The following is a 135,312-nucleotide window of genomic DNA, read 5'->3' as shown; positions in this document are numbered from 1 at the left end:
TTATTGTCTACACACACACACACTTGATCTACGGTTTAAACTTGAGATAGCCTAAGAGCCTGTGATACACATCTGAATTTCTTCAAAAAGTGATATTTGGATTAGATGGGGAAAAAAAGCTTTCCAATAAAGTGCAGGTTCTCAAAAACAAGTCCTCTACAGCAGACAAGACTGGACCTGGAGTTGGACTTCTCAAGACAATCTCAAGACAGGATTTAAGTTGACTGTTGTGTTTCAAGTTTTTGTGGACTACAGGATCACATTTCGTCCACTGACAGGGAGATGCCAAAAATGCCAAATATACATGTGAAATAGCCTGAAAAGAAGGAAGGAAGACTACTGGACCAGCTAACTGGGCAGAGTAAACTGAGGAATTCCCAAAAAGACAATCTAATCTAAAGACAAAATGTTGGTGGTTCTTTTTCTAACTTCGCTCGGTGTTTCACTATGGGAATCGCCTCGGCGTGACCAACTACGGAAGCTCCAATGTCTATGACAGACCTGTCGAGCCGTGCTCAGGGCTCCGCCCCCTCGTACTAACACGGCCGACCAGCTCCTCCTAACTCATTCTCGCTTTCTTCCCGTGAGAAACTACTTTGAGCTCCCTCAGCGCATCCAGGCTAACTTGATTAGCTGCTTAACAGTTCTCAGGTGTCCCGTGTAGGAGTACGTCGCCGAAGGCAGTTTTTCTGGTTCCAGTTTGGATCGTGCTGAGTAAGTCCTTCGAAAGAAGTGTACTTAGAGTTGCACTGTGGAACAGCAACCGCGTCAGGCGAGCTGTCCCAGCGGTTCCTGGTTTTAGTTAGCGAGGTAGCCGACGTTGTGTGACTCGGGCTAATGCGTTACGGCGAGCTGTTCGTTCAGTGTCCGGCTAGCATTAACTTGTTAGCAGGCCACGAACCACATTAGCGTCTCACTAGCATTAGCTTGTTGGTCGACCTAGGGTTCGGTTAGCATTAAGTTGCTAACGATATTGGCTAGCGGAGTGCAGCTAACGTGTCACGACGAGCTGACTCCCGCCGCGACTAGATCGGATTTAACACCCGCTGCTAGTCCTAGCTACTTACGGGCTAACGTGTCGAGACGAGCCTGGTGTAGCCTAGTCTCACCCCTTTCCGCTAACCATGTCTACGGCTCCTACTCCCGCCAAAAGGTCGGAGCCGAAGGCTAAAGAGGCTGCATCCCGCCCGTGCCCCGCATCATGCGGTGCCACCATCTCGGGCAGGGACCCTCATCCAATGTGCATCGTCTGTATGGGTGCCAAGCATGCTCAGGCTTCACTGGCGGACCCTCAGGGATGCCCACACTGTGCTTTGATGCCAGAGAAAGTCCTGGAAATGAGGCTGAGAGTAGCAGTAACGAACAGTCACTGCTGCCTGTATGCTGCTACTGCTACGAGCGATATCCGTCATCCACGAGCCTCCACAAGCTGGGCGGACATGATGGAAGAAGAGTCCCCGCTCATGCCCCCATCATTCGAGGACCTCCTCGATCAAAACGTGGGCGAGCCGGGTGGCGAGGATGCGGAGGGCGATGCCGACTCCGACCTCCTCGACCTGGAGGACATGGATGAGGAACAGGAGGATGACTCTACCTTTCCTCCCCAGCAGTCCAGGCCACCGAGTGGGGCTGAAGTTGCACCCCTGGTGGACAGCAATTTGTACGAAGTCTGCAAACGGGCTGCTGCCAAGCTAGGCATCCCATGGCCAGCCGCCCAGGATGCCGAAGGGGCAGAACGCGACCTGTATGACGGCAAGAGGCTCCCACCAGCCTTGCCGCCATCAAAGCAGCTTCTGCCAGCAGTCCCAGCCTGCATGAAAGAAATGAGTCGCAATTGGTCAAGCCCTTTTAAAAGCAAGCTTCCGACCAAGGGCTGCTCTAAGCTTGAGATCCAGGGGATGGGTGAACTGGGGCTGACCGAACCCCCAGCAGTGGAGCCTTCAGTGGCGTATCACCTTCACCCTAACCGCAGGGCAATCTCAGCTTCTTCTAGCATTTCTTTGCCCAACAAGATAGATCGCCTCACGGCATCTATTTATCTAAGGACATACAAATATGCTGCACAGTCAGCATGCTCGCTTAATGCAGTCACACTGCTATCAGCATATCAGGCAGAAATTCTGGAAGACATGGGCCGTCAGCTTGACTCGGGTTCCCCGAACCCAGCCCTCTGGGATGAAATCTGCGTGGTTAATGATCTCATTCTTCGCTCCTCCAGGGGAGCAGTCCAAGGGTGTGGTCGCGTTATGGGCCTTGCAGTCTCGGGTGAGAGAGCCTTGTGGCTAAACCTGTCAGGCCTAGGTGATGCTCAGAAGGCTGAGGTCATGGATGCAACCTATGACCCAACCAAGGGTCTCTTTGGCCCAGCCCTGGAGAGAATGAGAGAAACAAGCACCCGCAGAAAGCAGGAGGGTGAAGCATTCAACCTCTGCTTACCCAGAAAACCTAACTCTCAGCCCCAGCAGGCGCCAAGAGCTGGCTTTGCAGCAACAGCAGCAGCTGTGAGAGGGAGACAGAGTGGGGTCAGAATGCAGAGAGGAGCAGGAGACCAGCAGGGTGCCCACCAGGCCAAGGTAGAGAACCGAAGACCTTGGGGCAAGCATTCCTTTGCAGCAGTTGCTGCAAAGAACAAGCCGTCACACCCCGGAGAGGGGAAAAAGAAGCGGTCAGCCTAGCACACCTGCAGCATTCTGTGTCACCCCTCTTTTCTTCCCCAAAGAGAAGGAAGGTGTTAGAAGGGGTAACCAAATCACTCCAAAGTTCAGGGTCTCCGGAAGTTTCCAGTTCACCAGGAGCACCCTCTCAGTCTCCTCCTCCAGTTCAGGGAGGACAGACTTGTGGACAAATGGTGCAGTGTCACCAAACACTTCTAAGCACTCTGTCTGTGTCACCAAGCACTGCCCAGAGTCATCAGACACTTCACTGTGGTTTGGGGGTAACAAAAGAAATAAAACGTGCATTTCTGCAGCCAGGCAGTTTGCCAAGGGCAGAATGTCCCCCCAGTTTCAAAATAAAAACAAAAGAAAATCACTTCAATTTGTCTTTGTTCCCAGCGGGGGGAGCTCACGCTCTTCCCGAGGGGGAGAGCCCCAACTCCTTCCGGGAGACAGGGGTGACGTCACGCTACCGCTTCTTCAGAGGCCCGCTCGCAGCGCAGCTGGAGCGGTGGCGCGCATGCGCAGTTCATCCCTGGGTCTTGTCAACCATTTCCCATGGTTACAGACTACAGTTTGCGGCAAAACCACCGAGATTCGGCGGAGTGTTAGCTTCTGTGGCCAGTCGCGATTCAGCGAATGTGCTGGAGGAGGAAATATCCTCCCTGTTACACAAACAGGCGATCGGAGCGGTTCCGAGCGAAGAAGCTCAGCAGGGCTTTTGCTCCCGGTATTTCCTCATCCCGAAAAAGGACGGAACGTCGCTCCGTCCTATTCTGGATCTGCGTGTGTTAAACAAGCATTTAAGAAAGTACACGTTCAGAATGCTCACACACAAGACGCTTTGTCGTTCAATTCACACAGGCGATTGGTTTGTTACAATCGACCTATCAGATGCATATTTTCATATCACCATTTATCCTCCACACAGGAAATATCTCAGGTTCGGTTATCAGAGCGTAGCGTACGAGTTTCAAACTATCCCATTCGGGCTATCCTTAGCTCCGAGGGTGTTCAGCAAATGTGTGGAGGCAGCGCTGTCTCCGTTAAGGAACAGCGGCATCAGAATATTTTCTTACATAGACGATTATCTAATATGCTCACGATCGCGCGAGCAGGCGATCAAAGACTCCGGGGTGGTGGTGAATCACCTCACGGAGCTTGGGTTCACTATCAACCTGGAAAAGAGCCACTTGGAACCCGCACAGTCTACAGAGTATCTGGGGCTCAGAATAGACTCCATCTCTTATCGTATCGCACGTTCAGAGCGGAGGATCGCATCCTTCACTCACTGTCTTTCCCGTTTTCAGCTGGGGAAAGTCGTGCGGTTCCGACTCTGTCTCCGCCTCCTCGGCCTCATGGCCTCGGTGATATCGGTGGTACACTTGGGGCTGCTTATGATGAGAGATTTTCAGTGGTGGGTCGCTTCTCTGCAGCTGTGCCCTCGCCGACATCTCAGTCGTGGTGTAAAAATAACGTACTCTCCGGCCCTGGAGGAGCCCGACAGCTCTCGCGGCAGGGGCACCGCTCGGGGCAGTATCATCCAGGGTGACGCTGACCACAGATGCATCCCTGTCAGGTTGGGGTGCAACTATGATGGGCAGAGCAGTGAATGGCGTTTGGTCACAGAGACTTACTCTGAATCACATAAATGTGCTGGAGCTCCGCGCGGTGCTCCTAGCCTTACGGCATTTTCTGCCGTATCTCCGGGGTCAACATGTTTTAGTGAAAACAGACAACTCCACTGTAGTTGCTTATATCAACCGCCAGGGCGGCACCCGTTCCCGGCAGCTACACAGGTTAGCCAGGGAAATAATTATGTGGAGCAGCACTCGGCTCCTCTCCCTTCGGGCAACTCACGTGCCAGGAATTCTGAACAGGGGGGCGGACCTCCTGTCCAGAGGAAATCCACTGTTCGGAGAATGGAGGCTTCACCCACAGGTGGTGGAGCAGATTTGGCAGAGATACGGCCGGGCTGCCGTAGATCTCTTCGCCTCGCGAGAAAACACACAGTGCCCCCTGTTTTTCTCCCTGTCAGACGCACACGTGCCACTGGGCGTGGATGCGCTGGCCCATCCATGGCCAAAAAACTCTGCTGTATGCTTTCCCTCCCCTCAGCCTGATCTCCCCAACACTGATCAGAGTGAGGGATCAGGGGCTGTCTCTGATTTTAATAGCTCCACGGTGGCCATCCAAACACTGGATAGCAGAAATCATCCAGCTTCTGGTGGACGAGCCATGGCCACTCCCCATCCGCAGGGACCTTCTGTCTCAGGCGCGGGGGGAGATATACCATCCCCATCCAGACCAGGTTGCTCTCTGGGCCTGGCCCGTGAAAGGTGGAATTTGAAGGCAGCAGGCATGCCTCCGAAGGTTATTGAAACCATTCAGAATGCCAGAGCCTCCTCCACTCGTTCCATTTACAGCAGTAAATTCCATGTTTTTGAAGAGTGGTGCCATGAAAAGCAGATTATCCCTTTTCAGTGTTCAGTGGTGGAGCTGTTGTGTTTTCTTCAAGACTTGCTGGACAAAAGGAAAGCTTTTTCCACTATAAAGGTTTATTTAGCAGCTATTTCAGCCTGCCACGTGGGGTTTGGTGATAAACCTGCTGGGCAGCACCCCCTTGTAAGTCGCTTCATGAGAGGGGCACGTCGAACGCTCCCAGTTTCTAGACCACTGGTCCCTTTTATGGGATCTGTCAGTCGTTTTAGACGCCCTCTCCCACCACCCCTTTGAGCCTATTGGGGCAGTGGGGTTGAAGTTTCTCTCTCTTAAAACCACTCTGCTGTTGGCTCTAACCACAGCCAAGCGAGTTAGTGAATTACAGTCTCTGTCTATTCACCCCTCTTGTCTACAGTTGGCCCCGGGACTCACTAAAACACTCCTGAGGCCTAACCCAGCCTTTGTCCCTAAAGTGTTGGAAACATCATACAGGTGCTCTACAGTAGAGCTCCTAGCTATTCACCCCCCTCCATTCTCTTCCGAGAGGGAGCAGAGGCTGAACACTTTGTGCCCTGTCTGGGCCTTGGGGACTTATGTTGACAGAACAGCTGGATTCAGGAAGTCGGATCAGCTGTTTGTTTCCTGGGCCTCCCCTCACAAGGGCAGGCCCGTATCACGCCAGAGGCTAGCTCATTGGATTGTAGAGGCCTTAGCTCTGGCTTATAGCTGTAAGGGCTTGCAGGCCCCCCCGGGACTCCGAGCACTCTCCACTAGGGGTGTGGCCACATCCTGGGCGTTGTTCAAAGGTGTATCAGTCCAGGATATTTGTGCGGCAGCAAGCTGGGCTACACCGCACCCGTTTGTCCGGTTTTATCGGCTGGATGTTGCACAGTCATCCCTGGCTCAGACGGTGCTGGATTCTGGTGCCTCAGGTTCGACCTGAGATCCTGGAGTAGCACTGGAGAGTAGCTTCGGGAGCTGGCGCAATCCGGGAGTGGGCCATATCTCCCATAGTGAAACACCGAGCGAAGTTGGAAAAAAAACGTTGGGTTACTTAACGTAATCCCTGGTTCCTTGATAACAGAGTGAGGTGTTTCACCAACAGTTCCCTCCTTGCTTAGGCACGGAAAGAAATCTGCTTGGAATGAGTTAGGAGGAGCTGGTCGGCCGTGTTAGCACGAGGGGGCGGAGCCCTGAGCACGGCTCGACAGGTCTGTCATAGACAGACGTGGTGTCATTGGAGCTTCCGTAGTTGGTCACGCCGAGGCGATTCCCATAGTGAAACACCTCACTCTGTTATCAAAGAACCAGGTATTACGTTAAGTAACCCAAAGATTTGTAAATGTAGAATAGGAGGCAGAGTGTTCAGCTTTCAGGCCCCTCTTCTGTTCAACCAGCTTCCAATTTGAATTCAGCAGACAGACATTGACGGATGGACTTTTGAGATTAGGTTTAAAACTTTCCTTTTTGCTGAAGCATATTATTAGGGCTGAATCAGGTGACCCTGAGATGTTAGACCCACTCACTAACATCTCGCTAAGCTATGGTGCAATAGGGGGGAGGATGCTGGGAGATTCCCATGATGCATTAAGTATTTCTTCTTCAGTCACCTTTCTCATTCACTATGTGTTAATAGACCTCTCCGCACTGAATCATACTTGTTATTAATCTCTGTCTCTCTTCCACAGCATGTCTTTTGTCCCGTCTTCCTTCTCTCAGTCGCAGCAGATGGCCCCGCCCCTCCCTGAGCCTGGTTCTGCCGGAGGTTTCTTCCTGTTAAAAGGGAGTTTTTCCTTCCCACTGTCACCAAAGTGCTTGCTCACAGGGGTCATATGATTGCTGAGGTTCTCTCTGTATATGTATTATTGTAGGGTCTACCTTACAATATAAAGCGCCTTGAGGCAACTGTTGTGATTTGGCGCTGTATAAATAAAATTGAATTGAACTGAACTGAATTTATAAAATATTTAAGTAATCCAGGTAGAGGTTGAAGTCATTACCTTATTTATTTTGTAATCACTTGTCTTTCTGTATTCTGCTCAGTTTACTTTGCTGCCTTTACAAGTTTTTCCTTTTTTGTAATTGGTGGTAATTCAATAAATATACTCAGCTGTGACCCTTTGTTAATTTTTTGTTTTAATGTTTTTCAGTTTCAGTGTTCTTTTGTAATGAAGATCTGCACAAGTTCAACCCCCCCCCCCCCCGTGTTTTTTTTTTTTATTATTATTTTACCCAGTATCATTTAGGCCGCCTGGATTTATTTGATCAATTTGGTTGTAAAAGTGTCAGAAACTAAGAGTGAACCCTTTTGCCCCTTCTTTCAGAATAACCTCAGCTTTCAGTATCTCACAATTATTTTACACTACTGTATTGTTGTGACAATGTAACAGCAGCTTAAAGTGGAAAGAAAATTGACTGCGTTTTTTTAGATTTATAGTTAAGTGGAAACTGATATTCACCATGAACAAAATGTAACACAACATCAACTTTAAATATGAACCATACTAAATATGTACAAAAAATGTTTTTGAGCCTAGCTCACCCAGTTTTTTTTAATATATTGTTCCTTTTATATAACAAATCTCCAGGCGTCTTTGGTCTTTGCCACTTCTCTACACCACATGTGTCATCAATTCATACCCGTGTTTAGACTGTCACTGCTTGTGCAATGGTGCACCATAGAGTTTTGTAAAGCTTGTCTTCTCATTGTTCAGTAACCATTTGAAATCTCTCTCTAGCCCAAATGGTTGAGGAGTTACGGTAGTGCAAAGCATCCATGGTAAAATCTAAGCGAGTTGATTTTTCTGTGTTCAGACAGCAGTAGCTTGTGAATGCTTAATGCTACTGCAATACACCAAATATCTATGTAAAGCTCAGCTTCTCTTCTTTTTGAAACACTTTGCATTTTCTCTCTAGCAAAAACAATGATGGAGTTACAGTCATTTTAACGAACAATTATAAAATGGTAATTTAAAGGATAAGGAAGAACTATAGTCTCACATGTGTCTGCTCCCAGGTGTTGCCGGCTAAATCTAAGCTTTACATTACTTCCACTTTCCCATGCTGTCAGGTTGTTTATGACATCATCGGTCTAGTCCAATGATCTTTCTCCCAGCCTTCTTCAGGCCTATCAGCATTCACACTATGTACTTTAACTCTCACTGCGCATCTGTCATTCTCCTTTGTGCAACCCACCTCCTCTCCATCACCGCCTCTCATCCCCCCATTTTCATCTCCACCACTAGCATCTAGACTCCGGGGGTCAATCACTGTTGGGGTTCTGTTCTGCTGAGGACCATCGAAGACTAACCGCCAAATACCAGTGAATCATGTTAATTTCTTTCCAATAATCTCTACTCATTGAACTACTATTTGATGACCCCTGTACACTGTTTAGTGGATTGGTTGTCTTTCTTTTTTAACCACTTTCTTTTTTAACCAATTAGTCAAAATCCAAATCTTTTGACTAAAGATTTGGATTTTTGTCTTTTACCCAGAAGCTTTGTCTTCTGCATTTGTGTCTCATCCACTGTGAATGTGTTGCAGATACAGGTGTTTTATGTTAATAACACAGCTTTCCAACAGCTGCAAAGTTGTCATATTTTCAACTGTTGTCAGGAGAACATTTTGAGAAATTCATATAAATACAGTGGCTTTATAGCCAGAATTATCCTTACAGTATTTAAAGGATGCCGTTTTTATCATTGAATTGTTACCTTTCATGAGGTCAGGTTATGTATTTTAAAGCGGGAGCTATGAACAATCGTCTTATTGACTGTAGCAATACGAGATTTGCACTTATTTCCAAAGTTATAATTATATTGCAAAATTGAAGAACAACACATCTACATTTAACACATGCACCCAGCAGGCTATTTTCAACACGGACATGCAGGGAAGCAGGGAGGTCTTCTTAACTCCTTTTCCTGCATCATGTCTGTTAGATTTGTATTGTTGATTGTCATTTATGCTTAGAAATATTTACTCATATATGCTTAGAAGTATATAATCATTGGTGGATTGAAAGAATGCTTCATCCTAAAGAGGTCTGTATTAACTTTGTGTAGCTGTAGAAGGGAGTGCATACATTCCCCAGAGTGTCCTGGCATAGATCACACTCCCTAGGAGAGTTTATCTTTTCTTGTTGATTTATGGTATAGCAAGCGCACGCATATCTGTTTAAGTATAAGAGCCTTTTGTTAGATGGAGTTAGACGTCCTGGCACTAGCCTTGGGGAGTCTTCACAGGGTCACATCTTGACCTCACACAGATCACACACACACACACACACACACACACACACACACACACACACACACACACACACACACACACACACACACAACAGGCAAGGTACTCTTTGTGTGTATGTAGACATCACATGTTAGTGAACTTATGCATATTCATGTAACCTCAATAAAAGGGCAGTGTACGGGAGAACGGACGAGAGCAACTGGGGCCAAGCGAAGGAACGGCGTTTGTCCGGTTCTCTCCCGTGCACGAGTACCATGAAGAAGTTTGCCTACTTGCGTCTTGCTTGCAGTGTAATTATATTGTCTTAACGTTCCAGCGGATGGGTTCAGGATACAAACCCATCAATGTCTGTCATTGGGGCTCGCTGGTGATCTGGTGATGGGTTCAACGCGTCCTGGGATCACTCCGTCCTATAGGGGGGCACCTGTCTATCCACACTTCAGTGGGTGGGGTGGATGTGGATGGATTTGTGTCTCTGAAGTTTCTCTCTGTGTGTGTGTGTGTATAGACAATAATATGAATAATAAAATTGATAAACAAAAAAATAAAAACATTAACAAGATGAGCTTACAGAGACTACAGCAGGGGTCGGCAACCTTTCTGATCATGAGTGCCATCTAAAATTTAATCTAAAAGTCAATGTGCCATATGATTGCATTAGCAATAAATGTAATAACGCTCTATATGAACAGTTACACACTATATAGAACCACTTTATAGAATTATATTTGTTCGCAGATGTTGGCAGCTATCAGCGAATAGTTTTCAGCTATTTTGAAACAAAAAGACTTTTTATCCATAACAGCAAATGAACTGTACAACATTCAGTGTCCAGCATTCAGACGGCTACCCGTCTGAATGCTCTCATGTCATTGAGAGCATTCTCTCACTCTTCATGTGAGAGAAAATCTGCTCACACAGATATGTAGAACCAAATACTGTCAATAAGGCCTCTGCAATGTTCTGAAGACAGTTAAACTCGTCAGGTAGTGACGTTCAGCAGGTGAAAATGCAGCTCCATGAACACGCACAGCTGTGGATTCCAGCTGTGTTCGTAGTTCTGCAAACTTTGACCCCCACAGACTGGAGCTTTTCAGTTCAATCAGCTGCATTTTGATTTCCTCTGTGTCCAGCCAGTTAATGCAAGACAAATCCAGCTTTTCATTAAAGCTTTCTGGTTTGATTAAAAAAGAAAACATTGGTCCATACACCTGAAAGTCCCTAAAACACATTATGAATTTTGTCTCGAGTCTATGGATGTATCCGTGTATTTCCGCGGTGCTGATGCTGCACTGAGCGAACAGCTCCTGAAGCATTTGAAGTGTCGGAATGTGGAAATTTTAACATCGCTTGAAAAAACTGCCAGCTAGCAACGTCCCTCTCACCAGTAAGCAAAGTTATCTGTAGCCAAATACAAGTTGAATCTGGTAGTTGGGGTTGTTAGCTATAATATCATCATTAATCGGAAGGTTGCCGGTTCGAGCCCCGGCTTGGACAGTCTCGGTTGTTGTGTCCTTGGGCAAGACACCCGTTGCCTACTGGTGGTGGTCAGAGGGCCCGGTGGCGCCAGTGTCCGGCAGCCTCGCCTCTGTCAGTGCCCCAGGGTGGCTGTGGCTACATTGTAGCTTGCCATCACCAGTGTGTGAATGTGTGTGTGAATGGGTGGATGACAGGTTGTGTAAAGTGCTTTGGGGTCCTTAGGGACTAGAAAAGCACTATACAAATACAGGCCATTTACCATTTACCATTAAGAAGCAGCACAACAAATGTGTCTATGCAAGCCAATTTGCGATGTGCACCGCTGGCCCAGCCATTTATTTTTTAATGCACCTTCGCAGAATTCCCTGCGTGTCGTGCCCAGGGCTGGACTGGGACAAAAAATCGGCCCGGGCATTTTGACTAGAGACCAGCCCACCGGGTATTATAGGAAAAGCCATAAAGCCTTTGAATGAAAACAAACGCTGTTGTGACAGTGATGTACTGTATTGTTTCTATACTTTCTATACATTTTATATCAGATAAAAACTTTGGTTGTAAGATTCAGATAACTATTTATTAAAAGCTAGAAATTTGAAATGAGAATAAGAAAGAAAAGTATTTCTTTGTTCCCCCCTTTCCCAGGCTACCTGGCCCCCTGGCAACACTTTGCTAGACCCGCCTCTGCTGCACAGTTACCAGCCGTCAGCTACAAAGGATCCTGGTATTATTATTGGCTACGTTCACACTGCAGGCGAAAGCACATCAAATCCGACTTTTTTGACCCTATGCGACCCATATCCGATCATGACAGTGTGAACAGCACAAATCCGATATTTTCAAATCCAATCTGGGTCACTTTGTATGTGGTACTGAATCCGATACATATCTGATGTTTTAGAAAGCGACTACTGTTTCAATGGTCATGTCGCATTAAATCCGTCTTTTACGTCACTGACACAAGACAGACGCCAATTATCAGCGCCCAAGTAGACATCGTGAACGCTTCCTGGCCATCCAGTGAAACTGTTGGGAAGACAACGTTGGAGGAACATGAACATTTTATTTGTACTGTATAATCTACAGATTCTGACAGAAATCTGCAACTATCCTTTGAAGCACCGCTCCTCTCTAAAACTGCAGTAAGGATCATTATTAGGCCATATGTAAATAACAAAATAACTTTATAACTTAAAGCAAAATTGGGAAATGTAAAGTCCGAAACAAGTCTTTATATTAAGGCCATCAGTCAAACAATACTGTTCGGTCTGGGTCTAAACAGAGCGCGTTGTGTGTGACGTCTTCTTTTGCGCATGCGGGCGCTTTGAGGGTTCACGCCAGAGCGCGTTGGCTGTCACATTTTATTTGTAGTGTGAACAAGCAGACAAAAAAATTGGATTTGAGCAAAAAATCGGAATTGAGCATTAAGACCTGCAGTGTGAACGTAGCCATTGTCTCTCAGAAACAGTTCATAAGTATGGCGTTATTTGTGTGCCACTATACTGATATCAGCTGATGTTCTTTCTGGCGCAAAGTGGGCGATAAACAAATCGTCACTCTGCGTTTCTCCGCCACTGCATCGTTTGAGTTTTGAACAAAATGCATTCTGGGATATAGCATTTCGTCATTGCGAGCTGATTGGAGACCAAAACAGCCAATGAGATCAAGTCTCTGATTGGTTGGTTTTGTGGCACAAATATAACGGTGTACAGAAAGAAAAGGTCATACCGTCTTACCTGAAGTTCAGTTCACCTGATACTCGAAGCAGCGGCTGCCTGGGGTCTCTCCTCCTCCTGCCTCCCCTTTCCCTCATCCACCTGCTGGCCTCTGTGGAAGCTCCGCCATAGCCACCACCAAACAACTGAGTTACTTTTACACATCGGCCAGCATCTGGCCAATCCACCACCTTTCATTGTTTATACCGTTACAAAAACAATAAAAAAAACCCCAAAACAAACAAACAAAAAAAACCCATCGCCCCATAAAAACGAAAAATCACCATCGCTGTTGTGCCAAAAAGTGATTTCCAATGTTTCTGTGTATTTTTTATGTGTAATATCTTTACGTATGTTGGTAAATAGACTTCGGTGAACAGGGTTTACAAAGGGGTTATATATAGAATTAAAAATTATCTGTTTTTCAAGTATCTTTATAACTCTGTGTTATTGTACTCACATTATAACCAATCCGGTCCTTTATCCCCACTTAAAATATTTTTACTGAACTATTGTAATATTTGCTGCCATTTCTGCTGTCCTCTTGGCCAACTTACTCTTAAAAAAGACTATTTTAATATTAATGAGATTTTTTAAATTTTTTTTTTTTGCATAAATAAAGGTTATATAAAAGTCACGGCCAAAAACTGATTTTTTTGGCCGGCTTCTACCTTGTTACACGAATGTTGTTTGTGGCTCAAGATGACTTTATGTCATCCATGAGGGATGCATTTGACATATGTTTCACATATTATAGCCCAACGAGTTACTTATAGCAGTTTAAATATGAGCAATCAGTTTTTGGCAAATACCGGAAATCAGTTTTTGGCAGACAATCACTTTTTGGCACAACACCTGGCCAGTCCAGCTATGGTCGTGCCATCAGTTAACCCATCCCATCAGTCAGCAAGCCGACCCCTGGGCTACAGTGTTCCTCTTGTGAAAGCAAATATATTTGGCACAACAAAGTATTCAGACCATTATTATGCTTGTGGCAACTGCTGGACAGGACAAAACAAAAAAAAAGATTCCCTGACTAATACTGTCAGGGCCTACAGCTTCGCCTTGGTGTAGTCACTTGGTCAGTTGTCTCCTCACTTGGTCAGCCATCACAGTGAAGGGGAAACTTGAGAGGAAGGTGGGGGGTTCTGGGTACCCAAGCTCTGTGTGGAGGAGGGTTGAGGAGGTGTTAATATTGGCACTGTGTGAGGAGAGGCAACATGGGGGTCCACTACTGAACCTGTTGAAAAACAGCCGCTTGTCTGCGACTGTAAACTGATGGGAGATCAACATGCACGGCCAGCAACCACTGGTCTGCTTTCACTGCTCTGAGATTAGTCATTAGCCGCGACTGGTTGTGGAGAGCTAAGGAAGACAGGAAAAAAGACATGCTGTGGAAGAGATAACAAAGGAGTTTCCCCTTGCTAACCACCTTGGGCAACATATGTGATGTAGAGGAAATGTGTGGAAAAGTATAGTTTTAGTATATCAGCAAGGAAAACTTTAACGATGATGGAGACTCTAACCATTTCCAGTCTAATAAAAGATGCATGTTGAGCAGGTGCAGGTTGAGCAGCACTTTTAGATTTGCATCTTATAGAATATCTGAATGTAATACACTTAACTGTTTTGCCAAAATAATATCAGTTGAATTAAATGGCTTGACCATGATAAGTTTTCATTCATATTTGAATTCTCCCTTCAGGTATTAACAGTTAACTATGTCACATGATGATCAAGCCATTTAATGCAGCTGATATTTTTCTTACTAATCTTTTAATACACTTTTTTTCAGAGGTCCTCACAGGAAGCATCAATATGCTTTAGTATGATGCTACTCAATTAAACAGTATTTCAAATGAGCTCAACCTTAAACTCTGCAAAAATAACATTAATCCGCTTAACACAGATGGGGAACATTTTTCTGCAGATGAACTACTTTTACTTTTGATAATTTATGCAAAAATCATCTCTGTTTGCCTTTCTGTTAAAGTCATTGCACGCCACTGTGATGGATATATGTCAGTTCTGAATGTTAGTTACAGATACCAGGGAGAAAAGAATGACAAGACCCTCTGCCACATGATCAAAACTTTACTTCACGCCTCAGTCCCAGAGATTCCATATACACAGTCCAGACTTGTATTGCCAACAGAATTAAAGCAGGTATAACATCTTCTCATGCTTAACCCTGTTTTTCTCATGCATAAAAACCAGGCATAATGCCAACAAATTGGAACCAAAGATTAAAGACTTCATTTACATTTTGCTTGCCAAGATAAAAATAAAGATGTCTTTATGGGAAATGATTCGATTATGTACAATTCAAAGCATAAACAAACTAAAACACCAATATATAATAGAATGATTAAAGCATGGCCATTATCACACCATAAGGAGTAGGCAAGCATTTGAGCGATATATGTTCACGTTCAGCTCTTCACTTTATCCGCAGTCATAATGAATATAGATTAGGAGTCTCACATTATCACAGTAAGGGTATTCAAACAAGTCCAATTTAATCTTTTTTTTTCTTTAGCCAATAGGCAAAGGGTACAGATTTTTGTACATGTTGTGTTTCCTCTACAGATTCAATGTTTCTCTGATATACTTTACCATGCAATGTGAACCAAATAGGATATTGTCAGTTCAAGAGTAATATACCCATGGAAAGCCAGGAGTAGTGTATTAGGTGTATCAGGTGAAAGTGTCTGAAACTGGACTTGTTGGAATAAGGATTCTCAGCTTCAGACAGCAGTTTCATTAGGGACTAACCAGGGAGCAGCAGACGTATCCATAGCACCATGGCAGTAATGCTCTTGTATGACAATAAGATAAATGGAAGCCCAGGTAGTCAGTTCAATAAGCTGTCCTTGGAAAAAAAAATGTATGTATGTATATAGTAAATGAACTGAAAGAAGTCAATGTGGCATCACAGTCTAATATGGAATAAGGTGAAAACCTTTGAGGCATAGCTGGTCCAAAGACTGATTATTCACAAATACTTGGAGATAAGCGTCTTTGTATTATCTAGCAAGGGCCACCTTCTCTCTAGAATTTGCTTTCCCCTTAGCTGTACTAGCTGTTTTTGGCCTGGTCCTAGCGGGCATGGTGGTAGAAGAGGACTGAGTGGTGGCTTCTTGCGAGGCGCTGCGTCGCATGATGGTTGTAGTCCTGGGTGGCAGCATGGGGACAGTTGGGGCTCGTACCGAGAGGGGCTGCCTAGATGAACATACTCTCTGAGGGGAGGGACTGTCAGTCCTACAGTGGGATGAGCTAAGGCTGCGTCTGGTTCCAAACAAGACTCGTAGGGGCATTCGAGGGCTGCCAGATGGAGCAGGGACAGTTGAGGGACGGGGACATGTTAAGGAGGACCCAGGAGAAATAGGCCTAAATTTTGGGGGGGTAACTAGAGTGCTTAGTCCAATTTTCTGATTCCTGTGAAGAGAACATAAAAATGTGAAAAATTATTTTACTTTAAAAATATGTATCAAACTGCTTAAATTGTTGTGGGTACACTATAAGAAAGAAACTAAATCATACCCATTATTTAAGCGAGGAGTAGGAGCAGCACTACCAAGCCCGCCTGAAGACCGCTTTATGGGGGTAACTGGCCTGGGGATCTTGCTCCTGCACTCTTTGAAGCCTTGCTCTTCAGTTGTTTTAAGACGAGAGCTCCACCTGGACTCATCTGATGTATGCGTGTCTTCCTCTGAGCCTGCAGTGGACAGGGTTTCTGACGGTCTTCGACGCTCATCGTCCCCCGAAGACAGCGATGATGATGTACCAGAAAGCATTCTCCTCCTCATCCAGCGAGTGTGTTGCTTCTGGACTAGCAGGTGGGCCAAATCCAGCTGCCTGGCGCGATGCTGAAGCCGGACCCGAGCCGAGAGAGATAAGGACTGCTCTGAGCCTGAATCCTCCTCCATAGAAATGAGCACTGGAATTCGGCTTCGGATTCTGGGCTTGATGGCAGAGAGTACTTTTGATTCTGCTGTCTGAAGTTTGGCAGGGTCTTCACTTGGTGGTGGTTGTTTTGTAAGTTCCTGTGACCGATCTTTATGTATGTCAGTTGGTGACATTGCTTCTGGAACAGGCTCCAAAGACTGGGCCAGCTCAGTAGATGGACCATTCTCAGTTTTGGGGTATTTGTCTATTTGAGTTTGGTCTTCCACTGAGTCCTTTGGATACTCTTCTATCATTGGTGCTCCCTCCACCTTCTTATGGGTGTCAGCATCTATATCGGATTTATTCATGATGGGAAAGACTTCCCGGTCACCCTCCTTGGAAGACATAACATTGAGGTGTGATGTCTCGGCAATATGAATGAAAGTACGCTCAACTTTGGTGAAGGGGGGTGAACCAGGAGCAATGGGTGTGGAAGGCCTCAGGTCTGATCTGAGAGCTGGGGACAAACGGCCAGTCTCTGAAGGTTCAGGCTGTATTGCATCCCCAACTAGAAGGCGGTCATTACGGGATGTTAGAGCACATGGTGTAGCCAACTCACCATCCAGAACGTGATCGCCGCCAGAAGGAGACTTGCGAGTGTCTCCTGGGGAGAATAGAACAAGGGTTTTGGATGCATCCTCTAGGTCTGGGTCTGCATCAGCAGCGGAGGCATGCTCCTTCTGGCCCCTCTGGTCCTCAGCCATCAGTGTTGAAGGCGCAGCATCCTGGCTACGTTCAGTACTCTTCTGACTCACCTCACTGTTGGACTCACTCTTTGTAACGTCGTCATCCTTTGGCCCTGGGGTTTCTGGAACTTCTTCGTCTGGTGTGGCAAAACTCCGCCGCTGAGGCAAAGTACCAGTCAGCATGACAGTTAGAAAGTCAGCCCTCTTGGCCTGCAGCTGAGGAAGGATGTGAAAATGCTCTTTCTCGTCACTCTGGCCTTTTGTCCGATAGTCTGGAGAGGGAGGCGACAAACCACTCTGCTCTGAAGGCGATAACACCTAGAAGCAATGCAATAACATTTTGTATTACCGATGAGTCAACTCAAAGACTTCACCCAGCTCTGTACAGAAATATCATAAAAGGCCTTTACTAGTGAAACATTTTTAGCAGTTTTAACAATGCATGAGCACAATGTCGAGCACTCATTAGAAGCTTATTTAATATTAACATACGTAGCCTTTAAAACAATATCAGGGTGGAATGGGAGAACAGTCACAATAAGTGTCTCAGCCTATAAATGAGAAAAAAGAAAATCTGATGGCAAAAACTTCCGGTGTGATGACACTAAAAACTCGTTCATTGACGATTTTTCTAGAGTTAAATACACAAATGAGTGGGGAAGGAATTACAGGAGGACAGAGTCCGTCTCTAAAGTAGCGCGCATGAAGCCAGCCTCAAGCTGCGCAGACGAGGCTTTAACACGGGGACACCAGCAGCGGCGTTGGAGGAAGACGCTGCAGTATTTCGCCTGCTCAAGATACTACGATGGCAATGGGTGGCCCGCCCCCAGCAACAGAACCGACCCTCGACAGCGCAGAGAGTAAAAGAAAGGCAGAGGGAGTTTCAAAGACGTGAAGATAATTGATATAGATGATATAAGGCCATTCTTATATCACGTGTGACGTCACAGTCTCTTCAACTCATTAGAACAGAGGAGCGGCACCAGCAGCAGGAGTAAAGATGTTGGACAGTTAGGATGGAGGCAGTTTTACAGCTTGCCAAACAGGCAAAAATTAACCAGAAGCAATTCTAAAAAGATGAGTTTTCAGTTGTTTTTTTAAAAGCCACTACAGTCCACAGTTTTTAGGCTCAGAGGGAGACAGTTCCACAGTCTAGGGGCCACAGTGGCAAAAGCTCTGTCACCCTTAGTTCTCATCTTAGTGTGATGCATAGCAAGTAAGCCCTGATCAGATGATCTCGGTGACCTGCTAGGGACATAGGGCTATAGAAGATCAGGAATGTAAGCTGGTGCCAGTCCATGCAAAGCTCTAAAAGTCAAAACCAGGATCTTAAAATGGAAGCCAGTGTAAATGACATAGCAACAATGTCGCATGTGAATATTTAGAGGACTTGGTCAGAAGCCTAGCTGCAGCGTTTTGCACAACCTGCAGATGTTCCACATGTGCAGACACATAAACAGTGAGTTACAATAGTGTATATTGTAGATCAATACAATAGATGCATACAACTGGGTGGCTGTAGCTCAGGAGGTAGAGCAGGTCACCTACTGATCAGAAGGTCGGTGGTTCGATCCCTGGCTCCTCCAGTCTGCATGTCAAGTATCCTTGGGCAAGATACTAACCCCAACTTGCTCTCTGATGCATCGGAGTATGAATGTGTGAATGTTGTTAGAAAGCACTAAGTGTAGATAAAGTGCTTGTGAGAATTTGGGTGAATGAGGCATGTTGTATAGAGTGCTTTGAGTACTCTGTGAGAGTAGGAAAGCGCTATAATCAGTCCATTTACAAGCAATGTGTCATAAGCCAGTGGCTAGAATTAAAATAAATGGAAACTTGACAGACAGCTTTGAGCTCACCTGAGCAGGGGTTTCAACCTTAAATGGCACAGCTGGCTCTGACATTTCATTGGAGGGCCACTTTACTGTTCAAGTAGTACAAAAAACCGAATAAACAAACAAACTAGAAAACACCCAAAAATGTAGTGGGTTTTTTTTGGTTTGTTTTTTTCAATTTCAAATATTGTATAACAAAATAAAACTGCAAATGTGAACACAATTTTTTTTCTCACTCTTAACTAACTGAAGCATTTCATTGAACTACCAAATAAACAAATTACTATTCTCTTTCTGGCCAGACACAAGTGCACGCATTAGTTTTTGACTGCTAGTGAAAACTGTTTTCTTTACAAATAACTCTCTCAAATAACACAGCCAATCCCTCAACATGTTTCTACTCTCTGCTCATGTTACCTTCATATTAAATAAGTTTTTGCTTTTAAAATAACTTATTTTAACATTGCACTCAACAACGGACAAATCCTCCCTAACAAAAAACATAACTTCAAGGGCCAAATTGTGTAGTCCAAGTATGGGTTGGTGTTTGAGGACCCTGCTCCAGAGCAACACGTCAGGGGTGCTGTTTAAGCCCCTCCCTATTGACATTATTTATTGAGCCTCTGGCTCAATATATAACAAAGCGATGAGTTGAAAGGGGTTAGCAGTGGAAGAACAAAGTGTAGGTCTCTTCGTAGATGATGTAATAATATACCTCTAAAACCCAGATCATACATTCTTAAAGCTCTGGACTATTCTAGAAGAGTTTGGAGGAAAATGTAATATTTCTAAGACTCAAATATTGTGCATAAACTACAAACCCATTGAATTTATCAGACATAAATACAAACTTAAATGGGATTCAGAAAATTAAAAATATTAGGATTCTAACTAAACACAATATATGAGACCATTTATAGTAGGATTACGAAAGGATTTAACAAAATGGACACCCTTAGTTATGGATCTCAATTCAAGAATAGAGGTAATACCCAGATTGTTGTATTTATTCCTTTCACTACCAATTCATATCCCTGATGCTCAATTTGCCAAATGGAACAAACAAATGAGTAGATTTATTTAGAAGGGGTAAAAACCGAGGGTAAAACTGAAAACTCTCCAACTAGAAAAGGGAAGAGGAGGACTGACTATTCCAAGAGAGTATTATCAGATAGCCCAGCTGACATGCACTGGAAACATATTGAGCTCAATGATGGAGTGAGTTGCCCTCAGACAAAATGTACACACATTTCAGGGACCAAAATCCCATTGTTGCAACAACATTAAAGGTCTGGTGGGATCTGGTAATCAAATACAAAATCGAAGGAGATTGTAAAATGCTGATTTGGCCCTCACATTCTCCAGAATTCAGAACTGGTCAACTGGATAACACATTCACGAAATGGAGAGACGGTGAAATCACAGCAGTATGTACGTTAACAGACGGGAAAGTGTTTAAGTCCTTCAAAAAGAAGAGTTTGAGCTGGATAATTCTGACTTATTTAGGTATCTTCATTTGAGACACTGAGAGCAGAAACTCTGTCTCTCAAGAGGGCATTGAGCTAATAGAAATGGTTACTGTGGAAGAAGAAGTTACCGTCAAAGGTTGTGTCAAAAATGTAAAAATGCTTCCAAAAATGTAACAGAAATTATTCATTGTGGATAACACAAAAATGGGAATCAGAACTGAAGATTAACCTTTCAGGGGATAAGCTGCCTGTTACAACACACTTCTACTTGCTGTGGACAATGGAGAGAATCTGGCTGGAAAAATTTGACAAGATTTTTTTTAATCACACCTCACGTCACAAGTAAACAGTTGTGAATCCCACAGCAATGGTGGAGACTGCAGTCATATCAGTGCGAATCACTAACATTTTTTGGAAATGTGAAAAGGTTCAACTTTTCTGGGAATTGTCAAAATACCTGAGGATATCTTAAGTTATAAAATACCTAATGATCTACAGATTTTGTACTTAGGCCTACTACCCGCAGAAGTAATTCACGGTGAGGACCTTTACCTGTTCAAACTGATGCCTGTACAAACATTATTACAAGAAACTGGCTTTAAAGTGATCCTTTGCGATTGAAACAATGGCGAGACGTCATGGAGCAAATTTCCACAATGAAAAAAACAACTTATTGCTTAAGTAGTGCTGTCAGCGTTAATCTCGTTAAAATCTCATTAAAGTGACATTAACACCATAACACAGCAAATCTCTGTTAGCGAGTTGACACGGATCGCCCCGTGCGTCAATGCGTTATCGTGGTTAGCTCGTTAACACTGTGCAGCCCCACGTTAACTCGCTAACGGAGATTTGCCGCGTTAATGTGGTAATGGCGTTAACGTCATTTTAACGAGATTAACACTGACAGGTGATGTCTTTTTCAGGGAAGGCTTTACATATTACAGCAACACAATGTTAAGGTAAACAGTGCATCTATTACAACAGCTTTGTAGTAGAAGAGGCCAGCTGTTTAACTGACCTGCATGCAGTCCACGCCTTTCACCACCTAAAAACATTGGGATCATCACAAAACAAAAAAAAATACAAGGGGAAGCTAAAAGCTTGTAATGGGCTCTCCCTAAGAAGCAAAGACAGCATAAACTGGTACATTTTTCCCAAAACCCATTTTAATGTCATTTTGGTTGAACACAAGCTTTTCAAGATTGTCTAGATTACATAAATTGATATAAAAGGCACAAAAATGCATTGCAGAGTTCATCCTTAGATAGCACACAGTTTGATATTCAGGTGATTTTTCAAGTGTTTCCCTCGTTCAATCTTTAACATACAGCTTGGACATACATACTGAACCCCAGTTATTATCATGCTTATTAGAGGTTAAATGAAAATTGATTTCTCTTAATTGCTTTCTACATTTCTATATATATCTGTACAGGGTTATTTTTTGGATTTACAAAAGTTTAAAATACATGCTTTACCTGTAAATTATACAAGCAATGCTGTACAATCATATAGTGATAGAAAAAAATGCTTACATATATTGTACATGTGAAAGACACTCACGGATCATCACACTGAACAAATATTGTGAGCATTCAGTCATCTTTTCCTTATCTACAATCTGCTGAGACTACAAAACTGATGAAGGAGCATTCAGGTACAATTTAATATTCTTTTTTTTGCTCTGTTGCTGCTATAGTCAAATTAAAGATGGGTGCCTTGAAGCATAGTTCAGAGCAAAAACTAGAAGCAAAGGGTTACGTTTAAGCCTAGGAAAAGTTTCTGTCTCCTACAACAACAAAAATGTCCTAATTCAAATGCTGACTTAAATTAATTAGTTAATTAATTTTAGTAGCAATAGTTTATAGTATTCTATTGCATACTTTTTTCCCTCTGATCACTAGGTGGGAAAAAGCATATTCCACCAACCAGTTGGTGAATGTTTGCTGGCTATTACCAGCTGAAATTGGTCACAAAGAGCACCAATTTCTGCACCAAAAAACTCAGATTGCTGCAGTTACCCATAGTTTGCATGGAATATGCAGATTTGTCTTCAAACTCTTGCTAGCTAGCTACCAAGCAGTAGAACAGTTGCAGTGAAATTGGAAAAAGTGCAAAGCAAACGAAAAACTTAAACTGTTCAACTTCAAAGGAAAAGTTGTGGTTAAAAGTCCCAACTTTTAATTCAAAGCCAAACAGTTACTGTTTCGTGTTTGGTTGGAATTTCACAGTTTCACTAGCACTGAGCAAGCAGTTAACAAAATCCTCCCTTCCTTGCCAACTACGGCCAACTGCAACAGTCTGCTAGTGTTCAAGGCAATTGCACGATTGATTATCTTCAACTGGCAACAGCAAGCAATCTCCTGCAGCTACACACCAGCGTCACTTAGAATATAGATTTTTTCTAAACTATTAAGGTAGTTAGGAGACACATGCACGAACTTGTCTTGCAGTATCCCCGTGCTTCTAGCTTTTGTACCAAGCTAGGCTAATTGTATCAACAAATCTATGAAAGTGGCATAGTGCTGAAATATACCAACTGGACACCAGTATATACCTCTCTCTATGTATATTCACATTTTTTTTGTTAGTCCTTAAAGAATATCAGGAAGACATTAAATATGCAAACGTATGTATGTATATCTGGAAGGACATATCTCTTTATTTATTTTATAATTTTTTGTGAATCATGCCATATTTTCTATGGTAGACCTTAACAGTTTTAATATGTTTTACTCAATCAACTAATTGCTTTACAACTGCTGTAATTTTATGTAATGAAACAGTTATTCTTCCAGTTAATTATAACTTTAAAAATGTGGAGTTTTCAAAATAAAAAACTATAAACCTCATAATATACATATATGGTTAATCGCAGGTTGTTCCTCCACTAACTGGAGAACACCTAAAATATATTTTCACATAATCACTCAAAAACACTCAAATCAAAAAGACTTGATCCGTGAGTATCTCGTGTAGATGTGAATTATTTACAGAACAATCCCAGACTTCTTTTAGTCAGAGCTGTATACATAATTACTGTACAGTGCTGTTTTTTACAGTTGGCAATGCATGTTGTTCAGATAGCAGATCTCATGCAATGAATGGACACAGTTGGCAAACAGTTTTGGTACAAGATGACACCTGTTGCAGATCACTCTTTTAGACTTGAGGTGTTTTTAGTAGAATAAGCACACTGACATATTTCTACTCCCTGTTTGTAACCAAATGTAGCATTACCTTAATGGTGATACAGGATTGTACTAGTGACAATCCTGTGTGGTAGTTGAATCATTTTGCTTGCATGCAAAATAAAGTTCAAAGTTAGCAGCTAGTCCCGTTCATACATTCTCAAAGTGTTTATGTTGTAATGCTATGGTAATATAAAATATACAGGGTGTCCTGAACTCAGTGTGAAGCAGCATGAAAACAAACTCAGTCTTACCATCAGGCTGGATCTGAATAACTGTCGGCACAGAGATAATGCCTCAAATAGAAGCTAAATAAAAGCGCAAGTGGTGCGTATTTAGTTAATGTAGCCCTTTGTAGCCCTGACATTGCCCGAGCATGTCTTTCATTGCACAACATGGCCATCTTATCTAATGTTCTGTATATTTAAGACTAAAGAGAAAATTGTTCTTTAACAGCAGCATACAACAGACTATATTATATGAGCCATGACATGAATAAAGTGGAGGGTTTCAGAAGGAAAGACATATATACTGTATGTCTTTCCTCCTGAAACCCTCCATGTTTTTTCACATTGGCTCATGTGGTTGGTCAGTTAGCTTCTTAGGGTACCCCAAATAGGGTTTAAAATTCTTAGGACCCTAAACCGTTTTAATTTAGAACTCAAAAACCTTCTTGGATGAGAGGTGAAATATCTTCATGAAACTTTAAGACTTCCACTTGCTTTCTTTCCAAGCTCTTTAGACTACCATGACCCAGATGACTGAAAACCTACACAGACACATTGAGAAGACCAATATTTCTTCCGGTAAAAGCCAGCAGATATCTGGATAACTGATATTTGTGATGGTTAAAAAGCAAATAAAAAGTTACATTATTGTCAGATAAAAGCTGATGATAGTAACCATCACAGACTTATTGCTTGCAGACCTGGCTGAAACTGAATGCTACTCAAACTATAAACAGAAAACAAATAAAAATATTTTTGAAATATTCTATTTCAAAGATCTTTTCCACTGCTCACAAATTCTTTTGTTTATAGAGATAAGAGTTTTTCCAACAAGTTCTCCAAAATGAAAAACCATTTACTTTGTTCGTATTCTCTCTTTTTATCTCTGGTTATCTTTCCAGCGTTGAACCATTTCAATTTCCCAACAAAAAGCACCTCTTCGTCAATCATACCTGGCACTGACACCCTGGCACTGACCTTATAATGTAACTGAAATGTTACGTTTCATCATGTTTGTTTAGAAGATAAAGTGGACCTTTGCATTTTTAAAAAGAAAAATCCCTTATTCTGCTCTACTGGATCTATTATGTGATATTAGGTGCAAAGACAGAGATCTCTGATTCCGTTCCTGGGATCTGAACCACTCACCCAGTTTAGGGGTAAATGCCCTAAGCACTCCACATTTCCTCTTGCTCCTCTCTTAGCCACTGATATTTCTCACTTTGACTTGGTAAAGTTACATTTATCACTATGACCTTCTTCCTCTGTGTGTCCACTACTATGTCCGGATGGTTAGCCATAAGCAGTTTGGCCGTCTGTATCTGGAAGTCCCACAGGATCTTAGACTGGTCATTATACCCCTAGTTACGATATTCCACGTATGCCCTGCCTGCTAGCATTTTCCACCCTGCTGCAATGTGCCTGATTGCCTCAGGGGCATCCCTACACAGCCTGCACCTGAGATCTTGCCTAGTGTTGTAGACCTCAGCCTCTATCGATCTTAGAGCTTGTTCCTGCACTGCCATGATTAGTGCCTATGCTCAGTCCAGCTTTGTCCAGCCATTGGATTTCTCAGTTGTGACCATCTTCCTGATGTACTCCTTGGTCTCCTTTCTTCTGCTTATTGTACAGTCTTGGCGTGCTGGACTTCTGGTGAAACCCTCAATGTATGGTTATGGCTTATTATCCCAGCAGGGTATTTTACAACTGGCAGAGTGGTGGTATTGATTGCTTGGATCTTGTTCTTCTCATTCAGCTTCTCTTAATCTCTGCAGGTATTTGGTGCCTGCAGCTTTCCTGGGGCCTCTTCGTGGTTCCTATTTGCAGGTGGGATTGCAAGGTACTTGCACCTATCCTCAATGTCTGCAATGCTGCCTGCCGTGTGAATGTTAGACAGAAAGCACTTAGAAATAGCAAGGAAAAAATTGCTTGTGTGAATGGGTGAATGAGGCAAGTTGTGTAAAGCGCATTGAGTGCACAGATAGAGTAGAAAAGCGCTATATAAGAACCAGTCCATTCACCATATACTCTTTCTCTCTTTGCTACCATTCGACTATGACATTCTGATGTTGGCGTGGATCAGCGAATCAAGGTCTAATTCACTCCTGGCATGTGGCTTGATGCCATCCATGTACAGGATTTGGCTGACATTGCTTGATTCTTTAGTAGGTATGCGAAGCCAGTCTTGTTAATGGTCTGGCTGATTTCATACCTATGCAGAATAACAGTGGGACAGAGCACCTCCTTGGTAAATACCACACTTAATAGTGGCTTGTGTAATTGGATTGAAGTTGTCCTCTAGTGTTGTTTGCCACATCCCCATTGAATTCCTGATAAAGGCTCTTAGGGTCCTGTTGACCTTATACATTTCTCGGCTTCCAGGATCCATGTGTCAGGTATTGTCATAGGCGGTGCACAGGTTGGTCAGTCTGGTCTTAAGTGACTTGAGTGGCTGCTCTATCAAGCAGAAGCTGGTGTTCTGCACCAGTGGTGTTTCTTCCAATTTCTTTCTGGGCCTCGCTCATATACTGAGCCATGTGTCTGTCCATCTTAGCTGCTATGATACCTGACAAGAGTTTCCGTAAGGCAGGTTATTGGTCGGTAGTTGGACGTACTTGGGCATCAGGACTGTCTGGCTAGCCATTCTGGGTATGTCTCATCCATAAACAGCAACTTAATTTGTGTTGCCAGGCGCTCGTGGCATGCAATTAGCTTCTTCAGCCAGTAAGTGTCAGGGCCGAGTACTGTCCAGCTCTTTGTGCCTGAGACTCTTTCTTGGATATCTGCCACTGTGATAGTTACTGGAAATTGTTCAAGGTTGCTGTGGCCTGCTCTTAGAACCACTAACGACTAAGGATTGTTATTATTTGTTGCATTCGTCTCCCATCTGATCTTCCTGTTTTGCTGTGTCTCCAGACTTGGTGGGGCTGCTCCCATATTGTTCCCCTGTCGCTAAGAGTATACCTTGGATGGTTCAGTAGAGAACATCCAGTTTATTCTCAGGGTTCTATCTCTCTGGTATACCCCTTCAGGCAGTTTGCCAAGTAACCTGTTGGTGTGCAAGTGTTGGTGTGATATCTATCTATGTGTCTATTTACATTAGTACTTCCAACAGAAACCCAACATACAATACATAAAATGTCGTTTTGAATATATTTTAAACTAACAATAAATATAACAGGATTGACTGCATCCTCTGGAAGACCTGGATTTAACTCAAACTCAAACAAGTTTACAAATTTAAATGTAGAATTTAAAACATTTAAGAATTTGAATGAATCTGTTTGAATGAATTCAAAAGGATCATGATGTTAGGAAAAATAGATGTTAAAATATTTCAGTAATGGGCTCACTGACTGGCACTGTTGTGAATGCCCAAAACTCATTCAAAGCACACAAATGCAAATAGCAAAGGACACACGGCAAACGGGCTCCTGACCACAAAACCTTTGAGAACCTTTTCTCATTCCATGGAAATCTGCTACCTCAGTGAATGTGCTTAAATTATAATAAACAGAAAAAGAAAAATGCTAAAAGAAAATCACAGATATGTTGTGTAAAACAAGATTCTGTACAACTAACGTGCACGATTCTTTTGATGGAATAATACATCCAAGCACATTCTGTTTAGCTCAATTTGTCAGCATTTGTGTGCTTGAATGGATCCCGATCACCTAAAAATATGTATCAAAGGAGAGTCAAACAAGAGCTCCAGCAAACACTTCACAAACTGACATGTACTTTTAAATGTTCCAAATGTAAGTTCACTTCTTTTACAGTCTTCTGATACTAATGAGAATTCATTAGAAAAAAGTGCAAAAGTTAAATTTAAAAATGTCATAAAACAGGCTTTAACTTTGTTAGGTCCTATCTGGCAGCCTTCTTCAGCCCTATACATTTTCCAGTTAAGAGGTGGCCCTTAATCTCAAAGAAAACAGTTCAGAAAATTATTTCTTTCAAATAAACTTTTTAGCGTATTAAAACTATAAATAAGACTATAAACTATAAATAATAAATCCATTCAAGAAAAAACAACCTTTTTTTGGTCTTTTTCATGATTTTTGCTTGTTTTGAAAAGGAATCTTTTTATTTTCTTAGGTAGAATATTGTCTTTATTGTAAATTTGTTTACTATGTAGTGGTAGTTGTTAATTTGTAATATAAATTAATGTAAATAAAAAGTGATTTTATACATTTGTAAATTTGTTATTGGTGTTAATTCATTTATGACATGCCAGTGTGTGTTGGTTTCTTTTACTAATTAGTTTCAATTTATTTAGTAACTATTATTTTTTGTGAAATATTTGTCTTTTAGGGACACCGTACTTCTTGGTGTCAGGTGTAGGTGTAATTAGAGGTTAATGCTGAATTCCCTTTCACACCTCGAGAAAGACTTTTATCACATACCCCTCTCTCTTCACACACAGAGTTTAATGAAGCAGAAGCAGAGTGAGATGTTTATATCACTGGTTGAGTAATGGCGAAGATTTGTGAAGTCTTGGTGCAAAACCTTGGTGGGATAACCTGCACTTGTTGATAATCACACTTTCGTTTTAGCAGAAAAGAATTGAAATAAATAAATGCACAGATATTGTAAAGCTTAACAGTCTGTTTGCAGCCCCACTCTGTTTCACGCTCCTCTTCTTCATAGAAGCAAGAAGGATGTATTCAGTTTCACATTATTCACATGAGTCTGCCAGATCTGTGGCATGTGCAACATCAGGTTTGTAGAAGCTTGTTAGAGTTTATTGCATGGAAAATATTCCCCATCTTGAGCATTTTTCTTCTTTTCTTCTGTTCCTCTTCTTACAATTGATAGAGCTACGTGACTGTGAATGTGTGTGTGATACTAAGTGTTTACCAGCTTAGCAGTGCTGCTGTCTGCCAGTAATATGGCTTGTTTTGTTTCATGACCATGCCTGGCTCTTAGTGTGCTGTTTTTATCACGTCTGATTTATCTATGTGTACATTCATTAGAATATTTGTATATGCAGAGCTGGCCAGAAATATCTAATGAACCAAATACAAAGGCAAAGCTGTGTTTTATTTTGGTATTAATAAGTATACTCCTTGTTTTGACACAAGTCAAATGTCTTCCCAGCTCACCAGTGATGCTTCGTAATTTAAGGGCCTTTTGAAGCATTCTACACATTTTATTTAGGGCCAATGAAATTTAAAGATTTATGGATAAATACTAATAAAATAATTAGTATTTTAATAGTTGGTGCTCTTAATCAGAGCAAATGCACCAGAGATGATCTTGACTGTGGAACACAAATGGTGGAAGAAAAGGAAGTGAGAGGCCAAACTGCACCGGGCCCCAAGTTGGTGTGACCAACCCTGCATACAGTATGTGTGTATTGTGTATGTGCCTACTTAACACATGTGTTAATTTAATGTGTTTGAGTCCATCTCTCAGCTGTTGTTCTTGTTCATGAGCTTAGCTAACACGTGCTGCAGCTGTGCCCTCGACATATTCAGAACAGAGTGTCTGCTCCGTGGGCTGCCAGGGGTCGGCAGAGTGCCAGCATGCCGCCGGCGGGTTGAAGTTGCAGTGGCGTTGACGTGTGCTGGGCTGCTCTCAGCTGAGCGGCTCCTCTGGATAAAGTTCCCTCCTCCATGAGGATACTGCTCTGTCTCAAGGGTGGAGGAAGAAAAGACATAGGAGGCCAGCCTCCTCAGTTGGTTGGGCCGTGGTTGGTGCCTGTCCTCCTCCAACTGCAAACAGATCAACCAGAAAGAGGGAAGTGAGGTTAAAAAAGTTTAAATTAATTATTTATTTTAAAAAAACAACAAGCAAACAATAAATTTCAGATTTTCTTACAGCTACAACCCAACATTGGTTTGACTTCCTGCCCTTTTCTCCTACCCCTCCATGACGTTAGACAGGTTAGACAGGAGAAAGCTGATTGATGCTCACTTCTGTCAAAAGCCCTCAGCTTAAATGTTGTGAGAAAAGGTGCTTGGGGAGAGAAGCTGGTGGAGTGCTGGTGTAAACCTGGCACTCTAAAGTTACAGTTATCAGAAACTATTTAGAAGCTATTAGAAACTTAACTGGACATTTACACCAATTGACTAGCTTTTTGGATCAGACTAGCATCCTGGATTAGACTGGGAAAATTACGATGAAGACACTTTCCCCGACAAAGCACTTAAAAGGACACAAAGGCACCAGCACAAGCGCTGCACATACTGTATCTCACTAGTCTGGTCAGTTTGAGCTTTTGTTTTCTGAATGAAAAATTACCATTGGAGGTACAAAAAGAAACAGGGAACACAAAAAAGAGATGAGTCATCAAGCACACAAAACACAAACACACAATGGAGGGAAAAAGGGAGGAAATATGTTTGAACAGAAGAAAAAGGAAGAGGAAGAACAGAAATTCAGTGAGAGAACAGAGGTAAAGGACTATTCCTAAACTGTGCTTACCCCGAAACATCACTTTATTTCTTCTTGTGTTGTCCCAATGGCACCCTCGCTCTTTTCTTTGTCTCCTCAGATGAGTCAAACTTGACATACTGTGTACTTTTAAAGCGATAGGTTGGGGGCAAAGGCGTCAGTAGTTATGTGGGAGCGGGAAAAAGAATTGACGCAGAAAAGACAATGGCAGTCCTCGATGGTTGGCAGCAGACAAGCTTGCTCTGAGTCTAGAGATGACAATCGTCGCGAAAACAAAGGAAAGTCAAAGAAGAGCTCACTAAAAAGCGCTAAAATTAATTTGTGCATACGAATTTTCCACTGACACGGGCTTAAAAGGTATCCTGTTTCACTGCAGATAAAGTGAAATTTCAGTGATGATGTTGCACGTCCAGCCTGTAAACAGCAGCCACCAAGTATGGAGGACCAAACCTGACCTATTTGTAAATAAATAATGGACAACTCAAATGGTCACAAAATTGTAATTCAACTAAAAAAATCAAACGTAGATTTAAATTAATAGAAAATCACATCCATGAAGAAAATCCTGCTAAGGAAAATGAAAATGATGTGAAAATACAAAGTGAGCTTAATGTGAAATTCAGTGATTCCACATTAGTTTTCCACATAACCGGCTCTTCATACGCAGAATTCAGTTCAGTTTTATCTCTAAGGAGAACCAAGCAATTGTTGTGCTCACCTCCCCACCGCCCAACCCCATCCCCCCACCTCTTCCTCTAGTTCTATAGTGCCATTTCCATAGAAATTATTCTTGAGAAATTCCCAAGCACACAAAAACAAACACACACACACAACTAAGAATCCTGTGTCATGAAAAGTTCTTGGTTTTCAGAGAATGAACCCATTAGATGATACCATGACATTTCTTCTAGCCCCATTCTCAAGACAAATGTACTAAAACGTATTTAATCTATTTATTTATTAAAATGAAGTTTCATTTCTTTTTGGTCCCTAGTTTGGTCCTCCATAACAAAGTGCTGTTTGTTTTTATGTTTTTATTTGTTTACTTTGACTTGGTCAAAACTTAGCATATATAAACTTAGCATAAAAAATAAGGAAATTTTTGTTTGCTCAAGTATTGCTTTATTGTAACAGCGCTTCCTGGCAATGAATATTATTCTGTTAGATAGCATTGGTTAAGCAGCAGAGTTTAGTATTTGGGTTGCACCCATAGAAAACTAGCCAAATCCCCTCTGCCAATGCCAAACAGCTTATTCTGTTATTGAGTCCTGTTTGGTGCTGTTTTATTGTATTGGGTGATTAAGGCTACGTCCACACGTACACGGGTATTTTTGAAAACTGAGATTTTCCGTTTTCGTTTTAAAAAATAATCCCGTCCACACGTAAACGCAGAAATGAAGGAAAACGCTGCTAGGAACATGCCAAAGCAACAGGTGGCGATATATTCCTAACCGTGTAGAAATGTTGGCCAATCAGAAGTCTAGAAGCCTCGGTGGGAAATAGTAAACAAGGATGGGGCATAGAAGCAGAACCGAGTCATATGTGTGGAGGTACAGTAACTGTGTGTGTATATGTAAGCATTTAAACACTGCAGAGAGTAGAATTAACAGTAACAGTATTGTAGAAATTCATTTCACCGAAACAATAACGTGGCGCACAGGTTGACGTCAAAAAAGGCGCACACCTTTGACGCTGCGTTTTCTCAGTTTTTCTCGTCCACACGTAAATGCAAAAACGGAGTTTTCAAAAATATCCACCCTGGCCGGAGTTTTTAAAAATCTCCGTTTTCAGTGACCACGCCGTTTACGTGTGGACGAATTCATTTAACAAACAGGGGCCTCAGCAGCATGTGGAAGAACCATACATAGCCACAACAGCATGGCACCACCTCTTCCTCATGCCGGTCACCAGCTTGGTTGTGGGATGGTATCCAATTCTTCAACCATCATTTGTTGCAAGTAAGCCAGTGTGGTTGTGTTGGTCATTCTGGCACAAACAGCACACCTAAGCATCAAGGTCAGCACTGCAGGTAGGCCATTCAATCCTCTCCACTCCCAAATTCAAGAAGAAGTCTCTGATAAACCCTGCACTGTAGGGACGAGGTGGACTGTGGAGACATGGGTTTGCTACTGGAATCTCATCTCAATAACACCCACCCACACCATCACATTGCCTCAAGCAAAAACTGTTACCCTATGGGTACAGTCATGGCAGGCCTCCTGGTTGACCTATGGGACTGAAGATTGGCTGTGTGCAGTTTGTTCCGGTATAGAACATATAGAAGACAGCCTACAGTTTGTAAGTGCTGACGGGGTAAGAAAACCGTATTCTTGTGGTATCATCTTCTTGGGACACATATTTTGCAGCCTGTCTCTGACGTCCCTTGATATATGAAACTTGCTCTTTCACTTGGAGATGCCAATAAGCCTCACTCCAAAAAGTGGTTGGTTTTGTGGAACACCAGCTTGAAGTTGCCTTATGACATGTGACCTGATCCAAGTAAATCAAACATGGCATGGTAGAGACAGCTGACAGCTTCACAGAGACAGCTGGTAGAAACCAATGACCGCTGCGGACCACTAGGTCCATGCTCACAGACACTGCTAATCAGGCACCAGATTCTTAGTTACTGGGGTACCAGAACCTCAAAACAAGAGTCAATAGCAGAATAAGCTCTTTGGAAGAGACAATTTAGCAAGTTTTTCATGGGTGTAGCCAACATACTTAGCTCTGCTAAGCCCGAATTTCATTTTCCTCACGCACTTGGCACCATTTAAAGGGGAAATAAACAGGTAGAGGATTGATTACCAAGAAGCAGTATGATAAAGAAATACTAGAACAAACTCACATTTCCTTACTTTTTGTGCCAAGTTTATAATCATAATGTCGTTGGGATCTTAGGTTTCCATACACTCGTCATGTGCACGAATGTCATGGCAATTTTCTGCTTTTAAAAACATGAAATTCTTAGTAAGAAAAATGAAGAAAATTTAGACTTTTCATTCAAATTTCAAATTTCATGCTGGGTTAAGCAAATAGGACAAGCTGTACCACTAAAATAAAAATATCAGTACCATTTGTATAAGAAGGTATTTTGATATTAAAAGGGTATTTGAGAAGGTATTGTATAGGCTAATCTAATTATAATTGAGAAAATAGTCTTATAATCAAATCAATCTGAGGCTAAACAGTAACACATGACAGCCAGTCCTGTTTGGGTATCACCAGGAAATGTCGCACAAAAAGATATCAAAGAGATTCAATCGTGTGTCATAGTCAGGGGTTAAAGTGGGTTGTGTTTTCTGTTTTATAAGTTGTTTTTTTTTGGGGGGGGGGCACTCAAACGACTACAGGTGTCCATAAGTTGTGGTTGCTGTACTTTAGCATCTAGCTAGCACTACAAAAGAACATAAAGGGGAACAACATTTTTTAAGTGGCAGGTAATTTCAAATATGGCGCGTCTATCAGCTCAACAAAGATTAGCAAACACACAAATTGTTTGTGTGCAGTTTGATGCACAACATGTTGCTAGCTAAAGGTCCAGCTGGAGGCCGCATTTGTAGGCCGATTATATCACAGCCAGGCGACGAAGGCTGATCCCAATTCGAAGGCTGCTCCAAATGCAGCCGACAAATGCGTCCTTCATTTCCCCAGATATGAAGGATGGGTGTATCCTTCATGTCCCAAACTATCCCAGAATTTATAGCGCTACTAAGTTTTAATATTACTCTTTCTAGGTCCCAAAATCAACTTTTAAGATATTTTCAGGCAAGAATGTAGCTGTGTAAACTTCAAATATCTGCTCGATTTATCAAGACATCACATATTTGCAAAAGTGCTCTGACGTTTTCGGAGATGCCTGTTACCCACCAGCTCGATAACTGACTGGGAGGTCAAGACTCACTAGAGCCAGCAAGAACACTGGACTCCTGGCACATTGTTTTCAGACCCCTGCGGTCTTTCGCTACTCAGGTTAAACATGATATATAAGTCACTTAGACAACTTAAAAATGTTATTGTAAGGCTTTTTTATTTGTTTCTGAGGAAATTGGTTTGACTGAGATTTAAGTTTTCACACAGCTGAATAAACGTCAAACAGAAAACTGCTTAAACAGAAGTGTGAGATGGCTGAGAATTTACTCCAACGTCCTGTTATACTTTAGATAACAAGGAGAAGATGGCTGAGTTTATTAAACTTCACCGAGACAGCTGGTGATGCAAATCTGAAGGCTAAACCATCCCATTTCACAGCCTCGCACTTCCAGCCTTATTGGTCTTCGAAGGACCCGGGCCTGCGTAGACGGCAAGGGCCAGGTCCTTCAAAGGATGCGGCTTAGGAATTGGGAAACAGCTATTGGGTCTGTACATACCCAATAGCTGTTTATGTTTTTTCATGTTTTTTCATATTGGACAACAATCTGCAAATTTAATTAAAATTTAATAAATTATCATCTTGTCTTTATTTTTAGTTAGCACAAACCTTAAACACTTCAAGCTGTAAGATAATGATAGTTATATAAGAGCAGATGCTGCTGGTGCAATAACCTGTACGTTTTACGTCCAATGGATGATCTGATTAGTCGACTAATCGCAAAAATAATCGGTGACTAGTCGACTATCAAAATAATCGTTTGTGGCAGCCCTAACTATTAGTGCAGAGAATGTAAGTTAGCCAGGACCACTCGTGAAACATCTTCTTACATCTGGTTGAATTCAAGTGTATAAATCTGCAAAGAGCAGTTCAGCAGATCACAGTCTCTTCATTAAGAAAATCTATTGGAGCTCTCAACAGAAATTATTGTGAGCTGTGCTTCTTTTCCCCACACTGAACCATCAAAACTGATTTTAGGGTTCCCCCACCCACTGAATCCCACTGTAACCCCTGACTGTACTCATTTCCTGAGTACAAAGAAAGAAAATAGAGCTTGTCTTTTTCTCTGCTCATGTTCTACATAAATAATTCAACCTGACTAAATTATTTGAATTCAAATTCAGACTGAAATAAAGTCTTTATTCCCTGATATAATTTTATTATTACATTAATACATTAATATAGCACAAGGTTCAGTTAGCTTTGCACAGTTGTCCTTCAAAGAGCTACTTTTTACTTCCTTACTTGGAGTACATTTCAGAGCCTGTACTTTTTCACTTTTACTTGAGTAAAGAATTTGAATCACTACTTCAAGAATCTGTACTTCTACTTAAGTACAGAATGTCTGTACTTTTGCCACCTCTGCAGGACACTCACACGACAAAGAAAGGCCTACATTGCCCATCAACAAAACAGTGAAGCAACGGGTTGCAATCAGCTATCAGCACACGCGGCTACAATTAGTGGCTTCTTAGCTAACTATTTTGGACTCAATCTATGAGACATTACAGTGAGCAGAGTGCAACATAAAAATGATCAGACTTTTGAAAAACTTCTCTAACATGACAAAATATATTTTGATTGTGCTTTACATTTGGAAAAGCCTTTTTTTGTTTCACAATTTTTTCTTTTTTTCCCTACACCAAACACGCAAAAATGAAATAATAATATTCAACATACTCAACCATTGCAACAACATTCATCTACATTACAGCTTTCATTCACAAATCTATTGCATTTCACCATGAAGAAAGCACAAGAAAGATGTGTTTTCTTTTTATCACCCTATAACCAGACAAGAACACCATTATTGGTTGCTTCTGCAAAACACACTTTTCAAACGTTATGTCACAAAGCCAGAATTCAGAGATTAGGAAAAGAGCTTGATCATGAAAAATAAACAATCAATTGAAATAATGATAGGGTTACGCAACTAAACATAAAGATTAGGCTATCATAACAGTAAATGCCACCCACACAACACTACAACAACCTTCACACCTTTACTTCCTCCAGTGGGGAATTTTGTCACTGGATGTACAGCTTCAGCTGAAAATGTATTCAATGAGATCAATCTCTGGAAAATCGGCCATTTTTATTCTGGAGTAAATTTCCATCTGTCTACATTCCCCAATCACAATATCACCAGACGTGAGTGTGTGTTTGTGTGAAAAGACATCAATCTGTCTCAAGGACTAGAAAGAGACAAGTCTCACAGCTACACAGTTAAATCTGTGTTTCACGAGTCATAGGCAGTTGTAAAAAACAAACCATCAGTAATATTCTGGGTCAGAATGAAGCTGATTGTGGCAACAGTAATTAGATATCTGAAACAAACTGCAGTTTGTTTAACCATAGTTACTTTACCGTAGTTTACCAATGAACAACAATGCAAAAATGCAAAGAATGACAGACTCCCAATGGAAGTCAGTCTCATAGATTGCGCACAAAATATGGACAAATCTACTGTGACTTTACACAACTCTGCATTTTGAATTTTTGATGTTAGAATTTCAGCTGCTGTCACAAGTGGCCATGTTTGGATAAGATGGTAAATTTTTCAGTTAGCAGCTAATGCTAACAAGGTTGATTTGCCTAGTACAGGTGCACCTCACAGGCAGATACTAATTATTAAAAGACTAAATAAATACTAGAACTTCACTCAACAAACCTGAGAAAACAACACTCAAAGAAAGGTGGTGGTTTTGAGACTATAATATGATTATTAAACAGAATTTAGCCTACAGAAAAAAAGAGAGAGTATTTCAAATCTTGGCATTCGGTGGGAAGAAATGAACTAAGGCACTTGGTATAGACATCCCCTGTCTGTAAAGCATTTTAAAACGTAGCTGTCTTAATTTGACTCACTCTGTAGCTAAATCCTATCAAAATTACTATTGTTTTGATTTCCCAGGTCTGGTGATTTTTTGATTTTTTCTGTACCAAGCAATGTATTTTCAGCATTGCTTACAAGTATTTAATTTTAAAAATTGGCTAATTAAAATTTGCTAAAAAAAAAACAATTAGCTATCTAGCCTAAAGACAAGCTGTGAGCAAGCTATCGGAGTTCAGCTTTACTTTAAGGTCAGCATTTAACCTGCCAGAGGATCTTTTGGATGCTGGTAATTGAACAGAACAACTACTGTACATGTGACTGGTGCTCAAGACAGAGCTGCCTCGAATCTGAAAACAAACTCAGGTGTCTGGTGTCTGTTCCCCTCTTATCACCGTGGTCTTTTTAGGACAAGTCCAGCATGACCCGAAATATTTTGCTCATTATCCAAAAAGTACGTGGACTGTCTGATTCTCTGCAATCTATAGACAGATTCCTGCATTATTGTTCTATTGCACTTGAAGTCTGTAGCAGTCCCATGATTACGATATGAAGGATATAGAGAAGAAGAAGGAAAGCACATATTCCTCGTCTTGATTACTTGTTGTTTGATTAGGCATTTCTTAATTTAACTAGTCTGTTTGTGTGTTAACTTTAGATCATATTTTAGTAAGGCGAACACTGATTGAATTAACTAATTGTGATAAAAAAATATATATACTCATCAGTATAAGAATAAAGGTTTTGAGATAAGTTTGAAGAAGGTGGATGGATTGATGGATGGATGGACAGATGGACATAGAGATGGATGGGACAGCTGGATGTTCCAAAAATGGTCTGCCTCAACATGCTCTTTCATGTCTACAAACAGAAAATATTAGTGTCCAATTTCTAAATTCAAGTTTCTTGCTTAATTTATCCAGCAGTTTGTGTTTCTCAGCACCACCACAGTCTGACTTAGTGGCCATTGAATGCCTAAGGGCACCTTTACACTTGTAACAAGTGTTTCCATTCCAACACGTGTTTTTTTCCTGCACAACCAACTTATAAATTGGCACCACTTTAAAGACTCTTAAAGTAAATTGTAAATCATCATCACTGATAAAGAGGGAAGAATATAAATTTGCAAAACCTCTGATCATGCTGGATTTGTCTTTTAAGTTGTATGTTGGCAGGCAGATAAATGAGCCGGAGCGTGCACTATGCCTCGATATGTCAGTGTCTGAGCAGTCAGAATCACATACTGACATCAAAGAATAAACCTCTTTTGCAGTCGTCAAGCCCGCTCATTTGTCCGCAAACATGCCATCAAAGAACTAAACTTGTGTTATTGGCTGGCTGGGTCTCTTACCGGTCTCTGAGGTCCAGTGGGCTCAGACTCTCTCCGGCGAGGACGTCCTGATGGCAGAGAATGACAGGGCGACTGTGCTGGGCTACCACCACTTTTCCTTGATGCCTCCTCCTCTGTTAGCGTTAGCATCCCCCGGCTGCTCTCCCGCGTGTGAGTCTTTGGACGAACTACTGGCTCCGCTCCTGCAAAGGAAACCAAAGACAATTCTGCAGTCAAAACCTCCTTGTGTTTACTTTATGGTAAATGGTAAATGGTCTGTATTTGTGTAGCGCTTTAGTTGGTCCTAAGGACCCCAAAGCACTTTACACTACATTCAGTCATTCACCCATTCACACAGACACAGGCAATGGCAAGCTACAGTGTAGCCACAGCCGCCCTGGGGCACACTGACAGAGGCGAGGCTGCCGGACAGTGGCGCCACCGGGCCCTCTGACCACCACCAGTAGGCAACGGGTGAAGTGTCTTGCCCAAGGACACAACGACCGAGACTGTCGGAGCCGGGGCTCGAACCAGCAACCTTCCGATTACAAGACGAACGCCCAACTCCCTGTTAGTCACTAACAGGCTGCCACAGTCACTTGCAGTTTGCAAGATGCCAACTTGTCTGCAAACATTCACTGAACCATTGAGCGGTAGTGAAAAAGTGTGATGCAAACCAGAAACAGAGAACATTCAATTTCAAAGTAAAAGTTGTGCCTTAAGTTTAAAACGTTTGCTTTGAAGGCAAATGGTCTCAGTTTCTAGTTTGCTTTTATATAATTATGCTTTAATGTATTTTTAAAAAATGAGTTAAAACATCTAGGTATTTAATTTAACTTGAGATTATTGTGCAACCACTGCAAAACTGTCCAGTGTCTTTAAAAAAAGATAACATTAGCGAGCAGTTGAGCAATTTAAGGGTAGCCAGTTAGTCGTAACTTTGTTACAGCGAATGATTCTTCGAGTTATTAATAATAATAATGGATTGCATTTATATAGCGCTTTTTTGGGACCCCTCAAAGCGCTTGGCCCTGGAAGAAGAGGAGCAGGCCAACGAGGAAGAGGAGTTCAAATGAGAGGAGGAAGACGAGCAGGCCAACGAGGAAGAGGAGTTCAAATGAGAGGAGGAAGACGAGCAGGCTAACGAGGAAGAGGAGTTCAAATGAGAGGAGGAAGAGGAGCAGGCCAACGAGGAAGAGGAGTTCAAATGAGAGGAGGAAGAGGAGCAGGCTAACGAGGAAGAGGAGTTCAAATGAGAGGAGGAAGAGGAGCAGGCCAACGAGGAAGAGGAGTTCAAATGAGAGGAGGAAGAGGAGCAGGCCAACGAGGAAGAGGAGTTCAAATGAGAGGAGGAAGACGAGCAGGCCAACGAGGAAGAGGAGGAGGCCAACATGGGAGAGGAGAAGGTCCAGGAGGGAGAGCAAGACAACCTCGCACCATCATTACGGACTAGATGCGAGCAACAGTCATTGACCATGGCATGACAATGTCTGAAGCAGAACTAAGAGTCCGTCCAAACCTGAGTAGGTTCACCGTGGCCACCATTATCAGGGCATTCAGACAACACAACAGGTATTGTACTCGATTGCTTTCTTTGTCACAATACAGTTTTACAAACCTGTGAAAGTAGTCTAGTGGTTTCAAATCAGTTGTGACTGTATTGTAACACATGTCAATTGACAACACATGTTTCTTTCTTTAGAGTTGAAAGAATGCCACATAGAGGTGGGAGGGTTGCCATATTTGCAGCGGAACAAGAAACCCTCATTGTGGATATGGTTCGTGGGAACAACCTCATCAGACTCCGGGAGATCAGAGACAAAGTCATTGCCGATAATGTCAACTTTGAGAGCATTGACAAGACAATGTTCGGAGGGGCTTGCTGTCCTTGGGTCTTACAACACCCAACGTCTCCTCACCTTCCTAGAGGAGCTAAAAGACATCCTCCTGGACCGCCAACAACACCATCCTGGGCCCGCACATCACATTTATGTGATCATTTGGGACAATGTCCGCTTCCACAGAACAAACCAAATCAGAGAGTGATTCACCACCAACAGTGACCACTTTTTAAATGTCTACAATGTTTAAAATGTTAACATTTTTGAAAGCTTCAAGCTGCTCTTTTGGTGTGAATGTTTGAGTTTTGCAGTGGGAAGGTGTGGTTGTGTTTATGTAGCTTTAGAAAAGGGTGTTGTGTTTAGACATTGGGGAACATGGTGGAAACGTTTGTGAAATGTGTTTTAGCATTTGAGAGAAACTGTAATACAATATTTCCCCAAAAGGAATGGCTCTGACTTTCAGGGTGGTATTATGTCACAGACAACAACCCAATTAGATGTTTCATAATTTCCATCAAAACACTTGTTTTATTTGTTGAATTCCCTCATTCTGCCTCTATTTGATAGATTTAGCACTTTAATTAGTCTGGTTTTCATTTTTGTTTTCCTAATAATTCACTAGGTTATTTTTTTTTATTAATGACTGTTGATAAAATGGAGACTTGCTTCCAATCCACTTAGAATTCACCACTTTTAAAGAGACCTATTTTGTCAATAGAACAGGGCTCCTATCCTATCAGCTCCTTGTTGTGTTTGCACATCTCTGTTGCTTGTGGGGCTCGCACACAAGAATTTCACTCGCATGTGCTGTGCCAGTGTGCCTGCACATGTGATGTGACAATAAAAGTGATTTGATTTGATTTGATTTGATTTGATCCTAGGTAACAACCAAACTTATGGAAGATGGCACCAAAGCTAAGGTTTCAGATTAACACTAGCACTGAAACATTTCAAATAGTGCCCTGCTCTGATGAACCAACCATTTTTATTATATTTATCCTGTTCATTTCAGTTTTATGACTAAAAAGCTTCTTTTTATCTCCTACCTCCAGCCCTGAGTCGCCTCCTCTCCTCCTGTTCCTCCAGAGGGCGTAGCTCCTCAGGCTCCTCGTCAGTAGTTCCTGACGTGGTTGGAAGAAAGTCTCGCAGCTCTGCCTCTTTGTCAATGATCACCCACTCTTTGCTATCAAAGTCTTCCTCCTCTGCCAGCGGTACAGAACGAATAAAGGCGTTGCTGTGGGCCTCCTGGTCGACGGATGCCACGGACACTTCCTGACGGCCACTGACCTGACGATCTCCACGGCAGCCGGGGTCAACAGACAGCATCTGAGCCGGCTGGGAGGAGTAGACGTGACGAGATGGAGAACCGAGGATGTCCATCCTAGACCTGGTGGACACACAAACAAATGTGTACAAAATAGAAGGATATGGGACTATGACTCTTCTACAGCTTAACAACCTGGTAAAAATACTTTTTCAACTTTTTGTTTCATTATTCAGTTCAATTTAAAGCTCAGGTTTAAACTTCTTAAGGGTAAAATGAAGTCAATTTTAAATATAGCCCAGACTAGTTGATTTTTCAAAGGAAACATTAAGTCTCGGTTCACCACCGATCCATATCATATAAAACATATGATATACAGAATGTGAAGTCCATTACAAACCTCGGTCAGTTCAGACACGTCCAAGTCAAGTCATGGTAACAGAAACTTTGAAGCCAAGTTTCACATTAAAAAGATTCGGTCTTTGGAGTGTATCCAAATGAATTCTCAACAATCAAAATCAAGCAAAATCTCAGAGCCAAATCCAAGTCATTCAAATCTAGTTGAACCTCTTTTGTACATTTCTGATTTATGTGGATTCAAAAAGTTGAGATCAAATTCTTTTAGAGCAAAGGCCTCATAATTAATTAATTCTAATCTTTGGTGTGATTTTATTTTTCAATAGGCAGGTTGAGTTTGGCTTATGTTTATTTTTTAAACTGGAAAATGTTTTCATATTTGTTGTTTGTTACCAAAAGTAACATGAAATGCTGTCTCTTCACCTAAAACCACCTTTGTTGTTTTCTATACTTTACTGTCACCTCTGTCCATAGGCGTCAGCCCGGCCCTCAGCTGCAGAAAGACGATCAGATTCTGGGCTGTTGACCCGCCGATATCGTAAGGACCGACCCTGTCCTGTTGGGGACTCGGGTCCTACACCTCGTACAGGAGACACTGGACAGGCCCCTCGAATTGCTTCCTCTTCCTGAGCCCCCTGAGGAATGATAAAAAAGTGAGCAACCATTTAAACACTCTCGAAGGCAACTCTAAAACGACTTCCTTAAGTCAACATTGTCTTGATGCATGGTCAATCATCCAGGTAAGGAAATGGGTGAGCGAGTTTGGATAAGTGACAAAATGTTTCTCCCACTGAAAATGCTACGTCCAGATGAACAGAATCAACTTTCTGGAATTAAGTCAGAAGCATAAATAACAGCAACCCTAAGCCTAAAAGCTAACGTGATGTTTTGGAGACAAGCAAAAGAAACGTTTTTTGGAGATAAAACTAATACATTTTGATACCAGTGATTCTTTTTTTTTGTACAAGACTTCAAAACTTGCAAGAAGAAAAAATAAGAAAAAAGAAAAATGACATTTTCTGATAGTATATGGGTAGAGTTAAGGGCAGTCACTGATAGTGACTTGGCAGAAGGTTCATGTGAACCAAAATGTCTTAAGACTAAACAACTAACACATTTTAGAATCATCTAAAAGGCTGTAATGACAAAAATATTTTCAGGCAATCCACTTTTTGTTTATATCAACTAATAATTGCATAAGGATGTTGCTTATGTTTCTAATGAAAAAAGTCCATGTGAAATCTCAGGGATTTCCACAGGACTTCATGCAGTCCTATTAAAAAGTACACTCCCTGATTCAGTAGCAGGTAGAACTACCTTTAGCAGCAATAACTCAAAGTAATTGTTTTCTCTATAGCTTAATCAGTCTCTCAAATTGTCCAGCCATACATCCATTTTCTTCTGCTACCCATGGGCAGAGAAACCTAGACCCCCTCCTCTAGGTTATCCAGGGATACACTGAGGTGTTTCCAGGCAAGACGAGAGAGCTAACCTTGATTATTCACAGTCATTCTGCTGTAGATAATGATCCCAAGCTAGTGTGCTTGGGATCATTATCTGTTGTATGATTCCATTTGGACCAAGTTAAAAAAAAGCCCAAATCATCACCACTCTGCTTGACAGTCAGTGTTTGTACTGACATGCTGTGTTATGGCCCAACCTCCACTTTGGTCATGTCTATCCAATGGACAATGTTCTAGAAGGCTTGTGGTTTGACACAGTTTAGCAAATATAAACTGTGCTACCATTTTTATTTTTCAAGGTTTTCCCCTCCTGTAAATTCTTCCAAACAAGCCACATTTTAAGTCTCCTAATTGTAGTACCTCCTTAGCATGCTAACTAAGGCCTCTAGAGTCTGATTCTGGGGTTGATTTAATGGGACTGTGGCATTACCAAAACCTATAACTGATGGTTCATACCTTGGTTAGGCTGATCCTGAGTCTATTGCGGTTAAAGTCTGTGTCATCCCAGCCTTCTCCAGTCTCTCCAGGATGCTGGACACCGGTTTCCCCAGGGGGTCGGCTCGGCGGAGGTGGAGGAGCATTTTCCTGATCACTGAGATGCTCGTCTTGAACATCGGTGTTCTCCCTCTGTAGGTCTCCAGGAACTGGAGTCACAATGGCTCTATGGACACAGAATATAGCAAATCTTTACATAGATGCTGTTATTTCAGAAATACTTTTGCAATTTACAAAACTTTTTTGTTATGGTATATTAACCAAATTATTTCTAATACAGTCTGCATAGCTTTACAAATCAAAGAAAAATGGCAAGTGGCTGTTAGAGAAACTTCCCTTTTTGGCACTTCTATTTCAGACTTATTTTACAGGAGGTTGCAGCTTGTTCTTACCCCACCATGGCTGCAGTAGGTCGGGTGTTGTGCTGTGGTTGGGTGGAGGCACTGGTTGACAGCGTGACATCACTTCCTCCCTTTTCCCAATCAAAGGGTTCATTCTCTGTAATGATTCGCTCCTTCATACTGTTCTCAAACACTGACATCAGCAGCTGGAAAAAATACACAAATTTATGAATGTGAATCAAAGTCTCAATATTAGACTGCTCCTCTGAACTTTTATTATATCTACCTGGTAATCTGGTTTAGTGTAGTAGTCCAGGGCCAGGACATGGTCCAGAAAGATTTTAAACTCTGAAGGCATGTGTTTGAGCAGCAGCTGATGGTCATAACGCTCTTTAATTTGACCAACTTGTTCCTAAACAGAAAAAAAGACAACAATATATATACATATATACATCCATCCATCTTCATCCGCTTTATCCGAGGCCGGGTTGCGGGGGCAGCAGCCTAAGCAGAGAGGCCCAGACCTCCCTCTCCCCAGGCACCTCCTCCAGCTTATCCGGGGGAACACCAAGGCATTCCCAGGCCAGCCGAGAGATATAATCTCTCCAGCGTGTCCTGGGTCTGCCCCGGGGCCTCACCCAGGAGGCGCCCAGGAGGCATCCTTGTCAGATGCCCGAACCACCTCAGCTGGCTCCTTTCGATGTGGAGCAGCAGCGGCTCTACTCTGAGCCCCTCCCGGATGGCTGAACCTCTCACCCAATCTCTAAGGGAGAGGCCAGCCAAACTTTGGAGAAAGCTCATTTCTGCCGCTTGTACATATATATATATATATATATATATATATATATATATATATATATATATTGGTATATATTGATCAAAACAGATCAAATTCTGACTGCTTTTTGGATAATGTAAGCTCACAGACAGACGTTTTTAAAACATAGATGTATTTAAAGAAGCAGGACAAAATGTTAAATATGTTTAACACCTTGTATGATTCATGGAGGCACTACCAAAACAAGTAATGGTAACTAAGGTGGATACAAAGGCTATCTCATCTCATAAAAACTAGAAACAAGAAACCTTCTGACCTTATCCTTGATCTTTCTCCAAGGCAGCTGCCCAACAGCAAACTCCACCAGCATGTAAAACAATGACCAAAGGTCATCATGGCGACCCATTTCCTGGAGGAGCACAACAGGAAGACATTGTTAGCATAACATTCTAAACAGAATGTTCACATTCTGACTTGTGTCATTAAAATCGCTAATTAAGACGGTGTTGTGGGGTGACAGGTAATCTAATGGAATATTTATTGCATTAAGGTTAGGTGTTTCAGTATCAAATCAGACTAGCTTGAGTTGCATTTATCTTTCACAAGTATGAAGCAACTTTTGTAAACAAAATCTGCACATTGGCTGTGTGTTCAGGAGCATAATCATTAAAACTGCAAAAAGGCAAAATTCCTACAAAAATATAAATATAGAACAACGATGGCAATTTGATCTGTATATTTGTTATATTTGTTTATCAATAAAAAGGAGCAGAATGATCTGTCTCATGCACTTGAACTGAGAGCTCTGGGCTAGGGAGTACCAAGGTCCTCTACCACAGTGTGTTCTTCAGTAGATGGTAGAGTGGTAACTTCTACCTCACAAATCCATGTTGCTTCTCCCAGCCTCTTGCACCATTTCTAGGTACAAGAGGCTCACCACCAACTCTGCAGCCAACTCAGAGGTTATACTTTAAAGACAAACAAACAGTACTGACCTTGTTTTTGTGAGCATTGACTGAAGCGTAGCGGACGGTCCCTCTAAAACCTGCCACAGTTCTTGGCTAAAAAGAGGATGCAAAAAAGTCAGCAGTTGCAACAACATGCATCCAGTTCACATCCAGTTACACTAATATGAAAAAGATTGGGAATCTCTCTTATTTTTTTTTTTGAATTTGTGTTTATCATTGGGTGATTGGCTTCCTTTTAATATATGTCATTCCTTATGGAAAAAGTAGTGATTCAGCAATAACATAAAGTTTATTGGATTAACATACAATATGCATCATAACAAAATTAGACAGATGCATAAATTTGGGCACCCCAATAGACATATATCAACACATAGCATACCCTATGTGTTGGCATGAAAATAAACTGTAAGTATTGTGACAAAATAAATCATTAAAAACATGTAACTTGTAAACAAAACGATCAAGTGGATATATAGCATCAAACATTCAACCCAGTGTCAACATAACTCTGTAGTACAGGAGCTTTAGAAAGAAACAGATGCAATCCTGTTTAACATCAATGTGATCGTTATACACGTGTTTCTGACATCAAAAGAAAAATAAGCAAAATAAGACACAAAGACACCAGCAGACGAACACACTGCATCAGAGAGATCTGCACACGCAAGTATCAATTTACATAATTCCACTTTAATATTATTCAAATTTGTTTTTTGGGCTGTTTTTTATGACCTATTCTTAATAGTAGTGTTAAAATCTGGTTATGCATTTGGATATTATATGTAGATTGCGTAATGCCTTTATCTATGTATATATGTTTATATAAATAACTATATGAGATAAAAAATACATTTTTAAAAAGACACAATTAACTTTTATTCATTTTTATGACTCAACTTTGAGTCTTTAGATTTACATCAATTAATAAATTGCTTTATGTACTTTTCTATCTATACATTTATTGGACAGTTAGTCTAAAGGCACACTGAATTTGTTGTGTAAAACAACATGAAATTCCAAATTTTACGGATCTTCCCATGTAACCCATATACACACCAAACGTGCGTATATGCGTGCGTAAAATTCATCCTCAAAAACAGACAGAAAAAAATGAAGTTGTGATGAAGGGATAACGAACTGGTCCTGATGTTCCTAAACGAGAAAAGGAACAAACTGATATTCTGGGTTCATCCAGTTCCCACAAGAGGGCGGCTGCTAGAGAATATTATGGTTTGATCCCAGAATTGGAGCTGCATTCGTACATATTTCAGGATGTCAGAGAGGCAGTTTGAAGTCTTTTTAGCAGATTTGGGAACACAATTGTATCATTTTACTATTATCATATCCTTGTATACTCAGTAAAGGTGCAAGATTTGTGCTATTAGTGCACTTGTTGCCAAATACAGTGATCTTAGTCAGATCTATTCATTGGTATCCCAAAAAATTGGAAAAATCGATTTGGTTCGAAAAAATAAATGCCACAAATTTGTGTTGGTGGTGTTAATGAGTAAGAATACTTGACTTGGTGAGCCTGAAAAATATTCTTGACACATTCAATTTTTGAGATTTCAGACATCCGCTGTGAAAGGGCCTTTAGTCTCACCATAAAAAAGTACTTGCTTCTGCCACACAGAAGCAAGACACCTACTAGCCGATAACTTAATACAGTGACATGAAAAAGCAGTTAATTAGAAGGATAACAGAAATAAATGCAAAATGCAGTTTCTAAATTAAGGTGTTTATTGTTAAGAGTCAAAAAAATCCAAACCTACACTACAGGACGAAAGTTTAAGAACACACAAGTTTTTCCAATTTTTTATTGAAAACTATGCAGTGTATTGGCCCGTTGCACTCTGAAATGAAAGCATAGTACAAATAAGCAATTGGAGTTAAAAAAGAAATCATGGAATCAATTTATAGACCAAAATATATTCTAAACTTTGACTCATCAAAGCAGCCACCTTTGGCAGCTATAACAGCTGAACACACCCGTGGCATTCTTTCTACAATAGAAATCAAATATTCTTCAGAAAGTTGTTCCCATATCTGTTGCAGAAGTTCCCATAAATGTGGACCTTGTCTGTTGCTTTGCTTTCACTCTTCCATCCAGTTCATCCCAAACCAGCTCGATGGGGTTCAAATCTGGAGACTGTGCTGCCACTTCATGTTTTCAAGCTCACCATCATGTTATTTCTTCCTGAGGTAGTTCTGGTATGGCTTGGACTTATGTTTTGGGTCATTATCTTGCTGTAGGATGAACCCCTGACCAACTAGGTGCATACCAGAGGGTACTGCATGGCGCTGCAGAATGCTGCGGTAGCTGTTTTGGTTCAGGGTGCTGACCCTGGATCCAGCAAAACAGCCCCAGATCATCACACTTCCTCCTTCCTTCATTTGGCAGTTGATGCCACACACTGTGGAACCATCCTCACGCTTACTCGACGGTGTACAAAGATCCTGAATGATGAATCAAAGATTTCAAATTTTGATTTATCCCTCCATAATACTTTCTTCCAGTCTTCAGTAGTCCAATGGCGGTGTCCAGGCATGTCCCTTTGTTTTATTCTCACGTCTTAGCAATGGCTCTCTTGCTGCAACTCATCCTGTCAAACCTACAGCTTGAAGTCTTATTTTCACAGTTGAAACTGAGACTTGCTTATACGACCACTATTAAGCTGTGCTCAAAGCTGTTGTCCTGCGAGCCACCTATCAAACAAGCTGTCCTCTGAATCAGTTGTGTCTTTGGGTCTGTCAGACCTCTTGCTGTCAGTTTGTTTCTGAGTGCCTTTGGATGATGAAGGAAACTGTACTCACTGACACCTTGACTTTATTTGCAATTTCTCTGTAGAAAAGACATACTCTTTTAAGTGCTATGATGGTCTGTCTCTCTTCCATTGTTAATTTTCTTTTTCTTGACATCTTTGTGGCAACACACTACTTTTTGCCGTACAATATTGTTCAACTAAAGCTCACAAGGGTATGGTACCACAGTGTGTTCCACCACTGCTTTTATACAGACAGAGGGGGTTGTAAGTAATCTAGAAAAATTACAACACCTGTAGGAATTAGTAGCACCAGCTTTTAAGGCTTGATCAACCTCCATTGCTGCGGAACAGCTTTAAATTGTTAACCCATTTTGTGTTCCCTGAAAAGGGCCTTTTTGTATAATTCTGAAATGTCAGAATAAAAATCTATATCACATCTTTGGAAAGCTAAGTTGAGTTGTTCTAGACATACTGAGCCCTGATTACTGCCACACCTGTTCTCAATCAAGAAATCAATTTAAAAAGGACCTGCCTGATAAAGTGGAGTAGACCAAAAGCTCCCCAAAAGCCAGACATCATGCCACAATCCAAAAAAATTCAGGAACAAATGAGAAACAAAGTAACTGAGAGCTCTCAGCCCAGAAAAGGTTTTAAAGCCATTTCTAAAGCTGTGGGACTCCAACCAAACACAGTCAGGGCCATTATCCACAAATGGCAAAAACACGGACCAGTGGTGAACCTTCCCAGGAGTATACAGCCAACCTAAATTACCCCAGAAGCGCAGTGACAACTCATCCAAGAGGTCACAAAAGATCCCAGAACAACATCCAAAGAACTAAAGGCCTCGCTTGCCTCAGTTAAGGTCAGCGTCCATGACTCCACCATAAGAAAGACACTGGGCAGAAATGGCCTTTGTGGCCATTTGAGTTCCAAGACGAAAACCACTGCTAAGCAAAAGGAACACAAAGGCTTGTCTCAGTTTTGCCAGAAAACATGTTGATGATCCCTAAGACTTTTGGGAATATACTCTGTGGACTGATATGACAAATATCTGGCATAAAAGTAATGTAGCATTTCAGAAAAGGAACATCATACCGATAGTAAAATATGGTGGTGATGGTCTGAGGATGTTTTGCTTCCTCAGGATCTGGAAGACTTGCTGTGATAAATGGAAACATTAATTCTGCTGTCTACTAAAATATCCTGAAGGGCAATGTCTGGTCATCTGTTTGTAACCTCAAGGTGAAGCGCACTTGGGTTCTGCCTGCGGGACAATGATCCAAAGCAAACCAGCCAAAACACAAAAGCTTAAGAAAAACAAAATGAAGACTTTGGAATGGCCTAGTCATGACCTCCAGGTAAGATGCTGTGGCATGACCTTAAAAAGGTGGTTCATAGTCGAAAACCCTCCAGTGTGGCTGGAATACAACAGTTGTGCAAAGATGAGTGGGACAGAATTCCTCCACAGTGCTGTAAAAGACTTGATGCCAGTTATCACAATTGCTCGTTGCAGTTGTTGCTGCTAAGAGCAGCCCAACCAAGTTTTCAAGCAGGGCCATTTAGGTTTAGATTTTTTCCCCCTAATAATAAACACCTTCATTTAGATACTGCATTTTATGTTTACTGATGTTATCGTTGTCTTATATATTTTTTTGTTGACGATCTGAAACATTTAAGTGTGACAAAAAGAAGAAAACAGGAAAGGGGCAAACACCTTTTTCACACCACTGTACTTGACAGGTGGATAAAAGTCCATTTAACATTTAAAAATTCAATACAGTGACCATTTTCAAGTTACTTGTTAACAAAAACATAAAGTGAACTACACTCTTTTTTTATGAATGTCTAAGTTTTAAATTATACACATTTAAATAAGTAGAAGTCAACTGTAGAAGTCTGAAACTACCCTGACATTTTTGTTAGCAATTTGCAGAAAGGGACATAGGATTTAGTAGTTCACGTTGTACTATGTGTTGTATTATCAGTTGTTTCAGTCACAACTCCTGGATGGGCCCATTATACTCCTCACTGACTCAATTGTCATCTATGGCAGTCACAAATTTTCTTGGTTTTTTATTTCTCATGATCTAGAACAGGTTGTTTTCTACTCAGAAGATGGAACTCCTGCTGTCTATATGTCAAAGTGTCCTTGGGGAAGATATTGAACCCTCAAATATCACTGACGAGCCCATCAAAGTTTGCATGTATGTGCAAAAATTTGTTATCTACATAAAATCTACATGATATTTTCTCTTTTAATAATGTCCTACCTTACATGGGAGGGAAACTCATGGATAAATACAAGTAGAAATACACAAATTAAAATACCCATAAAAACAGAAATTTCATGATGGCTTCATGACCTACATAAATTTGAAAAAACAATTTATATTGTGTCCTTTTTTAGTTTATAGAACTGACTTACCGTATACTTAGGTTTTTGTCCACCATCTAGGGGTTTTTTTCCCGGACAAAAATCAAATCTGAATTTCACTTTCAAGTACAAGTTGTATAATTTAGTGCCTAAATTCTCTGTGCTGCCAGACCATTTTCTGATAGGGCTTCTAGCACATTCACAGTTCATTACAGTTATTGTAACGATCATGATTATTTTTATATGTGGATTTTAGAAAACTCTTAGTAGACATTATGTCATGTTTGCTCCTTTTCTTTTTTAATTCAGCTTTCACTTTGGTGCGTAGCTTTCGATGTGGCTGTGACCCATCTGTCACTATAGAAACCACTCACATCCCTGGGTAACCATGGAGATGATGGAGAAACAGGAGGCATGCACGTCAAAATCATAAATCCAAAGGAACTGTAAGAAAGACAAACACAACACTGAAACATAAAAAAGGTGAACATAAATCACATTGAACTGATAAGAAGAAAACAAGAAAAAAATCAGAACATAAATCTTTGATAAAAAAAACTGATGGCAGGTGATCAGTAGAGAGCGAACATCATACAAAATTTCACAGTAAAGAGTGACCTGATCCACAAGCAGCTGGACAGGTTGCCTCACTGGACAACCGGTTCATTCTACAGAGGACTTCACTCAACATACTTTAGTTTCCAAATACCGCAAGTGAAAAATTTTGTCACTACGTAGCAACCTCAACAGTCAAGATGAAAAAATAACGCTTGTGCTGATACGTGCAAATTGTAAGAACAGATTCAGGCTGCTGTTTGTATCTGCTGAGCATGTGTTTCATCAGGATATGTTCACTTTCAGATCAAGTGTCAAATTTTTGAAAATTAATGTATGGTAGGTCTGGCTAAAAAAGATGTGATGACAACTTTCTGCTAACAGTCCCACAATGAGTGTTGGACACACAAGAGCTGTTGCAAACAATAATGACACTTTTGAGAAATTACTGAGTGTACTTCATACACTGCATTTGTAAGTAGGTGAAGTCTCAGCTAAGTGTTTTTTGTTGTTGTCTTCTGGGTGTTATGAAACCAGATAGGAGGGGTAGCTCTGACTTAGAAACCAAGAGATACTACAAGCATATGGTAGCAACTTAACAGGTACACCAACCCCCAAATCTGGAAATTATAGGGTACCATGATTTACAAAATTACCATCATGTTGTAGTCAATGAGACTGGTTAAAGAGAGGGGGGTAATGGGGAAAGAAGGAAGCAAGGCAGGAAGATACAGTGGGGGAGGGGTGAATCAAGTGAGAAAGAGCGAGCTCAGATCACTGCACTGAAGCTGACTCAGCTGTAGAATGAGAGAGAGAGACTGGGAGACAAAAGATGATGGGTGGAGAGACTGGAAGTGACAGAGAGAAAGTGCGTGGGGGGGGGGCTAACGTTTCTCACCCAGTGACGCATTTTACAGCATCAAATATTCATTGACTGCTGCAACAGAAGGAACACAACACTGCAGGAGAAGAACAGGGGAGCTGGTTAAAAGATGAATAGGTGAGGAGAGGTAAGGAAGAAGGGCCCATAAAAGGATGAGGAGAGGAGGAAAAGAGAAAAAAATGAAAGTAAGGAGATAAAGTGACGAGGAGCAAGCTGACAGCAAATGGAAGCACTATATATACTCGCTGATCTAAAAATAGCTGTGTTGAGTGTGGTAGAGAGACAAAAAAGCAAGAGAGAACCTAAAAGCAGCAGCTGTGTCTGATCACACTGAAACTACAAATACCAAGAGACCTGATCGATACAAAAGCTGTTTAGAAGCCCAACAACCACTTCTGTCAGTTTACAGCAAACTATCACATGAATCCCTGAGATTTGTTATTGAGTACTGCAAATCATTGATCCGATATTGTACAGACTCACAGGAAATGAGAGAGAATGTACTGCAGTGCAGCAAACACACCCATTTGTCTGCCTGAGTCTGTGCACCTGTGTAGTTTTTTATTATTTACTTTGGTATTTTTTGCAGCTTTAAAGGAAACTATCTCATATTGGTTACTGCTATAGTTTAGGACACTGATATAGCATAGTCTCTGTTATAGTGCGTACACTGTTCACTATTATAGTCTGTTCATAGCACCATACTCCCACTACTGTACATATATTTACCACACATTGATACATCTGTATATCTGTCCGTCTGTATGCTATACAGATCATCTGTACATATCTGTACATATGTATACATAACTACATCTGTACATTTGCTCTCTGTATAGCAACATAAGCATCTGTGTACTTGACTTATTTGTACATAATCTGTTCATAACTATTCCCACCTTTTATACTACCCTTATCGGCATATAATCTGCTCCTATTGCACTCACTGCTCTTGCACTTGTGATTAGATGCATACTGTATTTTGTTACCCTGTATTTATACCTGTGTAATGACAATAAAGTTGAATCCTAACACAGAAAGAAATGACATATGTGTTGTGTGTAGGACCACAATAAGAAATTAAATAACAAAGTTGTAAGAAAACGCTAAAAAAAAAAGATACTTGAGAAATTATTTTACTATGTTGTTTAGGTTTAGGTTTGGAGTATACGCAGAGTCAAAATAAGGATATATGTCCTACCTCTGATTATTTTTTTTCCCTAACATCCAATATGCATGAATAATTCTCCATACATTCTCCAAACCTCTAGTGACTTTATTATAATAATTGCTGTTCTTTGAAAAAACACTAGCAAAAACTAGCAAATGAACCTTGAGTTACAAATATTCTCTCCAACAATATCTCCACTGTAATAGATGAGCTTCAGTGCTGTGCTTCAGCTTTTGGTACGGTTCGCTTTCACAGACTAAGTGTCTTACCGGGCGGACCTCTCCTGTGGTATTGGTGTACTGCCTTGCCAGACCAAAGTCCAGCATGTAGCATTTCCTGTAGGTGGAGGGGAGCCGTCCCATTGCAAAGTTTGACTGCAGAAATAAAACACAGTGCATCACTCAACTAGTTTAATCTAAAAGCATCTGCACACAAGAAACGTGAAGGGTATATGGGTCCTCTAACTTTGGTTCTACCTCTGCTCATTTACATAAAAATCTATTCATCCGACATCCTATTAACACCCCTTCTGTTCTGGTTTTATTGGCTTGCTTTGATATTTAGATTACCTAAAGATCTAAAGTATCAAAGTTCACCTGAAACCAGATAGACGTTTTAAATTGAGAAACTTTCAGCTACTTATATTAAATTGTTACCAAATTGCAGACATTTGGACTGTTCTACTGGTATTACAGAAACTGGACCTATATTTGGCCTGCAGAAAACTATAGCTTAGGGGAAAAGCATTCATTACCATTTTGACACATCCGGGCAAGAAAAATCAAAAGTTAATATCAGTAAATAATCTCTACCTAAAATCACTTTTAACTCAGGAACTCAGTCTACAGGAGAAACACAAGGTTGCAGAATTTTTCAAGAAACCTGTACCGGTTTGATGTCGCGGTGCAGAAAGCCCACTGAGTGGATGGCTTCAATGGATTCCAGGATCTGCTTCCCAAGTCTCAGGGTGGTACTCATGGTAAAGGTTCCTCTGGGTTGACTCCTTCGCAGGTCAGCCAGGTTACGACCCTGGGTGAGGGACAGTGACAAGACAGCGGGACTTAATTTCTGCTTGCTTTTAGTCAGGCTGAAATGTGTAAAGATCAGGTTTCAAAAAAGTAATCTAATAATAACGTGGAAAATGCAAAACTGGATATGACTCATAGGAGACACAGTGGCAACAGTAATGAGAAATACACCAGGTTCAAATAAATTGGGACTGTTCTGTGCTGTTATCAGCAAAGGCAACATTAAAAGGTGGTCACCAGTAAATTCATCTGTTTGCATTCTGGCTATGACTTTATTAAAGGTCAATTACACTTATCCTCATTATTTTATGTATTTTTTCTGGTTACATTGCAGGAAGTCATAATACCAAATGCTGAATCCTTGAAGCAGGGGTTATATTAATGTAATTGCACTCCAGCAGGTTCTCTCACCCCAACCGGTCGCAACAGATGGCCCCGCCCCTCCCTGAGCCTGGTTCTGCTGGAGGTTTCTTCCTGTTAAAAGGGAGTTTTTCCTTCCCACTGTCGCCAAAGTGCTTGCTCATAGGCGGTCATATGATTGTTGGGTTTTTCTCTGTATCTATGAAGCGCCTTGAGGCGACTTTTGTTGTGATTTGGCGCTATATAAATAAAATTGAATTGAATTGAATTGAAGGTTTTTTTAAGACTGTAAAACCTATACATTTGGTAGATCTTAACATGACAGCAACATGAAGACTTCCTCCTGGTGTGCTTCCTCAAAGCAGAATTTTTTAAATGCTAAAGCAATAATCTACCTTATTACTGTGTGTTATGTGTCCCTCTACACTGTTATGCTTCCCAGTAAAAGACTGTGGTTGACATGCATCCAGACAGTGACTCACCTGAAGCTGCATGACGACATAGTTGAATTTGTCGTTTCTCCCACAGCCAATAAACTTACAAACATGGTTTTTCCCTGGAAGGGAAAAAGAAGAGAGAGGAGGCTAATAAACACTTTCCTAATGTACCACAACTTCAACGAAACAAATATTGTTCTACTAAACTAATCAGATTTACAAAGACTTATATATTTAGCACCCTGAAAATTACATATTGGATTAAATTCTTTCAGAGATGTATCTATTTTATGTTTCAATAGCCATTTCCTCCACGTTATTTGGGCCAGTTGAGAGATTTACTCTCCCGTGCCTAAAGCTCCTGACCCAGGAGGTGCCCATCTATATCAGATATGCGAGCCACCTTAACTGGCTTCCTTCAATGTGGAGGAATAGTGCCTCTATTTTGAGCCCCTCTCATCCTCTTTGCCAGCCACACTTCGGAGAAAGCTCTAGCCAAAGCTTGCGACCACAGTGGAGGGTAGGAATGCACACTGATCAGTAAATCAACAGCTACGCTTTTATGCTTAATTCCCTCATCACCACAGCAGACCAACGTAAGGCCATTTTTATGCTCGCCACATTGCTTGTGTAGTGGTGTAATTTTCACATCAAATCCTGTGTCGCTAGACACAATAGACACAATGGGTGTATAATCGTGTGTTTACTGAGAATCTTGCACAGAAGCTCAGAGACATACTAACACTAAGGGGAGGACATTCCAACTGTTTAAAAACTTGAGTTTGTGGGTGCTGGTTTAACTCACTGCGACGAGCAGGTGCCTACATGCCGTGCGGCTGGGAGTAGCCTCCCCAGGTTCGAATCTGACCCGCAGCCCTTTGCTGCATGTCTTACCCCCTCTCTCCCCCTCCACTTTCCCGTCACTCTTTACTCTTTCTATCAAATAAACACTGAAAAAATAAATTAAAAACAGAACAACCTGAGTTTGTGGAGAGAACTTTACAAAATAACACTTGACAAAGTCTTGGCTTCTAGTTTTGACTTCTCCTCATCAGTGCGTACGATATTGTCTGAGTGGCAACACCTATTGTTTAGGAGAATACAACAGAGGCTTCCTGCACCTTAATAGCGGGTATAAATGGTTGCATCTGTGCAATGCAGGTGTGGCGGTGAGCAGTGAGAAATATATTTGTGTATGTTTCTCATGGTTTTTTTTAAACCTGCTGTTTACTATTCATATTTAATATCTGCACAGTTAGTGTGGAACACCCAAATTTTGTTGAACATATGCAATCACAATAAAGGGCTGTCCTATTTTTCAGAGATTATAAAAGTGCCAATACACCCTCCACAGTGATCGCTTTGTTAAAAACGCACCATTATCACACGGATGTTTAAGTATTCAGTAGACAATAGTTGTCGCCACTCAGACAATATCACGTCATACATGCTGATAAGGAGGAGCAGAAGTCAAGTGTTTCCACAAACTCAGGTTTTCAAACTGTTGCGTTATCTCTCTGTGTGTCAGTATTTCTTTGAGCTTTGGTGCAGGATTCTGATTAAATAGGCAGGATGATCATACACTTGTGTCTTCAAGCCAGCTGCGACGACTGCAACACAATGCACAAGTTACAAAAATCAAAAAGCCGTCCGACACGCCACAGAGATTGTGTCTCATGACACAGGATGTGATGTGAAAATCGTCTCGCGACACCCTCGACACAACTTAAACTGGGGAGGCAATTTGTCCTTGAGCTGAAGTGGGGACCCCACCCTTTCTTGGCTTAGTCTATGGCCTCAGACTTGGAGGGACTAATTCCCATTCCCACCACTTCACCTGCCACTTCAGTGCCAGCTTGTAGATGTACTGGTAACAGTTCACAGAAAATCAGAGGAACAAAGTGAAACACAAGTCCAAGACAACCAAGTGTGAAGCAGAAGAGGGAATGTAGCAGCATACGAGGGTTACAAGACAAAGACTCTTGAAAGGTCACCGCCCTGCTGCTAAAAACACCTTATGTGATGAAGATCAAAGGGGCTCAATCACACTCTGAAAGTTGGACCTAAAAAACATTCTTGAATTCTACTCACTAACAATTCCACAACTGGAAGCTTGTATAAACAACGTCTTTGCAGTCAGTTATGGTTTTCCTAATAATTAAACCTAATCACTTCCACTGTGGACCACTGGCCCAAAGCAATCAGTGTAGGAGATGGTTTGGCAGCGCTTACCTTGCAGCTTCTTCAGCACTGCCACCTCCATCTTTAGCACCTGTTTGGGCTGCTGGGCTGACTCCACTTTTAGGGCCACATTTTCCCGCGTAAGCAAGTCCAAGGCTTCATAGATCTCCCCAAACCCACCCCCGCCAATCTTCTTTAGCTGGAACACAGGTTGCAGGGCAAAGAGCTCTTAATTATCTTAAAGTAACATACTGTAACCTCCAAAAAGACTTCATTCTTCATTCTTCATTCTTTTTTATCTTTAGTTCATGATGTGTTGGGTCTTTGCAGCTCAGTGGAGACAGTAGATTGATTAGTAAAGTGCAAACAGCCTTCATTTTGCAACCTGACTGGCTGAGACACGAGCAACCTTGTACTTCAGAATCCAAAGGAAGCTCAAACAGAAAATTAAAAAAAAGTTTGTCTTTCCACTAAACCCTCGAGTTTAAATGTTTGAATTCTTTGCCAGTTTAAATGTCAATTTATTTAGCTGAACATGAGGCATCAGTGATTCGACAGTCATCTCATCTTTTTAATATCGTCTATAAAGGATTTGTGTTTTTCTTTGGGATTTCATTTTTTTTTTATCACAACCAGAACAACAGAACATATTCTGATCCTGATACAGACATTTTTGTATGAAAATAAAATCAGAACAAAGGATACAATTTGTTTAAAAATGGTTTACTGTGTATCATGTATCGTTCATACATGGAAAAAGCTTACATTTAAATGATACGTGATGTTTTGCTTCTAATTCTTGCTGGTCTCCTCAGCTCCCAAGTACTAATCAAATAAAATGTAATGCAAAATGCTACATGCATAGTTTAACATTTGCCTTGTACTGCTGAATATAGGATTGGATTCTGTTTTATTTATATTTAAAATTTTGGGGGAAAGAAGGTTTGGATGAAATCAGAATAGATAGCAAACAGTTAACAAATATGCATACCAGCTAAGAAAATATAAATACAAAATTGTATGGGGGAAATCAGACACCCAAATCTTTCAAACGCACTACTGCAGAACGTGAAACTGAACTGGGGGAATGGGAGCTTTCCAGACTCACCACTTTCCATCGATCCTTGACCATGCAGTTTGGAGGCAGGATGTCGGCCTGCTCGGATGTTCCGTTCATGTTGGCGTTGTCCTGGAGGCCAGGGACTAGGCACTGCATCTGCCAGCTAGACAGAACACGAGCAGCTCCCAACTTAAAAGAGCCATTTATCTGTGAGCAGGGAGGATGAGAGGAGAAAAAGGAAGTAAGAAAAGACAGTCAATACTTTATACACACAATGTTGTTACCGGGATTTTCCCAGTCTAACCAGAGCTCTCTGCTGCTGACAGTCATGGCAACATTATTATATTATTCGTATAACAACAGGCATTAGAGGTGGCTGGTTGCCATTAGAAGCCATTCTTCAGCTGGATCAGGGTACAGGTCAGTGGGGTGCGGGGTGCAAGAGGGGTTGGGTATGGCGTGATCTTGAGACCCTGAGAAAAGAAGGCAACTGGACTTTTTAGGTTTGAGAAGATGTTTTACCTCTCCAAGAAGCTTCTTTAGTTCTCTCAGAAGAGAGGGGAAACATCTTTGCAAACCTAAAGCGGTCCAGTTGCCTTGTTTTCTCAAGCTCTGAAGACTACCATGACCTGGATGACTAAGAACCTACACGGACATATGGCGTGATGGTATTTGCAGTAACTGGAGCAAATATCATGTCTGCAGAGGAAGCAGTCTAATGCTCTATTCTTATCCTGACTGCAGCTGCAGGTCAGATGCTGCAACAGCCCAACAGCCAACACCTTGCAATGTTTACTGTAGATCAGAACAAGATGGATTTAATCAACAAAAAATACTAACAACCACGAGTATGGCATGGGAACACTTTTCACTTCAATTTTAAGAAATATGTGCAAACTGCATTACTTTAAGTGGTCTTTTAACATTTGGAGTAATAGACATTTTTAGGTAATAAAAATGAATCTATAAAACTTATCTATTTCACCTTCTGTGTTTAATTCTCTCTCACATACACACATATAGGACTGCCAGAATAATTTATAATGCAGTTACTAATAACATGATTTACTGTTTGGGTCAAAAAACTCTTTTTTTTTTCAAAGAAAGTATCCAAGTTGACCTTAGGAAATTAAATAAGGGTTGGCAGTACTGCTCTCAAAAACTCCATAAATCACGCAATTGGAATGAGGTATCTGACAATGCGCCGGATGTGTTTGCGTTTAAGCTTAGCAACAGTTTCATGAGACTAGCAAGATCATAAGGAGCTTGTTGGGCACAAAACAACCTTGGAGTGAGCGCTGCCTGAGAAAACTACTCCAGGAAAAACAAATCCTTACAGATCTTTTTGTCTGTTTGATACAATATCACCTGTTATTGTTGCAAGATTCAACCATGCTTTGATCGTTGCAAATGGGACAGATCTACAAACAGTGCAGGGACTCATCGATGCTGAGTGAATTGTTGCACTGTCAAAGCAGTGAACTGCTTCAGGAGGTGATAAGTCTGAATTAGGCAACACAGTTCATTAACAGTAGTGACTGGAGGATGTGGTTCCCCTGTTAAATATTGTCAGCTCACTGACCATCAGTCTAATAGGCACTGCCAAAAACTTAATTCATGTAGTCAGCCATTACCTTAGTGTTCTCCAGCCATTCAACTTGAACAGAACTCTGGCTTTTCTCTGCTTTTATACAGGATATCTGCCATGAATGGTTATCAGCTTTCAGTGGATCCATAGAAGAAATCTTAAGTTCAGAGTGATACATGTGAGTCCCCAAACCATGCTGTTCTGCATGCAATGCCATGGGCTTTCATCAGTGCATGCAGAGCTCAGGCGGACTGCAGATAATAAGGGAGCGTGTCCACTGCATTTTCAGTCAGGCCAACTCTGATAGAAAACTGGACAGACTGGGAAGGTGGGGAGGAGGCTTCTCTGCACCTACAGTGATACAGATCTGTTTAACAGCAGCAGCTGCACAGAGACCAGGCAGCTGGGAGTCACTGTAACACTGGAGAGGTAGGGAAACCTGCTGCAGGCCTCAACAAACTGCTGAGCCGCCAATCACTGCAGAGGGTGGGACCACACAGTCTCCCCGGATACACTGGAATAGTCTTGGACGACAGTAAGCACAGTGCAGAGTAAATGGCCAATCAGAATTGCGATACTATGCATTACGTGTTATTATAGTGCCATAGTCAAATATATTGCTACAGACTATGAGAACAGACAATGTGTAACAAAATCCATTTTGGAAATATACTATCAAAAGCACTATGTGATGCACAGTGGATACAAAGCATAAATTAGTATAGTATTTATGGTATACTTTAGATTTGGTACAATTATCTTAAATATGTAAATTACATTATGCTATATTTATTATATGAAGCTATACCATTATTTTGTCAGATATTGTTGAATGATCTGAATAGGTTACTATCACCAGCCAGTTATCAAATAGTACCATGTAGTACCATCATATGTCATAGATACAACATTGTCTTATGTCTTACTTTTTCGCCGTAGCATTTAACTATTTACATTAACACTAATAATCTGCACTGCGGCATGAAATAAGTGTAAAAGAGAGAACTGTGCTGTTTTCAAGCGTCTCAGCAGCAGATTGGAGAGACAGACCTTTTATTAAACCTCAATCTTTTTTTCTTCCTTCGTCACCTACAGCTCTATTAATCTGCTAGTGGGTGGGACAGGGAGGGGTGCTCTGCCAGAAGCTGGGCTTGCATCATTCCAGTCTGAGTTGGATAAAATTGGTCCGAGCTCACCATAGTTCTGAGCTCCTGGAAAACCTTAAGATTTACAACAAATCCTGAGTGTGGCAAAACCCTTCCTGTTCCTTTGTTAGCCTACAAGCCAAAACAGAGGGTACAGTTAACCAGGAGAGAAGAAGCAGTGAGTGCTGCAGTCTTCTGACCAGACATAATACGAGGGTCGGGCACAAAGGGCCTATATACACCATGTTAACCTTGAAAACTTGAAGCAGCGAAATAATCTAACATGCGAAAAACTGTACTCATTTACCGTGTCAATCTTGTCCCAAGTTCACTTGCTGGTTGCAACAATGTATAGCCATGTATAACAACAGTCATGTTGCTCAGTGGTGGGTTGTTTAATTTTCTCCAACTCCAGCACTTTAAACCCTTCATAGACTAAAAACTTGGAAGCACTTTGTTTTCAGACTCCTACAGTGAAAACAGTGTATAGCCCAGAGTAATTTATCAATGTGCCCCTATAGACAACAGAAAAGGTAGAAACTCCTGTTACAATGTACTTCTTGCTGTGCCAGTTGCAATCACGAGCCTTTGCCTTTGTTTTTTTTAAACAATTTGTTTGGAAAAAGGTTCACACAACTTTTAGCAACTCTATTAGTTCAGAATGGAAATGATGGTGGAACATAGCTAATAAGCTGCTACAGTTTCCTGCATTTTGAACTTCTGCACCTCCAAAGGTCCACCTCACAGAGTCAGTATAACAATTAGCATACACTTTCTTTGCACCTGCAAGGAATTCTATTGATGATGATGTGTCTTTTGTGAGTTTTCTGACAATACAGAATTTTTAAAACTAAGCTTAAAGTATTCAGGTTGACATTAAATCACAGTACAGTTTCATGAGATTAAACAGGACCTTTAGTGTTTCTATGAGCAGATGGTGCTGCAGAAGCATGTCCCAAGTCTAAACAGAGTTACATGACAACATGAAATGAATAATATGAAAAGACTGACTACAGATGCACGATCTGATATCCTCGTGTCGGTGTTGTTCCCACACCATCATAATAAATGTTGTTCCAGGTTCAACATTGCAAGTGACCAATCACCTTGTTGTGACGTCATACTTTTGCGACTATATATATATATATTTTCTTCTTTTTCTTTTAAAGACACTTGTGCATATCACTAGGAGAAGCTTGTTTTGTCAAAGCAGTTTCTCTCCTTTCATCTGTCATGGAGCTCCTTGTATGGTTTGCATCCATCCTTTACATTGCATCTTGTGGCCACAGTCAGCTACTGTCATTGAAAGCTCTGACTGTTTCAAACTCATAGTAAACTTTAGCCGTCTTCATTTTACAGGCATGTCTGTCTCCAGCTGAGCAAGCTGAGAGACCAGCAGCTTCTTTTGGTGATTTGCACATGCTCACTGTGGATAAACCGCTGATCAGTCGATGGGAGAGCAGCTATCAAGGCAAGCTGACATTGGCTCTTTGAGTTTGAGTGCTTGTTGTGTTATGTATGAGTCCTGAGAGGTAAAGACCTGCAAATTGTGGAATAAAGACTAATAAAGATGGTCATTTTAATGAATTACGTTTCAAATAAAGATTTTGCTTTGAAAGTATTTGTTTGTTTCTTGACCTCTGAAGACCAAACAGATTTACCAAAGGCGGTGGCAGCATTACCTGTTTAAGACAAACAAGAAATTTATGTTTTATTACACTACATTAGCAAGGAAAGCTCTGACAGTGATAGAGAGGGATGGCAGCTCTCGCCAAGCCTGGTCTAATAAAACATGCAAAGAGTGCAGGTCTGTTTCTTTTCTCAAGAACTGCCTTTTTTGCTTTTCATATATATTTGGTCTTCACAGAACATCCACTACGAGCATGTGCTTTTCCCCTCTGTGTATCTCTTCTCTGCAGTGCACAGTGACTTTGCCTCCACACCTAGACAAATATAATAATATAACCAACAACTCACAATAATTTCTAATGCAAGCTCCAGTAGATTTTCTTAGTGTACATGCTGTGATCAGCAGACGAGTTGCTCTTTGTGGATTTATACAAGATGTAAGCAGATGCTGCACAGCTATCTCGGCTGACTTCCGTTCCTGTCGCTAACAGCATACTGTAAATTGTCTTTATATTAGTCTTTATATTTATTTTTGTTTTTCATATATATTTGGTCTTCACAGAACAACCACTAGATATATATTCTTTATGCTATGGAAAATAATCCTGGACTAAATGACTTAAACACTGAATGGAGCTTCCGCTTAGGTCTAACCCCCCACTACCACCCCGTTTCCCCCCCCTCTGTATATATCTCTTCTCTGCAGTGCACAGTCATGGATGCTCCGTGCGCATGCGCACCATCACATCCTGCTGATCAATCAATGTGGCCTGGACAAGTTCTGAATTAAATATAAATATAATTACAGTTGTAGAGCCCCCGTCGGTCCTGGTCTAATTACCATCATGCCACTTTCGTTATAGCGTATCTCTGCGAAACACTCACACCCACTGAATGATTTCTGTATGGGCCGAGAGAGCTAGTTCGGATCAGGCCTACCTGGCGCACCGTCCGCTCCTTTTCCGCCTTTTGGGAATCTTCATCTGGGATTTTATTTCGGCACAAAACGTCCTGATCCAGAAAACCCACCGTTCCTCTTACGTGGGGCCAGAATTTGGGCCTCAGGGTTCCGCAGGATTAAATTACCATTTATTTCTTCTACAAAGGTGCCTCATATCAAACCAGACACGGTCCATCCTCAGACCGTTAGTCCCATCCAAGGCAGAGTCCAAAGAATAAATAAATAAATTAATTAATACATTAATTAATTAAAATGAAAAAACAAAAAACAAAAAAAACCCACACATACACACAATAGCAGCCTTTATTTTCGCTCAGAGCCCCGGGAACGCTCAATAAAATCCACGCTGACGTCCGGATCCTCCTCCGATTCTCCGCTGCATCAGCTGAGGAGGAGGAGGAGGAGGATGATGCGGACTGGTCCTCTCTGCCTACTCCTGGATGTGATCCTAAACTCCAACTCAGGACAAAACCAGATCCCGAAACCCGCCTCAGGACAACCCGGCTCGGCTGACAGGGACGGTCTGCAGGTGTCAGGTTCTCCGGCTCCAGGCTGTTTGTCCGCACTGCAGCGCTGCCTTCCCCAGCGTCAAATCATCCCCACCAAACACAACATCCGGCCACTACTTTCAAAATAAAGCTCCTCCTCGTCAACGCTTTCCTCGCGTTAATGAACAAAACGGCAGTTCATTTGATAGCAATTTACATCAGTGCATCGGTGTGTGATGCACTTTTATTCACCATAATGGTTACCAATATACCAAAAACAGATGCTAAACCTTTACAGATGGGTTCTGTTAAAATATTCAAGATATTTGTGTTTTCCAGTTCCAGTGATGGATTTTATGAGCAGGTGTGATAGGTGACAAAAGTACACAAACTCTGCACCTAAGTCAAAGTACAGAGATCTGTGTTAAAAAAAATACTCCAATAAGTTTAAGTGCTGAATCACTGTCTTTACTCAAGTAAAAGTGAAAAAGTACAGGCTCTGAAGTGTACTCAAAGTAAGAAAGCAAAAAGTATCTCCTTGAAGGACAATTCTACCACCTATTTTTTTGCATATGTAATTGGACCTTCTGCTACATTAATATAATACAACTATGATATTAGTACATTAGGCCTCCAGGGCTAGACAGAAATAAGCTTTAGTAGATTTTCTTAGTGTACATGCTGTGATCAGCAGACCAGTTGCTCTTTGTGGATTTACACAGCTGGATTCAACAAGATGTAAGCAGATGCTTCACAGCTAACTCGGCTTACTTCTGTTTCTCTCACTAACAGTATATTGTACATTGTCTTTATACTAGACACAGTATAACGATTGAAATTAGTAAATTAATCTAAGGATTATCAGCTTTAAATGAATCTCTATTTCACTTGATGCAACCCAACTCTGATCATGAGCACCACAGCCACTGTGCATCAGTCCAACACCGAGCTTTACTGTGAATTCATCCCATTAACACAAACTGACCTGTTCATCCGCAACAAAACTACCCAGAACTTTCATGCAACATTTGAATAACACAGAGTTAGTATACCGTAGTTTGTTCTGCAGGATGCTTCACAAAGTGAAAAATACATAATTTATCAAAACACATCATATATAGATCCAATATCTTTCTCCAGCTCTGAGTAAACTTAGCTCTCTCTCTTTTCTCCATAATTTAAAAAAACTTAATGTTCTGTTTAGCAAGGCTTCCAATAATAGATAGGGACCATAAACTCACCAGGGAAATATTTACTGAGCTCATTGTAAACTGTGAGCCAAGAGCCATTTTCTCATCATGTCTTTATGCAACCACAGAAGTCACCCCTACACACACACACACACACACACACACACACACACACACACACACACACACACACACACACACACACAGGCACATATATATATGTAGACAGAACAGAGTGGAAACTGCAAGCCGGACCTTCTTGTCCAACATCAGTGTCTGACCATCATACCCTTATCGATTAAGAATGGGATGATGGCACTCTTGGTAATATATGTTTGAAAGCGGATGGGCAAATATCTTTGGCAATATTCTGCATATACAGTGTATATACAACAATAATAAAGCACTATTTGACACTCTCTGGCTTTATTATTGCCAGGTGTCTCTTGGAAATGAGATGTTAATCTCAATGAGATTTTTAACTGGATAAATAAAGGAGTAATTATAGAGTGATCAGAGTTCTCCTCACATTGGAGTTGGAGTTGATTAAAAGTGCTGATCTTGCATTTTGGTGGCTGTTCACTGGAACCCTCAGCAGGAGGTTAAGAGAAATGTCAGTGCAAGTGAAGGCAGCAATCAGTAGGCTGAAAAGCCAAAATACACCTTTCAGAGAAATAGCAAAATGTCTGCAGGGCTAAAGTGACAAAGCTCAGAAACAGAAAAAATTAAGGAAGATGGATTATAAAGTGTACAGGGCTATTTTCCATTCTTAGATTCAGCCAAATGCCGCAAAACTATGGAGAGAAATGTCTGTAACCCCTTTGACACATAATTCTCAAATTTTACAGTGCAAATGGATGATAACCATTTCAAACAAAGCGACTACTGTGGGCTTTGGGAAGTGAACTGTTTTCATTTTTGTCATTACAGGAAAAAAACAGAAAAAAGAATAAAGAAAAAAATGAATATAATCATTAGTTGCAGCTCTACACTCATACCGGGTTTATAGTTTGTTTGTGTGTGAGTATAATTAGTACCCGGAGAATATACATTTCAGTCAATGTCTTGTTGTATAATGTTACATTTATTTTGAAAATCAACCTAACGCTGTGACCATACAGGCTGTTATTTTTACAGTCAGTCTTTTATGTATTATCAAACAGTGGCAGTTGAATGAGCGCTGTTTAATCCCACCCTTCTGCTTTTACATATCTGTATATATATATATATATATATATAAACACACACACACACACACATAAAGCTGTGTGTGTGTAGGAACACACACAGTAACGAACGATTACGATTCACTGACCCGACATCCTGCCTGTGGCCTCACACTCTCCCACTAACACTGTCATAGACGCACACACACACACACACACACACACACACACACACACACACACAGCCTGATCACACAGTTCATCTGAAAATTTGGTATGCCTTATGTCATTTGATGCTTATGTCAATCCGTTTCTTCTTACCTGAGTATTGTTTTCCGTCCGGACACCAGAGGGCTGAGATAAATCCGTTCCCTCTCCTCCATCTCTCAGCATCAGCACCACATACACGCACACCCCCTTGGCGTCGCCATGTCTAAGCTGCAGTGCCACTCACACCGCCCCCTGCTGTCGCGGAGTTTTTTAGGGATTCAAATTTTTTCTTAATAATCTTTATTTGAATAGAAGTGGCCAATAAGCTCCCATTCCTAAAGACAAAATATTAGAAGCACTTTAAATGTAACAACCAATTCTTCATCCAAAACTGCAACGTTTGTCAATCAATTTTAGTGTATGTAAATTGTAACCTTGTGGACATTTGTTTATGTGTAGTTCAAGCCATAGAATTTGGGTTAAGCTCTCTGACTGGGACATTGTAACACCTCGATTCTTTTTTTCTTTCCATTTAATTGTCGATTTGTTGGTGTGCTTGGGATCATTGTCCTGTTGCATCACCCAATTTCAGTCCAGCTTAAGTGGTTAGATGCACCTAGAATCATCAAGAGTTTATGGCTGACTCATTGACTGCATACTCTTTTTAGAGAGAAGGGGCTTTCTGTTGGCAACCTTGAACTCCGATGACCTTTAACATTTAACATGCTAACTAAGGCCTATAGAATCTGAGATGTACGGTCTGTTTTTTGAGCATCGTACAGTCTGACTTTGGGGTGAATTTACTGGGACAGCCACGCGCCTGCTCCAGACCAGCAAACTAAAGACCACCAAACTTTTATAGGAGGTGCTCACATTTACTAATGATCATTAAATTAAGTGCATTTACAGGACGTGGCTGGCACCTAACCCTCTTAATTCTTATGGAAGCAGTAAGGTTGTACTTATTTTTTCACAGAACTGCATAAAGCACAGCAAAAACTCTTTTTCACAGGACTGAGCTACAAAGTGAACATATTTCTAGCTAATAAATAAACTATGACTCCCTGATTTGTTTTGATGTGAATGTTGGGCTTGAGGACAGATGAAACAATCACCAACCTGTCATCCATTGCAAGACATCACAACAACTTAACACGTTAGGTTTGGCAGGCTAACCATATCGCTAATGGTCATCTCCTACTTTGGAAATAGACTCTTTCCTTTTTCTTTGCAGCAATAAGGAATTATACATTAGGCAGCAAAAGAAAATAGTTCTGGTTGACACTAACTATGGTTCTTATTAATTAGCCTTGCAGGCAGAGCACTTTTTCAAATACCTCATTACGCACTTAGTTGTGAATGTGTGTATTCTGTGGTGGTTACAAATTTGTTAACGCAAATAGAGAACAACACATACAGTAACTTTACATTTGCAGGGGGATGATGAACAGGATATATATCTGTCTATATCTATCTATCCATACTCACTCTCTCTCTCTCTCTCACACACACACACTCCAAAACAATCCAATCTTTTTTTTTAATGCAGATGTTAATTATCGTATGTGTGACTGTTCATGAAATGTTTATCTGGGTAGGTCAGAGTACATATACACATAAGAACATATTACAGTAAGAAAGAATGATGAAGTCATTCTTTCTACTTTTCAAGGGGCATCAACATATTTTCCAGCATATTCCAGGGATTAACAGAGGCCTTATTTGCCAATTTTACATATTGCCATCTGTTGTCTGTTTTCACACACATATAATCATTGAGTGACATCGTACTCTTTATCCACAGGGTTTAATATGATGTCTTCCAATCCTTTGCAGCTTAGGGGAAGGCTTCCCATAAGGTTTGGGAGTGTGTTTATGGAAATTTTTGGCCAGTCTTCCAAAAGCACCTTTGTGAGGTCAGACACTGATGCTGGACGAGAAGGCCTGGCTCACAGTCTCCAGTGTAAACATGGCAAAGGTGTTCTTTTGGTTGAGGTCAGAAAGCTGTGCGGTTCAGTCAAGTTCTTCCACACCAGCTTCACTCAGCCATGTCTCCATGGACCTAGTCCTGTGCACTGGTGCACAATCATGTTGAAACAGGAAGGAACCATCCCCCTATTCCCACCCACAAAGTTGCAAGCAGGAAATTTTTGGAAAATGTTTTGGTATGCTGAAATATTAAGAGCTCCTTTCACTGAAACTATGGGATCCCCCCACCCCCTCCAAAAAAAAACAAAAACAAAAACAAATAAATTATCTCCCCTCCTTCTTTACACTTGGTACAAATGTAGTCAGACAAGTAGCAGTCTCCTGGCAATTGAAAACCCAGACCTGTATATCAATTTGGCAAACAGAAAAGTGTGATTCGTCACACATACTTCGCATTATGCTTGTATTGTAAGCCTAGTGACATTTTTTTAAACTGAAAATATGTAAAAAAAAAAAATATATATATATATAGAATATATAACAAAACAAAAAACAAAGGTCTAAAAGCATTTTTGAACAAATCAGGCTTCTGTGCAAGAATTCTTTATGTGAAAATTCTGGTTTTCTTGCATTTTTACACAAAGATACAGGACAGAAATATGAACATTTAACACTAGATAAGACTGATTAGCACCCAATCATATTGTTGACACACTGCACTGGATAAACATCAGATTTCAACATTTCTGAAAGTGTAAAATGACTACAGTTTGTATCCATTCATACATGTTTACAAATGCCTATGCATGGCTGAATAAGGGATTTGCAAAATTCTCGTTGCCCGTAGCTTCAGGATCGTCATTCTCAGCAAAATCTTCAGGGTCCAGATCAGCCTCAAATATCCGCTGTAACAAGGCGTCCACTGTTCGATATCCTGACACAAAACACACACACTTACATAAATATTGTCTCTAACAAACAAGAGCAAGTTTTTATTATTGTCTGTCCTCAAATACTTTGCCCATTTTTACATTTCTTCCTGAAGAGAACAAGAATGCCTGATGTAAAATTAGTGACAATCTATTGAGCAAATGTTCAAATTAAAAGTTAGCCAAAAGTGTTCCTTTTTTTTATCTTTTAAAAATCACCTTCTGTCTCCACTTGTCAACTTACTTTTTGAAGCAATTTTAAACATCAGGGACGGTAAGTCTGGTTTTGCTGACTGGCTGCCTCCCAGGTCATTGTCAATAGTTTCCATAGCGTTCACCAAGTTGTCCTCCATCATCTCCCTGGTTAACAAAAAAATACAGATGATCAGGCAGAAATATGAGAGTGATAATCAGAGATATAAAACAGCATGAAAGATGTGCAAGATAATCATAAGAAGCCATGAAGCCAAGAGTCCATTAGACATTGTGCATAACAGAGGTTGAAAATTAGAGCTTAATTTGGATTTGATTCAAAAAGAGAAGATAAAGAGAGAAATATTTTTTAAACATATTTTTAATCATCTTAGAAAAGATCTTTTTAAAGCTTGGTGCTATGAAGAAAGCACCAAATAGTCAAAAGAAACCCCACTAGATTAAGGTAAAGTATTAAACTTTTTAAACACTGAAGCACAGCAGCATCAGCTTCCATTCATCTTCATAATGCAGCGAGTGACAAGTGTCATTGCAAGCCTTTTTGATTTGCCATTTCAGTAAAATTTGCTCAACCCAGAACATTGAGAGTGCAGAGGACAACGTGACTATAGCGGCAATGATCAACCAAGCTGATCATTTACTTAGTCATTCATTTTCATTTCATGTGCATTTTCTTTGATTTCTTTGGAGAAAAAAAATGAAGTTAAGAGACAGGGACCACATTGTCCAAATGATTTTTAAATAATGTAAATGGACTGATTATTATTTAGTGCTTTTCTACTCTGAGTACTCAAGCGCTCTATACAACATGCCGCATTCACCCATTCACACAAGCACTGTCTTCTACTGCTCACTAACTACCATTCACACACATTCATACTCGCATCGGAGAGCAACTTCGGGTTAATATCTTGCCCAAGAATATTTGGAATGCAGACTGGGGGGAGCCAGGAATCAAACCATCGCCTCCTGAGCTACAGCCAGGAACCAACAGCAAAATTCTAATTGTATTTTGTGCTACAACAAAAGAACTGGCTAAGAGCAAGTCTAAGCACACCAAAAATAAACTGGATCTAAAAAGATATCAAACAAAATTATGAAACATGCAAGTAGCAAAGTCATACTGGAAATGGTGTAGTGCTATTAATGTTAGGTCCAGTTGATATCGTACCACTATAATGGCACAATGAGCTGATTCACTATCACTAGGTTGACCAGTTCTCTTTTTTGGATGGCCAGTGAGCTGATTATCTTTCAGACACGCAGGTGACAAGTACACCTCTAAAACTAGTCAAAATCCACTGCTTGAAGAAAAACATTGCAGACACCATTTGTGTGTGAGCTGATGACACAACATATACAGGATGTTTAAGCTGTTGTGCAATTGTGCTCAGGTACACTACCAGTCAAAAGTTTGGACACACCTTAGTTAATGGTTTTTCTTTGTTTTCATTGATGTCTTCAATGAGAATCTACAAAACTATGAATGAACACATTTGGAATTATGTAGTAAACAAAAAAGTGAAATAACTCAACATGTTTTATATTTTAGATTCTTTAAAATAGCCACCCTTTCCTTTGATTACTACTTTGCACACTGTTGGTACCTGAAATGGTTTTCCAACACTGTTGAAGGAGTTCCCAGAGATGCTGAGCACCTGTTGGCCCTTTTGCCTTTACTCTGCGGTCCATCTCATCCCAAACTTGATTGGGTTTAGGTCAGGTGACTGTGGAGGCCAGGCCATCTGGTGCAGCACTCCATCACTCTCCTTCCTGGTCAAATAGCCCTCACATAGCCTGGAGGTGTGTTTGGGATTATTGTGCTGTTGAAAAATAAATGAACGCAAACCGGATGGGACTGCATGTCGCTGAAGGATGCTGTGGTAGCCATACTGGTTCAGTGTGCCTTCAATTTTGAATAAATCCCCAACAGTGTCACCAAAAGCGTGCCCCCACACCATCACACCTCCTGCTCAATGCTTCACAGTGAGAACCATCAGTTTACCTTTTCTGCATCAAACAAAGACACAGCAGGTGGAACCAAAGATCTCAAATTTGGACTGATCAGACCAAAGCACAGATTTCCACTGGTCTAATGGTCCATGTGTTTTATTGGCACAAATAAATGACTCCTGCTTGTTGCTTTTCCATAGTTGTGGTTTCTTAGCAGCTATTTGAACATAAAAGCCTGATTCAAACATATGTGTCTGCTACTGGAACTCTGTGTGGCTTTTATCTGGGATCCAATTTGAGGTGCGCTGTTAACTTGTGATTTCTGAGGTTAGTGACTTGGACGAATTTATCCGCAACAGCAGAGGGGACTCGGGTGGTCTTCCTTCTATGTTGAATGAGAAGGTGTGTCCAAATTTTTGACTGGTAGTATACATCACTTAAAAAAAAGATTGCTGTGTTTCTCGCCTTTAGTCAGCAGAACTGCTAGGAAACTTGAAAGACTCCATAATTAGAAGCCCTAGTCCTCATGCATACTTTGACATGTGTGAGAGGACAGCAGTCCTGCTGCATTATCAGATTGAACTGATTGGTGTGGCAGTGTACAGAGTATTTTTTGCCAGCAACTCAGCATTTTTGCAGTATTTCTCTCAACCCCCCTAAGAGAACCATAGTCCTAGATGAAGTGTGTGGCAGGAGGAGCCCAGTGTCAGGGAAAACAAGGTGGAACCTTCAAACTCACACCGTCCACACGGTGTTTCAACATACAGAGACACTGAATCGGTGTTTTGAAAACATTTGGAATGACAAGCCTTGAAACAATGGGTCAGTTCAAATTGCCTGACAGAATCAAGATTGGGTAGGATGCTGTGGACTCAGTAGCTGCACAGTAATGTGACATATTGATGGAGCAGTCAAAGGCTCGCTTTGAGAAAGTCCCGCACTTAATGCCATTTGTTGATTCCCAGCTGTTTAAGGAAAGTTTCTGCCACACAATATCTGTCTCTCTCTTTCTCTCACTCTTTGCTAATAGTAGAACATTATTATTCTTAATCAAATATATCACCAAAGTACAAGTCTGATTGATATGTTAAATGTAGTTGAGGAGTGAAAACGACTATTATAGTATATAGTAACAGTTAGCAATAACACACAAAAGAAGAAAATGTTGTGAGGTGATTTTGAAGTTTAAAGTTAAATCCTGTGCTACATGATGTATGTGGAAAAGTCAGACAGCTAGAGAGGATGATGAGGTGTGGCTGCACACTGGGTGGTTAGATGTTAGTCATGTGATTGGACGTCCAATCCAGCTGGTGTGTGTTTGAAGGTTGCACCTTGTTTGGTCACAGCTGACTATCATCTCTTAGTTTGCGACCTTCCTCCAATTTGTTTGGCTCTTCACATATTGCACGTGTTATATTGAAATGGACTGTGTGACAAAACAAATCACACCCATCAATGCTATTTTGCCCCAATTTGTAAATCTGTTTCAAGTGTTGCTATAACAAGGTGGTGCTGTCACGTCCTATCAGGGATGTGACAGTGCAGGTATTGGGGTTGTGAATTATATGTGTTAGCCCAGCCACTCAATATGACCACCACACACCACTCTCTGCAAGGTAACATACTGTGCCACAGCAAGCTCCAGTTCTTCAATCTTCCTCTCCAAAGATGTCTGCAAGTCACTTTTATCCACAGAGTACTCCACAAAGAACGCCTCAAGGACAAACGCCACGAAGATACTGAAAGACAAGAACAATCGCATGCAACATTTAGCAGTTCTTAACCAAATTGTATTACTGCATGTACTCAGAACAACCACTTTATCAGTTTAATATTGAAGACATTTTTCTGAGGCAGAACCGGGACCATTTATATTTCCATGATATCAAAGAACATTTTAGGATTCTAATTTATGATTTTTTAAAATATCACAAGCTTTTTTTTATATCATGCTTGTAAATGCTGGGAAAACCAAGGAGTTGGTGGTGGACTTCCGGGGACGCAGACCCCCCCACACTGACACCGGTGAACATCCAGGGAGTGGACATTGAGATAGTGGACTCTTATAGGTACCTGGGTGTTCACCTGAATAATAAACTGGACTGGAGTCACAACACTGATGCTCTTTACAGGAAGGGTCAGAGCAGACTCTACCTGCTGAGGCGGCTGAGGTCATTTGGAGTCCAGGGAGCGCTTTTAAAGACCTATGACTCTGGTGGCATCTGTCATTTTTTACAGTGTTGTATGTTGGAGCAGCAGTTTATCGGCAGCTGAGAGGAAGAGGTTGGGTAAACTCATCAGGAAGGCCAGCTCTGTTCTGGGATGCACCCTGGACCCAGTGCAGGTGGTGGGAGACAGGAGGACTCTGGCCAAAATAACATCTCTGATGGACAGAGTCTCCCACCCCATGCATGTAAATGTTGCTGAACTGCAGAGCTGCTTCAGTGACAGACTGCTGCGTCCTCGATGCATGAAGGAGCGTTTCCGCAGGTCCTTCCTCCCTGCAGCTGTCAGACTGTACAATCAACACTGCTCCCAACAATCATAGATGTTTATATCTGCGCTGTAACTGCAATAATTTAATCAAATGATTTGCACTACAACCTGGTTTGCCTCTTATCTGTAGTTATCCATCCATCCATCCATCCATCTTCATCCGCTTTATCCGAGGCCGGGTCGCGGGGGCAGAAGCCTAAGCAGAGAGGCCCAGACCTCCCTCTCCCCAGCCACCTCCTCCAGCTTATCCGGGGGAATACCAAGGCGTTCCCAGGCCAGCCGAGAGATATAATCTCTCCAGCGTGTCCTGGGTCTGCCCCAGGGCCTCCTCCCGGTGGGACATGCCCGGAACACCTCACCCAGGAGGCGCCCAGGGGGCATCCTTGTCAGATGCCCGAACCACCTCAGCTGGCTCCTTTCGATGTGGAGCAGCAGCTGCTCTACTCTGAGCCCCTCCCGGATGGCCGAACTTCTCACCCTATCTCTAAGGGAGAGGCCAGCCACCCTTCGGAGGAAGCTCATTTCTGCCGCTTGTATCCGCGGTCTCGTTCTTTCGGTCACTACCCACAGCTCGTGGCCATAGGTGAGGGTAGGGACGTAGATCGACCGGTAAATTGAGAGCTTCGCTTTTACACTCAGCTCCCTCTTCACCACGACGGACCGGTGCAGCGTCCGCATTACTGCAGCTGCAGCCCCAATCCGTCTGTCGATCTCCGGCTCCCTTCTTCCATCACTCGCGAACAAGACCCCGAGATACTTGAACTCCTCCACTTGGGGCAGGAACTCATCCCCGACCCGGAGTGGGCACTCCACCCTTTTCCGGCTGAGAACCATGGCCTCAGATTTGGAGGTGCTGATCCTCATTCCCGCTGCTTCACACTCGGCTGCGAACCGTTCCAGTGCGAGCTGGAGGCCCTCACCCGATGAAGCCAACAGAACCACATCATGTGCAAAAATCAGAGATGAGATTCTGAGGCCACCAAAGCGAAAGCCCTCCGCCACTTGTCTGCGCCTAGAAATCCTGTCCATAAAAATTATGAACAGAACCGGAGCCCATCACCCACCGGGAACGAGTCCGACTTATTGCCGGCAATGCGAACCAAGCTCTTGCAACGGTTGTATAGGGATCGAATGGCCCGTAGCAATGGGCCAGACACCCCATATTCCCGCAACACCTCCCACAGGACACCCCGAGGGACACAGTCGAATGCCTTCTCCAAGTCCACAAAACACATGTAGACTGGTTGGGCAAACTCCCATGCACCCTCAAGTATCCTGGAGAGGATAAAGAGCTGGTCCAGTTTTCTGCGACCAGGACGAAAACCGCATTGTTCCTCCTGTATCCAAGGTTCGACTAGCGGACGAACTCTCCTTTCCAGCACCCTGGCATAGACTTTCCCAGGGAGGCTGAGGAGTGTGATCCCCCTGTAGTTGGAACACACCCTCCGGTCCCCCTTCTTAAAGATGGGGACCACCACCCCGGTCTGCCAGTCCAGGGGTACTGCCCCTGATCTCCACGCAACATTGCAGAGGCGTGTCAACCAGGACAGCCCTACAACGTCCAGAGCCTGTATGTATGATCTGTATGATTTCATCAGTCATCACAAACTAAAGTTTGTCCTCTTAATCTTTGCCCCTTGTTGCTTTGACGGCATAAAAATCCTCATAAACTACAGATAAAATTAACTAAATTATCTGTAGTTAATTTTATTTAATTTAATAACTGTACAGTACTCTGTTTATAGTAACTATTGTCTTTAATTTAATGTTTCTGTTCTGTGTCCTGTTTGTTTGTATATGTGTCTTTCTGGCTGCTGTTACAACCAAATTTCCCCTTGTGGGACAATTAAAGGATTATTCTGTTCTACCAAAAAAGTCACACAAAATCTAAAACGTTGTGTATTATATATGATACACACATCCCACTTTGAAAACCCTCACATTGATACATTAATCCTGTAAGCCTTTACACTGATCATATTCTACTTTGGGGAATTTCAACACAAATGAAACAGTGTTTTGCTAAACCTTTTCCTTACTTTATGGCACTGACACTGCTACAATAGTGGCCACTATTAATAAACATGGCTACTGTTTAAATAAAGGTGTCAGAGTAGGCCGAGTTATCAGCGCAAGATAAAAGGTGAGGTTTAAAGGTGGATAGGAGGATAAAAAGGTGGTTTAAATGGAGTTTTTCACTTAAAGAGAAAGGAGCTAAAATGGATATCTGAAGGACTGCAACAGGTAATTAATATTTTTGAACTGTGAATCAGTGAGTTGCCTACTTCTAGGACTCTGTTTGAGGGGGAAACTCTACTTTTATAGAGTTCTATGATAAAACACCCAGTGCAACTCACCTTCAAGCATCTAGTGGTTAAAATGTGTCAGACGTAAATATAAATAATTATACATATTCTTCTAGATTATGGGAACAGCAGGACTTGTTTTTGTGGCTGACACCACACCAGTGATGAAAGTACGACACCATTAGCCTTACTTGAGAATGACGATGACGACTATGACGTGGAAGAGGACAAAAAAGATCCTGGCCGAAATGTGGGTGACTGTGGCAAAGCCGCTGCTGAGAAGTGGAGTCTTGTTAAGAAATGATAACACAAACAGGAATCAAACCTGGCAACGCAATTATTCTCAAACATTTCATAAATGCAGATGATTTTATTTGCAGTAGAATGAAAGTCACTGAGAAAAAAAAAGGGGGGGGGGGGGAGTTTTTGTAGTTTTGAAGATGTCTTAAAAATTCAAATCGCTGCTGGTAACTGAAAACGAGATTAAACACAGAAAATGCTGAGACATTCAGCTAAAGGATATCATGCCATTGGTTGACCACGGTAAGCTCAACCAGCAGGATGAAGGAGGAGACCACATCATTGAAGTTATTCTTGCAGTAGTTGAGCTTTGCAAAGTCTGTTCCATTCAGCAGAGGATTACCACAATATGCCTTTGCTGGATCGGTGGAGCTCTGTTCATAAAACGTCACCTTCCCTTTAAAGAGCTCCATCCCCACCATGGCAAAAATGTAGTACACCACCTGTGGAGGAACACCACAACGGACAGAACCATCTTCACAAACATAATGTCAGCTTCAGTTTTCAGACCCCTCAGCAGGTTGAGGCTCTGCATAATGCAGCGTTTGTAGGTTGGCTGGTCCTCACTATGTTTTAGAGCAGGTGTGGGCAACTCCAGGCCTCGAGGGCAGGTCTCCTGAAGGTTTTAGATGTGTCCTTGATATAAAACAGCTGATTCAAAGGGCTAAATTAACAACATGTCTTGAAGTTCTCCAGAGGCCTGGTAATGAACTAATCATTTGATTCAGGTGTGATGACCCAGGGTGAGATCTAAAGCCTGCCCGACACTGGCCCTCGAGGCCTGGAGTTGCCCATCCCTGTTTTAGAGTGAAGTCTCTACTGAAGGTTGCCCTCATATTGGTGATGGATCTTTTAAGACAGAACCATCATTAGGGCGGCTAACATCAGCTGTGCTTTGTTTTAGTGTTTGTTAACAAATGCTACTATGACAAACCAGCCTGCTGTCACAAACTCACAATGATAAGCTGTCCAAATGTGAGGATTGCTGGTCCAATCCTGATCAGGGTGTTGATGATTGTACGAAACCTAGCAAGAAAATAGACCTCACTGTTAGTAAAGCAACATGCTTATGCCTTCCTACTGTGACATCCATTTTTCATTTGATGCATCTAAGGATTACTGCAGGATCACCACAAATACAGATGATTTTTATACAAGGATAAATAAATGAATAAGAAATGTAGTTAAACCTTTTGATGCTGTCCACCACCCGTATCAGTCTGAGGACTCGTAGAATGAAAACAATGTCCAAGATTTGTCGGCTGGAGAAATGACTCGCTATAATGCAAACGGAATTAACAAATTAATGAATTAACAAAGACCAATAGCTTGTATCATCCTGTGTTTTAAAATAGTTATTGTGATTGACAGTGACATGAACACTCAAAGTAAACATTCAAAGATGTATCTAAAATGTGAGTAATTAAGTTTTGTTGAATTGTACTATCAACAGTTCAGAGACCAGAACAGCAGGAGCTTTAAAGGCTAACTCATGAAATCCTTTTTGGGGGGAAATTGAGCATTTATACTTTAGTATTTTAGAACTCAATTTTCAAAACTGTTTAAAAAAACAACAACAACAAAAAACAACAACAAACTTGTGAATTTGCATATTCAAAGTTTTAATTTGTATTATATTAGTTAGTCTGCATTTTTTGTTTGTTTGTTTTGTTTGGTTAAAATTGTACTGCACAATTAATGTAGTTGTGGGGGGGGGGGGGGGGGGGGGGGGTGACTACATTACACTTGATGGCGCTACCATGGCGAAATTTGCCTTTATAGCTACACCGTGTAATTTGTTATTGTTGTAGTTGCATGTTTGTTTTCAGTTCAGTGATTTTCTGCCTCTGTTCCCCGACTCCATGCTGGTGTGTACATTCAAAGTGGTGAAACAGATTGCATTAAACAAACAAACAAACAAACAAACAAACAAACAAAAAGTGATGTGCCAGCCAGATGTAAATTTGGCAAGGGTTAAGTTTGACCTTGATTTTGACCCTGTTGGAACAAAGCTTAACATTAATTAGAAACGCTTACATGACTTCATCACAGAGTTTACGATGGTGGCAATAAGAGCAGAGATGACAATGACTGTGTCAAACCTGAAGACAGAAAACAGAAATCAAAAAAAATTCAAACTTTAATTTAGGCAGAAATGCTATGAACGAGGATGCTGAAAACAAAACCCTTTTTTCTTATGGCGTCAGTCTGACACCACCAACGTGTCAAAAACACAAATGTACCATGAATGTAAATAAAACGACCATTTTTCTCAGCATCAGTTAAGTGTGAGAAAATCTTCACGTTGTAAAAGAATCAAAAGATTTTATCTTTTGTATTCTTATCCAAGTATTTCAAATTTAAGGAACATTAAAACTAACAAGCACATGCAGGAGGCTGCAGAGTGTGGAAGCAAACAGAACAAGAAACCATTTGAGCCTAACAAGCAGCTTTCATTCATGGACTGGATCCAGGTCTAGCAATTTATCCAGAAAATATACAAACACAATACTGAATATTTTTTTGACGGAAGTTATCGCAGCTACACTGCTCAGTAGCAAATGTAACACTACTGTAAAAAAGAAATGATAGCATAAGAAACAATGAAGACAAAAACTATTCCAAAAGCTGCAGCAAGAAACCTTCAGAAGGATCAGAGCTTAAAACCCCAGTGGCAACTTTATTAGGTGCACCAAGACGGATCTAAAGACAAACCTATTGTCATTCTACACACACACACACAATAATATCATACCCAATAAAGTGGCCACTAAGTGCAAAAAGTCATGAAAATGAGGCAATTAACTGGCAAATACAGTGAGGAACATAAGTATTTGAACACCCTGCGATTTTGCAAGTTCTCCCACTTAGAAATCATGGAGGGGTTTGACATTCACATTGTAGGTACATTCCCACTGTGAGAGACAGCACTTAGAAACAATTCAGGAAATCACATTGTATGATTTTTAAAGAACTTATTTGTATTGCACTGCTGCACATAAGTATTTGAACACCAGGCAATCAGCAAGAATTCCGGCTCTCAAAGACCTGTTGCTATGCCTTTAAAAAGTCCACCTCTACTCCACTTATTAATCTAAATTAGTAACACCTGTCTGAGCTCTTTAAAGACACCTGTCCACCCCACAGTCAGTCAGACTCCAACTACTACCATGGGCAAGACCAAAGAGCTGAAATGCTTATGTGCAACAGTGCAATACAAATAAATTATTTAAAAAAAAAACAAAACCACAATGTGTTTTCCTGAATTGGTTTTTAAATGCTGTCTCTCACAGTGGCACTACAATGTGAATTTCAAACCCCGCCATGATTTCTAATTGGGAGAACTTGAGTGGAGTGTTCAAATACTGATGTTCCTCACTGTAATATAAACTAAATTTAACTGAAAAAAGTTGGTTTTTTGTTTTGTTTTTTAAATAGAACATTTTTGTACATTGTACCATTTTACCATGTTTTGTTTTGCGCTTTTCTTTTCAGTTTAGTTGTGAGTGGATCTGCCTGCTTTAGGTTTATCAATTACATCAAAAACTAATATTTTCACTTTTTCTGATTAAACCAAACTGAAGTTCATTTGAAGTTCAGAAAAGGTCTACAAATGTGCGCGCATTTGTGGATTGAATTCAATGATGGTGATTTTCAATATAGAAATTTCCCTTGTGTACAAAGACTTTTCAGTCTGTCCAATTCTTGTTGTTCTTAAATAACAAATTGTCACACTGTCCTTTACACACTATTCAAACACAATCAGATTTCCCAGTGTCATCACTTGAAGTTGTCTTTGTAGAATTTCTATTAAACTTTAAGCTTTATATAACTTGCATAACCCAAGTAAGCCAGTTGCTGGTTTTTGTTATATATTATTATTTTTTGTTTTATTATTATATTTCTCATTATTGAGCACTTGTTTAGTTTTACCCTTTATCCTATGTTCGACAACATATTTTGTTTTTATGTCTTGATGCATTCTCAATCATCCAGGAAAGTAAATCTCCAAAAGTTAATTCTGTTCATTTGGACGTAGCGTTTCGTGGGAGAAACGTTTCGTCACTCATCCAAGTGACGACTGAAGAAGTCACTTGGATGAGTGACGAAACGTTTCTCCCACCCCATATGGAAAAGAAATAGTAAAAACATATATGATTTACTCATGAAAGTGGCCACTTTCTCATTACTTTCATATATTTTTTTAGTAAGTATACAAAACATACAAGTTTCATTATATAATTATATAAGGGATCTTATGTGTTTTCACTCTTGTATGCTTTTCATACAAGTTTCATACAAGACAGATAAAAACTTTATAAGATTTATATACATCTTTTCCATATGGGACAAAACGCTACGTCCAGATGAACAGAATCAACTTTTGGAGATATTTTGTTTTTACTTTTGACATTAAACTAAGCTCCATCATTAGGAAAAGTTCACTTCCCAAAGCTTAAAAGAGTAGATAAACAACCCGCTGAGCATCAATGACTTGGTCGAAGCACTTGAAGGCGTATGAAGGTAAAAGAAGCGGCTGATAATGTAAAAGAAACATTAAATCATGTCACATACCTTGTACTTATAATCTGGGATGTAGATAAGCTGTGTGAAATTCATGCAACACAACTTGTTGATCTTAGATTTGATTCACTTAAATACTTCCATTACTTGTTATATTAAAAAATACTCAAAAATACTATACACATATTTTAAGAAATGAAACATTTGACATAACACACAAATACAGTACATGTTAATTTATAAATGTCTACGTAAGGTTTTTGTGTATTAAGCAAGCAGACTTGGATTACACTGTTGGTTTTGATCTGCACAGTGGATTTTTTTTTTGTTTTTTTAAACCATCTGCCTCACTGAAAAAGCTTGATCACACCCATGAATAGATGGTGCTGTGTAATGTCTGGATCTCTGATTCCACATGAACACCTGTTAAAATGTACCTTAAGCTGTCTGTAGATAAATCAGTACTGGGGATTCAGAATCTTTGGTGAGTAAAGACAAAGTGTCAAAAGCACATTAATGACATTATAATGTTATACACTTGTTCTCACGGCATGTTCTCACCAGTTCCAAAAACTGTGTTTGGAGAAGAACACTCTGGGCTCAAACACATACAGCTTCAGCAGAATCTCCAGAATATACAGAGCCAGAAAAACCCACTCTGAATTCGCAATCATTGGATTCTCCTCATCAAGACCGATGAAAACAGCATTCACCAGTATGATCAGGTCATATACCATAACAAAGGCCCTGGAAAAGAACACATATAGTTCTGTGTTTGTAACTACTTACATCAAAATCAGAGGAAAAAAAAAGAAGGTTTCAAAGTTGAATTTGTATCTTACCGGTGTTGGACCAGTTGGCATAGGAGTTTGCTGGGGGCTGACTGGTAGAGGGAAGGGCACAAACTTTGAAGTGGATGAGGTCTTGACTTAATTGTTATTATTTCAATATTCAAGAGGTCAGCAAGCTGGACAAATGCCACCTTACCTGTAAAATAATCATCCTAGAATTGTAATCAAAAACGTTACAAAGATATAAAAACTTAAACTTAGGTCTATTTTAAATGAATCATCTAATGCAGGGGTCGGCAACCCTGGGCACGCGTGCCAGCTCACGCGAAGGGTTAACTCAGACCTTCCCAAAGTGTGGGGCCCGCCCCCTAGGGGGGGCGCAGAGCCATTGCGGGGGGGGGGGGCATGAAGAGGGGGAAAAAAACAACAACAACACTTGGACACTGCTAGCATGAGGCGCCCACAAACGCAAAGCAGGAGATGAAGCATCGCTGAATATGTTTCCAAACCAACTTCATTCTAAGCCAAAGACTAGAAAATATGGTGAAGCATGTCTTCCCTTTGGTTTCACCTGCACAAGTGCCGAGGTAGGTCTCCCTGCAGGATTGGTTTTCCCTTCGTCAGGAGCACAGCTGGGCTCTTCAAATCACGGACAAACAGTATCCCACATTCTTGATTTTTAGTTCACAAACACTTGTTGTAATGACTAACTACTCCTGACATGTTGGAGATGTTTGCTCTTTATACAGTAAAGTTACAGCGGGATATAAATAATATCAGGCTGATCCTGCCAGGATTTGTTCCCCCAGTTCAAATCAGGGACAAACAGGATCTCACAGCTGTTTATGTTTTTAAACCTATTTTGCACAGAGAGGCGCACAGCTGACGTGAAAAAAGGCACATACCATAAACGTTGCGTGAAGAACTCTGTATTCCTCGTCCACAGGTAAACGGAAAAAAAGAGTTTTAAAAAAAAAAAAATTTTGGTGATTCGAAACGCCGTTTACGTGTGAACGGAGCAGATGCGTTTTCAAAAATACCCGTGTAGGTGCGGACGTAGCGTAAAAGAGTTAGTAGTTTATTTTCTTACTACCTACAGATCACTAAATGTTTGAGGTGTGAAATAAACCGCAATTGAGCAAAATATGTGTGTGTGTGTGTGTGTGTGTGTGTGTGTGTGTGTGTGTGTGTGTGTGTGTGTGTGTGCGCGCGCGCGCGCGCACACACTGTGAGGGGGGGCGCGAACATTTTTCTGTAAAACAAAGGGGGGCCCAGCGGAAAAAGTTTGGGAACCACTGGGTTAACTGATGGCACGACCATAGCTGGGCCCGGTGGGCCGATGGTGATTTTTCGTTTTTATGGGCCGATGCTTTTTTGTTTTTTTGTTCTTTTTGTAACGGCATGAACAATGAAAGGTGGTGGATTGGCCACATGCTGGCCGATGCGTAAAAATAACTCAGTTGTTTGGTGGTGGCTATGGCGGAGCTTCCACAGAGGCCAGCAGGTGGATGAGGGAAAGGGGAGGCAGGAGAAGGAGAGACCCGAGGCGGCCGCCGGTCCGAGTGTCAGGTGAACTGAACTTCAGGTAAGACGGTATGACCTGCAGTCTATCTGGGTCAGATATAAACCAAGTTTAGGTGGAGTTTATTTTCGTTATGCTGAATTTTTACAGTCAGTTACAATAACTCGTACAGCGTACTAGCTAGCATGACAGAGTTTCTATACAGCTGGGCGGGTGCTATGATGTTACTGATAGTGAATTTTATTTTATTCATAAAGGTTAGTTAGTAGAGTTGCCAACAGTCCCTTAAAAATGGAATGGTCCCTCGTTCATTGAAAATATTACGCATTTCATATTGAGCTGAGAAGGAACACAGTTTGTCCCGTACTTCAGCTACAATGGAAAAAGACTCAAAGCTGGAGTTATTCTGTGTGTTTACGCTGTCAGCGGTTTCTTCTTCTCTCATTCTCTCACCCTCCCTCTCCTGTTTCTACTTCAATCATGAAACTGATCCATGATCAGCTGATCGGCTTTTCTCTCTTGTTTGTTTATCACTTTGTGCCAGAAAGAGGAAACCAGCGGATGTCGCGCTAAACAACAGCAGCACTTTTAAACTTGATCAGCTGTTGTTAGAATTAATTTCATATTAATTTCTAGTATCAGCTGATGTTTGCTGGAGCCACAGCTGTAAAGCTGCTGGTCATGATATGGTTTGGTTATCTGGTGAGATGGAAACATGAAGATGAAACCAGGAGATGTCCTTACTGAACCATCAGAGCTGAACAGGTGATGGAGAAACAGGTTTAACTTTTAGGTGACATGAATGAGTTGAAGGGAAGTTATGAACTGTTTCTGAGAGACAAATAACACCAGGATCCTTTTCTATGTAGCTGACAGCTGGTAACTGTGCAGGTGCGGGTCTAGCAAAGTGTTGCCGGGGGGGGGGGAGGCATTAACAGGGAGAGGTGGGAACAAAGAAATACTTTTCTTTCTTATTCTCATTTCAGATGTCTCGCTTTTAATAAATAATTATCTGAATCTTACAACCAAAGTTTTTATCTGATATAAAATGTATAGAAATCATACCAATGAGACAGTACATCACTGTCACAACAGCGTTTGTTTTCATTCAAAGGCTTTATGGCTTTTCCTATAATACCTGGTGGGCTGGTCTCTAGTCAAAATGCCCGGGCTGATTTTTTTGTCCCAGTCCAGCCCTGGGCACGACACGCAGGGAATTAATTTGAGCAGGTGCATTTAAAAAAAAAAAAAATGGCCGGGCCAGCGGTGTACATCACAAATTAGCTCGCATAGACACATTAGTTGTGCTGCTTCTTAATGATGGTATCTTAGCTAACAACCCCAACTACCAGATTCAACTTGTAATTGGCTAAAAATCACTTTGCCTACTGGTGAGAGGGACGTTGCTAGCTGGCAGTTTTTTCGAGCAATGTTGAAATTTCCACTTTCCAACACTTCAAATGCTTCAGGAGCTGTCTGCTCAGTGCAGCATCAGCACCACGGAAATCCGTAGACTCGAGACAGAATTCACAATGCGTTTTTGGGACTTGCAGGTGTATGGACCAATGTTTTCTTTTCTGATCAAACCAGAAAGCTTTAATGAGCAGCTGGATTTGTCTTGCATTAACTGGCTGGACACAGAGGACATCGAAATGCAGCTGATTGAACTGAAAAGCTCGAGTCTGTGGGGGTCAAAGTTTGCAGAACTACAGACGCAGCTGGAATCCACAGCTGTGCGTGTTCATGGAGCTGCATGTTCACCTGCTGGACAAGTTTAAATGTCTTCAGAACATTGCAGAGGCCTTATTGACAGTATTTGGCTCTGCATATCAGTGTGAGCATATTTTCTCTGACATGAGTGTCCTCAGGTAGCCGTCTGAATGCTGGACACTCGGAGACCTGTGTCTCTGAGTGGGAGACCAGAGATCATATTAACATGTGTGTCTCTGTATTAACAAACATGCCATATTGGCCCAGTTTATTTTTCTTATTACTGTTGTGAGGAGACCATAAATAGCATTTGCATTTTCTGTTGTACAGTTCATTTGCTGTTATGGATAAAAAGTCTTTTTTTGTTTCAAAATAGCTGATAACTATTCGCTGACAGCTGCCAACATCTGTGAACAAATATAATTCTATAAAGTGGTTCTATATAGTCAGTGTTGGGGAGTAACGGAATACATGTACCGCCGTTACGTATTTAAAATACAAAATATGAGTAACTGTATTCCGTTACAGTTACCGTTTAAAAAGGTGGTATTCAGAATACAGTTACTTTGTTGAAATAAATGGAATACACTGGGGTACTTTCCTGTTTCATTTTGTCGCGGGTCAGGACTGTTTGGGTTTTGTTTGACAGCTACGTTCTTTCGTTCCAGGCGGCAGCGCTACGGTTGCCATGGTTACAGGGCGACGCTCTCTCTCTCTCTCTGCGACTGTGTGTTTCCTGGGTGAGAGAGCGCCTTTTCGTTGTTGTTGTTGTTGTTGTTGTTGTTGTTGTTGTTGTGCTAAGCTAACAGGCAGAATGCTACAAGCATAGCTCTAAAGAATGTAGCATCATGGGCAGTGTAGTCCGTGTTGCAGGGAGAATGCACTGCCATACACGTTATGTGTCTGTGAGCGCGAGGAGGGAGAGAGAAAAAGGCGAGTGGAAAGGTACGAGTTGTCGTCGAGGAAAAACGGGAGCTGGAAACATGTAAATATAATAATAACCACTGCAGCCAAGAAGAGTGCCTGACGAGCCCAGGTGTAAGTAAGCTATTAAGACTCGACTGTACACCGTGTTCGTGTTTTCCTCCGAAAACAATAAGTTCCGTTGGAGCAGTCTTTCAACGCCTCTCTCTGTCTCTCGCAAGAAAAGTTGACCCACACAACAAAGTAAAGCTATTTTTCGGCTACCAGCCAACAGGGACCCCGCCGTATTAGTCAGATGTCCCTTTACTACAGCTCGGAGTCGCGGACCTTCAGTAATAGTAATAAATCACACAGCAATAGCACATTCACGTTGTTGTAAAAAGCATGATAATATATTAAGTAATCCAAAGTATTCAGAATACGTTACTGTCATTGAGTAACGTAACGGAATACGTTACAGAATACATTTTGGGGCATGTATTCTGTATTCTGTAATGGAATACATTTTAAAAGTAACCTTCCCAACACTGTATATAGTGTGTAACTGTTAATATAGAGCGTTATTACATTTATTGCTAATGCAATCATATGGCACATTGACTTCTGAGGAAATATTATATGGCACTCATGATCAGAAAGGTTGCCGACCCCTGACCTAATGTAACAACCTTCTGTTTGTTAAATGCAGGAATTGCAGTACGCACCGCAAAACTGTTTTCATTTTTCCTTCGAGTATATAGCAGCATTTTTGGAAATTTTTATCCCCTGTGCAAGACTGAAAAATGAAGACAAAATGCCAAAAACTGAAGTAACTAACTGCCACTTGAGGCTTGCTCTGTAAGCAAGACTCCCATGTGAAAATGCAAAGTTTTATAGTTTTAGAAAGGATGTCTAAAGCATAGCACAAAAATGGTTTTCACAGTGAGGAAGAAGAAAACAGAAACAGCAAATTCATGCTATTGCTCAAGTGCAAAGTCACACACACTGCGTGTTCATAAAGCAGAGGTTAAAAACCAAAAAAATAATAATAATAAAATAAAATAAAAACCTGCATAAGAGGCAGTAGTAAATAACTTGATAGAGACAAAATCATTAAAGGAATTCAGGGATAACAACCACACACAGGGAAATATGTATAACTGTAAAGATCAATTAGATTTTTTTTTTTACTTGTTGGGTTGTATAACATCAGATGTTGTGGTTGGTGGAAAAATAGAAATGCTCAATGATAATGCATTTTGACTTCCTTCATGTGGAAGATGAGTGTGAAGACACTGACTCAGCAGAGTATGCAGAGCTGAATGATACTGGACATCTGAACAATGCCTCAGCTTCAAGGATTAGACTGGACTGGTGACAATTTAATGGCCTTTAGGTAGATTTAGGGCATGCAGGCTGTACTCAGTTTACACATGAACACGCAAAACTGTGAGACAACCTGGTCACCTACGGCTCTAAGCAATTAAAATGCATGTACATTTAATCTTATTCATAACCTTACCCTTATTCCAAAGCAAATACAAAATGTTGAGATATTTGTGTAGAATAATAGAAGATGTAATGCAGTTCCATAGTTTATCTGTGACATGCAATCATATTCAGTCGTACAGAGCCAGTTTGGCCTTGAAATGTTGCTAAAATGTAAAGAAGGCAGCATTGCACAGCAGCTTTGTTCATTTGTGCTGAATATTACACTCTTCTCATAGCTTCTTAGCTGTGGATCTGGGAACAAACGAACTATTTTGCCAAGTTGCATAGTGACGCACCAGGAGTTTATTAAAAGCTAGACAGAAATTTTACACTTTGCAATGCCTACAACATTATTGACTTTGCCTACTTGCTTAAATTACAATTTCAGGGGCATTAACCACGAGTTTAATGTTTGTCTTTGTGTTTCTTACTCTTTAAAGGTCACAAATAGTTATTTCAAACTATAGATGACCTTTTAACCTTTTTACATGCATACTTTCATCATGTCATTCTCATTATGCCTTTCTCTTCCAACACTGCTCTCTCCTCTTCCTCCTCATCTCCAACCTCATCTCCTTAAATTAAGTCAAAGCTCTAACACATGAAAATGTACATAAATATGCTCAGTTACTCTCCATATTGTCACAATTACTTGTCAGCTGACTAGACATGTGACATGCAGATTAAACAGCTGACAACAAACCGGCTAAAGAAAAATAAATCTCATCCCTTCCATCTTGGGTACTTATAAAGAACTTTACTAAACTCAACTTCCCTAAACGTGTTTTGGATTTAAGGTGTGTATGTTGGTTTGGATATCACTCACCAATGGCCCCTTGGTTCTTGTCATCAGAGACGCTCCATAGCAGCTCTCTGTGAGCATTACTAAGGTTGGGTTGGACCAGTCGGACCAGTTGGTTCCAGCTGGCCTGGGTCACCACTGGCTCGCCGCCCTCCTCCCTTTGCTCCTGTAGGACACCAAATGCTCGCACCATCTTGTGCCTCTTAGCTCTCACTAGCTGCCGTACCTCTTCCTGTTGGAAATGATCATTTTCTTCTTAAATGACATGGAATGTGCAAAGGAAATCTACTGTATTCACAAAAGATGTGACATAAATTTATAGAAAAATAAGTACGTTTAATAAATAATTCCAAGATCCAGGTGCTGCTGTGACAAAGGAACTTTCGGGATACATCTTATTTGATTGAATTGACAAATATTAATCAGATCTGCTTGCCACTTTATATAAGTTGATATAATCTTACATGGCATATAGAGTATTTTGCAAAACCCTTTGCACAGCTTCTCAGGAGGTATGGAAAGTCATTGACTAATCAGACGTTTGGCGGTCAATCCCTGGCTGCTTCAGTCTGCATGTCAAAATACCTTTAGTCAAGATACTGAACCCCAAGTTGTTCTCTGATGTATACATCAGAGTGGCAATGCTTGTGTGAATGTTGCGTGATTTTGTACAATTCTAACGATCCTAAAAGTCAATATTGGCTCCAACGTCCTTTATTCTTTACCACGGCCTGATATTTCCTAGGCAAGCTTCCTTGTAGCTTTCCTGAAGTAGTCTTCATAAACAGTTCTCCAGGCTTCTTGGAGGAAATTCCATTTTATTAATGTTGAGGTCCTGGTTCTAGGGAGGCCAATCCATGACTGCTTGTGTTCCACCATGTGTTTTTCTAAAAATGCATGCTTTTATTGCATTGTCAGTGTTTTCGGGATCATTGCCATACTGAAAAATTAAGCCATCACCAAATAAATGGCCTGCCAGATGGTATTGCAATCAAATCTGACAGTGCATTTTTATGTACATAGTTTCATCAATTTTGACAAGATTCCCAACACCACCGGCTGAAATGCTCAAACTAGGACAGAACCTTTACTGTGATTTACAGATGGCTATAGACACTTACTGTACCCCTCTGCCAACTTCCTCTGAACATACTGATTTAAATTAAAAATTTCATTTTGGATTTATGATACCATAAGACCTGTCCCACTGATTTTCCGTTCAGTTTTTGTGGACTGTGGTATAGCTTAGCCTTTTCTCCTGGTTTCCCTCTCTTAAGAATGACTTCTTTATAGCTACGCTTCCACTGAGACTATTTGTAATAAGGCTTCAGTGAACAGTAGATAAATCAAATGCAGGTCCAGATACATCTCTCAAGTCCTGTGTCAAGTGTGTGTGGGTTTTTTTTAATGCGGAGTGGCTCAAAACTTTTGCACAGTATGGTATTTTTTAAAGAAATTATAAAAATATAGAGAACCTGCACAGGAAACGGTCACATGGCTGTACCTTCAAGTATTTTTTATAGTTGTTGTATACGACAGCCAGGAAGACGGACATGAAGATGTAAGTGTTGATAAGGATGTACACAATGAAGAAGACTGCGAAGAAGAAGTTGGCGTTGTATGCTGGCATCCTGACAATAACAAGCAGAAAAAAAGAAGTCAGGCTAAGATACAAAGACAAATAGATACTAATAGAAAGATACTAGATACTAGAAGAAGAAAAACGGTTAGTGTTCACTTCCTTCTTCTTTTCTGTAAAGCTCAGAGAGTTCCCTCTCAAACCAAGAGGTCAGCGCCAGAAAGAAACACAAGAGTTTGTGTGGTTTGAAGTGCTATCTAAATAACAACACTACTTTTACTTCACAAACAGTTTCAAAATACATTATGTCAAATACACTAATTAAAAATCTGAGAATTAGGATTATAACTGAGTTTGGCTGAATTGTGTTATTCATGTCATCTCCTTGCTGTTCAGACATCACGCCTTATTGATCATATAAACAATTCCAGTATTCAAGGAATACATGCACAACATTGAATGCAACACAAATTACATTCAGTGGGTTTCATCTGAACAAAAATTTTAACAGAAATGAGAAAATCTGCTAATTTTTTTTAATCAACTGTCCTTTTTCAAATATTAATAGTTGGTTCATCTCGCCCTATGACAGCTGGGATGGAATAGTTGGTTCAACGAGATAAGCACTATTAACAACAGTGCTGTTTCTTTCTTTCAGTCAGAGCCACTGAATGATGTATAAGATGATGTGAAGATGTCCAATTTAGATTAAAAAGACAGATCTGGATAAAAATGTGACATTTATGCCAGTTTTATATGTACAGTATGTGAGATAAAGTGCATCTTAATTGCTCTCCAAATATTTAATCATCTATCATTAATCTGTGAATCTATTTTCATCCATGTTTCATAGTCATCTTTGTCTACTTGATTTTGTTGATTGTTTGACAAAATGCACATAAAACTAAAGTGGAATGAACCAACACTACATTCCATTTTGCAATCACACGCAAAATCTGACTTCCACGTATTTTCACAAACTGAATCATCTCAAAGTAAATACTATATAAAGTAACGTCATGCAAACACAATCAGGGATTTAACGTACTTTAGAAAAAGGCATGCTTCATGAAGACTGAAATAATTGTAAATTGCTTGATCTCAAAGAACACAAATTGAGATTTACAATACAAACTTACATGACGTCAGGGCTATTGGCCGTGGTGACGAGGACGTACAAGTCAAACATGATTTCCAGGTAGCTGGTGAAATATGGTGTTCCATTTATGTTCGTCAAACCTCTAGAGAGAGAGAGAGAAAAAATACATACACTTAAAAACTATTGCTAAAACTCAAAAAAGTCCTCTACTTTTTCACTAAAAACAAAACAAAGCAAAAAAACAGAACACATGGCCTCAGTAGAGCCTTTGGGAAAATGTTGACCATTGTCTAACTGCGCCAGGTGGTGTGGCTCTTTGACTGACCAGGAGAACATGTTTGTAAATGTTGCATAAGCTTAAAATCTTTGCTTATTTATATGGATGACATAGCTGGGTGTTTGCACAATTGCCTGTGCAAGCTCATGTTATAAATTACAATTTCACTGGTTGCATCATGCAAGATTTTATTACATAGAGAAAGAAAGAAATCCAGGTAATATATTTGGATTGGATCTCAGATCTTTACATGTATTCAGCTTGTTACAAAATGTCAGAGAATGACCCAGCAAGTCTGTCAAATCTGTTGTCTGTATGCTGCTTACTATTGTCCCTTTTACTCTCATTATTCCAGGCTTCTCACTACACTGCCTGAAAGCTATCATCTGTTACCTACCTGCCCATTATTCGTGTAGAGCGCTTTAGCTTTTGCAGGAAGTGTTTTCAAGTTGCATGGGTCTCAAAGACTCCCAAGTTATATGCAATGTAAATACAGCCTTTTAAAAGATAATAAACAGGCCAAAAAGATGTCACATATATGGAATGAAATAACTTGAATGATTCTAACTGAAAACAAGTTTAAAGAGAATTTGAAAACTGTCAAGAGCCAACCTCAGAATACAAAGGTACAGCTTTCTCACCGTTTGCCCAGCAACTTCAGCGCCATGAGGGCGAAGATGAGGATACTGAACATGAAGAGCAGGAAGACGTAGAAAATCTGAGGCAGAGCATTACGGATGCTCCTGAATGCTCTGCGGAGCTGAACACAAAGGAGCACACAGTGACACAGTTTTACATGCAAAAGCTCTTTCCTTATACACTTATCAACAATGTTTTCAAGTACCATTGGCTCGTGAAGTCAAACATTTACATGCTTAACAACATTATGTCTGCCTCAAACACTCCACAAATTCCTAACAGAGAAAAACTAAACATGATCCATTGATCAAACGGCAGAAAATTCATGACAGACAAAACACCACTTTGAGAGCCTTGATCACGTGAACACAAACAAATGCTCAAACTCTGACCAGATGTGAAAACATTTTCAAGTATGACTTAAACTGAATTTAGGACCAAAGCTTTCTACATGTCTGCAAACCACGAGTCACTTGGATTTCTGGGCAATTTGTCATTTACAACATACATGCATAAAACTTCTGTATGAGCCTAATCACCTCCAGGGCTGAGACTGGGAAAAAAACATGCCAAAAAATGTAGTGGTTAGTACTGTTGACACAGCAAGATGGTTCTTGGTTCTACCACTACTATGTTAGGTTAACTGGTGATTCTAAACTGGCCATGGATGTGAGATAGATAGTGTTTGAAGTACATCGAATAAAATATGCCTATCGAGCGGACAAGCATAGCAGCTGTAATGGTCCACTTGTGAAAATAGATTTGTTGGAGATTTTGTTTGACAACAAATCTGACTGCTGCACTGCCGGACAGGACAGGCAAAAAATAAAATAAATAAGTTAATTGTATAAATAATAGAAGTTAGTTTAATAAGACCTAAAAATTCGTTAAATAGAGCCATCTTGTGATGTCTCTGGAATATTTCTTACAGCCAAATCATTAATAATCCCCACAAACACATTATATTTGGTGTCAAAAAACACTGAGCTAATGAAGACGTCATATTTTGAGAATGAACTCCTAACGGGGATGATTTCTTCTTTAACATGTATTCTGATATATGTTATTTCTCTTAGTTTTCTTAGTAATTTCTCCTAATCTTCACTGTAGTACACAAAGTTTCTGAGTTTAACCCTAGGAATGTAATCATAGAAAGAAGACACCGAGACAGTCTATAGTAGAGCCATGAAAAATGTAACCAATGACCTACATTTGACTACAGTGCTTATCCTCACTTTACTTTTAGTGCTTCAAGCCTTCCCATATCAGTTCAGCAGAGCTAGTTCTCTCTAAAGGTGGTGCTCATTACAACTGAAATGGATCATCCTCTGGAGAGGATTTAATGAGGAAAAAAACGGAAAAAAATTGAAATGTTCATGGTAATGAAGCTTTCATTACTGACTGTGGATTGTTTAAACATTCAGCCATTACCTGCCGTCCCTCTGTGACGTTGACCAGTAGAAGCGGCCGCAGGACTCTGGACCAGCGAACACCATAATAATTTGCAGCTTTCAATGCTCCATAAATGATCATATCAACCAAAGTGAGCTAGTCAATGCACAAAAGAACAAAGTCATTTAATGGTAAATGGTAAACAGACTGGTTCTTATATAGTGCTTTTCTACTCTGAGCAATCAAAGCGCTTTATACAACTTGCCTCGTTCACCCAGTCGCACAAGCACTTTTTTCTATGCAAGTGCTTCTAACATTCACACACATTGAAAGAATACCAGCTTCAATGCTAGTATTTACTATCTATTTGCATTTCAAAGAGTCAGATGCAGTTCAAGATGCATATGTCAATACTTAAAGTGTTTCCATGACCAAACTAGCTAGATAAGAATAAACAGGATTATTCTAAAATGAAATTATTTGAGCAGTAGTAGAAGGACAGTCTTCTTTGAAATGAAAATGATTTCATATATAATACAAACAAAATAACAACTTATTCCAAATATTCCAGAAAATAAAAAGTTGTGCAAGAAAATTTGTGACTGAGAGCCTCAGAATCACTGAGTCACAAGGAAGCTTTACTACTTTGGTAGTGCTGAGAAAGCAACATCTTAGGCTAAAGGTTGTTTCACAACAAGAGGAAAGCCTTCTCAGCACATCCTGTCTCTGCAGCTCAGCACACGTTAACAGTTTCAGCTTTCAGACCCTAAACCAGGAAGTCCTCTGGGTGCACACTGCACACTCACCAACTGACAGGAATGTATAACCTCTTCCTAAGTACTTAGTCAAAAACATCTTTACAATGACTTGTTCTGGTTCTGTCTGAGTTAGAGGAGCCTTCTTCCAAAATCTTCCAATTAAAAATACATATATACTAATAATGTGTATAAACCCCTCCCACAATAATAATGCAGATTGGCACTCCTACCGTGAGGATGACAATGATGCAGATATTTTTGGGATCTTTCCAGAACTTGTCACGGAGAATCACCTTGGCATAGTGAATGACTCGAATGGTGAAGATGAGCAGACAGAGTATCTCCACCAGCATGGTGGCCTGAAAAACAACATAACACAACACATGACCATACTTCTGATAATAATTTAACTTCTTGGACTTCACAGTAGCTAGTCTATTTCACTGATCTCAGCTGCACTACTGTAATTGCTGTATAGACCATCATACTGTACAATACAATAATTATAGTTTTCCAACTGTTTATTAATACTTGCAATTGTATATCTACAACCTGTATAGTTTTCATATTTTTAAACATATGCATAACCTGTTCATAGCCTGCGCATACTTATAGTATATTCATAACATTCCTTCATACCTTGTACATGTAACATACTATAATAGATCCAAATTCTGTATTATATATTATTACTAAAGCACTTTCTGGATGGATGCAAACTGCATTTCGTTGCCATGTACTTGTGACATGTGCAATGACAATAAAGTTGAATTTTATTCTATTGTATTCTATTCTTCAGGACTGGTAAAATGTTGAATGGCCTGAAAATCTATTCAGTCTTTTTATAATAAAATGCTGAGGTGTAGACAGTAATTAGTATTTCTATTCATACAAGCCACAGAAGATTACATTAGAGTCAGTCAAAGTTAATGGTGTTATTAATTACTTTTACATTACCAGCTATTACTGAACTCCAATTTGGAATTTCAATGATTGCACATTTTACATATAGGTCAAGGGTCAAGTTCAAGGTCAAGTTCATTTATATAGCACATTTCCAAACCGTCCATACTGCACAAAGTGCATAACCATGTAAAATGCCACTGAAACAAATAAGATGTAAAACAATGATGCAGTAAAATATGGAAAAAATAAATAAAGTAAATCAATAAAAACAACTAAAACAACAACTAAGGCTGTTACAACCAAAATGTTTAGGTCAAAGTTTGTTAAAAGCCAGACGATAAAAATGTGTCTTCGGTAACGATTTAAACTGATCACGTGTTTGTGCAGATCTAATGCGGGATCTGCCACAGAGAAGGCTCAGTCGCCATGAGACTGATATAGAAAGACATAGAAAGACTGTAGCTACATCAAAATATAATATATACCCTAATACCACTATCTCCCAGTTTCATAAAAACTATAGCGGTGTGTAGTTGGTAACAAATTACTGCTGATAGAAAAGCAGCTTATTTTAAGTGATTAGAACATTATACTAGAACTAAACATCTTGAGCTGCTGCGTCTCAATCATTATCAAAGATCAGACATATGATAGTGTCTCCATAATAGACCTCATCCATCCAAGCGTATTGACTGTACTTGACTGTAACTCTTGTTGTGCTTTAGACACCTGTTGTGAGCTCGCCGTTCACTCTAGCCAGAACCAGCAGCAGTAAGGCTCACCAAGACTGGGGAGCAGACCAAGAAATACAATTGCCAGGTGCAGTCCAAAATGTTGGAGTTGAAGTCTGTCAAGCTCTGGGAGAAGTCTATTTATATAAAAATGGAAGAGGAATTATTGCTAATTCGCATTGTCAAGGAGTGAAGCCAAAAAAGGTGGCAGTAGATAAACCGTTACTCAAAAAGCCATCTCTAGACCCAGCAGTTTTAGCTAATTATAGGCCAATCTCAACCTTCCTTTCATATCAAACATCCTTGAAAGAGTAGTTGTCAAACAGCTAACAGATCATCTGCAGAGGAATGGCTTATTTGAAGGAATGGCTTCAGTCAGGTTTCAGAGCTCATCACAGCACAGAAACAGCTTTAGTGAAGGTTACAAATGATCTTCTTATGGCCTCTGACAGTGGACTCATCTCTGTGCTTGTCCTGCTAGACCTCAGTGCAGCGTTCGATACTGTCGACCATAATATCCTATTAGAGCGATTAGAGCACGCTGTAGGTATTACAGGTACTGCTCTGCATTGTTTTGTATCATATCTAACTAATAGACTTCACACATTTTAATGCTTTGCAGATAACACACAGCTTTATCCATCCATGATACCAGATCTCACACACCAATTAGTTAAACTGCAGGAATGTCTTACTCCCGGAAAAGCCTTCAGCTAATCCAAAATGCTGCAGCAAGAGTCCTGACAGGGACTAGAAAGAGAGAGCAGATTTCCCCTCTATTGGCTTCTATTGCATTTAATATTTCTTCTTCAGTCACCTTTCTCACTCACTATGTGTTAACAGACCTCTCTGCATTGAATCATACTCGTTATTAGTCTCTGTCTCTCTTCCACAGCATGTCTTCATCCTGTCTTCCTTCTCTCACCCCAACCGGTCGCAGCAGATGGCCCCGCCCCTCCCTGAGCCTGGTTCTGCTGGAGGTTTCTTCCTGTTAAAAGGGAGTTTTTCCTTCCCACTGTTACCAAAGTGTTTGCTCATAGGGGGTCATATGATTGTTGGGTTTTTCTCTGTATGTATTATTGTAGGGTCTACCTTACAATAAAAAGTGCCTTGAAAAAACTAACAAACAACAACAACAAAAACAAACAAACTAGTAAGAAAGTATGCTAGTTGTTTATTTAAACTGCTATATTTCACTTTTTTGCATTCATTAATTTTGCTACATACTTGCTAAATTTAACATCTGTATAAGTTTAATTACTAGTCAGCCTTTAAACCAAAATGAAACTTAGATTTACAAGAGCCCTCAGAACATCACTTAGTTAGTACTTAGTTTATATCAGAATAACTCTTATAGTGTTTTTTCATAGACTCTGCTTCAATCAGCATGACAGAGGCTCAGATATTTCAGATATATCAGTTCCAATACTGTCTGCATCTCTGAATTTTTCAAAAAGCACTTACGATTGTTTGGACATTTGGCGCTGCTGACAAACCTTTTATTCCTCTCAGCACCCTTAGCCTGCACATTAAAAAAAGAAACTATAAAAACAGGACAGTGTCTCTGTGTGGCAGTTGCAGTCTTACCCATATAGGCAGAGGGTATACAGCTGGATCCTCGAAGATGGCAAGAGACAGATTGACCAGCATGAAGAAGTAGAGGAGTACCTTTAGGGCCCAATGATTATAGAGCATATACAGTCTGAAAATCCACACACAAAGTTGGATATTAGAGCAACTCACACTCATTATTCAATCCAAACTGCATGCTATAACTTAAAGTCCTCACATCCAAATGCATTTCACATTAGGGGGAAGTCATTTCACATCCCTCATAGTTTGCCATAGCAGATTGACTAATAAACAGGAGAAAATGTTGCATTTGCTGGGACAATATATTCTACATGAAAAATTATCCATTCAACAATGTTGATTTAAAGCTGTTATAAAGACTAATATGTATTTATTAAAAGTGAAATATAAAGTTATGACACCTTACAGTAAATATACAGAATAAAAAAAATACCAACCAGTCAGCACAGGCAAAGAAAGTCATCGTAAACAGAGCTAAAAGAAACTGTTCTAGTCTGACATGTTCAAACTGCTGGTCAAAAATTAAGAGGAGACGGAGAGGAGTGAAACATCTTCCAGGCTGAACAGATTAAATATATACGTGTGTACAGAAATCAGCACAACAGAAATACAGCAGAGACAAACAAAATAATTATAGAATTTCCACATATTTAATATGGATGGATGGATGTGAAAGCCGCACCTGACAGCCTGAGGTGATGTGTCAAAGTAGACATTTCTGTTGTACTGGGCATCTGACACATAGATGGCAGCCAAGTTAAAATCCTGAAACACACAGAAGGGCATTTAAAGCATTTAAATATTACTCTCAATATAAGAAGATCTGCAAAATAAAAGGTATTTAACGCTGAAAAATTAACAAAAATTAAAACAAATCTATTATCTGATTGTCTTTTTTAGTTACATATAGTTGTTTGTTTCCTTAATTCTCACATTTCCTTTGTCTGTTAGTGGATTGTTTTTTGTTTTTTCGGCCGGCTTGTGCGATACATATATGAATGGTATGAGATCAAGTGTAAACCATCATTATGGTATTATCCATAGGCACACTGGCTAAGGTACAGCATGAATTACAACAGCCTTACCTAAGCCATTTCTCTGTGTGAGATACAGCAGGCAAAATCAGTTTTGACCATGTGACAAACTGTTGCTATTGATAAGAAATTCTCACCAGAGAAACCATCCAATCCACACATGCAAAGAAATCAAAGCACAGATCCCGATAAATTATGTGTAATATAAGAAATGATACAGAAAACATACTGAACACACTAAGAAAGGGGTGTACAAAAAGGCATGGAAAGTCATGACACCAGCTGAATAATATCAGTAAGCAGTCCTGCCACTTGGTTCAAATTGATGTTGGTTCATTCAAACTGATGGCCTATAAAAACATGTCTTATAAGAAACATGGGTAAAACCAATGAGGACTCGCAAGACCTTTGAAGCCTTATTGTTGCAAAACATACTGAAAGCATTGGTTACAGAAGAATTTACAGAAGAAACTACTGAAGGTTCCAGTGAGCACTTTTGAAGCCAATATCCGGAAGTTGAAAGAACATTATTTCACCATAAACCGGCCACGACCAGGTGCTCACTGCAAGATTTCAGACAGAGAAACAAAGGCAAATGATAGTATGCATGTTCAATACATTTTCCACTCTGTCATTTCTCATTATTACACATAATTTATGGTAATCTGTGGTTAGATTTCTTTACATGTGTAGACCGAACTGGTTGTTATTGGCATCTGGTGAGAATTTTACATCAAAAGCACCTTTAGAAATATATTTACTTAGAAAATTGGTGGCACGTTCAATACTTATTTTACCCACTGTAATTATCAGCAGCTTCACCGAAAGGTTGAGGAAATGAAAACAACTTGCAGAAGCACAGACTCAGGGTCAGCAGTGACCTGCTAGACAGAACCTCAGTGATGGATCCTTGGTTCAGGGCCAATATACATCCCAAGCACCAAAAGACTAGTGCACTTAAACACAAAACTGTGTTTGAGGTCAAGTCTATGCTGTCTGATTAATTGGTGACCACAGTGCATGAGCCTGAAGGCTAGCAAAGAATAGTGCAACTGGTAAGAATCACTGGCAAGCAGGTCCTGAGCTGTGACGAGAGAGTTTTAAGGTGATTTACAGTGATTTAATATAGAAGGCAGTTCACTCAAATAGTGGAAGGAACATATAGATTGTTTGTTTCAAGCATTGAACCATCTGTCAAAAATGGTCCGTGAAAAAAAAGGGTCCCCTTTTTTTTTTGTTTTTTAAACAGTCGTCCAAAGCTATCGAATAAAATCTATTTTATTTGTCAATGATTCACTTAATGCACAATAAATTCATCTTTAACAGAGAACTAACTAGGGAAGTTGGAAGCTGTATACTAGTGATGGGTGCTTTATGGGGCTTAAAGGACAAGAGTCCAACAGTTTACTGCAGTCGTGGAATCATTTGCACGTTCTCCAGGCCATCCGCTGACAGAAAACCTGCACAATCACATTATAATCACTTGTAGTTGTGCAGGAGCGTCCAGCTGTGTCATACCTCTTCGCTTTTTGCTGTATTCCCTGTGTTTGAATTTCCTTTTCTTGCAGACGCTTCGGGAATGTTTTCATTCTTCTCTGATTCAGACATCTCTCAACACGACCGACACAAAACGTCCCAAAATGTTTCTTCTAACTTTTTAATGACTCTCGAAATGTCTCCAAACTTTCACTACCAGCTCCTCGGCGTTTCTAAGTGGTGAAAAAAAGAAAAACATATATCCAAACTTAGTTTAAGTCGCACTTTTTGACGTAAACGTCACATCAAGCGTCATCCACGAGATTCGCATCAGAGGATTTCTTTCCAGTGGCATAAAAATGACAACCGCTTGCCATCTATCTCAGCCTACTGATATCTGGTCAGAGCCGCTTCAAGTCTTGCTCCAATAAACCACGACTCTTGCTGACTTCACGGACCAGCGGAATGAATAAGGAGGAAAAAATACAGTGATGTGTAAAACAGGCTGATTACCATTAAACAAAGCAACAACAAACTATCTCATATTCCCTAATAACGAAGTTGCAGATAGCGAGTAAGTAATAGACTTACAAAACGCAAAATGTTACGTTTTAACCAGATTTAGAGTCGTTGACCAAATGTCTCAATGAAAATCAACAATAAATGCATAAAAGGTTGAAGATTTTTTTTAAACTTTGAATAAATAAGTAAAAGGAAAAATCCTATTTTCGTAGCATTGTTGCTACATGTCATTGTTACATGTCCCTTTTTATTCTTGTCCAATTAACCTCTACAATTTAATTTGTTCTATACTTATTCCTTTGTAGTGGTTTCTATAAAAGAATTATTTTTGGTGCTTTTTTCTTTTATGCCCACCGTTTTCACTGTTGAACTCGTATTACTATGCTGTTGTATTTTTCAGACATTACTCGGAGACAGTAAAAGCACCATGTGGTATCATGTGACTCAGCACGATAACGGAAACTGGGAGAAAGAGTCAGAGGCATTTCAAATAGTGGGAAAATTAGGAGAATATACAGAAATACAAGTTTTTGCGTTATTGTAGGGTCTTCATCCTACAATATAACGTAAGAAAACGTTTTTTTGAACATGCAATTTATTGAAAACAATGCTTAAACTGAAACAGGCTGTTTTACAGATGATCAAAATCTTAGAACCACATGCCTTTAAAATGCCAATTCTGTGCAAAAATGTGGTTTCGTTGTCATTTTCTGTCAGGTAGTCTCACTGTCATAACTTTCTGATGGCAAAGGCAAAAAAAAGTTCCCTTTTTGAACGTGGTTGGGTTGTTGAACTGCATAAGCACGGTCTCTTGCAGCGTCGCTGCTGAGGTGGGTCATTTGGAATTTCTTAAATGATCCTGAGGGTTATGGAACAAAAAAGTCAAGTGGAAGACCCAAAATAATTTCACCAGCACTGAGCCGGAGGATAAAATTGGAGAGAGAGACAATTTTCAAAAAGATAAGAGATTTATTGGAATGTTAATCATAGGGTTAATCATTCTTAATTTCGTTGTTCTCGTGACAATGACAATAACGTTTCTGATTCTGGGTGTTGTAGTTTGTTGTTGTTTTAGTTTATATGCTTAATTCGTTTTATGTGTGTATTGTATATGAGTGTAGACTTGTATATAGTTAAACATGCATGGATAATATAATGTCAAATTCTGAATATTGATTTATAAACAATGGGATTTGAAAAAAGTGGGTAGGAAAAGAAAAAGTGTAAACTTCATCCTACTGTTTTTCAACCACAAATATTGTGTAGACACATAGTGTAAATAGTGGGAACAGCTCATGCAAGTGGGACCCTAATCTGCCCGATGTACTCTGAGCCCCTCTCAAATGACTGAACTCCTCACCCTGTTTCTAAGGGAGAGGCCAGAAAGCTTATTTTTGCCACTTGTGTCCACTATCTCATTCTTTCAGCCACTATTATAGGTCATAACCTCAGATGAGGGAAATGACATTGATCGACCAGTAAATTAATAGCTTCCCCTTTATGCTCAGCTCTCTCTTCACTACGACAGAATGATTCAGCATCCACATCCCTGCAGATATTGACAGACTGATTGGTGCACTATCTTGCACCCTTCTCTCCTCACCCCTGAAAAAGACCCCAAGATATTTAAACTGCTCCACTTGGCAGCAACTGTTTTAGTGATTTTGTTTTATCCAAATAAAATTGAATTCAATTCAATAAATTAATGATTAATTAATTAAAGAGCACTGACCTTTTTTATGTTTTTAGGAGTGAAGCTTTGTGGATGATCCTTAAGCCTGTTAGCTCATTTCTGCCATTTGTAGTTGAGATGTCATTCTTTCAGTTCATTTTTCAGAGCTTGTGACCACAGGTGATGGTAGATCGATCTGTAAATCGTCAGCTTCCACGCTGAGCTCTCCCTTCATCATAGCAGATGTGTACAGAATCCACATCACAACTAGTATGGTGAAATACTAGTTGTCTCTCAATCTTTAGCTCTTCCTCCTGAGACAGTAACTTGCTCCTGTTGTTCCTCCTTCAGCCCAAAGATCAAAGAGTTGGGGTATTTAACACCCCTAAGTGGGTACTCCATCTTTTCCCAACTGAAGAGCATGGCCTCAGATTTTGAGTTGTTAATTTTCATCCCAGTCACTTCACACGTGTTGCAAACTGCCCCAGTGTGAGCTGGATGTTGTTGATGAAGCTAAAAAAAAAAGATACATCATCCATAAAAAGCTGAGATGAGATCCTGCAACCACCAAACCAGACACTCTTCACCACTTGGCTGCAACTGACCAAAGACGAGAGATGGTTATTTTATACATTTATTTTTTCCAAATAACTGCACTAACAGTTATCACCTAGGTTCTTGCTGATGATCTTGGAGCCCATTCCAGCATGGAGCAAGTCTTCAATTATGTCCCTTCAATCAACAGCTCTTTGGTCCTGCCCATGGTGGTGAGGTGGTTGGAGCAGCAGATATCAATTCAGTGGACATGTGTGCATTATACACATACGCTGAAATCAAAAGTATCTGTAATTGACTGATTGTAGTCAACCTGTACGAATTCTGGCTGGGTTGTAGGGGAACAGATTCCTATTTCACTCAATGACATACAAAACAACCTTTTAACGTATTTTTTAAGATTGTTTTTGTTGATATGTCTCTCTCAATTAAAATGAAGCTACCATAAAATTTATTGCTGTTCATTTTTTGTGAGCAAATTTTAAATTTCTTCAGGGGATCAAATAATTATTCCCCTGACTGGACCACCGGCTTGACATACTCAGTAAGCAAGAAACTTAAGGTAAGGGGAGATTCCAACAGATTTATTTGATATGGATATGAAAACAATCACATTTAATGAAACAATGTTTTTTTCTTAATGACAAGAAACAAATCATTTTGGATACACTTTTAACACAGTATTAATACTGTGGTTTTAAGTGTCTGCCCCAGTTGAAATAAAATTTGACTATTTGTGCTTTAGGTTAAGATAATTCTTGTTAGCAGCACTGACATCTATAATTTTAGGTGTTTAAACTGAATTGGTTAACATGAAGAAATAAATACAATCTCCCAACAATACACTGTGAAGCTGAGTAAGTCCACCCTTTAAATCAACATAAAAAAAGTCTTAATCACGACATTTATTTTATTGAAATATACATTTCCATGTTTTTATTTACTTTAAATCACAACTTGAAACATCAATTTATTTTTAACTAACTCAAGAAAAGTGTCAAACTGTCCAACAAAACTGATTTTTTACAGCAATCGTTTCAAACTTGACATTCTCAAGTGGATGTGGATGGATGTGGATAGAGTACAGTCTTTATCAGTTAATGTGGGGCACAGTCGTCTGGAGGCTGATTTCTATCCTTCCATCATTCCAGGGACTTAAATAAAAATCAGTCTGGTCTCCCTTCAACAGTTTTCTTTTTGACTGCAACCTCAGAGCGCACCACACTCTTCATAGTTCTCTGCATTATCCATGTAGCTAGGTGGATAGTCACAAAGGCACCAGAGACGGCCCACAGCCAGTTCCTTCTGAGCCAGCTCTGAGGTTTCATGGTGACACCACTGCAGGGGAAGAAGAAAAACAGTATTTACTCACAAACACTTGGTATACAGAAAAACATGGCAGGGAAGCCAAATAAAATTGACCATTTTCACAGTTATTGGGAGGAAGAGTTTGTTTTTAATCACAGGTAAACAAAGGGTGTATGTCTCACTTGCTGCGGCACTGGGAAACTGAACCATCTGAACTGTGAGCTGCAAGGAAAAGGTAAGACTGCTGCTGACATGATAAATGCATTTAAAGCCACGATGAGAAAAAAGCCCTGCACTTTCCCTCCAAACAGCCACTTTGTTCTCACTGTTTCGATGATATCACGTTTTAACGACAGTCCAGCCATACTACAAGTGTGATGACTGCAAAGTGGGGTGTACAAATACAGCTGCTCTGTGACGGCCTCAGAGGTTGTTTAAGAGAATATTGGGAGCAACAACACCATGAAGTCCAAAGAACACACCAGACAGGTCAGGGATAAAGGTATTCAGAAATTTAAAGGAGGCTTAGGCTACAAAAAGATTTCCCAAGCACTGTTCAAGCGATCATTCAGAAATGGAAGGAGTATGGCACAACTGTAAACCTACCAAGACAAGGCCGTCCACCTAAACTCACAGGCCGAACAAGGAGAGCGCTGATCAGAAATGCAGCCAAGAGGCCCATGGTGACTCTGGACGAGCTGCAGAGATCTACAGCTCAGGTGGGGAAATCTGTCCATAGGACAACTATTAGTCGTGCACTGCACAAAGTTGGCCTTTATGGAAGAGCGGCAAGAAGAAAGCCATTGTTAACAGAAAACCATAAGAAGTGCCGTTTGCAGTTTGCCACAAGCCATGTGGGGGACACAGCAAACATGTGGAAGAAGGTGCTCTGGTCAGATGAGACCAACATGGAACTTTTTGGCCAAAATGCAAAACGCTATGTGTGGCGGAAAACTAACACTGCACATCACTCTGAACACACCATCCCCACTGTCAAATATGGTGGTGGCAGCATCATGCTCTGGGGGTGCTTCTCTTCAGCAGGGACAGGAAGCTGGTCAGAGTTGATGGGAAGATGGATGGAGCCAAATACAGGGCAACCTTGGAAGAAAACCTCTTGGAGTCGGCAAAAGACTTGAGACTGGGGCGGAGGTTCACCTTCCAGCAGGACAACGACTCTAAACATAAAGCCAGGGCAACAATGGAGTGGTTTAAAACAAAACATATCCATGTGTTAGAATGGCCCAAAGTCCAGATCTAAATCCAATCGAGAATCTGTGGCAAGATCTGAAAACTGCTGATCACAAACACTGTCCATCTAATCTGACTGAGCTGGAGCTGTTTTGCAAAGAAGAATGGGCAAAGATTTCAGTCTCTAGATGTGCAAAGCTGGTAGAGACAGACCCTAAAAGACTGGCAGCTGTAATTGCAGCAAAAGGTGGTTCTACAAAGTATTGACTCAGGGGGCTGAATAATTACGCACACCCCACTTTTCAGTTATTTATTTGTAAAAAATGTTTGGAATCATGTATGATTTTCGTTCCACTTCTCACGTGTACACCACGTTGTGTTGGTCTTTCACGTGGAATTCCAATAAAATTGATTCATGTTTGTGGCTGTAATGTGACAAAATGTGGAAAAGTTCAAGGGGGCCGAATACTTTTGCAAGCCACTGTAACTCTGACACTCATTCTATTTCAATTGATTACATATCAGATGTTTCTAAAAATTGACTGCAGTCCACCTGTGATAAATTCAGTTGATTGGACATGACTGGGAAAGGCACACACTTGTCTATATAAGGTCCCATATGTAACAGTGCACATTGGCGCACAAACCAAGCCGTAAAGTCCAAGGAATTGTCTGTAGACCTCTGAGACAGGATTGTATCGAGGCGCAGATCTGAGGAAAGGTATAGAAAAATTTCTGCATCTGCAAAGGTACTTATATAGATAGCTTGGCTAAGTACTTGCTCAAAGGAGGTCATTTGCTTTATCAGTATTACTGTAGGATATTGCCGAGTTGTTGTAGGTTAGATTTGGTGCCATATAAATACAATTAAATAGAATGTTACATTATCTTGATAGTTTTCATTCTTGAATATCTTCACCTGTTAAATTATAAAAAAAAAATCTCTAAGTTTTGAAAATATAAAATAGATGGATAAAACTTTACACTTTGACCACTCAGACCAAAAAATCTATTCCCTGTAAACATTTATTCATTCATTTGGGTGTGACTCTTATCAGCTTTTTGGGCTGAGTTCTAGTGGGGGATGGGATGATGTCTGTGGAAATTTGTGACAGAACTGAGCACGGCAGTTGCACAGCAAACTGAAACTTCCAGGAAACAGGACATTAGAGGACTACCAATAAAAATTATGTCTGACTCCAGTCTATTTACACCTACAGGCGAGCTGCCACTCTTTTACTGATAAGGATATACACATCCTGGACGGTGGTTTGGAGTCAAGGAGGCCATTTACGAAAAAGGGAAAGACGATCTCTGAATCAAGGAGGGGGCCTGAGGGTAAATCTTTCATCATCTTATGATGCTGCCTTGCCAGTAATCAAATAACCTGCTGGAATAATCAGATGGCCAAAGGGGAAACTGAAGCCACTAACATCAAGACAAGAAATCTCCTTCCGTGCATGGAGGGTTAGCCCCAAATCCAGCACCCTGAGACTGTATGCAAAGTGGAAGGAAGATGAGAACTAGTCAGTGTCAGAACTACTATCCAGGATGAGACAACAAAGATTTAGTTTTTTGTTAGTTTGTTTTAGTTTAGTTTAGATGTATTCACTATAGTTTAGTGAATACCTCTTGCAGCAGAATCCCGAGAGAAGAGAAGCAGGAAAAGGAACCATCACGGAAGGATGGGAGCCTGCACGGTATGTGCCACCGTCAGACAGAAGAAGAGACTGACATCCACAAATCCTGTCAGTGGCTGGACAAAGCTGAACTGAAAGACAGCACAGAGACAGCACTAATATGGCAGAATAGGAACAAGACCCCGTAGGCTGTACAGAGATGCTAATGAGAAAATTTCAGCACATAGCAACAAGGTGCAAGATGCTAGCAGGTATGGCATACATAGAACACCATAACCAAATGTCCCCTTAGGGTAGTTGAGAATGACCGAGTTAAGATCCTGTGGGACTTGCAGATACAGACAGAAAAACTGGTGATGGCAAACCAAGAGGAAGACAGCTGTAGTGACAGATGTAGCTATACTGAATGATAGCAGCCCGAGAAGTGCCAAGAGCTGAGAGGAGAGCTCAAGAAGATGTGGAGATTGAAAGCAGCAGTAGTCCTCGTTGCAACTGGAACACTCAGGGCAGTGCCCCCAACACACACCCACCCACACAAATACACTTCTCAAGCCCCCAGAGGTCCTGCGCAGCATCTTTGTTGTCATTCAGTATAGCTATATTTTATCACTACAGCCGTCTTCCTCTGCTTGTCCATCACTACGATGTTAGGCTGTTAGCCATCACCGGTAGGGATGGGTACCGGTATCCGGTGCCATTCTGACGTAAACGGTAGTAACCAGACTATCCAAGGATAGTAGGCGGGCCCAGGTAAGTACGTTCTTTTAGAGCAGAGTTACAGATTAAAAATGCCCAAGGCGAAGCGGTCAAAAGTCTTGCTGTACTTCACAGCAAAAGATGCAAACTCAGCAGCCTGCAACAAGTGCTTTAAGGTGATACTGTGCAAAGGAGGTAACTCCTCAAATCTGATGAAAAACCTGGCCCCTAGCCCTGCCAGTGTAGCAGAAATGATGATGGATGATGATGGCGGCAGCAGCCGTTCTTCTCTGGGTGAGTAGCTTAATGTTGTTCGTGTGTAATTTATGTTGAGTAGGCTAACCACGTTATTAAATTAATGCACGTAAGGTGAACTAGCAAACACCGTCGTAGTTACATGCGGCTGTCTTGTTATTTGATAGAGTGATACCATATATGCCCTATAGCTGCAGAAAAGGCTAACACTGTTATCTTTTTACAAAAAAAAAAACCCAGCTAAACATGAGAGGTTTTAGGACAAATTTTGTGTTTTCCATTGTTTAAGCACCGGTTCCAACCAAAGGAGGTATGTTGTATCAACAGAAAAGGCTAACTTGGTTATCATTTTGCAGAAAAAAAGAGACTGCTAAAAATAAAAACATAAAAGCTTTTTGGACAAAGTTTGTGTTCTCCATTCTTTAAGCACCGGTTCGAACACTGTTTAAGCACCGGCACCATTTCAAATGTACCGGTTTGGCACTGGTATTGGATAAAACCTAAATGATACCCATCCCTAATCACCTGTTTATCTATCTGTATCTGGAAGACCCACAGGATCTTGGCTTGTGTCCCATTTTGACCTCGGGACTTCCAGGCCATAATCGGCTCAGAAGTTAAAGTATACTATGCCAGCTATTTGGTTATGGCGCCTCATGTATGCCCTGCCTGCTAACATCTTGCACCCTGCTGTTATGTGCTGGATTGTCTCTGGGGCATCTTTACACAGCCTGCACTGGGGATCTTGCCTGGTGTGGCAGCCCCCAGCCTCTATGAATCTTGTGCATACAGCTTGTCCTGTGCTGCCATGACTAGTGCCTCTGTGCTGTCCTTCAGTCCAGCTTTGTCCAGCCACTGACAGAGGAAGTGGCTGACATCCAGAAATCCTGTCTGCCGGTGATACATACCACGCAGGGGCCTCTGGCTCCATGACAGATTTTCTACTTGCTCCTTTTTTTCTTTCTTGGGTTTCTGCTGTCTGAGGTATTCACTAAGCACATTGTTCGTTGTGGCCATGATCCTGATGTGAATGTTTATCGTCTCATCCTGGACAGTGGTTCTGTACTGTTTGGCATACAGTCTCAGGGTTCTAGTCTTGGGGTGAAACCCTTTGTCCTTGGTGAGCTGCTTCCTTGTCTTGATGTCAGTGGCGTCTGTCTCCTCCTTTAGCCAGCTTATTATCCCAGTAGGCTACCCAATCCCAGTGTTGATTACCTGGATCTTGTTCTTTCCATTCAGCTGACTTCTCTGGACTTGCCTGACCCTCTGCAGGTACTTGGTAATTGCGCCTCTCTTTACCTTTTGTTACCTTCTGACTACACTTCTCCAGTCCGAAAGACATTCTGATGTTGTTGCTGTAGATCCTCGTGGTGTGGATGAATGAATCAATGTCTGTTTAAGCATACAGCTTGATGTCATCCATGTAGAGGAGGTGGCTGACGATTGCCCCATTCTGTAATTGGTCTCCATAGCCAGTCTTGTCAATGACCTAACTGAGGGGGTTCAGGCCAATGCAGAACAGCAGTTGGAAAAGAGGAACTCCTTGGTAGACCCTGCACTTCATGGTAACTTGTGCTATTGGTTCAAAGTTGGCCTCTAGAAGCTACTAAATGTTTTGCTGTCTCTCTAAATGCTGGGTATCAAAGATTCCATAGGTCCCACATCGTCTTCATGTAATGCCTTCCGCTGGGGTTAATTATGTAGTAGCATGCCAACAGTGCTTTGTTTTCATTTCTTCCCCACTTATGTCTTCCGGTTCCGTTAACCCACTTCTCATCTGTGTGTCATGGTTTCCCAACACTTGACGTGGACCTTGTCCACATCCTGTCTGAGCTGGTATGGCTTCAGTTATCTCTGTCTTTCTCATATCCAAGGTAGCTTGGTTAGCATAGGGAATCTCGCCTAGGGACCCTTACTGGATACAGACACCCAAGAAAACACCATGAAAGGTCAGGTGTGCAGTAGAGTATTAAACTTTGTGTGTAGGGACTTCAGGTTGAACACCCAAGCTGAGGATGTCAAAGAGCTACCGAATGAGGCAGAGCAGTGTGAACACTGGGTGGTAGAGAGGCTGCAGACAGATTGGCCAAGATGATAAACTTTAAATTTCTACTTTTCCAATAGCTTATAGAAATCTATTTATTTTTGTTGTAGCCATCTGGGTAATCAGTTTTATAATGCAGGCAGTAACCGGTCTTTATTTTCACATTACTAACACGACACATTATCCAAAGTTAATTTTTTTTATTTTTCCATTATGCTCTTCTTCTACAATAATTAAAATTATTCAGATATTGTTTTCTATAATTTCGTTCAAAAATATATCTTACCTTCACAACCTATACTGAAATAATCAAAATAACTCATAAAAAACCCTCCAAATTTAATCTTAAAAATGTAACTTATAATTGGGGAAAATAGCTGAAATTTAACAAGTTAACTTTTTCAAGATATGACTTCTTTGCCATTATTTCTGTTGTTGCAGGATGGGATCATAATCTTCCCTGTAGTATCAAATATCAGTTATTTTCTTTGGTACTGGAATTGAGTTAATTTGTAGAGTTGTTCGTTTGTTTTTTAAATTAAACTACAGCCTGTACATACTTATAGTTATAGAATATTCACAACATACTTCATACCGTGTACATTATAACATACCATAATAGACCCATTTCTGTAATATACTCACATATCTATATTATTGCTAATATATATTGTAATATATCTATATCACTAAAGCACTTCTGGATGGATGCAAACTGCATTTCGTTGCCCTGTACCTGTGCATGTGCAATGACAATAAAGTTGAATTCTATTCTATTCTATTCTATTCTATTCTAAATTGGAGCACCAACTTGTGAAAATCTGAAAATACAACTAAAGGTAGATGAAACTGCTCTGAGTTTTACAAACCCTTTGTGTGCTCAGTTATACAAACTCTCAAGGGCAGAAAAACTTAGCACGTTTTCTTCAGGTGTTTTTAACAGTTTCATACCTCAGTGCGGGTTACTTGCTCTTGTGAGCAACAGCTGGAGGAGGAGAAGGAAGAGCAGATGCAGGAGGGGAAACGTAGGTAACAATTCCAGGTTCAGGAATATACTCATCTCCGTCTTTGCGTAGCAGTGGGCTTCCCTTCAGATTGTACCAGCCCCAGTGGATCAGCCCCAGACTTGTGCCCATCACAATCAATACTTTGTAGTTACTCCACAAATCCCGCAGACCCATAACTAAGATGCTAAAAAAAAATCCAAAAGATGATCACTACATTCATATAGACAGTTAATATGATTCTTACTTCAAGTAGTAACTAGTCAAATAATATATACTGAAATGGAAGTGGACTTAAAGTACAAGGCAGCATTAAAGGGAAAGTACGCTTATAAGTAATAGTTGAGTGACAATCATTTTCCATCACTGGTCATTCAAAGGTCAAGTGTGCAAAAAAGAAACAAATATCAATTGATCAAAAGACTATACTCTGAGTCTAACTATTTTTGCTGGAAGATCCTGACAAGTCCAGTAAAAAGCAAAGTAAAGCAAGTAAACAAAACTACTGCCTATGTATAGAATTATAGGAACACTGACATTCAATCGATTTCTTATTTAGAACGATACACGTACACCCATGCAAAGGATATTGTAAAGTTTTACTCAATGAGACACCAGCAATGTTACAACGCAATAAGGAACTGATTCATATCTATTATCTTCATATCTATTTAACATGCTCACAGTTTAGTTTAGGAAGCCAGCTCAACCCCATCGATTATCTGTATTGAAATTGCACAAGAAAATTAAAGTTAATCAAAATTAAAATGAACAACACAAACTAACCTGTGGTGACATAAGAGAAGCCCTCACCTTCAGAATTCATCTGTGTTTTCTATGCTGAAGATCACTAAACATGTGCCTGAACGCAATTTACGTTAATTATAAGCATAATTGCTCAAAACCTTAGTGCTAAATACTAACACGCTTATTGTTATTAATTATTGTGTTTTTCATGGAATCCAAATTGAAATAAACACCTTTAAATGTGCCGCTGATGTTATAAATATTTTTTTTACTCAGGCAACACATTGGAAGCCTGAAATAATCATGTGACTGTGTAACCATCGGCTATTGGTTGAGTTTTGCATTCCTAGTGAAAAGTTTTTTTTGTTTGTTTTTTTGAATACGCTTTATTGACAAAGCACAAAATACAAATACAAAATAGCAAACACAATGTCAGGGGGTTTGTATAAAAAAACAAAATAGTGAAAAGGTTTTGATATATGACTGCATCCATAAAACATCGTCATTTCGTAATTATCTCGGTGTATATACAAAAATGTATCGCCTGTACAACATTTGATGCGCTACAGTAGTGGTGGCTAGATGAAGTGTTGTAACCCTTTTGGTGTGTCGCTCAATAGTGACATCTCCTGGATTTAAAAAAATCAGTGCAGGTAACCTGGATAAAGAGTGTGGTGAGAGACTGAGCTATGTTCAATTTTTTTTCTGCCAAATGAGGGATGAATGTTCCTGTTTACATAACAAGCTGATGGTAAAGCGCTGAATGAAAAAAATATGTATATAATGCAAGGGCGTAGATTTGGCATGGATTTGGCATGGATGGAAGGGACGTGTCCCCACCAATATCCAGCGATTATTGAATTGTCCCCACCAATAATTTGATCTCTGCGAGTAAAGAAAAAAAAAAGACCCGATAGAAAGAAAAAACGATCTGTCAACGTCTCATTCACCCAGCGGTGTAGAAAGAGTTATGGCCAATGTGATTGGCTGTGCCTTTCAGGGAGCTCCGTTTCGTTTTTGCAGCGGTAAGCCTCCGCTGCCAGGAGGAGCGGAGGACGGCAGCAAAAAGGAAGATCCTGGATATAAGAAAATATTTTTCAAAGAAACCTGTAAGTCGCTTAAAGTCAAGTTCACTCATAAAATGTGTCCGTCATAATAACGTTACAGGCTATGCTAGGCTTTGGCCCACATCAGTCTAAAATTGTATGTAACCATGAATAACGTGTTTTGGAAACTAACTGCACAACATGCAGCACTATTAGTTCTCTCAGTCTCAGAGCAGCATTTCTAATTTTGATTGAAACTGTCAGAGAAAACAGCAGCCTCAAGCAGCCAGGATATTAGTTTACAGAGGCTGTTAAAATTATATATCTAACGTTAAAATGTTGGTGACACAATAATTTCATCCTAATGGTACTGACATATTCATAGGGTTAATTTTTGAGACAAAATATCATGAGGTAGTTATGATTTTGCAAATATTCCACCTTGTAGTGTAGTTTGCACAAATTGTTTTAAAAATGCTCTCACCGTACAAACATTACTGATGAGTCAAGATCTGCACAAATTGACAGAAACACTGAAGCAGCTCCACATTTTATTCTTATTGTCATGTCTGTCCTGTTTGTCAGGTGACAGAAGAACCAACACAAAGCTCAGAGAGCAATGGTGATACAAGATCACAGGTGAAATTGGGGGATGACCTGTTGGTTCATGACTGTATTTGAAGCACATGTGTGACTGCATGTATTTGGAATGTCTCACTGTTATTCATCAGGTGACAGGCAGCTCTGCCATGTTGTAGCTCAGACAGAGGTGAAGAGGCGAGCTCACAGGTGACTGACTGATGATTTGGTGCTGTAGATTAACTAGTATTTATTATCATGACAATTGTCAGCTGCTGATGTAAATTGATTCATTAGTGTTTATTTGACAAAGAATCTGAATTGACACGTCTCACATTTTATATGGCATGAATCAGTGTGTTATTTTATCATGTGGCAATATGTCCTAGTGCAGTCAGAGGGGAAGAGCCAGGGCCAAAGCTGAGGCACATCAAGCACATAGTAATAATTTTAATCTGAGGATAACACGCATGTACTGAGGCTGAAAGAAGCTTCAGTGCTCTCAGAAGACTAAAAAGATGGGTAAGGTCAACAATGACTCGAATGAGATTAAACAATGCTGCTGTATGCCATGTCCACCAGGAGAGACTGGACAGTATAGATGTATATATAGATATGCCAGCAGTTTACCTCAGTTAACGAGAGGAGAAGGCATGTGTGTGGCCCCTTCACATAGTGGACATTGAGTTGTTGTGTGGGACACTAGTAGTCCATGTCTGTTTCTGTAACAGTAGTTCATGTTTAGAATAAAAAATCCCAGCTCACTGATTTGATCGGAGCAACAGTGCCTAAAATGTTGCATAATTTTGCTGAGAGATCTTTTACTTTGTGGTAATCTTAGATGAGTAGCTTTATGGACAAAAACCAGCAGGTCATTCAGTGTTCCCTTAGTGCTAATGTATAAGAGATGTTGGTGTACTACAACTGAAGTAATGTTGTTAATTCCTTAAAGTCATATTCTTTTCGCCCGCTTTGAGACGACCAGGCCCTCAGCTGCCACACCACTTCCACCCGCCCCCAGCACTGGCACACTAACACTTAGGGAGCACCAAGTGAGGTGTGTTCTAAGGTCAGTGAATCCCAGGAAGGCGGCAGGTCCTGATGGAATACATGGAAAGGTTCTCAGAGCATGTGCTGACAAACTGACCGGAGTCTTCACTAAAATCTTCAACCTTTCCTTGTCATCAAACACCGTCCCGCCCTGCCTCAAAACCTCCACCATCATCCCCATCGCCAAGAAGACAGCTGTGGCCAGCCCAAATGACTACAGGCCTGTTGCACTTACGCCTGTAGTGATGAAGTGCTTTGAGAGACTGGTCTGTCAGCACATCAGGGCCGGTCTGCCTCCCACTCTGGACCCCCACCAATTTGCCTACTAAATCGTTCCACCGAGGACGCTATCACCATAGCGCTCCACACTGCGCTGAGTCACCTGGAGCACCGAGGAAGCTATGTGAGAATGCTCTTTCTGGACTTCAGCTCAGCATTCAATCATATCATCCCGGAGATCCTGGTCCAGAAACTGTCTCACCTGGGACTCTCCACCCCCATCTGCCTCTGGATCAAGGACTTCCTGACAAATAGACCACAGTCTGTCAGACTCGGCCCCCACTGGTCCAGCACCATCACACTCAGCACCGGGTCTCCACAAGGATGTGTTTTGAGTCCCCTCCTGTTTACGCTCTACACATCCGACTGCTCCCCTACCCATCTCTCAAACACCATCATAAAGTTCGCGGATGACACCACAGTGGTTGGACTCATCTCAAGGGGGGATGAGTCGGACTACAGAGATGAGGTCAACAGACTGACTGAGTGGTGTTCAGTTAACAACCTCCAACTGAACACCACGAAAACTAAAGAACTTATCTTGGACTTCAGGAAGGGCAGAGCAGACCCGGCCCCACTTTACATTCACGGGAGCTGTGTGGAGAGGGTACACTCCATGAGGTTTCTGGGCGTGCAGATCTCTGATGACCTCTCCTGGACTGCAAATACTACGGCGGTGGTTAAAAAGGCCCAGCAGCGTCTCCACTTTCTGAGAGTGCTCAGGAGGAACAACCTGGAGGAGAGGCTGCTGGTGACATTTTACAGAGCCACCATAGAGAGCATCCTAACGTACAGCATAACAACATGGTATGCAGGGTGCTCAGCTGCGGACAGGAAAGTACTGCAGAGGGTCATCAACACAGCCCAGAAGATCACTGGCTGCTCTCTGCCCAGCCTGGAGGTCACTGCAAACTCTCGGTACCTCAGCAGAGCTGGCAATATCATCAAGGACTACTCTCACCCCAGCAACCAACTGTTTGAACTATTATGGTCAGGCCGACGGTACGGTCACATAAAACCAGGACAAACAGATTCAGGGATAGCTTCTTTCCCAGAGCTATCACCGTAGTAAATAAGCACAAAAACAATTGAACCTATTCCATACCGTCACTGTCATTATATTATGCTGCTATTCATACTGTCATTATATTAATGCTGCTATCCTGTATATATTGTACATAATATTGTTTGAGTACTTACGATTGTTTTTTTGTACTTTTTATATTTTACATTTATATTTATTATTGAAACTTGCACCAAGGGAGTGGCACTCCAATTTCGTTGTACTCTGTACAATGACAATAAAGGCTATTCTATTCTATTCTATTTTATTGTCTTGACTCTATTTTTATTTTTGTATGATACCTGATTTATATGGAATATGGCTGAAGTAAACTAAAGTCTAAAATACTTAAGCAATTTAACATTATACAATTCACATATAAAACTATGAATTGTAATTTTAAATGGTTTAAAAGCATGTAGAATAGCATATGTAGGCAAGTATATTTCTCCTTTTTTTTATATCAAGAAGCAAAGACAAAAAGGGGAAAAAAAGAGAAACAGGGCAGGGTTCGGTGGTTGAATCATCCGTCCCCACCGATGCCAAAACCAAATCTACGCCCTTAATATAATGCAATTAATTTGATTATAACAAAATAATATCTTTGAATAATACATGTTTAGTCACAGCTGGATTTCACCCCCATCATATTTGATGCAGGTATAATCATCATCAACACAGTTTTCTTTTTGTTTTTTTCATGGGAAGTCATCAGGTGCTACAACTACATTATTTGGACCATCGTCTGTCTGATAAGGAAAGCACATCAGCATCAGGGCTACCATGACATGTGCCTTTTTTTTTTTTTACAAGAAAGCAGTTAATTAATGACTAATGTTTCATTTAGTATTATCCTACTTATTTTGTATTTGTTGGATTTTTTGTATTTTTCTTCTGCTATCTGTGCCTGAGCTGAGGTAATGCCATCTGCCTGTACAGCTCCTCCATCTAATGCACTGTAAACTCTGCAGTAGTTACACCTTTTTGTACACACTCTTTTCTACTCAGTAATGTTGCTGTCAATTTTCTTGATATTTATTTATAATCATCTCTGTCAATCCTTGATATTTATTAGTGAGTGATTTATATATATTAGCTATTTCTTAAATCTGTAGCATATTGTATTGTTAAATAGTCTAGTCTGTTTCTGTTTCTGTTACTATACTGGAGCAACTGTAACCCACATAATTTCCTTAGGGATTAATATAGTATGCTGATTCTGATTATGAAATTCCACAGGTGGTGAAGCCTTTTATTAACCACATCTTTGAAGATGGGGGGAAGAGACAAGGGGCAATCACTGTGAGAGGAGATTAAAGAGGGTCAAAGGTTTAAAAAACAGCTGTGGAATACTTTTGTTCTGAGTGTATTTAAACCAGGGCTGGGCCGGGCTGGTTACAGAGACTGCTGTCAGCGCCCCGCTGAATGTCTCTCTCCCTGAAGTATGCTCAAGATTTAAAGGTGTTAACTGCTGCTCATTGTGTCTGTAGACTTTGTTAATTACATTTCCATAACTCCTGAAGGTTTTTAATTAAATGGGCTACATAGACAAGCTAGACAAAAACACCACTGTGCATTGTAGGAATGTTAATGTTTGACTTATTTCAGTTTTTTTTCCTGAGCAAATCAAAGTTGATTCTGTTCATCTGGATGTAGCGTTTTTCAGTGAGAGAAACGTTTCGTCACTCATCCAAGTGACAATGTTAGCACTAGTGGCTAACATTGGGCTGTAAGGTGAGTTTCTTGATCATTAATATGCAAATTGTCATGGCCATTGATCAACAACCACTGATCAACGATCAATGGACAGGGGGGAACACTGAGTGGGGAGTCAAGGGGGTCATCAACGTGAAATGTGAAAGACCATCTCTGAATCGAGGAGAAGCATTTCTCCCGCTGAAAACGCTACATCCAGATGAACAGGATCAACTTTTTTGGGATCCGTTACTGGATCGTTTTATTTAATTTTAAAGTCTTACTTGGAGAGTAAGACATGTGCTGACATATATTATGTCAGCATATTTTGCTCGTCTTTATTCCTTGGTATGCTGATCTTATTTTTAAGAGCTGACTGTAAATTAAATCTAACATTAAAAATATTTTAATCTAGGAGGACGCATTTTTATCATTGGCATGTTGACATGCGGAGCTCCTGAAGACTGCTCCAGAAATGATCAAATTATGTTTTGAGTATTTGTTCAATTCTCATCTGAACAGAAGTTTTCTATTGTAAGAGTTTCTACTAAAATAGAAATAAAAGCATTTAGTTTTAGCATTTTTTCTTTAAAAAAATCTAATTACATGTAACAAGGCGGCCCTTAGCGGCTGGAAACACAGTGAGATGGACCAAGACAAGTGTAGTGGTACAAAAAGTATTTATTTGCTATACAGCTCTCCTTACAACAATTAACTCATCGAGCTTCTTCACAGCACAAATCCACCCCCACAGTATACAATATATCAATTAGAATAAATAAATACATAAATACATTTCACATTTTTATATTAATAAACATTTCACACTTTAATTTTACACCAAACCCAATATTATAAAAAAAAAACCCCAAGCACAAAAAGATTCACCACACTCTCTTTATCAATGGTCTCTCCCGGAACCTTTAAATGGTGTCTGGACCACCGGGGAAACATTTGCCCAAACACCTTGAAGAGGACACAGGCAAGAAAGACAAACACTTATTTGTAGTGATGGCAGATGAAGCTTCATGAAGCACTGAAGCTTTTCATCCAATTGGTTCACCCCAGCGCAAAGCGTCTTGAAGCTTCATTTGCTCTAGTAGGACACCTACTGGACGTAAAAATATTAGTTGGCATGAATTTGAAGAGTGTGGCCTTTTGCACACAGCCTGTAAATGTCAACAACAAAAGGAGTGTGTAAAACATCTATATTGTAGTGATGCAGTATACTGTGTGTTTGTGACCCGTGGTAGGTACCTATTTAAAATAGGACAGAGCCGTAGGCGCACAGTCAGTTTAAAAGAGTTTAATTTTTTAATACAAAATAAAAGAAACAGTGTAACAGCGGCACCTCAAACCAATTAAAAACGTTACCTTATTAGAGACGATAAAACTGTGCGATTGCCCGTGAGACGGGACAAGCGCTGCGGGGAACCGTTTAAAAACAAATCGACATAGCACACAGGTTAAACATGGACGGCAACTCACACATGACCCCAAATGGGTAAAACACTATAGAAAAAAAGTCAAATATTCAGTGCCGTCTTCACTCGGGCCCACCGCTGTGCATGCAAAAGCGGGGAGACAAAAAAAAGGATTTGTTTTCCCTGCAGCGCCTTCACCGTCTGCGACAATATATATATATATAAATAAAGGGGTTAAAATACTAAAAAGATCAATATCTGTGGTGCCTACTGATACAGAAAAAGTAAAACCAAAAACCAAAACCATCGACAGCCGCAGCAGTCAGTCTGTCGGCTTACACCAGTTTAAAACAAATTAAAACACACTGATGTGTCGGGTCCTTTGCCCGCAGCCAGAAATCCACCTGGCAAAGCAGCAGCTCGGTACTCTGTCCACAAGTTCGTGTCACACCCTAATAAATGTGGGTCAGTGGCGATGAAGTCCACTATACCGTTCTCACGGGAGCAATGTTTCCCACCGTTCTAACAGAAGTTTAGGGGAAGGACGTGTATCAGACTTTCATAGTTAAGAAACACCAACTTGCCCAACTCGGACCAAGCACTCGCAGCTTCAGATTTGCAAAGGAATACCCAATTGCCCACACCTGCGCTTATGAAAGGAGCGAAGACCAGCTCCGCCCACCAGGGGCGGTCCCAAATCTCCAGGTCTCACCTGTCACATTCTCCCCCCTGGTTTTTGCATTGGCGACCCGACAATGAAACCTTAAAGCCACGGTCTATAAAAAGCTGTAACTGAATGTACACTAGGTGGCCTGGCTTCAGCTGATTGGGGCAGATGGTGTGGATTGGAATGGTGGCCAGCTGTTGAGCGTGTCGTTCTTCTAACTGTACCACTTTCAGCTAATGGAGTGGGGACACTACACTGTGGAGTCAGGGTACCAGGATTAGTCCTTCTGGACTGCGGCCTCATTACTATAGCCAGGTCCTCTGGGAGTTGTTGGGGACAAGGTGCAGAATCAGTTTGTATACTTTGGGGGTCACCTCTTGGGGACTCCCTTCGTTGCCACACATAAAAGTCTCCCTCATTCTCAGACGGGGGTAACCGGTCAGGTGAACTTCTAGGGTTAGCAGTTTGCTGGAGCTCTGCCCTTATTTTCTCACAGATATCAGCAGGGATCGGCTTGATAAATTGTCTATTAACCTGTCTTTTCTGTTCTGGATCATTGAGTGGGGCCACTGTATACACAGGACCAGCATCAGCAGGGGCACGGACAATACAATACGGTGTAACGCCCCAAAAATCTTGGATTTTATTCCGTCCCCGAATGCTATGATCTCTCAAATACACTAACTGATGCAATAGCAAGGGGTCAGAAGCTGGGGCAGGTTGACGATCTGCACGCAGCGTCGCTGCTGCCTTGGTGCGGTTACTCACACCTTTATAAGCTACATCTAGACGTTTCTGATGCTCTTGGACCCAAGTGTGTACCGGGCCGTGGGTGGGTTCCTCCACTCTGCCTAACAGGAAGTCAACTGGGAGCTGGGGCTCTTGGCCAAACATAAGAAAATAGGGTGACTCACCCGTAGTTTGATGGATTGTGGTATTGTAAGAAAAGGTGAGCTGCTGTAAATACATGGGCCAATGACGCTTTTGCTCAGGGGGCAGGGTTCTCAACAGATCATGCAGAGTCCGATTAAAACGCTCACACTGGCCATTACCTTGTGGGTGGTAAGGAGTGGTGCGAGTCTTTTCCACACCATATAACTGGCATAGCTGCTGAACTAATGCTCCTTCAAAACTCCTCCCCTGATCGGAGTGGATCCTAGAGGGAACACCAAAGCGATAAAACCACTCATAAACCAAAACACTGGCCACAGTAGTTGCCTTTTGATCCTTAGTAGAAATGGCCTGAGTGAACTTGGAAAACACATCAGTAAGAATCAATACATTTTCACGGCCATCAACGGAGGGTTCAAGGCATGTGAAATCAATTGCCAGAATCTGATTGGGCCTCGCAGCCATGAGGTGACCCATGGTTGTTTTAGGTTTGGGATAAACTGCTTTAGCCTGCGCGCAACGTTCACATTGCTGACAGTAATCCTGAACCTCCTTAGACATACCTGGCCAATAACACCTCTTGCGTATCAAGTCTGCAGTCCTGTCAGTTCCCTGATGACCATGGTCATTATGCAAGCCATGTAAAACCTCATTCTTGAGACTCTGAGGGACCACTAATTGGCACACTGGTTCCCCCCCATCTGGCTGAAAGATCTGCCGATAAAGGACGCCCTCCTTTTCTACCAGTTTCCTCCACTGGCGCAACATTTCCAGCACTGCTGCTGGCAAATCTCTTCTCTCCTGGCGAGTAGGGCCAGTTCCTCTGCGCCAAAACTTCAAAAAACCACTAATCGTGGGGTCCTCCCTCTGCAAAGTAGCAAGGTCTGCAAGTGAATGAGAGGGTAAAACCGAAATCATAGATTGGATTACTTGCTGGGGTGGTAAAACTGTTTGCACTAAAGAGTCTGGAAGGGAAGTACCAGGAAGCAGTGTTTCTAAAGACACAGTTTGATCGGATGGCTGACACTGTCGAGACAAAGCATCTGCATTGCCATTTGTACGACCCGGACGATACTTAATTGAAAAATCAAAAGAAGAGAGCTGAGCCGCCCAGCGCTGTTCCAAAGCTCCAAGCTTTGCTGTAGTCAGATGGCTCAAGGGGTTGTTGTCTGTATAGACAACACACCTGTTACCCAGCAAATATTCTCTGAATTTTTCAGTCATAGCCCATTTCAAGGCTAGGAATTCAAGTTTCATGGAGCTGTAATTGGACATGTTACGTTCCGTGGGCTTTAGCCCTCGACTAGCATAAGCTATAGGACGCACCTTGCCATCAGCTTGCTGTTGTGAAAGCACTGCCCCCAGACCCCAGTGGCTGGCATCAACCTCCAAGATAAAAGGTTGTGAAAAATTAGCATAAGCCAATACGGGGGAATGCACCAACCGAGCTTTCAACTCTTGAAAGCTATTTTCACACTGCTCGGTCCAGACTTCCTGCAATGCACGCTTGGAGGGGCGTTTGTGCTTAGTCCCAGCCAGTTCGGCCACCAGCTGGTGGAGCGGAGCAGCTAGGGATGCAAAACCTGGAACAAAGCGGCGATAGTAACTAGCAAACCCTAAGAATGATCTCAATTCAGCAACAGAGCTAGGAGTTTGCCAATTAGACACCGCAGATATTTTGTCTGGGTCCGTGGCTACCCCGTCCTTGGAGATCACATGCCCAAGGTACTTTACCTCTGTCTGCAGAAAACAGCATTTTTCCAACTTGGCCTTCAAGTTTTGTACCCGCAAGGTCTCCAGTACTGCTCCTAGGCGCTGAATATGCTCATCTACTGTGGTAGAGAAGACAATCACATCATCCAAGTACAACAACAAAGACTGGTGATTCTGGGAACCAAACATTCGCTCCATCAATCTCTGAAAGGTGCTTGGTGCATTACAGAGGCCAAACGGCATGCGGGTGAACTCAAATAACCCAAAAGGAGTACAGAAAGCAGTTTTCTTTTTGTCTGGCTCAGCAACAGGGACCTGATTGTAGCCACTAGCCAAGTCCAAGGTAGAGAACCAACATGCACCTGACAACACATCCAAGGACTCCTCAATTCGGGGCAAGGGAAAAGCATCCTTCCTAGTCCTTGAATTCAGCAGACGGTAATCCACACAAAGCCTAATACTGGAGTCCTTCTTTCGTACTACCACGATTGGGGATGCAAAAGGGCTACAACTTTCTCTGATCACCTGACTCTCCAACAGGTGTTGAATATGGGCCTTAACGCTCTCATACTCTGAAGGTGGAATCCGTCGATACCGCTGGCGGACCGGAGTCTCATCTAAAAGTGGGATCTCATGAGTCATTAAATTGGTACACCCTAAGTCACCATCATGTGAAGAAAAAACAGATTGGTAGTCACGCAAAAGGGCCCTTACCCTGTCCTGATCCTGTACAGTGAGGGCTGAGAGATCAATTGCATTAATTGCAGTTTTCAGAGGGTTGGATTCCACACTCTGGGTTGCCATGGTAACACGTTTTTCCTCTCCCAAATCTTCCAAGAGCCTGGTCGAGCCATCCGATTGGCTGACAATTTCAACTTGGCACAAGGTGCCAAGCTGACTGCGAGGTGGCAAAATGGCCTCAGTTAATCCCACATTGGTAACTGGGATAAATGCAGTGCCACTGACCACCTGGACCAAAGCTGGAGAAGAAAGGAGACCATGAGGCAAACCGGCATCTAATGGTTCGAAAAGCGCTGTTCCAGTGTGTGCTGAAGGGACTTTCCGACATGTAGTTGGTACAAACTTCATTGTGCCTGCGGGGATGCAAATTTTTCTCCTACCCTTAACTCTCACTGGGCCACTAACTTGTGCTTCAGGCTGTAGCTGCGCTGTATGGCAACGCTGCAAAGCCCGCTGCCAAGGATCCTCCTGCACTAAAGGAAGGTCAAAAAGAGCAGAGCCATGTTCCAAAAACAGCTCCCTATAACACTCACGGATCACATTCATGCCGAGTACTCCACATATTTCTGAGTTGGGGCTGGGCTCCAAAGGATCTCTAACAACTAACACACCACGTTTCGGTATTTGCCTCCCTAACACTTGGCAATCAAGCTCCAGGTAGCCAACATAGGGAATATCTAGCCCATTAGCTGCCCGTAACCGCAGCCAATGGCATGCTTTCAGTTTCTCTGGACCCCAGTTCTTAAAATGTTTGGCAAAAAAACTCTCCGTGATGGTAGTGACCATGGATCCAGTGTCTAATAAACAGGAGACATCTACCCCTCCCATATTAATGGTAACCTTTGGACAGGAGCCTACCAACTTGGGTGGGGGACCAGACATTTGAGCATTACAACTGTTGGAGCCAGTTATGTCCCCATCTGATATGTGGCTCAGCATAACAGAGGGTGCTAGTTTTCCGCCTGCATGGAAAGCGTACCCTGCCCAGATGAGCTCCTGCTAGGGGCTGTAGATTCAAAGGCTACTACCCTCTCATTATCACAGTCTTTAGCAAAATGGCCAGGCTTCTGACACCGTCTGCAAATAACCTGCCTTCCTCTCTGCGTGAACCTAGACTTACTTGATGTATGGGCAACTCTCAACTCATGTGTAAGCTGATCAATCTGGGCCTGCTGCCGTTTTAACATTTCCTTAACCTCTGCTAATTCTGACCCAATAGTATCCCTTGGCCCCTTTGTTTGTCCTGTATGCTGAATGCTGTAGACTGCTGGGACAGAATAAGTCCTGAACCGGCCGGGTTCTACTCCTACTCTGCCTTCCCGCTCCCACCTGAGGCCTTCATCTCTTAAAGTATGGAGGTCATAATCTGGATGTTCGCGAACAATCCTTTTAAGCTCGCGGCTCAAATTTCCATCCCGGACACCCTCTACAAACTGATCAGAAAGCAGTCTAGCAGCCTCAGGAATTCGCCTCTCTGGACAACTTTGGATCATTTTGTCCATGAGAGAAAACAATGCATGTGAGAATTCCCTCAGTGACTCTCCTTCTTGCTGCCTTCTTGCATAAAAAGCTTCCTTAACAGCAATAAAGGACATGGGGCAACCATACTGGCTAAGGAGAATACCAAAAATGCGGTCTGGATCTTCTCTTACTTGCTGGGACCTATATTTTATTTCCTCACGAGCATCACCAGTCAAATGATCATAGATATAATGGGCTCTATCAACAGGGGCAAGTCTACGAGTGCGCATCACAGATTTTATTTCCTCCACCCAACTTTGGACACTAATTTCCCCAGTTCCACTAAACAGGGGGCACGACCTCTCTCTAGGGATATAAACCAGCCTCTCTTGGAGAGAGCCCTCCATAGGGGTAGAGTCATGAGGTCTACAGGGGCTAGAAATGCCTGATTGGGACTCCATAATAAAAAATAAAAACCCTCAACAGTAAGTGCCTACTGTGTTTAAATGCAGATTACACTTTGTTACCACCAGGATTTACCAGCTGCTGCTTTGCCTAAAAAAATAAATACAAATATAAAACAGTTTAAAACACACACCCATAAAAATAAAAATTTTACACAAACCAACTGACTAATCGCTGTGCACACCTAGAGGCTCATTCTGTCGACAACGCCAGTTTGTGACCCGTGGTAGGTACCTATTTAAAATAGGACAGAGCCGTAGGCGCACAGTCAGTTTAAAAGAGTTTAATTTTTTAATACAAAATAAAAGAAACAGTGTAACAGCGGCACCTCAAACCAATTAAAAACGTTACCTTATTAGAGACGATAAAACTGTGCGATTGCCCGTGAGACGGGACAAGCGCTGCGGGGAACCGTTTAAAAACAAATCGACATAGCACACAGGTTAAACATGGACGGCAACTCACACATGACCCCAAATGGGTAAAACACTATAGAAAAAAAGTCAAATATTCAGTGCCGTCTTCACTCGGGCCCACCGCTGTGCATGCAAAAGCGGGGAGACAAAAAAAAGGATTTGTTTTCCCTGCAGCGCCTTCACCGTCTGCGACAATATATATATATATAAATAAAGGGGTTAAAATACTAAAAAGATCAATATCTGTGGTGCCTACTGATACAGAAAAAGTAAAACCAAAAACCAAAACCATCGACAGCCGCAGCAGTCAGTCTGTCGGCTTACACCAGTTTAAAACAAATTAAAACACACTGATGTGTCGGGTCCTTTGCCCGCAGCCAGAAATCCACCTGGCAAAGCAGCAGCTCGGTACTCTGTCCACAAGTTCGTGTCACACCCTAATAAATGTGGGTCAGTGGCGATGAAGTCCACTATACCGTTCTCACGGGAGCAATGTTTCCCACCGTTCTAACAGAAGTTTAGGGGAAGGACGTGTATCAGACTTTCATAGTTAAGAAACACCAACTTGCCCAACTCGGACCAAGCACTCGCAGCTTCAGATTTGCAAAGGAATACCCAATTGCCCACACCTGCGCTTATGAAAGGAGCGAAGACCAGCTCCGCCCACCAGGGGCGGTCCCAAATCTCCAGGTCTCACCTGTCACATATATTTATACTGGCAGTATGGAAAATGATCATTTGGAAATGCTTAAAATGGAAATGATAATTTACTGTGAGGTGTGGTTGGGGTGTGGACAGTGGTGGTGCTTTTGTAACGTTGAGGTATGGACAGCTACACACTGAGGCGTCAGTCCTGCCCACATTTTATTCTGTAAAAACTAAATTTTCACTGCTTTTATGACCTTTTTAGTGGGGAGAACATAGCTAGGATTTAATGATTTAACAAATCTTTTGAATCCTTTGTCCTCCACAATGCTAAATGGCTGGGAGTCCTCAATCACCATGCTAACCAGGTCTTCATCTATTTGAGATTGCTCTGCTGAGGAAAGACAATAAAGACAAAGCACAAATATAAATATCACACACGTAACTTATAACAGCTGTATAATATTGTTATATCATTTAGTAACATTACTGCATGCTGTATTATCATGGCATTTGATGCTCACCTGGTCTTGCTCCACAATCGCTGTTCCCCCTATTCTCATGCAAAGCTCTGTAGTGCCTAAGCATGGATGAGGTGTTGTTGTTATATCCCAGCTGCCTGGCACATAGCAAACACTCCACCTTGTACAAAAGTAAAGCCGCTTAACATAAATTGTATTGCACCATCAGTATTATGAAAATACATCTTCTGTAGAAATTTACATACCTTGTTGGGAGATATAAGATCAAAATGTTCCCACACAGGGGAGGACATCCTCCTCTTCTTAGCTGGCTCCATTCTCTCCTGACTTTCTCTCCTCACTCTCATAAACCTCCAAACTGTCTCCAAACTCTCACTAACCGCAACTCTCCATCAAACACCCACATTTTGACTGAAGTCTGAGGGGTTTATCTCTGTCATAGCTCGCGGCAAATGCGAACCACTTCATGAACCAGTCACGTGGTACAGCCGGGCAGCGAGGCTTCGGACGTCATCATTTTCAGCTCCTCCCACAAATGAAGCAAGCCTTCCGCGCATCGCGGAAACGCCCCCTCCATTACTCGACACAAGCTTCGAAGCCTCGATACAGAACGTCACATCACTACTTATTTGCACCACTTTTCCTATATTTCACACACACATTTGAATTAGTTTTCCTTACTGGTAAACCTTAATCACAATCTCAATCACCCTTCTTCTCTTCTGACAGACAACCACCAGGATCTGAAATAAGGCTACCAACTGATTTTAAAGTTCCCAATAAATCGTCAATAAATAATTAAACTTCTTGTGTGCAAATCCATGCTTAAAGTGCAATGCTAAATAAAGTACTTGATGAAGTGCTTTTAATAAAGTGAAAGGTGTGCTCTAAAGTGCTATACAGATAATATAATATCAATAGATTAGATTAGATAGAACTTTATTAATCCCTCGGGTGGGTTCCTCTGGGAAATTCGATTTCCAAAAAAGCACAGCACTGACAGAAGTTACAGAGTTATACACACACACATATATATAAATACAGAGACAATATAAATAAAATATACGAAGGGGATAAATAGAATAAATAGGAATAAAAATACAAGTGAATTGCACATTTCAAGTATTGAGTCTATTGCACCGTTGACTATTTACAAAAGTATTGCACAAAAGGTATTGCACAGTGAGGTGAAGAGGCACTACAGCTTAGTTGTTCCCCCCTCCTTTGTCCTCCTGTTTCCCCTCCCCCTCCCCTCCAGAGAGGAGTTAAACAGTCTGATGGCGTGTGGGACAAAGGAGTTTTTAAGTCTGTTAGTTCTTGTCTTTGGGAGAAGCAACCTGTCACTGAACAGACTCCTCTGGTTGTTTATGGCTGTGTGCAGAGGATGCCTGGCATTGTCCATAATGTCCAGCAGTTTCTTTAGTGTCCTTTTCTCTGCCACTGTCACCAGAGTGTCCAGCTTCATGCCGACCACAGAGCTAGCCCTCCTGATCAGTTTCTCCAGCCTGGATGAGTCCTTCAAATATCAAATAAATGTAGTATGGGTGTCCTCTTCTTTACACATCACGTGTAACTTTGTATATCATGTGTAAATTATTTTTTTTTTCATAGTTAGATGCCTGGCTGACAACTGTATAAAGCAAAAAACTACACACAATATTCGAAGCACATAGTGCACACTGTGGGAATTTACGACTGTAAATATTGGTATGATCCGAGCTCAGACACTAAGCGGGGCGGGGCAGCTGCTGCCTGCGAGTGAGCTGTTGGAGAAACGCAGCCAGGCAGAACTGAAGTTCGACCAGGTACCAAAGCAAATCATTCGTACTGTACAAATAATGTAAATATGATGGTTTATCACGAAAGCTTGATATCAAACTGATCACTTGACCCATATTACGTTACTTGGTCTTCAAGTGAATCAACAAATGGCGAAATGAAAAGCCGAACAACAACAATGCTGTTTCTTTAGAGAGTCTTAGCTTACATGTGTGTTTATTTCATATTTTCAGTTGTTTCCCTCCACGGCTAAATAAATCAGTTTCAGTAATGCACTGATATACAAGAATGGACATGAGGAGCTTCTTTCAAAGAAAAAACTCTGGTAGATGTTATTTTATATATTATGCTTTGTATGTTGTTCAGTATATTTCTATGCAAAACAAGAGGAACTTCAATACACAGCAGTTTATTCACAGTTGAGACCAGATATTTACACTTTATGGAAAACACAAGAACATTTTTTTACTGTACAACATCAATTTAGAGTAAACTTGTTTTGTTTTGGTTAAATAAATATTGAAATATCTTTTGAATTAGTTAAATGTCAGAATAAAGAGAGACAGAGCTGTCTATTTTTTATCACTTTCATCAAATTTAGGAGTACATATACATTAAGTTTATTGTTAATTAATAAGAAACTCCAGAGATTCCATTCTGAGCTGAAGACATGGTAAATGGCCTGCATTTGTATAGCGCTTTTCTAGTCCCTAAGGACCCCAAAGCGCTTCACACTACATTCAGTCATTCACCCATTCACACACACATTCACACACTGGCGATGGCAGCTACATTGTAGCCACAGCTGCCCTGGGGCGCACTGACAGAGGCGAGGCTGCCGGACACAGGCGCCACCGGGCCCTCTGACCACCACCAAGAAGCTTCTGATTGGTTAGTAGAGTCCATGTGAGTAAATTGGTGGCACACCTGTGGATGCATATAAGGCAAAGCACAGAGCCTGTTTCTTTGAAATGGGAAAATCAAGAGATGTCAACCAAAACACCAGGAAAAGAACTGTGGAGCTCCATAAGTGTGGCTCAGTTTGAATACAATTTGGTGCCATTTGCAATTAAGAAATATAGACAATTTCTCTCTTTACTCTTAAAGTTAACAAATATGTTTTTTTATATATTTATCAATCTAAAAAAATAAACATTTACTCTGATTTGATGTTACAATTAAAAAAGTGTTTTTATCTGAAGAGTTTGTAAATATCTGGTTTCAACTGTATATTTGATAATTGTCAGCACAAAGAGGGAGAGAGAGGAAGAGAGAGGGAGAGAGAGGAAGAGAGAGGGAGAGAGAGGGAGAGAGGAAGAGAGAGGGAGAGAGAGAATGAGGACAGAACAGAGGTGGAACAAGAGCAGGTGAGACACACATGTTAGTCACATGGTTGTTTACCAAAGTATCACTGTATCATAGGTCCTCATGTATCTCGTACCTAGTGTTTCTTTTTAGGTTTGTTATTTTTCAAATTCTACATTTATTAAGTTATGCAGGCTTGTTCGCACAACAAGGCTAAATAATTATATAAACTTTTCTCAATCTAAATAGTGGACTTTGGTAGAATTTAAAAAAATAAGTGTAGTGCAGGTCTATGATTATTTTTAGTGCTACTATCATCTAGTTCTGATTCTGGTTCTGTCTTGGTTAAGTCCTCAGTAGTCCTGATTTTGAAATGTTGTAGTCCTGTTTTAATTCCGGATCAGTTCTGGGTCTGGTTGAATTGGGGTTTAGTCCTCGTGTCTTGATACAGCCCTGATTTTGTTTTGCCTCGCTGCTTAATTAAAAACCTAGCTTAAGGTGACCTGCATATGTGATATATTTTTTTCCTATATGAAGTCTTTTTTTTTAACAAAACTCAAAACAGAGCCTATTAATCTTTCAGTCATTTCTACCCCCCCCCCCCCAAAAAAAAAAAAAAAAAAATCCCACATGCATACTACCCTTTAGGGCTAAGCCCCGGGTGTTTCAAATGTCTGGCTCCACCTCTGGTGGAAAGTTTTAAATAATATAATGGGTAGAGAGCTCGCTCTGGTGGTGTCACACATCAACATGGATGGAATGTTTATAAGTAAAGCTAAGGATAAGGATATAGAAAATAATTTTGAGAATTACAACAGCAATAAAGTAACAAATTTAAAATCTAATAAGAGCAGAAGCAATCCCACCCCATCACACTGTCCTATACAGGATGTTATCATGAATAATAAGGAATGGCAAGTTTGAGGCAGTGAATGTTGTGACAGTGGAGCGTTTATTAATATCACTTCCTGATGATGCATCCTCAGGTTCTGATAATATAGAAGGTAAACTTCTCTAAGTTGCAGCCAAGTTTCTATCCCTTCCTATGTCACATAGATGTTTGGCATGCAACTTATTTCCACTGCAGTGGAAAGAATTTAAAATAATTCCTACTCCAAAAAATAAGAATGTTGTTTTTAATGGTGTCAATAGGCTACTCAGGATCAGAATCAGAAATACTTTATTAATCCCGAAGAAAATTATGGGTTACAGCAGGCAGCGTGCTGGTTGGCGCATGCGCACTCACAAAAGAACCCTCCAACCAACACACTTTGCACAAACATCACATTGGGGAGACAGGTCAGTGAGTAGGCTGATACAACAAAAGCACACAACATGAGGTAAGAGGAGGAGAAAAAAGCTCCACCCAGACTGATGGGAGAACAGTTTGAGGACAGAAAAAACCCTTTTTTGCGCCACGGACCGGTTTATGCCCGAAAATATTTTCACGGACCGGCCTTTAAGGTGTCGCGGAAAAATACAACAAAATAAAACTAGTACCGGTACCGAAAAATAGAAGAGTTATTCATAACACACATGAAAAGACCCAGGAAAACCGAGTTAACGATAAAAACGATAACAAAATAACGCTGAAAACCGATAAAAACCCTGAAAACCGTAAATTTCACACCTGAGCCTCAACTCTCGCGGCCCGGTACCGGTCCGAGGCCCGGGGGTTGGGGACCGCTGATCTAGATGATGGGAAAGTGGTTGGGGTTCTGTTCTTGGACTTAAGTGCTGCATTTGATTTAATAAATCATGATCTTTTGATTGATAAACTAAAATGTTATGGATTTTCACCAGCTGCTTTGTGTTGGATGAAAAATTATGTATGCGATGATTCCACCATGTTTTATTCAGCCAGTGACAACTTCGAATTGACCAGCGTATTACAACAAGATTTGCTTGTTTGACTGGATAAGTAAAAACAACATGATTCTAAATGTATCTAAATCTAAATCTATGTTAATTGGAGGTAGAATACGTTTAGTCAACATTCCACAACTGAATCTTTCCATAGTCGGATCAGTATTAGAACAGGTCACCCAGATTAAACTACTCGGTGTTACCATAAATCACCACCTTTCATGGTCTCAGCACATGGACTCTGTTATTAAGAAAATGGGACAGGGCATAGCTATGGCTTGGAAATGCTCTTTCTATATCACTTCTTCAATCATGAATGATGTCATTAATGCACTAGTAGATTTCTCGTTTGGCTCTTGACGAAGGCGGTCGCACTTTTCTCCTCTCCCTCCTCCTTATCTTTCCTGCTTGGCTTCGCAATGTCCTTGTTTAGTACCGCCTACTTTTCTACTTTTGCCCTGGAAAACTCTCACGGTCTGTTCTCTAAAACCTAAAAGAGGAATTATGGATTTGATCAACTGGTCCCTGAACGCAATTGACACCCTCTTCTCAATGAGAAGCCTGGGGTGAGCCGAGTGTTCTGAAGGGACGTTCCCTGCTGGATACATGATGGACGGGTTGAAAAACTGGTGAGTCGTGTTCCTGGTGGGACTGTCGATCGAGGACATTGAAGACATCTACCTATTTGGAACCATGATAACAGGGTTCTTGCTGATCGGAGCTGGCTTGGCCCTTTCTTATCTTCTTATCGCAGATTAAAGAAAGCGGAATCAGCTGTTCAAATTCCCACAAGGCTGCCCGCTGTGATGGAAACGATGGGACGGGTCGCAACTTCTCAAAATGGGATCATTGAACGCAGCACGGTAAGATCTTGGAGAAGCTCGAGGCTGTCGTGAGCACTCAGACTATGCTCTCTGAGCAAAAATTGGATAACATCTTGGAGAAGCTCACGGTGGTTGTGAGTACTCAGACTGTGCTTGTTGAGTGCAAAATTGATAACATGTCAGAGAAGCTCACGGCTCTGAAAGACCAGTGACGGACTGTTAGACCAAGTGTGAAACTGACATGCAGTTGTTCGCACTAAAGGAAAACCACCATCATTTCAGGCAGCTACCATATCATCATAGCATGTTTTCCCTCTGAATTATGGTTTTATATTTGTTGGTTAGATTGTCCCAGTTTAGGTTTGTTCTTAGTTTCTGTATTATCACATCATGTAAATAAAGCTCATTCATTGCATCATCAGGGCCTACGATTGGGTCCTTTTCCCTTCAACCCCACACGACTGCTGCCGCAGCCGTGACAAGAATAGGGCGGCCAGAGTAATGTTAAGATGTTCATACTACACTAGTATCGATCAAATGCATAATAAACTTTTCTGGCTTCGTGTACAAGCTAAATTACACTACGGCTTACTTTTATTTATAAAGAAAGCAATACTGTTAAGCACATCACATTTGTTTCTCTGCTCAACTGCAGTATCCAGATGAAATACATAATCATGCAACACGATTTCTAACAAACTGGAATTTAGTAATTCCTCAAGTTAAAAGTAACTTTTTGAACAACTGTTATATTTAGAGCATCTTTTAAGTGGAAATAACTGCCTTATGCAAATAGAGAACTAGCTACAATTCCTTATTTTAGAAAACATTTAAAAGCCTAACTACACAGTTTTTAGTTATTGTAAATATTGTAAGAGGGCATTGTAAGTTTTGATTTGTTGATTTTTGTCTATGTGTGTGTATAACTAATACATAGTGTGTGTGTGCCATCTTGTTGCCACAACTGGCTCTTGTCACCGAAACCTTTTTTCAGTTTCATAGCTTTGTTTCTGACAGCATGTCCATCTGAAAACAGGAAAGCTGTGAGGCCTGCAGATGGTTTGCCCATGCAGATTGTGGATAAACTCTAACCCTTTGATAGCAGACTAAGGGGAGACAAGGGTTTTTCTTTTTGGCTACGTTCACACTGCAGGTCTTAATGCTCAATTCCGATTTTTTGATCAAATCCAATTTTTTTGCTTGTTCACACTACAGATAAAATATGACAGCAAACGCGCTCTAGTGTGAACCCTCAAAGCGGCCCGCATGCGCAAAAGAAGACGTCACACACAACGCGCTCTGTTTAGACCCAGACCGAACAGTATTGTTTGACTAATGGCCTTAATATAAAGACTTGTTTCGGACTTTACATTTCCCAATTTTGCTTTAAGTTATAAAGTTATTTTGTTATTTACATATGGCCTAATAATGATCCTTATTGCTGTTTTAGAGAGGAGCGGTGCTTCAAAGGATAGTTGCAGATTTCTGTCAGAATCTGCAGATTATACAGTACAAATAAAATTTTCACGTTTCTCCAACGTTGTCTTCCCAACAGTTTCACTGGATGGCCAGGAAGCCTTCACGGTGTCTTCTTGGGCGCTTATACATTTTATGTTTTATATAAAAATCAAGATATGGACCTGTGTGTCGGTGCTCATGAACAACTGTTTTTTATTGCTCACAGGATATCCAGCACAAACATGATTTATAGAATATGATACGACTTTAAACAGACTATAAAGTGTTTAACTTGTTTTTAACCTGTTTTAGCAAGCTCATGGTCCGAATGCTTTCTTGTGCCAACAATATCTGCTTTGCCCAAAACATTAACAAGAGGAGTCTACAGACAGTCTCATTCAACATAATAATTACATTTACTTTGATTAGATTTTTGATCAGAAAACAGTCAACTGTTAGCAAAATCACATATAGATAAACTGTTTTAGCACTGATTATCACTTTAAAAGGTTGGATGTTAAACTCTTTTACCCTCTCTCTGATGTAATTAGAGGTAAGCTCATTACATCTTCAATTTCTTTCAATCCCACCTCTCCCAACAGTAGAAACTATTGGTGGAATGTCATATGTGGTAGATCACTATTGATGAAACACTACTAGAAAAGATTCAGATCCAGTTTTTTTGTTTGTTTGTTTTTGAATTAATTATACCCATTCTGTGAAAATAAAAGAGTCTGTTTGAAAGAGAGTGCCTCAGAGTTTGTTGATATTTCTAGCCTGTGTGTATCCGTTCTAAAGAGCACCTCTTCCATATAATGGAGTGCAGACAATAAAAAAACATATACACTCAGGACAATAAGAGGAGACGCACCAGGTGGAACACACAGCTGTAACTAGAAACATGATGAGAAAGGGGAAGTAAACACAACAAGAGTCACAGAAAGCCACAGTTACTGGGGGGGAAAAAAACAGGAAGATGCGACTGAACGAGAAACAAGGGTTAACTTAACATAGAGGACCAGACAGGGGAACATGGAAAGCAAAAGACAAGTGCAGATGAGACTGTGGTACCAGGGAACACAGAACAAACCAGGAAAGACAACCTCAAACAAGTGTTTGTTATTAACATTAGGCACATTGAAAGCTGAGTATGAGTAGCGGTTGGTTGACAGTTTTGAAATTAGACTTCAAGGCTTGAAACAATAAAATGACAAATGATGCTTCATGCTATATTGTACTGAACAGTCCTAACTGAAACAATATGAGGTCAAAATGAAGATCAGAACAGAATAGTCACTAGTCTGTAAACTCCCAATAGTGAGCAATAATTCATGTGTTAATGAACCAGAACCATCAAAAAGAAAGTCTTCTCTGGCCAGCAGCTGATCAGTCTTCTTTCGATGCTGCTGCCTCTGTACAGTTTACCAGCTCAATCTCTGCATCTTCCT

The 135,312-nt window shown here is 40.9% G+C and overlaps 6 protein-coding genes and 1 long non-coding RNA gene across 10 annotated transcripts in view; 1 reads left to right on the top strand and 6 right to left on the bottom strand.

The window, feature by feature from the left end:
- The window catches only part of LOC146667446 (uncharacterized), a 9,496-nt gene extending 6,795 nt beyond the window's left edge, over window positions 1-2,701 (top strand). Inside the window, exon 2 of the mRNA XM_085409107.1 lies at window positions 1-2,701. This exon is cut by the window's left edge and continues 6,263 nt beyond it. Within this exon, the coding sequence (XP_085265233.1) occupies window positions 1,125-2,675 (1,551 nt within the window). The 5' untranslated portion in view covers window positions 1-1,124 and the 3' untranslated portion in view covers window positions 2,676-2,701.
- An 11,950-nt stretch (window positions 2,702-14,651) lies between these two features.
- Window positions 14,652-67,236, bottom strand: ttbk1a (tau tubulin kinase 1a). Of its 3 annotated transcripts, XM_085409105.1 has the most exons (17): window positions 67,140-67,236; window positions 58,700-58,858; window positions 57,643-57,790; window positions 55,456-55,529; window positions 54,474-54,614; window positions 53,855-53,959; window positions 51,351-51,443; window positions 45,862-45,927; window positions 45,183-45,275; window positions 44,375-44,500; window positions 44,140-44,294; window positions 43,709-43,913; window positions 42,252-42,424; window positions 41,215-41,555; window positions 38,349-38,530; window positions 16,085-17,493; window positions 14,652-15,979 (listed from the first exon to the last, which is right to left on the bottom strand). In XM_085409105.1, the coding sequence occupies exons 1-17, from the start codon at window positions 67,209-67,211 to the stop codon at window positions 15,568-15,570; spliced, it is 3,954 nt and encodes a 1,317-aa protein (XP_085265231.1). In that variant the 5' UTR covers window positions 67,212-67,236; the 3' UTR covers window positions 14,652-15,567. The 3 variants fall into 3 exon arrangements, with proteins under 3 accessions (XP_085265231.1, XP_085265229.1, XP_085265230.1); XM_085409103.1 differs by lacking the exon at window positions 51,351-51,443; XM_085409104.1 differs by lacking the exons at window positions 51,351-51,443; window positions 67,140-67,236 and adding an exon at window positions 63,953-64,550.
- Window positions 67,237-69,265: 2,029 nt separating this feature from the next.
- Window positions 69,266-100,800, bottom strand: tpcn3 (two pore segment channel 3). The gene is made up of 19 exons (XM_085409106.1): window positions 100,424-100,800; window positions 98,554-98,636; window positions 97,866-97,980; window positions 94,872-95,000; window positions 93,923-94,039; window positions 92,494-92,612; window positions 91,616-91,717; window positions 90,402-90,528; window positions 88,922-89,129; window positions 82,521-82,665; window positions 82,240-82,425; window positions 79,192-79,256; window positions 78,345-78,432; window positions 78,111-78,180; window positions 77,378-77,597; window positions 77,046-77,136; window positions 73,678-73,791; window positions 70,131-70,246; window positions 69,266-69,891 (listed from the first exon to the last, which is right to left on the bottom strand). The coding sequence occupies exons 1-19, from the start codon at window positions 100,511-100,513 to the stop codon at window positions 69,758-69,760; spliced, it is 2,319 nt and encodes a 772-aa protein (XP_085265232.1). The 5' UTR covers window positions 100,514-100,800; the 3' UTR covers window positions 69,266-69,757.
- A 3,220-nt stretch (window positions 100,801-104,020) lies between these two features.
- LOC146667443 (uncharacterized) lies at window positions 104,021-104,458 on the bottom strand. The gene has a single exon (XM_085409102.1). The coding sequence runs from the start codon at window positions 104,456-104,458 to the stop codon at window positions 104,297-104,299; it is 162 nt and encodes a 53-aa protein (XP_085265228.1). The 3' UTR covers window positions 104,021-104,296.
- Window positions 104,459-111,226: 6,768 nt separating this feature from the next.
- LOC146667442 (uncharacterized) lies at window positions 111,227-112,212 on the bottom strand. 2 transcript variants are annotated; one of them, XM_085409099.1, is made up of 2 exons: window positions 112,055-112,212; window positions 111,227-111,455 (listed from the first exon to the last, which is right to left on the bottom strand). In XM_085409099.1, exon 2 carries the CDS (start codon window positions 111,443-111,445, stop codon window positions 111,227-111,229), a length of 219 nt encoding a protein of 72 aa, XP_085265225.1. In that variant the 5' UTR covers window positions 111,446-111,455; window positions 112,055-112,212. The 2 variants fall into 2 exon arrangements, with proteins under 2 accessions (XP_085265225.1, XP_085265227.1); XM_085409101.1 differs by having other exon boundaries at window positions 111,953-112,066.
- Window positions 112,213-126,363: 14,151 nt separating this feature from the next.
- Window positions 126,364-127,098, bottom strand: LOC146667441 (uncharacterized). Its single transcript, XR_014911951.1, has 3 exons — window positions 126,878-127,098; window positions 126,675-126,792; window positions 126,364-126,544 (listed from the first exon to the last, which is right to left on the bottom strand). It is a non-coding gene; the product is annotated as an uncharacterized LOC146667441 (long non-coding RNA).
- Window positions 127,099-134,034: 6,936 nt separating this feature from the next.
- The window catches only part of slc22a7a (solute carrier family 22 member 7a), a 23,783-nt gene continuing 22,505 nt past the window's right edge, over window positions 134,035-135,312 (bottom strand). Inside the window, exon 10 of the mRNA XM_085409134.1 lies at window positions 134,035-135,312. This exon is cut by the window's right edge and continues 20 nt beyond it. Coding sequence (XP_085265260.1) covers window positions 135,251-135,312 — 62 coding nt within the window. The 3' untranslated portion in view covers window positions 134,035-135,250.

This window comes from Rhamphochromis longiceps, linkage group LG6 (genome assembly GCF_057381845.1).
Source record: "Rhamphochromis longiceps isolate RC_006_pf linkage group LG6, R_longiceps_female_GT1.1, whole genome shotgun sequence".
Lineage (NCBI taxonomy): Eukaryota > Metazoa > Chordata > Actinopteri > Cichliformes > Cichlidae > Rhamphochromis > Rhamphochromis longiceps.
The sequence above is the reverse complement of the archived record's forward strand: the minus strand, read 5'-3'. Positions and strand labels throughout refer to the sequence as shown.

What these genes read in the sequence shown, in the direction of transcription:
- LOC146667442 (XM_085409099.1), bottom strand. Translation starts at nt 111,445, where the DNA reads ATGGGTCTGCGGGATTTGTGGAGTAACTACAAAGTATTGATTGTGATG.
- tpcn3 (XM_085409106.1), bottom strand. Translation starts at nt 100,513, where the DNA reads ATGTCTGAATCAGAGAAGAATGAAAACATTCCCGAAGCGTCTGCAAGA. An exon ending in ACATCACCTCAGGCTGTCAG is followed by an intron (nt 97,981 to 98,553) that starts GTGCGGCTTTCA and finishes GTGGATTTTCAG; the next exon opens with ACTGTATATGCTCTATAATC. An exon ending in TATACCCTCTGCCTATATGG is followed by an intron (nt 95,001 to 97,865) that starts GTAAGACTGCAA and finishes GTTGTTTTTCAG; the next exon opens with GCCACCATGCTGGTGGAGAT.
- LOC146667443 (XM_085409102.1), bottom strand. Translation starts at nt 104,458, where the DNA reads ATGAAACCTCAGAGCTGGCTCAGAAGGAACTGGCTGTGGGCCGTCTCT.
- ttbk1a (XM_085409105.1), bottom strand. Translation starts at nt 67,211, where the DNA reads ATGCTGAGAGATGGAGGAGAGGGAACGGATTTATCTCAGCCCTCTGGT. An exon ending in AGTGCTGAAGAAGCTGCAAG is followed by an intron (nt 55,530 to 57,642) that starts GTAAGCGCTGCC and finishes TTTCCCTTCCAG; the next exon opens with GGAAAAACCATGTTTGTAAG. An exon ending in CCACTGGACCTCAGAGACCG is followed by an intron (nt 17,494 to 38,348) that starts GTAAGAGACCCA and finishes CATTGCTTCTAG; the next exon opens with GTGTTATCGCCTTCAGAGCA.